Source organism: Coffea arabica, chromosome 3c, assembly GCF_036785885.1.
Source record: "Coffea arabica cultivar ET-39 chromosome 3c, Coffea Arabica ET-39 HiFi, whole genome shotgun sequence".
Taxonomy (NCBI): Eukaryota; Viridiplantae; Streptophyta; class Magnoliopsida; order Gentianales; family Rubiaceae; genus Coffea; species Coffea arabica.
Genome location: NC_092314.1, coordinates 13,250,654 through 13,394,832, shown reverse-complemented (window position 1 = coordinate 13,394,832; position 144,179 = coordinate 13,250,654). Strand labels below are relative to the sequence as shown.

At 35.7% G+C, this 144,179-nt stretch overlaps 6 protein-coding genes and 2 non-coding genes across 17 annotated transcripts; 6 read left to right on the top strand and 2 right to left on the bottom strand.

The window, feature by feature from the left end:
• The first annotated feature begins 1,542 nt into the window (after positions 1–1,542).
• Positions 1,543–1,649, top strand: LOC140038192 (small nucleolar RNA R71). Its single transcript, XR_011841987.1, has one exon. It is a non-coding gene; the product is annotated as a small nucleolar RNA R71 (small nucleolar RNA).
• Positions 1,650–11,840: 10,191 nt separating this feature from the next.
• On the top strand, positions 11,841–20,803 carry LOC113734691 (cellulose synthase-like protein G3). 3 transcript variants are annotated; one of them, XM_027261335.2, is made up of 8 exons: positions 11,847–12,056; positions 12,233–12,600; positions 17,020–17,166; positions 17,996–18,121; positions 18,480–18,847; positions 18,985–19,060; positions 19,540–19,890; positions 20,184–20,803. In XM_027261335.2, exons 2-8 carry the CDS (start codon positions 12,292–12,294, stop codon positions 20,730–20,732), a joined length of 1,926 nt encoding a protein of 641 aa, XP_027117136.1. In that variant the 5' UTR covers positions 11,847–12,056; positions 12,233–12,291; the 3' UTR covers positions 20,733–20,803. The 3 variants fall into 3 exon arrangements, with proteins under 3 accessions (XP_071938394.1, XP_027117135.1, XP_027117136.1); XM_072082293.1 differs by having other exon boundaries at positions 11,841–12,600; positions 17,996–18,174; positions 18,557–18,847; XM_027261334.2 differs by having other exon boundaries at positions 11,844–12,600.
• A 7,793-nt stretch (positions 20,804–28,596) lies between these two features.
• LOC113735625 (uncharacterized) lies at positions 28,597–33,862 on the top strand. The gene is made up of 3 exons (XM_027262620.2): positions 28,597–29,002; positions 30,141–30,440; positions 30,534–33,862. Exons 1-3 carry the CDS (start codon positions 28,597–28,599, stop codon positions 33,860–33,862), a joined length of 4,035 nt encoding a protein of 1,344 aa, XP_027118421.2.
• Positions 33,863–38,717: 4,855 nt separating this feature from the next.
• LOC113734690 (cellulose synthase-like protein G3) lies at positions 38,718–48,750 on the top strand. The gene is made up of 6 exons (XM_027261333.2): positions 38,718–39,420; positions 41,614–41,760; positions 45,245–45,370; positions 45,967–46,416; positions 47,027–47,374; positions 48,012–48,750. The coding sequence occupies exons 1-6, from the start codon at positions 38,851–38,853 to the stop codon at positions 48,558–48,560; spliced, it is 2,190 nt and encodes a 729-aa protein (XP_027117134.2). The 5' UTR covers positions 38,718–38,850; the 3' UTR covers positions 48,561–48,750.
• A 6,841-nt stretch (positions 48,751–55,591) lies between these two features.
• On the top strand, positions 55,592–58,942 carry LOC113734689 (MDIS1-interacting receptor like kinase 2). Of its 4 annotated transcripts, none has more exons than XM_072082291.1 (4): positions 55,597–56,127; positions 57,361–58,134; positions 58,240–58,513; positions 58,636–58,942. In XM_072082291.1, exons 1-4 carry the CDS (start codon positions 55,851–55,853, stop codon positions 58,652–58,654), a joined length of 1,344 nt encoding a protein of 447 aa, XP_071938392.1. In that variant the 5' UTR covers positions 55,597–55,850; the 3' UTR covers positions 58,655–58,942. The 4 variants fall into 4 exon arrangements, with proteins under 4 accessions (XP_027117132.2, XP_027117131.2, XP_071938392.1 ...); XM_072082290.1 differs by having other exon boundaries at positions 55,597–56,223; XM_027261331.2 differs by having other exon boundaries at positions 55,592–58,134.
• A 13,505-nt stretch (positions 58,943–72,447) lies between these two features.
• Positions 72,448–74,592, bottom strand: LOC113735623 (receptor-like protein 39). Its single transcript, XM_027262617.1, has 3 exons — positions 74,510–74,592; positions 73,669–74,257; positions 72,448–73,074 (listed from the first exon to the last, which is right to left on the bottom strand). The coding sequence occupies exons 1-3, from the start codon at positions 74,590–74,592 to the stop codon at positions 72,448–72,450; spliced, it is 1,299 nt and encodes a 432-aa protein (XP_027118418.1).
• Positions 74,593–79,504: 4,912 nt separating this feature from the next.
• Positions 79,505–143,726, top strand: LOC113734688 (uncharacterized). Of its 5 annotated transcripts, none has more exons than XM_072082289.1 (3): positions 79,505–82,340; positions 143,155–143,428; positions 143,551–143,726. In XM_072082289.1, the coding sequence occupies exons 1-3, from the start codon at positions 79,769–79,771 to the stop codon at positions 143,573–143,575; spliced, it is 2,871 nt and encodes a 956-aa protein (XP_071938390.1). In that variant the 5' UTR covers positions 79,505–79,768; the 3' UTR covers positions 143,576–143,726. The 5 variants fall into 5 exon arrangements, with proteins under 5 accessions (XP_071938390.1, XP_027117129.1, XP_027117130.1 ...); XM_027261328.2 differs by lacking the exons at positions 143,155–143,428; positions 143,551–143,726 and adding exons at positions 82,446–82,746; positions 82,832–83,131 and having other exon boundaries at positions 79,519–82,340; XM_027261329.2 differs by lacking the exons at positions 143,155–143,428; positions 143,551–143,726 and adding exons at positions 82,446–82,719; positions 82,832–83,131 and having other exon boundaries at positions 79,520–82,340.
• TRNAV-AAC (transfer RNA valine (anticodon AAC)) lies at positions 95,831–95,904 on the bottom strand. The gene has a single exon. It is a non-coding gene; the product is annotated as a tRNA-Val (tRNA).
• Positions 143,727–144,179: the final 453 nt, after the last annotated feature.

The window sequence follows — 144,179 nt, the reverse complement described above, 5'->3', positions numbered from 1 at the left end:
CGATTTGGAAGTTGAATTTACCACGTTTAACATCTATTATAGTAACTGCAGTGGTCAGAAGTAGTCTATCAAAGATAATGGATATATTAACATCCTCCTCCATATCTAAAACAATAAAATCAATGGGAATGATAAATTTTTATACTTTAATAAGCACATTTTCCAATATATTCAAGGGATGTCTAATAGACCTGTCAGCCAACTGTAAAGAGATGTTAGTATATTTTAATTCTTTCAACCCCAATTGCCTAACTACAGTTAAAGGAATCAATGAAACACTAGCATCAAGATCACATAGTGTTTTAGAGAACTCTACATTACCAATAGTGCAAGAAATCGTGAAACTCCTCGGATTTTTCAACTTTGGTGGCAATTTGTTTTGTATGATGTACTGCATTCCTCTGTTAATACAATAGTCTCGGTATCCTCTAATTTCTCTTCTTTGTCATTAACTTCTTGAAAAACTTTACGTACAAAGGAATCTGCAAAATAGCATCAACAAATTGAATGTTAATATGTAATTGTTTAAAAATGTTGACAAATTTCTCAAGTTCTTTGTCAACTCTTGATGGCTTCAATCTATGTGGAAATGGAACTGGTGGAGAAATTGACATCATCTCAGCCCCCGATGGCTCGATCACTTCCATTTCATCATTCCCTTTACTTTTCTTTCTCTCTTCAAATAGCTCACTCCTCTACTTATTTTTTTTACTCTCATCTTCTCTCATTCTCTCAACAACAGGTGGCTCACTCAATTCGTTACCACTACAGAGGGTTATACCCTTCATATGCTCCCTTAGATTCACCTCAGTTTTACTAGGTAACTCCCCTTGGTTCCTATTGTTGATAGCATTGGCTATTTGGCCTAATTGGACTTCAATATTCCTATATATATTTGTGAGTTGATCTATCTTACCATCAATTCTTTCAAACAGTTGAGTAGTGGCGCTAGCTAACTTTTCAATTTTATTATTAGATGCATTCGCTAGTTTCTCAATTGCCAACTCCCAAGTCAGCTTAGATTCCGTAAGTGGTTGTTTTGGTTAAAAGTTCAGTGGATTCGTTGGGTCTTGGTTGGTTCAGTTGATCCTTCCATCCAAAGTTTGGATGATTTCACCACCCCAAATTATAAATATTGGAGTATGGATTGTTTTGGAGTGGACGGTTGTAATTGTTGAGATATTGAACCTGTCAATGCTCGCACATATAGAATCATCATGATCTCCTCCACAGATAGTACAACACGCAACAATTACTCTTTGGTTAGAACTAGAACCAACTTGCTTATTAAGTATCTTAACCACATTATCCATCTTTGCACTTAACATATTCAATGTATCTACTTCAAGCATACTTGCGGGTCTTCTTGTATTATCTTGTTCATCGGACCATTGGTAATTATTGGTAGCCATTTTTTCAATTAATTGTTAAGTTTTCTCGGCCGACTTACCCATCAAAACTCCTGTTGCTGCTGCATCTACATGTGTCTTCATCAGATAAGTGAGTCCATTGTAAAATGTTTGGACTATGAGTCAATCGGAGAGACCATGATGGGGACGTTTTCGTTGTAATTCCCGATAACGCTCCCAAGTTTCGTACAATGTCTCTCCTTCCCGTTGAGAGAAACTAGTTATATCCATACGAAATTTAGCAGTTTTGTCAGGTAGAAAGAACTTATTAAGAAAAGTTTTAGATAACTCCGCCTAAGTGATAAAAGTATTTGGAGAATGAGATTGTAAGCAAACCTTGGCTTTGTCCTTTAGTGAGAATGGAAACAATCTAAACTTAATTGCATCATCATTAACACCGTTAAACTTTATTGTATCACAAATTTCTAAGAATATGGACAAATGAGAATTTAGGTCTTCGGTAGCATTACCTCCATAGTGAGATTATTGCACCATTTGTATAAGAGATGGTTTAATTTCAAAATTATTAGCATTTACCGTAGGTCTCACTATGTTTGTTTGCAAACCATCACCTCCTGATAACGCGAAGTCTATAATGCTCTTCTATCCATTTCTTCAGTCATAGGTTCAATTGGTGGGAGTTCAATTGTTACTTCTCCTTCTCCTTGAATTTCCACAGTTTTTGGTAGTGCTTGCCTTTGTTGTCGCCTTAGAGCCCTTTCAATTTTTGGATCCAATGGAATTGTTGAGCATAGAGCGTGGTTGCAAGCACCACAAAGATCAAAATACAAAAAATTTTATCACAACAAAACAAACAAAGTGAAGCAAAATAAATAACTACTCTGTCTACTAAATAAAAAATATTCACAATATAACACAATGTTTAGATTGATAAAGCTCACTTAGCCTTAATATTACCGTCATTCCCTAGCTATGGCACCAAAAATTTGACGAGGACTAGACCTGTGCTCTAAATTTTAACCTAATCCCTCGTTAACTGTAAGTGTAAGTGCATGGGTTGTGAATTGTAGTATATAAGGAAATTAGGATCGATCCCACAGGAAAATCAGCTATGAATTACTAAGACTTTTTGCTCGCTCTATTATTTAAACTTATCAAGAATTTTAACTAGTTTAATTAGCTAAATGCTAATGTAATACAATACAAGTTAATAACTCGCAGTAACTCAACTAAATACTAATGTTCTAGGGTATAGAATCCACTAAAAGTACCTAATCATGGATGAATTAGCTAATTATCACACATACTCTTGTCTTGCTAAGGGTACATTTCACTCAAGCCAACGGAACTTGCTTTCGCTAATGAACCAAACTTAGTCTACACTAGGGTTTTCCTACTTTCATGGTAAAATCTCAAGTATAAACCAGATATAGCACTAGAAATGTAATAAACATCCACCTAAGTGCACCACTACTTTCGTGTGTCTACTTTTTAGGTTCTGAAGAAGCGCAGAGCTTCCCCCGTGGAGGCCAATTGTGTATTTTGTCCGCCCCAGCATCGGGTGCTTGGAGGGGGGCCTCCCCAAGATTCGAACCCTGGTCCTTGTGTATAAGGGTCTTGGGGTTGAAGTCCTGGTACCACTTGAGCTCTTCAAAAAAGGCAGCTCAAGTGGTACCAGGACTTCAACCCCAAGACCCTTATACACAAGGACCAGGGTTCGAATCATGGGGAGGCCCCCATCCAAGCACCCGATGCTGGGGCGGACAAAATACACAATTGGCCTCCACGGGAGAAGCTCTGCTCTTCTTCAGGTTCCATTCATTCATTTTTCATTATATTTTCATAAATTAACAACAACTAAAATGGCTTGTAAATGATGATCAAACATTCACAAGTGTTAAATCATGAATAAATGAAATAGCAAGTACAAGATGTAGCAATAATCAATTCCATTCAACCATAATCAAGGCACAAATAGCTTCATCTATCCCAGAACAAAAAAATTTAGCTAGACATGGTATATTTAACAACAAAACTCATATCTCTAATGTAACAAAGCATTAGTGAGACAAATAAAGAGACTAAAGAGGAAGGAATACTCATTCAAATAAAAAAACATGATCTTCAAGCTCCATCATCCTCATTTCCATAAAAAATCCTTTAATACATCAAGAGTTCTTTAAGTTCTTCAATAGAAATGAAAACTGGATCTAACATTATATCCATGCTAAGCTAGAGAGAAAAGGAAGAAGAGTTCTTTATCTTGTCTTCTCTATCTTTTTTTTTCACACCTCCTTTCTCTTCAATAATGTGCTTTTCTACTTGTTTCTTTACTTCTTGTTCCAAAAATGCCCTTTATTGGAATCTCCAATATTCCTTTTTCAAGTGTACAAGATGCTTTGCCAACTTCCAGTCAAAAATTGTTGTGAAACAAGAGTCAAAAAGTATATGTGAAATGTACACAAGTTGTTCTGTAAATTATAGAGGAAAGAGAAAGATCTAAGGCCTAAGATTCGAGGGTTTCCACATAGATCTGAGCTCGGATCAACTTCTCCATTTTCTTTCATTTTTCTTGCAACAAGGTCCGAGGCTTATTCCATATGGATCCGAGCTCGGATCCTCTGCTCTCGGATCAACTTCTCCAGAATCATAGACGAGGGCTTGGATATGTGGCCTTTGAGAATGGATCTGAACTCAGATCCATCTCCTCTATTTTCGGCTTTAATTCTCTTCCTTTTTCGTGCAACTTCCTCTTCTTGTTCCACTTACAAGTTAGTCTCCATAAAGTGCATTGCATCTGCTTCAAGTAGAGAGAGTGTTTCATGCACCAATTACCTATGAAATACCATATGTTTATGCATTAATCCACTCATTTTGCACATTTAGTTTATGAAGTAACACTTGAAGAAATTTTGCACTAAAAGGGCTTAAACATGGCTATCAACCCCTAAAAACACAACAAAACTTGCATTTTATCAAATGAAATCAATGTAAATTATTTACTTATCATCGGCATTAGAGCGGTATTATCACAAGAAGATCAGCCCATGGCTTTCTTAGTGAGAAACTAAGTGATGCTCATCAGAAGTAGTCGATGTACGAGCAAGAGTTATATGTTGTTGTGCATACTTTGAGGCATTGGGAGTATTCTTTGATCCCAAATCAATTCGTACTTTACATGAATCATCAAGCCTTAAAGTACATCAATAGTCAAAAGCAAATTAGCAAGATGCATGCGTATTGGATTGTGTACCTACAGCATTTCCCTTTCATGTTGAAGCATAAGGTTAGACAACAAAATAAGGTCGCTAATGCTTTACACAGGCAAGCGACTTTGCCAATGACTATGAGTCAAGAAGTCGCGGTGTTTGAAGTGCTTAAGGATCTTTATACAGAAGATGATCATTTTAAGGAGACTTGGACTACGTGTAAGTCAAAAACACTGCAAGATGACTTCCATATTTATGATGGTTTCCTTTTTAAATATAATCGTCTCTCTATCCCTCATTTTTTTTACGTGAAAAGTTGAATCGTGACTTGCATGTGGGAGGTCTAAGTGGTAATTTGGGAGCGAGCAAGGCTACCTCAAGTCTTGAGTCCCGTTATTATTGGCCCCAACAAAAACGAGATATGCATGGGTTTGTATGCAAGTGCTATACTTGTCAGGTTGCGAAGGGTCAATCTCAAAATACTGGATTGTATACATTTCTGCCAGTACCTGAGGGTATTTGGAAAGATTTATCCATGGATTTTGTCCTTGGATTGCCACGTACACAAAGAGTGGTGGACTCAGTTTTTGTAGTGGTGGATCGATTTTCAAAAATGGTACACTTCATTCCATGTCGAAAGACTTCGGATGCTTCTCATATTGCCTGACTGTTCTTTCGTGAAGTGGTGCGTTTACATGGGATGCCCAAGTCTATTACTTCTGATCATGATACCAAGTTCTTGAGCCATTTTTGGTTGACTTTGTGGAAGATGTTTGACACTTCCTTGAATTTTAGTAGTACCGCTCATCCTCAAAGGGATGGCCAAACGAAAGTTGTCAATCATACCTTAGGGAATTTGGTGCGATGTATTTGTGGTGAACATCCAAAAGATTGGGATCATGCACTACCTCAAGTAGAGTTTGCCTTCAACAGCACAGTTCATAGTTCTACTGGTAAATCACCTTTCTCTATTATGTATGTCCAATCTGCTAGACATGCGTAGGACTTGGTGAAATTACCAAATATTTTGGGTTATAGTACAATAGTGGAAAAAATGGCAAAAGACATGAAGGTTATTCAAGAAGAGGTGAAGGCGAAATTGGAAGAAACTAATGCAAAGTTTAAGGCCGCAGTGGACAAGCATCGCCGTGCACTGAAATTTGAGGTTGGTGATGAGATGATGGTTTTCTTGCATAAAGAGAGGTTTTCGATTGACAAGTATCATAAATTGAAACGAAGGCCTTATAAGCTTTTGCAAAAGATAAATCTAAATGCCTATGTAGTGGATTTGCCTAATTTTGTGGTATTTCTAAGACTTTTAATGTGGCAGATTTGTCTTTGTTTCATCCATTTTCCAATGTTCCTAAGTATCCTGATTTGGAAGATCACTCGAGGTTGAGTTCTTCTCAAGCGGGATGGACTGATATGGAACAAATTGAGCAATCCTCTTGGGACAAGTAACAACGTGCCAAGAAACTCAAGAACCATTTTATACATGGTTGACTTTTGGCAATATATAGTATTGTTGTTTCCTTTTCTGATATTATTTTGTTTCCTAATTCACTTAGGATTTAGGATTTTCATGTTATTTCATTTCTGGTTTGTTTTAGGATTCTTATATGATAAATATAGGCATAGTCAGGCCTTGTTATTCAGACATTCATCAATTATTATCAATTTTTCTTGGTATTTACCAATTTCTCTGAAGTTTTTTTTTGGTTCTTGTGACTTTCTGAATTAAGATCATAGCATCTTGTACTTAGTTTTTTTTTTTTTGGAATCATTCGTGAAATAATTCCTTAAAAAGGCTACCGCGTCATGGACAAAGCTCGACACAAAGTGTGAGTTGCTGCGAAATTGATCAATTTTTCTAAGCTGCAACAATTTGGAGAAATTGAGAGCAGAAAGTTCTCAAGTTAAAAGGTTGACCCTTAGATTCAGCTTTATGAGTCCTGTGCAATTCATCAGTGTTGAGGGAATAGTGCCATTCAGTTTGTTTACATGAAGAAACAACTGTTCCAAATTGGAAAGTCTCCCAATCTCTCGAGGAATTGAACCTACCAAATTATTGCCATAAAGTTTAACGATTTTGAGGTCGGAAAGATTGCCAATGGCTTCACTTACCTGACCTGATATTCCATTTCCTAGAAGGGATAACTCTTGCAAAGTTGACACCTGAAATATATCATCAAGAAGAGATCCTGTGATTGAATTGATACCTGCACATGGTATCTTCAATTTCAAGCATCTTTCATAACCATTAGGAATCAAAGAATAAATAGTGAAATTGGCTAATTCAGAAAACATGCTAAATTGTAACCTCCAATCTAATTGGAATTCGTTAGGTTTACAAATGCATGGTGCATATGGAATTCCAAATTTGTTGTTTGAATCAAAGCTAATCCGTTAAGATTTAGAGTTGCATATGTACATATCTACATAAAAATTCTTTATATTTTGCATTTAGCAACATTGTAGAAAGAAAATATACTAATTCATTCATCTTTTTCCTAAAATAAGAGAAATCAATATGTCATGATAAAGATTAGAACCAGTTCAATATAGATTAAGCAATTAGCTAATTTTTATCAAGTTGAAAATTTGAAATGTTATTGACAGTGAAGAACATGATAATATTGCAGAATAATGAAGGCAAATATATTATTGAAACTGATGAATCTAATATTTTTACCATATTTATTTTCATGCCAACTTTCTTTATTATTCCCTACATACCTTGCTTATTTTATGCTAATCAGTCCTACTCAACTAATCATGCACAATGTGGGTCTTCTTAATACAAGTTTATTACACTAACTGACCTCGAATTTGCAACCCCCCTAATGGGCTCCTTCAGCAACCTCAATGCGTATCAAATTGATGTGACCAATCAATACATATCGTACTGCTTTAGTAGTGTAATACCATTTTCGTGGTAAAAACTGCTATACCACACTAAAGAAGATCCGTTAAAAGGTGATTGAAAGAATGGAAAAAGTTTTTTAAAAATTATTTTTAGAAATTATTTGAAAAAACTATGGTCAAAATTTGCTATTCAAATGGAATTGTTGGTGGAATGTATGTTAGGGAATCCCTAATAAGAACTCTAATTCTTTCCTAAATAACTAGTATGTGTACGGAATGTGAAATTTAAGAACTTCATAGAACAAACTTTAAATTTTTGACAAAGCTTTAGTCATTGGTTATCCTTGGAAATTTTAGCCTTAATAATGGAGGAAAGCTTCCAAATTTGACTCCTCCAGGATATTGCTAAAATACTCACAAAGTTGCCCAAAATCTTGTCTACACACAAGTTTAAGGACATAGAGCTAGATACAGTCATATTATGCTTTCTTTCTTTTTTTTTTTGGGTAGGATTTTATATCTTTTCATGATTCTAGATTTGTAACTTAAATTATCTTTTCATACCACATTTTTCAACCATTTTTTTTATCTTTCTAACTACCCTTTTGTCTCATATACATCATATCACAAAAAGTGTTAAAGTGTTTTTTCAACATATTTTGTTACTCTGAATTCTAAAGGAAATTCTTCTCCATTTTGAAAAGCTATCCATTAATGCAACTATTTTCTTTTAGTGAATCACATGGCAATTCAAATCCAAAGACAACTGCAGTAAATGATACAGATTCTTTTACTTTTTTTTTTTTACTTGGCACTATGTTCCAAAATGTTGAAACTTTTAGTGTGTTTGAATTTCAGTTTCCTTCCAAACTCTTTTCCGTCCATTCCTACTGATGAGGGCCCTTCTCAAATAGAACAACAAGACAAAAGCTAGGAGAGTGCAAAATGGAGTAGTATATCCTGGGTCACTTCAATGCTTAAGTCCACAAAAATAAAGTAGGTAGATTAAAAAGAGAGTGTTATATATGCTAATGGATGATTATTAGTTATAGAGTTATTTATAGACAAGTAAGAGGGTGATACTCTTTGAAAGAAATGGCAATGTTGGTCTTAATGACTGAGTGGCCCCTTACCAAGTGGAAAGGCATTGTTGGCAAGCATGTCTATTGATCATCACACATTAACAACATATCACTTGTTTACATATGTGAAGTGTTAATGTAGAATTAAACTAAGGTTTTAAAACCCAATCTGTTCATTAAATCAAAAATCTTATTAGGTCAAAGATTATTGGTTCAATTGTTTGGCTAATCGTTTTGAAGTGCTATTGACCCATGATGTCATAAATAATTAATATGTTATTTGTATCATCGTGTTGAATAATAAAATGAATCTTGTAAATCCATGTCAATGTGCTCATCATAAATGCGTCATATCAATGAGATGGTAATGCAATTTTACATTCGTCATCTCATATGGCCTATTCTTATAGTTCTTGGACGAAGACTGAACCACTTTTGGAGTAAATATCTCCAAGGTGCCATGAAGTTTTGGAAGTAATAAAAACAAACATCTCTTTTTCCAGCTTGGTAATAAAATACCTGATGACTCACATCTTATGGTTCTCATTGATGAAGCCTTTCATCCTAAATCTATTCTTACTAAAGTCGCCATTGCGTGGATCGTTTAGGACATACAAGGCTATGTGTTGCATTCACATACTCAGTCAATTTATATTGCAGATAGAGGCTCAAGCATGTCTCAGCCCACTTAGCTGGCTATGATCCTTTACATAGTTCAATTATGCATCATCAGTTGTCACCACTACTACAGATTGTCTTCTACTTCTGGAGTACTTAGCTAATATTCCAGCCGCTCCTTTGGCTGTTGTCTCTATTTTGAAGGACATCATCATGTTATCTTCTTTCCTTTATAAGCTTTATATAGTTAAAGTTGATAGAATATTTGTAGGTAGAGCCTATGTTTTAAAACTCAGACCGGACTGGCCGGTTCGATCGATCGAACCGGGAACCGGCCAAGTATTCGGTCCGAGTTATGCTAAAAAATCGGGTAAGTAAAAATTCGGTCAAAATCGGGTTTGACTGAAAAAAACCGAATTTTCCGGTTCAATCAGCATTTAAAAAAAAACTCAAACTTTTCTAATATTATGTTCTGATCCCTAGATTGTTAAAAATTATTAATATACCTCAAATATTTCATACTTTATCAATATTTTCTTAAAGTTTGGTGTAATTTTTCAATTAAGTCCATAATTTTAATTCTAAACTTGTTAATGCTCATTAAATAATATAAATTGCTACTTGATTGTTCTAATTTCTTTGTATTTTCTTGTTAAATATATTTGAAACGTCAAATATATATGAATATACCTTTATTAATATTAACATGTTATTAGGTATTTTACATATAATATTTTAATTTTTAAATAATTTTTATTTTTGACGTCATCCTGTTCAACCCCTATCGAATCCGATTGAACCCATTGACCCCTGACTCCTGAGTTTGACCGAGTCGATACCTGGTCCGATTCTGAAAACATAGGGTAGAGCACATGACTTGGCTGTTTCCACCAGGACCATGTAATATTAACTCTGTGTGAACGGATATGTCAGTTATTTTCAAAAAAACAAAAAAACATTAATAACATATCACTTGTTAACATGTGTGAAGAGTTAATATAGAATTAAGTCAAGGTTTTAAAACCCAACTCGTTCATTAAATCGAGAATCTTATTAGGTTAAGGATTATTGGTTCAATCATTTGGCTAGTCATTTTTTAAGTGCTATTGATTGTGATGTCATAATAATTAATATGTTATTTGTATTATCATGTTGACTAATCAAATGAATCTTGTAAATCCATACTTAGTTAATCAATAGGTGAGATAGGTTGTGTATGGATTACAATTTTCTAGAGTTTTTTTTTATAGAAAATGCACTGAGCGATTTGATATATGTGATGTAAAAAAGTAATTGAGAAACGTACTCACGGAAAACGTAGAAATTTTTTGGTAGAAAATCCCTTTCCAAACAAGGTCCGTATTTTGTTCATTATTGATGATAATAGCTTAAAAGTTGAAACAGTAATACAATATTGACTAACTAAATATATTTTTGCAATCACAAAAATCCAAGAACACAGGAGAAAACTAGATAATAACAAACATACATACTAAAACAAAAAAAATTTTAAAAACTAACTTTGATAAATCATGAAATTTTAATGATACAAAAATAAAATTACTCATGAATTTATGAATAACAAATGAAAAGTTGTATAAAAGTAAGCTGCAATATGGATAGTTTAATTTTTAAAATAGTCTAGTTGATAGAAGGTATGAAATGTAATAAGAAATTTTGAAAATTTTAAACAATTTAAAGTTAAACTGCAATTTTTAAAAGATCATATGACACCAAACTAATATTACACAAATATTGGCGACAAATATTGTCGCCTGTCAGATGATGTCAGGGTGGGTCAATGCTTTTCTGAATGAGCACAAGAATCGAGATGGTTTAAATATCTGGTTCAACGGTTCATTGCTCGAGTAGGAAGATTTTACTAGTTTTTTTTTTTTTCTTGCAACACTTTTTTGACTCTTTCTACATTTTAGTTATAGCCAACTCAAAAAATAACATAGTTAATAGCTCAATCGATTCAAATGGACAGTCCAGATTTATTTTTTCAAAATTGGATTAAACATCTGTATTTTGTGGCCTAGATTATGCAAATTTGTCGTCGACAATCGGCCCTAATATTTTTACAATCTGGATTTTCCCACGAGCAAAAAATTTAAAATTAGAGTTCAAATACTGCCTCTTAATTCCGACATAATCCACGCATATTAGGTTTTTACATCTTCAATATTGAATTGTACAAGTTCTTTGTGGTTATACCAAAGAATATTTTGGGTTGGTAGATATGCTTGACACCCAAAATCTTCTTTTTTCTTGCTTAAATTTCAATTTGTAACCATCTTGCCTGTTTTGAATGCACAAGTTTCTTCAGTTTGATGGATGCAGCTTCTTGAATCTAGTCAAGTTTTGACAGTTTATTTATTCTCGAACCGATTGTGTTTGGATAACCATGATTTGGTTTCAATTATTTGCTTACATCATAAATACAATTTTCAATACATATTTTATCTTTTTAATTATTTTTCTATCTCACATATATTATATCACATCACAAATAATATTACAATAATTATTTCATATAATTATTTCAAATAATCTCCTATCCAAACACAATAATTCTTCCCACTAAATTCAAGTCCACCTCTAGGGTCCGTGTTTGACAGTGTCTTTATACTAATACTACGTTAACCTTCTTTTTGTGACCTGTAGTCTTCCAATACCTCAAAGACTTGAACATAAGTCGTTCCCTGAAATGAGTGGTGGCTGTTTTCTAGACAAGCAACAAGTTGAGCTAAAATCCTGTAGTACAAAATTCACACTCAAGAATATGGCCATATTTCTTCTAATTAATACCCCAAAGGCTTGACCATAAGTGAATCTCTGAATTTCATAAAAATCAGCAGAGAATTAATGGAGCCATCCACCATGCTCAAGGCTCCTCTCCACTCCATTAGGTCTATGCCTAGAACGGTTTTCAACCATTTGTTTGCTGGAGTTTACACAATTGCTCTTCTTTTCCTACTCTATCACCATGCATTCAAACTCTTCTCCTCCACCACCTTTCCATCCTTCTTCATATCCATTTCCATGTTCATCTCTGATCTTCTTCTAGCTTTCTTCTGGTTTACAGCCCAGGGATTTCGAATACGTCCCGTTACTCGTGAAGTATTCCCAGAAAACCTGGAAGAAATGATAGACAAGAAAGATTTTCCAGATATAGACATCTTTATATGCACTTCAGATCCGTATAAAGAACCACCAATTGATATTGTTAACACAGCTTTATCAGTTATGGCATATGATTATCCGGCAGAGAAGCTTTCGATTTATGTTTCTGATGATGGAGGCTCAGAGCTCACTCTCTTTGCTATCATGGAAGCTGCTAAATTTGGAGCCCATTGGTTAGCCTTTTGCAGGGAGAATAAGGTCTTGGACAGGAGCCCAGCTGAATTTTTCAGATTACAGGAGACAGAGATCTCTAAGACTGAGAAAATTAAGGTAGATTTTTAACTTCAAATAAACTAGTAATGAAAACTTGTTTTTGTTACACTTATATATATATTCTTGTTTTTGTTACACTTATATATATATTTTTTAAGTTTTAGTCTTTTTTTTTTAGGTCAAATCTTTTTCACTTGTCTTCATAGCAAAAATAGTTGCCAATTTAAAGTGTTTGATGGAGGATGGATTTTCATGCTTGCACTAATTCTTAGTACTAAGGGCAAAATATTCCACTGCCTCTCAAACTATTACAAATTACTATAACCTTTAGCCCTTCAACTATTAAATGAGCAATTTTAGTCCTTTAATTAATAAAAATATCTCCTCATAATCCCTTTTGTGATCTTGAGTCGTTACGTCTAAATAAAATATCATCAAAAGTGTCAAGAATCACCTCCACTGTTTTGTTGAATATAGCGATTCATGTTGACCAAAGGGTTATGACTATATTTTTTAATTAGTTAAAATGTTAAAAGTACCTATTTAATAATTAAATAGTCAAAAATTAAATTTTATAATAGTTTGAAAGCTACCGAAACATTTTGCCCTAGTACTAATCTTGTGGAATTTCTTGAATGGCATTTTTATTCTTTTTAATTTTTGAGTTCATTTCTAATTAATCTTGATAATACCGCTTTTGTTGACTGGATAATTCATGTGAATAGAGTGTACAAGTTGTGCCTGAAACAGAAAAAAAGAAGTGGTATTTAATTGGTCTAAGAAATGGTTGTCTAGTGCATGTAACATTTTGCCCACTAGACGCTCAATGATGGAAAAGACTTGTACCATCAAACAATTGCTAGAAGACCAAGACACTGATTGGTCACCAGTCGGAAACAAAATTAAAAAGGCCAAAAAGATGATACTGATATTTACTTGTAGTTGCTTTATGCACACAAAAGGACAATGAGAGCATTTAATTAGACACCCTGTCACACTCACTTGTATTTTTTTTTTTTTTGTCGCAACGGTAGAAATTCTATAATCTAATCATCCTAATCTATGGGGAAGGGAAGAAGAACTCGATATGATAGAGATTTCATCGAAAAAATCCAACTAAGGCTGCCACCTAAAGTGGCAATTTGGTAGGAGGCAAGAGTTGAACTCCTGACCTCCCATTCTACCAAGAGAGGTGGTGGAACTCTGTGGTTGTCACATCCACTTGTAGGATTATTTCTTTTTAAATTTCATGGATTAGCATTTTTTTTTTCCAAAAAACTTTTTTGAAGTCTATAATAATAACTTAAAAAACACACACAACTCCAAATACAACTTACAAAAATAAAATATAATAGAATAACAAAAAATTACCAAATCCTAAAATATTTTCTTCTTTCACCCACCACTGTCACCACCTCTCTCCTTCTCCATCTTCACCGCCCATCCCTTCTTTCGCCTCCTCTCTTTTCCCTTCCCTCCCCCTCTTTCATTTTCTCTCCTCCCTATCCTCCCCTCCCTCTTTTCCCCTAGGTTTGGTTGCAACCACTACCACGAGATCAAGGCCAAATTTTTTAATAAATTTTTTAGAAATGCTATAAAAAATATCTAATTCATACGGAGCTTGATGTACATGATGACAAGTTTTGATTTTCATTTCTACTGCTTTCTTTTTAATAGGAAAAAAAAAAGAAGAAGTAAAAAGGAAAAGCCATAAGAGAGGAAATGACTATTTCAATTTGTCCTCTATCCAGGTGAATTACTTAGAATATGGCCATTTGAAAAAAAATCAAATATTGATGTTTTGGAATGGGTGTCTTAATCTATAGCTGTCATGCCCATATGGCATGATGGGTCAAGGAGAACTTTTTTGAAAATACCCAAAGGGTCGTCGTGCTATGTAGGCGCAACGACTGACAATTCTTTTTTTTTATTTTTTTATTTTATAAGAAAGGCTATTGCGCGCCCAAAAAGCTAAAAAGTTTTTTAAGCCCTGGCCTGACAGATTTTTTTTCAAAAGGCCACTTCTTTAAGGCCCGACCCTTGTTTTAAGACCAGTGGTTAATGGCTTGGTGGTGGGTGGTTGGTCAATGGTTCGATCTTTGTTTTTCACAAAAAATTGTTATAATATGTGACGATTTTTATTGGTTATTTTCGATAGAATTTCTACTCATATCAAGTCTCCTCCCCTTTCCCTCTAGATTAGGTTATAGGAATCCTATCATTGCGAAAAAAAAGCACGACGCACCATTTATAAAATGTTGTTTTGTTAAGAGTTTTGGGTTTATTAAGTTTTAGGGTCTTTTAAGGTTTATTATTAAAGGGTTAAGGGTTGGTTAAATTTATTAATCAAGAGTTTGGGTAGTGTGACTGTTTTAGTTAATAAATGGTTTGTTAAATTTGTTAGTATAGTCATCTATAACTTACTTACTTACTAAATCAACCATAATTGAATCAAAGATAAAAAATTACTACATGAATTGCGATTTTTGTATTTAAGAATTAATATAAAATGCAATTGTGTAAAAAATTTAAAATATATTCATAAAAATTAGTAATTGTTTCTAAAATACACACACATTGAGGGTACTCTCATAGGCCATTATTGGTATACGATACTTATGCTAAATGATTAAACCAATTAAAGCGGTTATAGATTTACTTATACTTCTTTTCATTAAATAGACTCTTTTATCCAATTGTAAGGTTTCATCAAATAAGTTGTACTTTTGTATTTTAAAATATTTAACGTTATTCAACTATAAAATGATCAGATTAAACAGAAATAGTAGAATAGTAAATTAAATGTCAAATAATGAAAGAGTACATTGAATGGATGAGAATTAAAACATTGTAAAAGACAAGACAATATCAATTAGGGATATAATTGAGTCGAACCGAATTCGAGTAGTGCACTAGAGCTCGACTCGAGTTAAAAAACTTGGATTCGAACTTGAACTCAAGTACCTCGAGCTCTTGAAAGTTAAGATTGAGTTCGATCTCGATTTTATTTTGCATAGCTCAAGTTCGAATTCGAACTCATGCTTATCAAGCATAATCGAGCCTAATCGAACTTAAGAAATATAAATTTATATTTTATATAATTTTAAATAAGGGACAAAATAGATATTTTATACTAATAAATAAAAATTTAAAAAACATATCTATGTGGAGCTTGATTGAGTTCGATTAAACTCGACGAGCTTTCGACCTTCACATATTAAATTTGAGCTCGACTCGTTAAGTAGGTTGAATTGCTCAAACTCAAGTTTAAACTCGGTCAATGCGAGTTCAATCTCAAGTTTTGACCGAGCAATCTCGCGAGTTACTCGATTAAGTTCAACCCGTTTGCACTCCTAATATCAACACCTCGCGAGTTTCTTGGCCTAATCCTTGTCCTTAACCTTGTCACGAGGTTTTGTTTTTCCAAACGGCCATACTCTTAAGGATTTAGCCTTCTATCCAATGGCCTCCTTATAGTATTGCTCGTCAAACTCTATTGTTTGTCAAATCGACCCTTAAGATTTTTTTTGGCTGTGGTCTTGCCAACTTCAAAATGGATTACATAAACCTATGAGACCTGATTAATATTAAAAAAAGAATCTAAGAGACCTTGTGAATTACAAAATATTGTAATATTTGAATCTTAATTAGATTTGTTCTAACTTCAATTTTTTCTAGTCAAATCACTTTGTCCAAAGTAAGTCAAATATTTTGGGTTGATTTGAAGACGTTTTGAAACTCGAATTGGACAACAACTTGACCGAACTCAAGGGTTAGAGTTCAATTATTTCAGCCGGTTGGACCAAGTCAAAAAATCAAAAAACCGGATGAAGTCATAAATATATTGGGTTTATTTTTAAAATGTCTATTAAAATAAAAAAAACCTATGAATTATCTCCAATTGTGTTTTCAAATTTTAAGTTTATAACTAAGCTCATAAGACATATTTGACTAAATATAGAAATTAAGATTGTAATTGAAATTAAAAAATGTAAAAAAAATATTTATGATTGTCCTCGTCATCCAAATATAAAAAATAACTGCCTACATAAGCTTTGACTATCAAGCTCACGTCAAGAAAACTTAAGGAAAATTAAAAAGTAAAAAAGAATCATAAGAAAACCCAAAAAAAAAATAAAGAAATTTTTTTTTTCAATTTATCACGATTTTTTTTTCGCGTTATTTGACCAGGTCAATTGCCATCCGATTTCACCAATTAATTTGGACTAGACAACTAGCTGATTCCTTATTCAACAGATTGAGTCGACTAGTCCAAGCCGAGTTTCAAAATACTAAGTGCAAGGCACACAATACTAAGATGGTAAGATAAATTATCATGCATTAAAGTTTTTAAATACAAAATATTATCATCATAAGTGATTGTTAATGGTGCAATTGCATTTTGTCATTTTCCTGTCAAGAAAAAATATGGTTACATTCATGCATTTCCTGAAAATGATCTTGACCATGTTACAGATAATGTACGAGGATATGAAGAGAAGAATAGAAAACGTGATTGAAAATGAAAAGGTCGCTCAATATATCACCAGTCAGCAAGAGCATGAGGCTTTTAGCCCATGGACCAAAACATTCACTCGTCGAGATCATCCAACAGTGATTCAGGTTTATTGCCCTTGAATTATTTCTTAGAAGCGTAACAATATGAATTTGACCCAAACCATGTACATATCCATGGTATGCACACACATGCAACTATTGTACATATATACTCATATGGAATGCATAAAATATTATTACATTTTTAGGTCGGTCCAAACACTGCAAGTGGAAAATGCGTTTAAATTTAAATCCAAACCACAAAATCCAGTTCTTGATTTACTGATCTAATTTATTTATTTTTGCTCATTATTAATCTATTAGATCATCAATTTTTCCTGCGTTGACGGTTTTTTTTTTTTTTTTTTGGGGCAGTTGGATGTTACTATAGCTTGGCCTCTAATTCCAATATGACCATGTTTTCACTAGATACACAAGATATACACATTTTGTCATGTCATGACCAAATGTCTCAAGCAATAGATTTTTCAATTGCATAGAAATTTAAGCGCAACGGATCTTCTATCTCATATCCTGTGTAACTCTCTGTCCCATTTTTTATTATATTGCTATTTCTCCTTCATAAACATCAAAGTTAAGTGACTAAACTCAGACTATTTTGCGAACCCTTACCCTAATAGTTGTACTAAAATGAATTAAGGACGAGGGTTGAAATTCCAGGAATAAGGGACTTGAAGTTTAATCCCACCTTTTGTCATCAAATTTTTTTAATTCATTACTAAATTCCTTTATTTATTCCCATTTTATAGCTTAAACCATGAAAAAAAATCCACGCACTACCAGTATTTCACATGACACTCATCATCATTTAATAATGGTATTCTCAGAGCAACAAGAATGCTCTTTCTTATTTGATTTACAAGAATTTGAGCAGGTTTTGCTTGAAAGCGGCAAGGATGTAGATGTGTCAGGCCATTCTATGCCGAATCTCGTTTATGTTTCAAGAGAGAAAAGCAGCTCTAGTCCGCATCATTTTAAAGCTGGAGCCTTGAATGCCCTGGTAAGATTCCCCAACAAAGTTGAAGATGTTCCAAATCTTGCAGTTAATGTAAGGTATTGTTTAGATTGCAGTTTTCTAAGAAAAAAAAAATATTTATGTTTTCTATAAGTATGTTTTTCAATTTTTTTTTACCTCATATACATAAATCGTCATTTTCCAAATCTTCTAAACAAAAAAAAGAAAAATAAAATTTAAAGGAAAAGTCTCGATAAAGTGAGACGTAGTTATTATTCATTGTAACTAGGTGTTGTATTCATACTTTAATAATTTAGCTTTCACCAATTTGGTGAATTTGATTTACTCAAACCATTTTACTGGCTCTAACCGTTTAATTTCTATTTCTTTCTTGTCTATATAGCTTCGAGTATCAGCCCTTATGACAAACGCGCCTATAATTCTTACCCTAGACTGTGACATGTTCTCCAACAATCCCAGGACACCATACAATGTGCTCTGTTACTTCTTCGATAATTCAATTAGGCCTAAATTGGCCTATATCCAATTTCCTCAATGTTTCCATGGCCTAAACAAGAATGACATCTATTCATCTGAGATGCAACGTTGGTTTCAAATCAATCCAAAGGGGATGGATGGACTAACAGGCCCTCATTGCATGGGCACTGGAAGCTTTTTCATGCGTAGAGCTCTCTTTGGTGGTCCATCGGCCATGCTACAGCCAGAAATGCCCCAGTTGAGCCCTGACCATGTTGTTAGCAACCCCATCAGGTCTCAGTAATTTTCTTTCATTCTTTTTTCCCTTCTTTTTAACAGGATTAACAGTGGACTACACTTTCGATGACTGGAACTTGATCAACTTGGAATGGAACGTATTACCAATTATGTTGCGTTTCGGTGTCACTTAGGTCTCAGCATATTTTAGAGCTGGCTAACACTGTGGCAGGTTGCAATTATGAGTTCCAAACCAATTGGGGTGAACAGGTATGCGCCTTTCTAAATGATACGACCATTGAATTTAATTGAACACTTGGGCTTTATTTGAATCGAGGGAAAATTGGGTGGGAAAGTGAAGTGCGGAAAAGTAAGGTAAAGAAAAATGAAAATCTTTTTCCAGTTTAAGTTTTGTTATCAAGAAAAGTTTTGGAGGAAGATGGGAAGTTAGAGGTAATTACTAAAATTTTTTCCTCTAATCATTTTCCTTCAAAATCCTACAAATTTTGCAAGATACAAAATGCAAGAAAGTGCAAGAATATGATTGACTTCTCTACTAATCAAAACACGCATGAAAAAAAAACTTTCCTTCACTCTCCTACAATTCTCGTTGCAAACAATCACTACCTTGAGGATTCAAAGAAAAGTCAATAGTAGATTGTCCTCGCTGTACCAACTCAGCATAGCTATGCACTTTTTTATAGGTAAATTTGACCGAAATAATTTGTTTAATTTGGAAAAAATATCAGATTGGCTTCAGATATGGCTCTTTAGTGGAAGATCTCTACACTGGTTACCGTCTTCATTGCCAAGGATGGAAGTCTATCTTCTGCCAACCCCAAAGGGCAGCATTTTTGGGTAACATACCGATTTCTCTCCTGGATGCACTGAACCAGCTTAAGCGATGGACAGTCGGCTTCCTTGAGTTTTCATTCTCCAAATACAGTCCATTAACCTTTGGTATACAAGCTATGGGGGGGCCTCTGATGAGTCTTGATTATATACAGTATGGTTTCTTACCTCTTTGGTCAGTTTCCATCACTATATATACCTTTCTTCCTCAGCTAACTCTCCTAAATGGTATCTATATCTTCCCGAAGGTATGTATGACAACAGTCCAAATATCTGCATTCCATGATTTACTGAAAATTTTGAGAAAGCTTGTTTTGTTATCTACCCTTTTGGTATTCATCAATCAATTTGGTATTAAAATGTTGAACCAAGTTTTAAACGGTACCTAATCAAGATTTCAACCATACTGAGTAAATGTCCTTTGAACATGGCGAAAGTACTTATAAATGTTCACAGACCAAAGAACATGAAAGGTTGAAGGAGTTCTGACATATTAATCACTGATAGTCTCAAATACATTTTTTTACATGATATGCTGCAGGTAACCAGTCCATGGTTTTTCTTGTATGCTTTCCTATTTCTTGGGGCATATGCACAAGACTGTTTAGAATTCCTATTCAGCCAAGCAACCCTAAGAAGGTGGTGGAGTGAACAGAGGATATGGCTCATTAGAGGACTGACATGTTATCTTTTTGGAACTCTTGAGTACCTCATGCAAATATTGGGCATTGCTACACATGGATTCAATGTGACAAGCAAAGCAGTAGATGATGAACAAAGCAAAAGATACCATCAAGGGCTCTTTGAATTTGGGGTTCCCTCACCAATTTTCTTGCCATTAGCAACCGCAGCAATCATAAATTTTGCTGCCTTCCTTTATGGAACAATGCTAGTTCTCAAGGGAGGAAACACTGAAGATGTTTTTGTTCAGCTGTTTATAGCTGGTTTTGGCGTGTTAAATTGCTTGCCAATCTACGAAGCCATGATTATCAGAACTGATAAAGGAAAGATGCCTACCAAGACTACCATCACTTCAATTATTATTGCATGCGGTCTTTATTTAGCAGCTTTTCTCATGCTACAGATATAAATATAGTATGCTTTATTTTGTCTCTTGTAAACCTATTCCTTCGTTGGAAATAAAAGTTATTGTTGTGTGTAGTCTACATGAGATAAGCAATTCGACAAAAACTGAAAAAGGTTATACGTCTTAGTTGTACCGTGAGATTGTGGTTAAGTTAGGGGTGCAAATGAGTCGAACTCAATCGAAAACTAATAATTTGCGAGTTTGCTTGATCAAATTTTGAGCTTGAACTCGCGTTGACTGAGTTCGAGTTTGAGTTCTCAATCGAGCTTCATATATGTGTGTCTGTGTGTGTATATATTAATTTTTTTTATTTATTAGTATGAAATGACTATTTTGTCAGTTGTTTAAATTTATATAAAATGTAAATTTACATTTGTTAAACTCGATTAGACTCCATTGAACTTAATTGGACTTAGTTTGCACGAACTCTAATAAGTCAAAATAAAATCGATCTTGGTGAACTCAAGCTTGAGCATAACTCTAAATTTTTTAACTCGAGTCGATTTTGAGTGTACTACTCGAGCTCAATTCGACTTGATTGCACTCCTAGACTGAACTGTCAATTAAACATATCCATCTTGTTTTCATTTTAATACCCAAAACAGGGCAAGGAAAAAAAAAAGCCAAAAAATTGCACAGGACAATTTCCAATGATAAACGGTCTTTTCCATGCAACACGAAATTGCACATCACACTACAGTTATTAAACAGGGCACCTCAGTGGTTCGACCGGTTGACTCGGTGAGCAAGCCACTTAACCAGATCTTAATTGGTAGTTTTACCGGTCAAAATAAAAAATTGGTCCGGTTCAATCAGAAGGTAAAAAATTCCATTGTTTTTAACAACTTAAAAAACATTATATTATTATAATATTATATTATAGTCCCACCGGTTCGACGAGTTGATTCCCAGCTAAATCACTGCTGGTAGAATCGTCTCCTTGCTGCGTTGATGCCTAGATCGGATTTAATAGCTATCCATTACATGAACGAGGTGCCAGCTTTACCTCAAATCCCCAAAATTCAAACCCACATCACAACTACGTTTCAGTTCCCTTTAACTGCAATAAAGACCAATGACCAATAGAATGGAACTACATGTGATTCAAAGAGCCACGATGAGTTTCTTTCCCTTTGAAGCAGACTCTCTGACATCAACTTCCATACAATGAACTTTTGCCTCCATTCGTGCTCTGCGCTCTCATCTATTTGCATAATCTTCAGCAAATTGTACTTGATTTTCTATTGTCAAGTCGTTGAAATACTCCAGGTATGATTTCAACTGAACAATGACAAATTTCTTCATTCAACCACTACAAAAATTTGCATCCTTGGCCCTAGAAAAGAGTACATTGCCATGAATGTCAAATTTTTAATTCAAATTCAACGATTTTCACGAATCATACCCCAAGCAAAGGACATATTGCAGGTTTCCAGCTAGGGTTCCCACTAGTCCTTGAAGTCCCTATAATGCTTCTCAACCTACATTGGTAGACAAGAGGTGTTAGGTTCTCTCCTGGAATTGTTTCGCTTTTGATCCATCTTCTTCACTGGAAATCAAGAGTCAAAAGAAGTCCTAATTTGAGAGGAATCTGAGGAAGATGATGATCTACTACTACTCTTATTAAGTCTTGATTATTTGATTTCTATATGGAAAAAAAAATCGTTAACTCCATTTGCTCTAACAATAGCAATAAATAAACAAAAGTATTTGAATTTGATGCTTTTAATGTTCAAGGGCCAAACTGATATACGAAATAGATGAGGGGTCAAAAGTTTACTATTAAAATAGTTTAGAGCAAACTTCATCTTGAGCTAAATTTTGTCAAATTCCATCTCGAAAGTATTTTAAACGTGTTTTTGAAAAAAAAAAAGGTTAGTGTAGCAATTTCTAAATAAGTGTGGTGTTTCTAAGATATAAAGGAGCATGGTGGAGGACTCCTAAAGAGATGTTTTCAAAATGAGTTAGCAAGAAATCCCAATCATCCAAACAAGGAAGTTGTACTAAGTTCATGAAATGCACTTAATATATAACGAAAAAAGCAAAAAAGCATTTCGTTGAAAACATTGAACCTAGGTCGAGAGATCATCATATATACAGAGGACAAACATATGTATGTGCAATTAGGACTCTTAATGGAGTTGGGCCAATTCGAGCTTGGCTTGTTTGGTTCCAAAAAATGCTCAACGAGTCTAATCTGTCATTGAATTGGGTTGAGTTTGGGCTTAAATATGAGGGTCGAATTAAATGTAAGCCAACTTTAGGCTTTATTAGGCTTAAACACGATATAAGTCCGGCCTTTTAATCTGCATCTATATATATAATTATATATAATATATTCATATTTTGATATATATATATATATATAATTATATATCTAAATATGTAATACTAATACTTTATATTTATGAGTTATGTATCAAAATATATTCCTATAGAAATAAAATATTAAATACACAAAATTATAACAAAAGATTCAGAAGGACAAATCCTAGGATGAGCAAATTGAGGACCTTTGAAAATGTATTGACTGTTGACCATGTTTCATTACTATTTTTCATATACTTTGAACTAATTGGATATATTATTATTGAAAAATTCTTGGTTTATATACTTTTTAATGAACTGTTATTGGTTCGCATATAGTTTTAATGTTGTGATCCCATGGATGTTAAATTAGCTTTAAAACTTAATAGTTATAGTACTTATATTAAGGAACTTAAGAAGCAATAAATGAGTTTGATCTAAACTTGAATTAGATTCACAACCCAAATATTTTGTGAGTCAAATAAGAAATTCACATTTATCAACTCGAAACTCATGGTCGAAAACTTGAAAGTGGTACTAACTATATGAGTTGAATCTAATCTTGTTAAAAGCCGATTCAGATGGCCTGATTGATAGGCCTATGTGCAGTTATCCTAGTTATTTATTATTTTGTCAAAATTCCCTCAAAGTCTTTCTTGATAGGGAAAATAGTCAATTTCATCCATAAGCTTTTTCACTCGTACTAATTAGCCCCTAACTTTTATTCTTAGATAATTTGTGACCTTATTTTGTGGTTTCAATTAAGGAATTCCATGGTGGTGCCACCACCTAAAATCGATCTGACTTCTAATTGACCAATTAAACAAGGGTATTTTGAGAACGCCACTCATTAGACTATTATAAATCAAGTAAATCGTGTAAAAAAATAAGATTAAACTTTAAAAAAATTTTATTTGGTGATTTTTTAACATAATTTAAACGTTTTATCTGGTGAGTTTTTACACGGTTTACTTGTTTTATTACGGTCCTATGAATGACATTCCCATAATACCATTATTTAATTGGTCAATTAGGAGTTAGATAGGTTTTTGGTAGTGGGGCCACCACAGAAGTCTTCAATTGAAATTGCAATTTATCAAATTGACTAGAAATAAAAGTTAGGGACAAAATTGGCACTAGCAACAAAGTTTAAGGATGAAATTGGTCATTTTGCCTTATTGATATGGCATTTGCAAAAAAGGATACCTAGCTTGACTTGTCTTGTATTTTGTGAGTTTGATTGGGTTATATCTTCATTTATTTTGTTAGTCTTGATTCTTTGATTTCTAGCGGACAAAAATATTGTTCATTCTGTCTGCTCTAACAATAGTAATGAATGAACAAAAGTATTTGATTTTAATGCTTTTAATGTTCAAGGGACAAATTGTTACACGAAATATATGAGGGATCAAAAATTTATTATTAAAATAACTTACGAGCAAGCTTCTCTTTGAGCTAAATTTTACCAAATTCCGTTTTCACCCTTCCACTATGCTCTAAGGACTTGAAAATTTGCTAATACGTTTTTCCCAAATACAAAAGCCAATTTTAAACTGTCCACCTTGAAATTTGTATTTTAAACGTGTTTTTTGACAAAAAAAAAAAAAAAAGGAGGTTAGTGTAGCACTTACTAAAATAAGTGCGTTTCGAAGACGCAAAGGTGCATGGTGGAGGACTCCTTAAGAGATTTTTTAAAAGTCAGTTACCAAGAAATCCCAATCATCCAAAGAAGGAAGTTGTACTCAGTTCATGAAATGCACTTAATGTATAACAAAAAGATCAAAAGACCATTTCATTGAAAGAATTGAACCTAGCATATCCTATCCTAAACTACATAAAGCCGCCAAGGCTCCGCTACAGTGAATTGTCCTGGTTTTCTTGTAATTTGCTTGCTGATTTTGGCCTCTTCTGTCTTTCCACAGGCCGTGCCCTCAGCTGTCTTGGAGGATTGTCATCCGCATTTGTGATTTTGTTACCTTTTATGTTCCGATTTTGCCCTTCTATCTTGGTTCCTTTGTAATTAACATCCCAATTTTGTACTTTGTGGTCTTTGCCTCTTATTTCTACTTTGTGGTCTTTGTTTTTTATATTCCTCCTGCGAATTTGCACCCATTTACATATCAATTGACAATATACATATATTAGTTCTGTGCATTTTTGTATTATGATATGAATTCTCTGCAAAATTTGAATACATATTAAGCCATCACTTTTTTACAAACTTTTGCTTTATAATCTATATATATATATTAATTGCTTGCATTTTTATCTTTTCCATGCACAAAAATTGTACAAACTTTGAATATTCATTTTGTCGCCAAAATAAACCAAGAAAAAAACTTGTTATTTACCCAATAAATTATAAACCAATTGTTCTATTTTGTGTTCCCTTATATTCATACAAAAATCCTATTTTAATAATCTTTGTTGCATATATTAAATTATTAGCTTATAAATTTGACATTTTAAAGATGAGCAATTTGATATTTGAAACGTAAACATCATAAAACAAATATAGCAAGTATAAAGCAATAATTAGTTACATATCTATTTATAAATAAATACACAATTTTGTTTTCGAAAAAATCATAGCCTAAACAAGGGATTACTCATTACATTCTTATTCTTACAAATGTAAGATCATTTTCCTATATTTTACATAAAACAAATATACTAAATATAGAACAATAATTAGCTATATATCTATCTATGAATAAATAAATATATAAAATCTTTTTTTCCCAAAATGCTTGTCCAAAAAACATGATTGCTAATTATATTCTTTCTCTAAAAAATCTAAGATGATTTTCCTGTATTTCAAAAATGTTTCTTTGACTATATTTAGTTCCAGAGTTCTTCTTATTCTCTATAAAATCAATAATTAGTTAGATATTAGCTTGAAAAATATAAGATATCTTGTGTCTGTTTCAAAAATATTATTTTAACAATACTCATTAATTAATAAACTATTTTGATACTTTATCCCTTTTCTATACAATTCCATCTTGCCGATTTCCTCTTTTCTTCAATTGCTTTTTATATTATCAGCTCTTTCATTGTGTAATTGATATTTAATCTGCTCATGTGTTCATTTGCTATTCAAACTACTGTTTAACCACGTGTTGTTCATCTAATTGCATTCATACTACTTTTTCATTTTCCCTTCACATCAATCATTTTCACTATCTAATCTTCATTAAATGCATCCACTTGATTGTTTGGTACTTGCAATTGCCTATCACCATTCATAATATATTATTCTTATTGCTGCCACTCTTGTAGCCGTCCGACCTTTATTGTCATCAAATTTCCCTTTTATTCAATTTATTATTCCGGTTCTTTCCTTCCCACTATCTTTCACAGCTAAGCTTCTTCATCCAACTATACCGCAAGTTCCTCTCGTTCCTGTTTTGCCTGACAATATACATATATTAGTTCTATGCATTTTTGTATTAGGATATGAATTCTCTGCAAAATTTGAATACATATTAAACCATTACTTTTTTACAAACTTTTGCTTTATAATCTATATATATATTAATTGCTTGCATTTTTATCTTGTCCATGGAAAAAAATTGTACAAACTTTGAATATTCATTTTGTCACCAAAATAAACCAAGAAAAAAACTTGTTATTTACCCAATAAATTATAAACTAATTGTTCTATTTTGTGTTGCCTTATATTCATACAAAAATCCTATTTTAATAATCTTTGTTACATATATTAAATTATTAGCTTATAAATTTGACATTTTAAAGATAAGCAATTTGACATTTGAAACGTAAGCATCATAAAACAAATATAGCAACTATAAAGCAATAATTAATTACATATCTATTTATAAACAAATACACAATTTTGTTTTCCAAAAAATCCTAGCCTAAACAAGGGATTACTCATTACATTCTTATTTTTACAAATATAAGATCATTTTCCTATATTTTACATAAAACATATATAGCAAATATAGAACAATAATTAGCTATATATCTATTTATGAATAAATAAATATATAAAATCTTTTTTTCCCAAAATGCTTGTCCAAAAAATATGATTGTTAATTACATTCTTTCTCTAAAAAATCTAAGATCATTTTCCTGTATTTCAAAAATGTTTCTTTCACTATATTTAGTTCCAGAATTCTTCTTAGTTCCACAATTCTTCCGATTTCCTCTTTTCTTCAATTGCTTTTTATATTATCAGCTCTTTTATTGTGTAATTGATATTTAATCTGCTCATGTATTCATTTGCTATTCAAACTACTGTTTAACCACGTGTTATTCATCTAATTGCATTCATACTACTTTTTCATTTTCCTTTCACATCAATCATTTTCACTATCTAATCTTCATTAAATGCATCCACTTGATTGTTTGGTACTTGCAATTGCCTATCACCATTCATAATATAATTATTCTTATTCCTCCCACTCTTGTAGCCGTCCGATCTTTATTGTCATCAAATTTCCCTTTTATTCAATTTATTATTCCGGTTCTTTCCTTCCCACTATCTTTCACAGCTAAGCTTCTTCATCCAACTATACTGCAAGTTCCTCTCGTTCCTGTATTCCCTATTTTGCTGTATCTTTCTTCCTGCGATTTCTACCTGGTAAATTACTCTCTTATTGTTAGTTTTCTTCTATAAATCTCTATTTTTATTTTACACTTAGTTTGTTTCGCTTATGTTATCTATATATCTCATCAATCACTGCTTTTCTTCCATTAATAACCTCTCTGTCATTTTTCCTTCTTATAGCTTCGTCGGATATGTACCTGTATCCTTATGTCTTATTACTCTTATTTATGATGATGCATTTATACCTCCCTTGCATGCTTTTCTCTCGTACTGGATCTCTTGCTTTCTACCCATGCAAGATTCGTTATTTTTTTTGTTACGTGCTTTTTTTAGCACCCTTGTCTGTGCTTTTACCCATTATAATTTTCATGTCATCTGCATCTTATTTTGTTAGCTTTCTTTTGATAGTAGCCTTTTATACTATCTCTTCCCTTAACTTTTTCAAAAAAAAAATATTATTCTCCTATGTTCCATCTTAGAAACCGATGTGTATGATAGCTGTTTAATTTGCCATCCCTATTTCTTAGATTTATTGCATGCATGATGTTTTTATGTTTTGTGACATTCTATTTTACTCTAAATTCTTCTTTGTTGATTTTTATTCATATTCTTGTTATACTTTTTTCCCTCTAGTTTCCATTTCATTTTACTAACCATTTTTATATATTTCAGTTACAAGCTCTTCTGTCAACTCCTCCTTCTTCCGTTTCTTCATAGCTTTTTGATATCAGATACAAGGTAACAATATCATTTTATATCCCTTTTGCTATTTTTAGAGCGTCTATATCCTGCTGCCTTATATGAGGTTTCTATATTCTTATTCTGATGTTATCTTTTACATTATTTTCTACATCGACGCTCATTGTGATTTCTGCACTATTATATTCCTCATTTTTCCTGAGTTCATTGATCAACTATCATATACAATCATTCATCCTGTTAATTATACCATATATTTCTCTGTGTTCATTACTTTTATTTAGTATGCCTCGAAAACGTAAATTTTCCTCCCAAGATGAATATCGCATCGAAAATAATCGACGACGCCGAGAAAGATATGCTGCAGAGATAATCAGACGCCAGCAGCATGCTACGCAGATGGCTACCAAAAACACACAATCTATTCCACTCCATGCACCACATGCTGTTATTGTCACAGATGTTTCTTCTGTCCCTATTTCTTCAGAAGATGAGGACCATTTAATTGATGTCCCTATTTATACTAATGCATCAGAAGCTACCAGCTCTTTGCATCATCAATCTCTTGATGCTCTTTTGCCATCATCCTCTTTTGTTCCAAGTCCCTCCTCATGCTTTCCCTTGCCTGCTCCACAATTTCCTCACGTACTGGACAACTTATCTACATCAGCTATATCTGACATTGATCCATGTATCTATTTCCTTTTTCACTCTTTTGTATAATTTTCCCCCCTGCTTACCTATCATCTCAATACTATCTAAATTCCTGATTCTTTCATTCATTTATATATATATATATATATATATATATAGACAATCTTCCTGCAGTCAATGATCCTGTTTTACAAGATCTCTTTGGTTCACCGTCATCTCATATTACTACTCAGTGGTTCAATTGTCCCATTTCTACATGTACGCTTTCTGCCTATTTTAATAACCTCCATAACTATTCAATAATATATAATTATAATACATATCAATATTGCACTCTGGTTTTCTCTCACTTTTATAGCTGAAATCATACTAATCAATTTTCAGCACAGTCAACGCTAATGACAAAATCATCAAATTCATCCTCGACTATCCAAAATCAGCCTGGTGCGACAACACTCTTTAATACCATCTTTCTTTGTTTTATCTCTTTATACATAATACAAACCTTTTCTATCCTCCTATTGTAACTTATCAAAATTCCTATTCAATCCTTCTAGCTCCTGTACGCCGCAGAAAAAATACATCATTGCTCCAACAAATACAATTAGAACCAACCATCCTCCCATCTGTTCCAGATTGTCCACATTGTCATGCTAAACGGTTTTATATGGAACCACCAAGATTTTGTTGTGCATCAGGAGAAGTTCATCTAGCAGAAACAAAAATGCCAGATAAGTTGCTGCAGCTTTATAAAGGAAACACTCCTGAAAGTATTGAATTCAGACAATGTATCAGGAGCTACAACAATATGTTTGCTTTCACATCATTGGGAGTTCATTATGACAAAGAGCTGAGCAAAAGAAACAGAGGCATCTACACATTTCGAGTTCAAGGACAGATTTATCATTTTGTCAATCCACTCAAACCTTCTACTAGTGAAAAAGCATCGAATCTGCAGCTTTATTTTTATGATACAGAACATGAGATGCAGAATAGAATGGCTCTGTCAAGCAAATTCAAGGAATCAATTGTTCAGCAACTAAAATCTGTCCTTGATGACAATCCTTATTCTATGTTTATCCGAAAATTGGCAGACATTGAAGAGATTGATAAATACAAAATTTTCCTGAAATCCAATCCTGGATTAGATTAACGTGTTTTCAATGTTCCTTCAGTGTCTCAAGTTGCAGCAATTTGGTCAGAGAATGACAATGTTAATGGAGACAAGTCAAGAGAAATTGAAATCTGTACAAAGACAGGAGATAGAAAAATAGTTAAGCAATATTATGGTTGTTATGACACGTTACAGTATCCACTGATATTTGCTCGCGGAGAAACTGGATGGCATCCTGGAATTCTTAGAAAAACAAAAACTCAGATTCTTCAACAACCCCATCAAACTTGTGAAAAGGAAAATTTGGTTTCTATCAATGAATGCAATGATATAGAACAACTATTTTCTGCAGAACAAACAGGTATAACTGCAATTACAAATATTTATATTCTTTCATTCTTATTTGCTCTCATATATAAGTGACCTCCTTCTTACATTTTTCTAATCTTAACAGCTGCCAAAAAGAAAAAAAGACAAAGACCAACTGTCTCATGCAGAGAATATTATGCTTACAAATTCCAAATGCGAAATGGAGATCAGTCAAACTTGCTGCATATTGGCCGTCTATTCCAGCAATATTCTGTTGATAGCTATGTGAAATTAGAGACATCACGCCTTGAATTTCACAGAAGCAAACAGAACAAATTGAGAATAGAGACCTATCAAGGATTGCTCGATATCATAGCAAAAGGAAACACAAATGCATCAGATGTGGGAAAACGTATCATCCTGCCTGCAAGTTTTATAGGAGGGCCAAGAGATATGCGACGGCGATATATGGATGCTATGACCCTTGTACAACGTTATGGAAAGCCAGATATCTTCCTTACAATGACCTGTAATTCGTCTTGGCCTGAAATCAAGAACCATTTGCTTCACACAGATGAAGCTCAGAATCGGCCTGACTTGATAACACGAGTATTTCGTGCAAAAATAGAGCAATTGAAAGAAGATCTTTTCAAGAAACATCTTTTTGGTCGTGTTGTTGCTTACACCTATGTTATCGAATTCCAAAAAAGAGGTTTGCCACATGCTCATTTCTTGATCATCTTAAAGGAACAATCAAAGATGTTCTCACCAGAAGAATACGACAAAATTGTTTGTGCAGAGCTTCCTGATAGACACAAGGCACCATACTTATATTCTTTGGTTATAAAGCACATGCTTCATGGACCATGTGGATCAATGAATCCAAGTAATCCTTGTATGAAACAGAATCACAAGTGCAGAAATAACTATCCGAAAGATTTTTCAGAGTACACAAAGCATGGCAAAAATTCATATCCTATATACAGAAGACGGGATGATGGCACCAAGATCTATATCAGAGAACATGAGTTAGATAATCGATGGATTGTCCCCTACAATCCATATCTTCTTGCAAAATATGATTGTCACATCAATGTTGAAATATGTTCTGCCATTGAAGCTGTAAAGTACATCTACAAATATATATACAAGGGTCATGATAGGGTGATGTACCAGTTGACAGCTGAGCAAGCAAATCAAGTCATTGATGAGATAAAAAATTTCCAATCCGCAAGATGGGTATGTGCACCTGAAGCTATCTGGAGGATATATGCTTTTGATCTCAGTGTTATCAATCCATCAGTTATTTTGCTTCATTTACATCTTGAAAACTACCAATCAATGTGCTTTGACGAGAATCGTCCATTGACAGATATAATTACAGACGACAGGCTTTCACGAACAATGCTAGCAGAATTCTTTGCAATGAATCGGACAAATGAACATGCAGAAAGCCTCAATCTTCTGTACAAAGAGTTTCCTCAGCATTTTGTCTGGGATGCAGATGATAGAATATGGTACACTAGAAAGAGAGGACAGGTCATTGGACGTGTTATAACAGCACATCCAATTGAAGGAGAGAGGTATTATCTCAGAATACTGCTGATGCATGTTCGAAAACCCACATCTTTTGATGACCTGAAAACAGTTAATGGTTATCTAGCTTCTTCATTTAAAGAAGCTGCAGAATTGCGAGGTTTCCTTCAAATAGACAACGGAGCCGAAGAGTGCTTATCAGAAGCTATTCTCTACGGAATGCCACAATGTTTAAGGCAGCTATTTGCAGTTATCTTGGTCCATTGTTCACCAGCTGATCCACAACAACTTTGGTCAAGATTTCAACCATTCTTATCAGAGGACATTGCAGCAGACTCTTCTTTATCAGAAAATGAAATCATCATGAAAGTCCTTGCTTTGATTGATCAATATTTACAGATAATGGGAAAAAGTATAAAGGATTATGGTTTCTCAGACTTCATTCCAGATTCTCGCTCTATCTGTCTTGCAAAAGAAATACAAGCTGAAGTTGACATACATGTCTCTAGAGAAGATTTAGCAGCAGTCTCTATGTTCAATCCTGGACAGCAATTTGCATTTGACAAAATAATGGAAAAAGTTAATACAAACACTCCAGCTGCATTCTTCATTGACGGTCCTGGTGGTACGGGAAAATCTTTTCTCTATAAAGCACTCCTTGCAACAATTAGATCAAAAGGAGACATTGCATTAGCAACTGCAACATCAGGAGCAGCTGCATCAATACTTCCAGGAGGTCGTACTGCTCATTCACGCTTCAAAATCCCTCTCCATCATGAAGCCAGCAGCACATGTAATCTTTCTAAACAAAGTGCAATCTCTCAGTTAATCAAGAGTGCAAAGCTCATAATATGGGATGAAGCAGCAATGGCAAAAAAATATGCAATCGAGTCCCTTGACAGATTTCTTAGAGACTTGTTAAGTTCTGATCACATCTTTGGTGGTAAAATCATTGTTTTCGGTGGCGATTTTCGGCAGACTCTTCCAGTAGTAAGGAAAGGCCAAAAGGAAGATTACATCTCTGCATCACTTATCAATTCATATCTCTGGCCACACCTTCAAAAGATACGGCTGACTGAAAACATGAGGGCATCTTTGGACCCATCATTTTCAAATCTTTTGCTAAACATTGGAGATGGAACACAGCCAACTATTGCAGATGACAAAATCCAGTTACCTTCTCCTATGATCATTCCTTTTATTAATGATGAAATATCATTAAACTCCCTCATCAACATTGTTTATCCATCACTGTCTGACTTTCTGCCCAACAATTCTGCAATGATTAATAGAGTCATTCTCAGTACAACAAATGATATTGTCCACGAGGTCAACCAAACTTTGATCCAGAAATTCCCAGGTGAAGAAATCAAATACATCAGCTTCGATCAAACCATAGATCCAACCAAACAAGCAGATCACGGTGACTTCTTAAATACTATTCACCCTCCAGGATTACCCCCACATGAACTGATTTTGAAGCAGAATTGCCCAGTTATACTTCTAAGAAATCTCAATCCTGCACAAGGATTATGCAATGGAACACGTTTGATTTGTTTACATTTCAACAAAAATGTTATTCATGCACAAATTTCTGTTGGAATTCATTCTGGTAAACAAGTTTTCATTCCTCGCATTCCATTGCATAGCTCTAATGATGAATCATATCCAATCCCTTTCAAACGCACTCAATTTCCAATCTCTCTCTGTTTTGCTATGACAATTAACAAAGCACAGGGACAAACACTTGATTTTGTAGGATTATATTTGAAAGAACCAGTATTTTCGCATGGTCAATTGTATGTTGCATTATCAAGAGCCAAAACAGCTGATAATGTTAAAATTCTGCTTAGACTTGTTGCATCTGATTCTTTATCCCATAATTCTACACGCAATGTAGTTTATCAGGAAATTCTGGCAGCTGCAACTCATGATTAAGTACTTAACCTCAATATCTTTAATTACAAATAGTTTTACTTCTTGCTCTATATATTTACATATCTCTGTCACTAACAATATATTTTTCATATTTTATACTTCAGATATGGAAGATAGATGCACCACTGTCAGTACCTTGACAGACAAATCAAGCGAGTGGATGATAAAAGTGATCCTCATTGAAAAAACAAACATCTTCCCAGGAAAAGATCATAACACATTCCAGCGTTTCATGTTTGCTGATGAACAGGTAAATTCAACATTATAAATTTGTAGCATTAAAAAAGTTCCAAGTATAGAAATAAATATTTTCCATCCTCAAATTTATTTATCATCATATTTTCAACTAATTGATAACCATTTCCTCTACAGAATGAATCCATCCAAGGAATTGCTTTCACTAGAGATGTAAATTATGCAGACACCAAGCTTCATCTCTACCGTACTTACTACATTGGCAATGCTGCTATTTCAGCCATCACTGATGAAAGAAACCAAGCTGGTTCTGTGCCATGGCAACTAACCATAACCAAAACAACTTTCATCAAGCAAGCACAGAAACAAAATGAGCTGACCCTGCACAATCGATTCCCATTAACTTCCTTCTGGAATCTTGACAAATATAAAAACAATGATTCCATCAGATTTAGTAAGTCTATCTTTACTTTCATCATTTTTCTAATACAAGCATATATACCTTAAGTTTATTAATGCTGACAGATTATATTTATTGAATGACCTTATCTGTCCAGATCTCCTTTGTGCTTTAATTCAAGGATTCCCAGAATCTATAATATCAACAGCAAGAGGACCACGCACAATTCGCAGATTCATCGCTGTTAATCCTGAGTAAACCTTTGCCTCACTATCTTACTAAACACTCTTGCATACAGTCCATCTTTTGATTCAATCAAATATCCATATCATAAATTATCTTTTTTATACATTAATATCTATATATTTTTCAGATGCAGACCAATGATCTTCACCATGTGGGAACCATATATTTATATCGAAGGAGTTCAGCTCATGAACATTATTCACACATGTCCAATAGTTCTGCTTGTACGCCCAAAGATCACAACATACTATGGTCAGTATACTACTTATCTTTAAAATCATAACTCAATTAACTCATGAAAACTAATATCTCTAATCAAATACTCTGTTCTGCCTTCTTTTTCTCTTTTGACAAATAACAATTGAAGGAATTGACATTGCTACTCGTCCCAATAGTACAATCATCCTTGACCCACCGTTGCAAGAAACAGCTTCACTACAAACTTGGTATATAATTCTTTCTTTCCTATTCTCAATCACAGACACTTTCACATTAACAAATAAATATAACGAAAATTTAAACAAATATTGTAGGTGTGATGAAAATAGAGCATATATTCAAAAGGTCATCAGCCAGAAACTCTATGAAAAAATCAATCAAAAAATCCTTGCTCCTCCACATACTCAAATAAGGCCAATCTCACAGATCATTGCCTCTTCAGAACTGGTAACATACATTTTTCCTCTTACATGCTCTGCCACAAAAAATTTACATAAATAATTTCTTTACATTGATCATTATTTCTAACTCTCTTATTTCCAATAGATCAAAAACTTCTGGATCAAAGGAACTCCATCAATAGTTAACATCGACCAGAAGTTTTTTATTCCCAGCTGTCCTACATGCGGTAAATCAACTGGAGCAATGATGGATATTGAATTTGACTGCAACTTCTGCGAAACAAAAGACACAAAGCCAAAACCAAAGTATGTATTTCAATTCAATCAATTATATAATTCCATTTTTACACTACTAATAATATGCATCACCTAACTTTGATCTTATCACTTTTACAGAGCAAAACTCCAGCTCAACATACATGACGACACTGGCTACCTAACTGTTGCTGCTGAAGAAAAATATGCTGAAGCTCTCCTTGATATGACTGCTGCTGAAATCTACGACAGATATACCAAGGTATATATTACATTACTCTTATCTATAAATAAACTATTCAACACACTTCGCTATTTTCATTACTTAATTTACATTTTTTTACAATAACGCAGCAACTCCCAATTCCTGTTGATATAATCAATCAAAGAATTGAAAAACAAACATTGCTCTGTGAGATGAGATCATATCTACCATCTCACAGACAATTTACACCCCTCTATTTCCTGACTGCTTTTCTCCCTGATCAATCATCAACCCCTCCTCTTCTGGAGCACACAACTGACCAAAAAACACCAGAATCACAAGCAAAAGAGTTAATTCAGACAATAACTGCATCTGAAGACCTCATCACACCAGCTGACGAATCTGCACCTCCTGCCACTCCAAGCTCAATCTACAAAAATATTGCCTCAGCTGGATCTTCTATATCTCACACAACAGATATCCCTCAATCTCCCATTCCAATAGCAGCACCATCCGCCAAACGAAGCTTAGACAAAGAATTTGACAATGAATCTAAGCATCAGAAGCTCACATGAAATCCATTGTCTCAACGTGACACACTTTTCAAAAAATCACCTGTAACCAGCTATCCATCTGTCTTCATACTTTTGATTCCCTGCCACTATCTATCGCATTTTGTTGTCATCTGCTTATCTACAAAGTAAACATGAAAAAAGCAGGATATATTTTTGTTTGCTTTCCTAGAAAACCTATGTAAAACTGCATCATTAATATCCCACACTACTTATGTTACTTTATTAGCTCTCTTTACTCCAATCCATCTGACACATCTCAACAGAATTATATATTCACATGACAACAGTTTCATCAAAATACTAACAAAACAAAATAATAACTTCTTGTCTTTTTCCAATCCATTACTGTATATTCACATGTCCACCAAAGTAATACATAAAAAAAATATAACAATAATACAAAAATTCACCCACTCATATCACATGTTATCCACCAACAACAACCACTATAAATACCATAAGCATAAGTAAATATAACTAAAATCAAACAACCCAGAAAACTCATGGCAATACCAACTTTCATAGATTGGTCAATAGAAACAATAGAAGAAAACGACCACCTGATAACTTGCCTGTTTTATCTTCATACTATTAATGGACAAGCACTTCAAGTAATCCAAGCAACCCCAATATCCAATAACAGCTTTACATATGAAATCAGCACCAACTTCATAAGAGCTATAGGTTCCAGATTTATTCAACCCGATCTTCAGCATTGGTCATCACACTTTGATGCATCAAATTGGCTCACATCATTCATATCCAACTATCCACCACCAGAACTATTATCCAGTAAGTTTTCTCATCTTATATTCACATATTATACATTTTACACTCTCTTCACTAAAATATAGCTTATTTATTTTCCACTCACCACCTATAAATTATGCATCTATCAAAATCTCAGCTTCATCACCAAGCTCATTCCTCGTTGAATATAGACAAGCAAACCCAGAAGGATTGGTAAACCAATAAACTTCATGCTTACATATCTTCATTTTCACATACTTTATACTATACCTTATCCTTTTCTTTCCAGAGAATTAATCCATCATTCTATCCACATTTGAGAAACTACTGGACAAACACAATGATTATACGAAATGGAAATCGCACATGGTTCATCAAACTCGATACCAGTTTTCAGCTATCTGGATGGAACAAATTCATACAAGACCACAACATACAGAATGGCTCCATTCTTCGTTTTTTACACGTCGGATGTATGGTCTTTAGAGTTGCCATATACAATCCAAATAACTGTTTAGCTTGTCATGAATGGAACATCCTCCTCAATCATTCACAATCATCAATTGGATGCAGTAAGCAACTCTTTCTTTATACAACAATCTTATCTCTCTATTATAAAATAAATTAACCCTTTCCTTTTCTTGTAACAAAAGTGCTCTTCACAGAAGAAGAAAGACTAATGACGCACTTCTCATTTTATATAATGCTAAAAGCAGACGATCTCAAATCATTGGTCAGTTTCATATAAATTACATTCCAATCAATATAATTCATACAATACATTCCTATTCTCCTTTCATAATACAACCACATTTTTTACCCCTTTTCTATCTCAGGTACTCATCGGTGATATACCATCACATATACAAACAAATGACGCAGGAATCATCAATTGCTATTACGCTAAAACCCGATGGATCTTTCAACTAGAAGGAATAGAAATAACAGAAGGTTGGCCAACATTCGCACAAAAACACTTCCTATATGAAGGAAATGTCATTCTATTCACACTTCTCAATGAAAACAATTATCGTCTGCACCTGTTCAGCAGAAACTTTATTCAAGAATCATAATCAAACATCTCCACCGCAATAATACCACTTGATATTAACATGTAACATATGTTATTTATATGAAATAATTATAACTTTAATGCTATTTCTATGTATACAATTTTCCCTCCTTCTTTATATTTATTCGCTTATTTATTAATTTTCTCCAAAATATATATAATACCAAAAATATTAAATATGAAAAAATTACAAATTCTTTTTATATTTATTCACTTATTAAATATCCAAAAAATATACAAGTCACTGAAAATCCTATCTACATCCAATACATACAAATAAATAAAAATTCTATATCCATCTAATCAATATATATAAATCAATTATAGTGTTTTATATCAATACAAATCAATCAAAATCATATATCGTTAACATACATAATGGGCACCCCACGAAGCTCGCGGGGCACAACGCCTAGTATATATATATGCATGTATGTATGAATGTGTAATTATCCTAGTTATTTATTCTTTTGTAAAAATTGCCTAAAAGTCTTTCATGATATGTCATTTATGAAAAGGACAAAAAAGGATTAGTAGCTGGAGTTGGGTTATATTTTGCCCGTTTGACTTGGGTTACATCTTCTTGTGGACTGCAGTTTCATCTTCCAGACTTCCACAGCCCCAAACAAGTATAATCCAAGTCAAACTCACAAAATATATCAGCAAATCCATGGAGCCTCCCCTTCACTCTGTTAGACCCCTGCATCGCACCATATTCAACCGTATCTTTGCTGTTATTTACTCTATTGCTCTTCTATTACTACTATTTCATCATGCCCTCAATCTCTTCTCCTCCACTTCCATACTCTCTTTCTTCATATCCATTTCCATGTTCATCTCTGATCTTCTTCTGGCTTTCATGTGGCCCACGGGTCAGGGATTTCGAATATGTCCCGTTACTCGCGAAGTATTCCCAGAAAACCTTGAAAAAACTGTAGACAAGAAGGATTTTCCGGATTTAGACATCTTTATATGCACTGCTGATCCTTACAAAGAACCACCTGTTAATGTTGTTAACACAGCTTTGTCAGTTTTGGCTTATGATTATCCGACAGAGAAGCTTTCGGTTTATGTTTCTGATGATGGAGGCTCAGAGCTAACTCTCTTTGCTTTCATGGAAGCTGCTAAATTTGGAACCCATTGGTTACCTTTTTGCAGGGAGAACAAGGTCCTGGACAGGTGTCCGGAGGCATATTTCAGATCAAAGTATACCCTCAACTCTGAAACTGACAAAATTAAGGTAAACTTTTTCAACTTGACTTTCTAATTTCTAATAGTATCATTTTTTTTTTGGCCTTAAATTTTTTGTCATTTTACTATTTTAAAATATTTTTCCATTCCTTTTTATTTTTTTTTTAGCAAAGCCCCGGTGGTTTGGATACCTATAATAGTATAAAGTACGCCCCTTAGTTCTTTTGACTTAATTGAAACTGTTAATTTGGCCATAAGAATTAACAACCAAAAAATGAAAAGAAAATTGGTTTCAAGGGTGTGCTAGTCAGTTTTGTATCTTTTATTGATAACCCTATATCTACACAAACAAGATGATATATACAGTTGTTTGGGGAAGCTTGGGTTGAGTTGAGTTGAGTGAGAGGAATTGCCAGTAAGAAATTCTAAATTCTATATGTATACATATATAGTTGTTTCTTTTATGTCAGCCTTTGTTATTGAGTTTTAGTATTGGAATAAGAACCCAAAGGAAAAAAATGCCCTCCATGCCTCTTTTATCATAGATTGATTAGGCCTGTCAATGGGTCGGGTCTAGATCCGGATCCGGACCGGATCCGTGAAATTATTGCGGGTATGGGTAGGGATTTAATTCCGTTTCCCGGATCCGGATCCGGATCCGTTTTGTCAAACAAAAAAACGGGTCGGATACGGAATATTGTATTCCGGCCCGTATTAGACCCGAATCCGGATATAAATGAATTAATAATTTAAAAAATATATATTTATCAATATAATTTGATTAGGGTGATGTATTTTAATAAAGTTAATTTGATTTCTTTTCTTATTTGATTTTTTCTTTGCATTAGTTAGAAATTAGTTTACAAGTATATTTTTTTCTCATTTTTATTAGAAATTATAAAATTTGGTAAATTTGTTCGGGTAGACCCGGATCCGGATTCGGGACCGCCGGATCCGGATCCGAAAAGTATAATAAAAGACCCGTCGGATAAACGAATCGGGTCCGGATCCGGCATAGTAATTCGGGTCCGGGTCCGAAATAATGAATTCCGGCCCGGACCCGACCCGTTGACAGCCCTAAGACTGATCAGGTGGTAGAGATCAAGATAGAAAGCCATTGTCCCCACCAAAAAGGAAAAAGGTTCACATAGATGGTCATTGACTCAATTGCTCAGTAGCCATCCACTTTTGTGAGGTATTAATTGGACTTATATAGTCTTTCAGTGTAGCCTAGGCCCAAATAAATAAATAACAAAAAAAGAGTAGTAATAATGTTTGTTTTTGAGTGAGAAGAAACTAGAAATAAGTGTATCACAATCTGGTGAATAGAAATCAGCGTTTCATCTGTATTTCTAGAAATTTTTCTTCCTCCTTACTCTCTATGTTAAGTGACCATCCTCAGTTGGCACCTAAAACACTAACTATTTAATCATTTTTCAATTGTTAGTCTAATAGAATAAATAAATAAACCGATTTACTTAATATATGAGATGTACTAATTCCTAGGGAGTTGTCCCAGTTTATTCTAAACCTATTCTTGATGAAGTCTATCTGTTATGTTTCAAATTCTTTTAAAAAAAAAAAAGAAGAACCCTGCTCTTGATGAGACAAACTTTCTGTGTCAGTGGTCTAAGCAGAGTGGCCTAGCTTGAAAAGGACTTGCAGCTATGATTATTACTGCAAGATGTAATAGTGATTCATTTGGACCCATATGAAGATGCCAAAAGATGATAGTCATAGTTCCACAATTCCAATTTGATTTCGCTTTGTTGGTCAACAAAAAGGATTGTGATTTACCAACCACTTTATCTCACTGACGTAACTGATCAAATGTTGTATTCTGATTAATCAGCAGTGTATTTTCAATTTCTTTTTGAAATAGATATTTCTGTTCTGTTTTCTTGGACATTATTTTCTGGCCACCTCCCTTGTAAACGGGCTAACCAACAACAGGAAAATATAAGAAGGACAAGAAAAAGTCACCACAAGACTCAATTTGGCATGCCAAAAGACTTGAAACAGAATGGTTATTTTCAATCTAGGGTAAGACTACATTTTTTTTTAAGGGGTATGCGTATATGATTTTGTTGAAAGGTAGTTAAAACATTTTCTCGAATATTGGGTTAAAAATATTATGTACAAAGTTGTATGATATTTAAGGATTAATTTCAGTTAGTGATGATATTAAACGAACCGATTTTTTTTTTTTTTTTATATATATCTGATCCCCATTATCTTCTAGATAATGTACGAGCAGATGAAGAAAAGAATAGAAAATGTGGTCGAGAGTGGAAAGGTTTCTGAATACATTACAAGCGAGGAAGAGCATGAAGCTTTTATCAAATGGAATAAAGAATTCACTCGTCAGGATCATCCTGCAGTGATTCAGGTTTGCAATTCTTCCTGCTAATTTTTATCATGAACTAAGTAGAAAAATTTCACGTCATCAACATTTATTTTTCTTAGGTAGAACTGCATTTACGATCCTTTCTATTCTTCATGTCGCAATATATTTATCAAGAGTGTCAGTTTTGTTTTTGGACTAACTAAAAACTTATACCACTTTTTCACTCTACACCTTAAACTTTAATTCTGGACATTTTATGCCCTAAATTTTTAATTTTAGACACCTTGCAGACTAAACGCTTAAGTTTGTTCTATTTAAGTTCAATCGATGACAAGATTAGCAAAATTAACAAGATAAAGAATGGTTTAAATTAATGACAATGTATCATTTTATCCTATCTCTAATCTCTTGGCTCTCTTTGACCAATTTCAACATATAGTGATCAATTTTTATGGTCTCGATCACTAATATTTTTAGCAAAATTAATGAGATAAAGGATTGTGTACATTAATGACAATGTATCATTTTATTCTATCTCTAATCTCTTGGCTCCTTTTGACAATGTTCAATATATAATGATGGTTCTAATTAGGGGTGCAAATGAACCGAATCGAGTCGAGTTTTGACCTAATCGAGTCGAGCCTTCAGTTAATTTTATGAATCTCGAATTTGAGCTCGAGTTCGACGAGTTTAAAATATCAAGCTCGACTTTGAACTTGACTTAAAGTTGAGTCGAACTCGAGCTTAAAAAATAAAAAAAATTATTTTTATTTTTAAAAATGAATAAAATTATAATTTTTTTAATAAATAATAAAATATTACGGATATATATGTAATTTTACTATTAAAAAAAATATATATAATCGAGCTGGCGAACGAACTTAATGTTTTTGAGCTCGAGCTCGATATTGACCGAGCTCGATTCGAGCTTGTATTTGAGCCGCTCGCGAGTTCGTGAACAGCCCTAGTTCCAATGATTAATATTATTAGCAACATTAATGAGATAAAGAATGGTGCAAATTAATAACAATGTATTGTTTTGTTCTAACTGTGATACCTTGGCTCCTTGTGACTAATTGCAACACATTATCATTGATTTTTTGAGTCCTCTATGCCTCTAATTTTGGTACATTGTTATTTATTGGACTTAAATGTGATAAATTCGATAGTTTATGGTGCAAAATATCTAAAATAAAAAATTTATGATGTAAAGTATCCAAAATTGAAGTTTATAGTGCAAAATTGAAGGACTATAAATTCGATATACATTGTTTTCCCATAGATGAAGGGGGTCTGGGTTTTCGGTCCTTTAAGGACATGGCATGGGCTTTTGCTGCTAAACTATGGTGGCGCTTTAGGCTTGGAGAGTCCATTTGGGCAAAGTTCATGCATGCCAAATACATTAAAGGAGTCCATCCTTTGGAGGCATCGGTAGAGCGGGCTTCAGATACGTGGAGGCGTCTTGTGGCCATTCGTCCAATGGCTGAGCAGAACATTAGGTGGTGTTTAGGGGAAGGACTTGTGGATTTTTGGAAGGATAGATGGGTTTTTAATGAGCCTTTAGAGAGTGTGGTGGATCGCTCTGACAGGCCTCATTTTATGGTCTCCGAGTTTATTGCTAGGGATGGCTGGGATGAGCTGCGTCTCACCCGGTGGGTTCCAGGGTTTGTCGTTCAGGTGATCAAAGAGGTACCTCATGATTTAGCACAGAAGGATATGATGGTGTGGGTGCCCTCGCCAACGGGAGGCTTCACGGTTAAGTCGGCATGGGAGGTGCTTCGTCAGAGGAGGCATCGATCTCTTGTCGATTCCCTTCTTTGGCCTTCGGTTTTGCCGGTAAAAATGTCTTTTTTGGCTTGGAGACTGGTGCGTAATTTCCTCCCTCTGGATGTGACATTGCGTTTTCGGGGTTTGGCTTTGCCCTCTCGGTGCGGTTGTTGCTACCTAGAGGAGGAGGCTCTTTTGCATGTTTTCTTAACTGGACCGGTTGCTTCGGAAGTGTGGAGGAGAGTGTCTGGCCGGTTTGGGTTTCAGCTGCATAATTGCTCTAGTATGGCGTCTGTTTTTATCTCTTGGCACTTTACGGCAGCTTCCTCTGCGAAGGATCACATTCGGGCTATCATGCCTATCGTAGTGTGCTGGTTCCTTTGGCTTGCCAGAAACCAGGAGCGTTATCAGGGTATGCGATGGGAGGTTGGCAGGATACTCCGCGAGGTGGATTATTTTTTGGATAAGCTAGGCAGGGCAGGTAAGTTTCGTCGGGCGCACTTTGTAGAGGATGCGGATTGTGAGTTACTCAGTTTCATTAAAGCTCCTCCGCGGAGGGGGGCCCCGTGTGCGGTTGCCTGGGAGAAACCGCCACTGAGTTTGCTTAAACTCAACTCGGACGCTTGTGTGAATCATGGTAGGGCCTCAGGTGGTGGTCTGTTGCGTGATAGTCACGGGAAATTGATTTTTGCTTTTTACAAGGAATTTGGAGATCATGAGGTGTTGGAGGCAGAAAGTCTGGCTTTGTTGTTTGGTTTGCAGTTGTGTGTTCAAAGGGGGTGTTGTCCTGCATTGGTAGAGGTGGATTCAAAATCATTGGTGCAATTGATTGGCTTTGGGGTAATTGCTAAGTGGCCATTATGTAATATTTTGAGGAAGATTAGACATCTTTTGGACGGGTTTTCGGCCTCTATCTCACATATTTTCCGGGAGGCAAACTCCTCTGCGGATAGACTAGCAGCTATTGGGGCTGGAGGCACCCGGGTGTATGATCGGGTTCATCAACTGCCGGCGCTAGTTCGGGCTTCCATTAGTCTTGATGCACGTGGTGTGCCGGGTGTTCGTTGGTTAAGTGAAGAGAGTTAGGATGGGTTTTGGTTGTAACAGTCACTTTTGGGGGGTTTTCCTCCGTCTTTCAGTGTTGTGATTTTTGTTTGCAATAAGATTTGGGGCTGGCGCCCCTCCCCGTGTACGGGGTTTGCCAAAAAAAAAAAAAAAAAAAAAAAAAAAAAGACTATAAATTTAAGGGCAATGTGGATTTAGTGAACTTTGGCACATTAGTCCCCTAGGTTTACTGGATATACCTGTTCAATATGTGGGCAAATTTCTTCGAATGGTATGATATTACAAATATAAGAGATCAGATGTATATCATGTAATGGGCCTTTATATATATATATATGCTGGAGCAAATGGAGACATGGCTAGATTCATATGATTAAAACTACAACTAGTTGTATTAGAGGTACAATTGCACTACAAGCATGTAGAAGAACTCCCCCAAGCATGTCAGAGTCGAAATATAAGAATCTAATACTGGTCCAGACTATCGGGCCAAAAAAACCGCAATATGCATTTTTACAAAATACAAAGTCACAAACAAAATTTTTTAACTTTCATTTTTTTATTCTTACAGTGTAAAGCCTAAAAAACAAAAAGGATGCCATGATCAATACTTCACATGACTATGATGAATTGATGATATTTTAAAAGTAACAGTTATGTTATTTCATTTTTAGATTTGCATGAATTTGAGCAGGTTTTGCTTGAAAGCTGCAAGGATAAAGATGTAACAGGCTTCCCAATGCCAAATCTCATATATGTGTCTAGAGAGAAAAGCAGGACTTCTCCACATCAATTTAAAGCTGGAGCCCTTAATACGCTGGTAAGCCAAGTAATTGAAAAATTTACCTTTTCTTTTCTTCCATAAGATTGCAAATTATATAGAATGGTGAAATTAATGTAAACAGATTAAACTCAAAACATTTTTACTTACCCTAAAATAGTGGGATAAATACTAATATAAATTAGACTAAATTGACTCATTAATGTTTATACAATTCACAAATAGTAGGATAATTACTAACATAGAGTTAGACTGAACTCATGCAATAGTATTTTATCAACCCAAAAAATAACAGGAGAAATAGTAACATAAAGTTTTCTTTTTAGGCCAATGGTAACATAAAGCTAGACTAAACTCACGTGAAACTTGAACATGAGATTGAAAAAGTTAGACTAAACTCATGTGAGACTCGAACTTAAGACCTCAAATTCATAAGCTAGGTTTGAATGGTTCAATCATACTAGTAAATATTGTGTGAATCATTGGTAAGCTACTTATAATTTTTAATTTTTTTACCATGGTGTACTTGTTTTGACTTTACGGATTGTGTGACTTCAAATCTTCATTTTAACCTCTTCAAATTTAAATTCTCTTTTTTTTTTTTTTGTTTTTTTCCCTCTTGATCTGTTCTTTAGCTTCGTGTATCAGCTGTTATGACAAATGGTCCTATAATTCTAATCCAAGACTGCGACATGATCTCAAATGACCCCAGAACTCCATATAATGTCCTATGCTACTTCATGGATGCTTCAATTAGGCCAAAATTGGCCTATGTTCAATTTCCTCAATGTTTCAATGGCCTAAACAAGAATGACATCTATTCATCCGAGATGAAACGTTGGTTTCACATCAACCCAATGGGGATGGATGGATTATTAGGCCCTGATAATATGGGGCCTGGATGCTTTTTCACGAGAAGAGCTTTCTTTGGTGGTCCATCAATGTCATTATTTGTACAGCCAGAATTGCCCCAGCTGAGCCCTGATCATGAAGTCAATAGTTCTATTAAGTCTAAGCATATTTTGGAGCTGGCTGATCGTTTGGCAGGTTGCAATTATGAGAAAGGGACTAATTGGGGTTCTAAGGTAATCTTCAATAGTTTATTGCATTCCAGACTAGCATACTTACTATGGGTAATTAAGAAAAATGAATTAAAGTTGCTTGGACTATCAAAAAATGTCTTTTTATCTTCAATTTTAGATTTTATGTTAGCAGATAGTGAATAACTGGTTAAATTTCAATTTTGTCTGTTGTAAAGGTTTATTCATTGAATCAATAATCACCCAATAACTGGCTGATCGTTTGTTTGTTAAGTAAGCTCTAGAGTTTACAATTAATCATGGGTGTTCTATGTGCACTATAGAAAACGATTTCTCCAAAAAAATCTCTTCTTCTTCAGAAAATCATGGTTAGAATAATTGTATGCATCTTTTGTAGAAACTGGCTTGAACTTAATTGAAAAGAAGGCAAATCATGAAATGCAAAAATTAGTGTGTTCTACAAACTTACAGATTTTTTGAAAATTTTGAAAAGCGTCTAATTTTCTCCAATGTTTTCCAAATACAGTGAACTTTACCAGTAGAACTTTCTTGCTGAACTTTTCCCTTTCATTTTCCACCTTTAACAATTATTGTTGATCCAGTTGGTTCTTTTTGTTTTTGTTTTTCACCCCTCCTTTGGATACTAAATGTGCAGATTGGATTTAGATATGGTTCTTTGGTGGAAGACTATTACACTGGTTATCATCTTCATTCTCAAGGATGGATATCAATATTTTGCCAGCCAAAGAGGCCAGCATTTTTGGGAGATATACCAATTACCCTACTCGATGTAATAAACCAACAAATCCGGTGGGGTGTTGGCCTTCTTGAGGTTGCATTCTCCAGATACAGTCCATTAACTTTTGGCATGCAAGCTTTGGGGCCCTTGATGAGTCTTTGTTATGCATATTATGCTTTTAATTCCATTTGGTCAATTCCGATCACCACATATTCCTTTCTTCCTCAGCTCATTCTTCTCAACAAAATCTATATATTTCCTAAGGTATGTACCACAAAACTAGTTGGAATTCCTCGGTGCATAGATCTATATTACTCTGAATCTTCACTTTGCTCTGTCATACTTTTTTATCAGACTCTTTATTTTGTACTAGAATATCTGTGTCCATGGAAATCCTATCAACACTAAACCATGGCAAGTTTCTAAATAAAAATATTTGAAAAAACTATTTTTTTCTTTTGGTTTTTTTTAACTGCAAAGCTCAAATATTTATCCCTAAAACACTAGTTTGAGGCTTTAAATGTAGTTAGTCTACAGTTATGAGTTTTATTTAATTGAGTAGGTTGCAATAACATCAAGATGATACCCAAAAAAAAAAAATCAAGATGATCAGCTTAAAGGAGTAAACATATTGCACAATAGACGGATAATTGTCTAGATCGAATACATATATTCAATCCAATAAATGGCCTGTGTCCTAATTGGGAAATTTTATGGCTGAGATTTCAACTATTACATGGTCATTTATTAGGATTTAGAGTAACAAATCCTTGAGAAAATTGGGTATTTTAGAAAAATGGGGACAGAAAAAACATGTTCAAGAAGTCCAGGGACTTTGAGCATCATGTTATGGCCTATTCTTTTCTTTCAACTCAAATTCATTCTTCCAAAATTATTGCAGGTCTCCGATCCATGGTTTATCTTGTATGCTTTCCTATTTCTTGGTGCATATGGACAAGATTGCCTAGAATTTATATTAGCCCAAGGCACACTAACAAGGTGGTGGAGTGAACAGAGGATTTGGCTTATTAGAGGACTCACAAATGAATTGTTTGGAAGCCTTGAATACCTAATCAAAATCATGGGCTTCACCACACAGGGATTCCATGTCACAAGCAAACTAGTAGATGATGAACAAAGCAAAAGATATGATCGAGGGATTTTTGAGTTTGGTGTTGCCTCACCTATTTTTTTGCCTTTGGCAACAGCTGCAATCATCAATTTAGCTGCTCTGCTTCATGGTACCATGCAAATTTTGAAGGGAGGAAACTTTGATGAATCTTTTGTGCAGCTGTTTATTTCTGGTTTTGGTATGGTAAATTGCTTGCCAGTTTTTGAAGCCATGGTTCTGAGAACTGATAAAGGAAGGATGCCAATCAAGACTACACTCATTTCAATCATTTCAGCATTGTGCCTTTATATAGTAGCTTCTTTCATACTGAAGATTTGACTTTAGTTCAAGTGGTACTGTTCTTTTGTGTCATGCAGAAACCCAGCACTTTCTTTCATGAGTAATTACAGTTGATTGGTGACTATCTTTCTGCAGAAAGAATCTATACATTTTATTACCAACATTAGGCTGTTTCTATATCAAAGAAATTTGTGAAGTTAAATGAAGCCATTTCATGTTCTGAGTGTCATCTCCATTAACCACGTACATTTTTATCTTTTCTTGAGTGGATGAACGATTATCTACAAGCTCAAAGAATTGTACTGGTAAACTGCAATTCTGTGTAACAAGCATATATCAACCCGAAGAACAGAGAGTCTTACAAGTTACAGCCACAAATTAACCTTAAAAAAAATATGTATAGAGTTACAGCCGGGGTGGTTTTGGATGCAGCTTTCAGGACCTGAGATAGTGGTTGGAAAGTGGGGGATACTTTCTTGATAATGTACAAGAAGTTATAAAACTAACAGTGAAACTAATATCAAAAGAAATACAAAAAATAGCTAAAATGTGACTCTGATTTCTGAATTTTCCGTATGTTCTGAAGATTGCATTTGTACAGGTGCATTTGGTGGATCAGAGCAAGGGCGCTGAAAATCTGAACCACATAAATATGGATTCCCTTCCAAAACTTTCCTTTGAGAATGTATCAAGCTGACCTCCAGTGGGTATTGAGCCGTAGATCGTTGTTTGCCACGCTGAAAGAAGTGCAGTTTCTTGAGTGACGAAGGAATTTTGACCAAAAAGTGAGTTATCAGAAAAGCTCAGCTTTTCCAAGCTAATCAGGTGAGATACTGTTTCAGGAATGCTGCCTGTGAAATTGTTGTGACTGAGATCAAGTACGTGCAATTCGCCAATACTGACAAGAATGGTTCCACTGAGATTATGTCCATTCAGATATATACCCAGCGGCAATCTAGAAAGCTGATTATGTAGATATAAGTGTCTGCTCATGGGCTGAACAAGGAGCACAGGCAACTCATTGGATGCACGGACTAGTCGATTAGCAATCAGCTAAGATGCTAGTCTTGACAATCTTGCAACTGATCTTGGTAGGGGACCCGAGAGAAAGTTCAGAAATCTAAGTAAAATAGGTTTGGCAAAGTCCCTATCCAATTGAGCATTGGACCTCTAATATGAATCTCATAAAGACCATGGACCTCTAATTTCCCCAATTTGGCCAGCCAAATTGGGATTTGGCCATTTATTTGGCAGCCACCAAAGGCAAGAACTTTTTAAATCCATCAGGACCAACTATGCTTCCATCATAGGGTAAGGATTCATTGTAGAAGTTTTTCGTGAGCAGTAATGAGCTGAGATTCTTTCACCTGCTTAGAATATTCATCGCCTGGTGATATAGGTTAAACTATTATTTGAAAGTGAGATGAAGGACAAAGATTTCAGGAATTCTATGTTAGGATGAATCGCTCCTGTTAGCTGGTTAGTTAAGCATATGGGTTACAAAGCTCGACACAATGTGAGAGTTGCTGGGAAGCTGATAACAATTTGGAGAAATTGAGAGCAGAGAGTTCTCAAGTTAAAACGTTCACCCTTATATCCAGCTTTATGAGTCTTGTGCAATTCATCAGTGTTGAGGGAATAGTGCCATCAGTTTGTTTACGTGAAGAAACAACTGTTCCAAATTGGAAAGTCTCCCAATCTCTCGAGGAAGTGCACCTGACCAATTATTGCCATAAAGTTAAAACAATTTTGAGGTTGGAAAGATTGCCAATGGCTTCACTTACCTGACCTGATATTCCATTTCCTGGAAGGGATAACTCTTGCAAAGTTGACACCTGATATATATCATCAGGAAGAGATCCTGTGATTGAATTGAAACCTGCACATGGTATCTTCAATTTCGAGCATCTCCCATAACCATTAGGAATAGGGCCATTAAAATAATTGAATGAAAAATTAACAATAGTAATTGAAGAGTAGAGGAAGTTGTAGATGACAGTAGGTAGAGGGCCATAGAAGCTGTTGTTGCTGACATTAAAACCAATCAAACTCCATACTTGCAGGAGGAATGAACAATGAAGTACCCCGCTGAATCCGTTGCTTCAGAGATCAACCATTTTGATGGAAACTGGAAAGTGATCAAATGGCTGAAATTCTTCAGATAGCCGGTTATAGCAGAAGTCCAGAATTTCCAGTCTATTCAGTTACAAAAACAATCCATCAGGGAGACGAACAGATTACTTATTATGTGCAAAGTTGAGTTCTTTTAGATGGCTGAGGCTTTTAATTGAAGTAGAGATTGTTCCTTCAAGGTTTCTTGAAGGCAACCATATGCAATTCACTTGACCATTACGATCACAGCCAACACCCTCCCTGAAACAGGAATCAGCTGAAACATTCCAGTTTAAAGGAATTGAACTAGTGATGTTCTTTGATATTGACAACGAGGAGTTACTATCGAGTTGATTGCAAGAAACATTACTACTCGTCTTTCCGTAGCGTGAAATACTAAGCAAGTTGCATGTACTCAGCAGCAACAGAAATGAAAAGTGACAAATTGAGAATATTGCAGCTTTATGATCCAAGAACAAACTTCTACAACTGCTCTTGCTGTGATAGGATTACCAATTTGAGAACAAAAGAAGAATGCAACCAGGGTCATTGTTTGAAAGATTAAATATGCTTAGAACTTTAATTTCAAACCTCATCTGATCTGGTTTTCAAGCATCTTTTGGGCTTACTTAGTCTGTTTGGAATTATTCATGGATCAAATTGTGGAACGTGTTATTCTAATGAAAATTCTGGTTTTTTGTCAACAATCTTTGTACTATTAAATGTACAATTTGCTATGATTGTATGTATTAGTGTAATTTCGTGGAAGTTAAAAAGCCTGCAGTCTGATTGGGGGTGCCCACTTTGGGAATAAAAATACTATTTTGAACAAATTTTCAAGAAATTGAATAGAGATTCTTGGTACAATTTCTTAGGAAAATTAATTTTTGGTCAGCGAAAAAATATTTACAAGTTTAAGACCTATACCTAGCCCCAATCCTAAATCTCTAGATGTTCACAACTTTTTCCTTACTTTAAAATTTTGTAAGAGGTTACATATTATACCTACATAATAGGAATGATATGAATAGCTGGTTATTTATCATCGACGTGTCACTTCCTATGTGAATGTCTACTTATAAAATGTTATATTCTAATAATTTTTTTTTCTAAAATTTGAATATCAGGCTCTTTAACTTCGAAATTTTCAACTTAAGAAAATTTTTGTTTTCCTTAAATTCCCTATCCACATAAGGAAAGTGCTTGGAATGTAAGATTTCTACACTAGTTAGGTTTGTTACTTCAAGTTTATTCTTTCAAGTTTCAATCCCCTCTGCCCCTTCACCTTCTTCCACAAATTCCAATGTACTTCGTTGACAACCTCCAATAATTATATTATCAGGTGATAAAAACTAAATTATTTGATATTTAAATCGAGGTTAGTTCGATAAGAATTTACTTGAAAAGAAATAATACTCCAATAAAGGCTAAGAAATGAAATAAATTATTTGATATTTGAATTAAGTTTGACTCGGTAAGAGTTCGTTTGAACTTCGTTTCATCAACTATTCAAACCAAACTTAAATAGCATTTTGTGTTCAGTAAATTGTCAAACACGACTCGAATTTGACTCTATTATCATAAAAGTGGAATTTACGTGTAAAAAAAGTTTAATCTCCTTGACCTCAATTTGAGTTTGGTTAAATAAAAACCCGTCTAAGTTTGGCTCCTTAAATACACAAGCTAATATTGAGCACAATTTTAATTTTAATAAAATTTTGAACATTAAAATATTCAGTTTAAGTAGATTAGTTTGCACTCCTAGTTCCAATATCAAAAATAAAAATTTTAAAAATAAATGGTTGGTCACCGCACCTGCCACCCCGTTCCCCACGTTGGTGCATCGGGATAAGAGAGAGACAAAGCAATACATCCTTATGCCTTGAGGACTGGGATAGCCTGCTACGTCCTCATCTAGATTGAGTATAAGTTTTTGGACCTTTGCCAACAGCAACAGCACTCATTTTTCATATTATTTTGGCCTTTTTAGTCAATTGCAGTTTCCAATTAGCTTTTTTCTTTTTCGTTTCCAATTAGTTTCTTTTTGTTTGAAGTTTAATTTGAGTCCTATTTTTAGTCAATTTTGTTCATAGTCTATCAGTGATTGGAATTATGCTTTGTAATTGTGCTCTTTCGAGTGGTTGGGGAGGGGTAGAACTCAGGATGCAAGTAATGTGAGTTTATGCAATATTTACCATGGAAAAAGCGTAGTATTTATAGCCAAGAAAATGTAGATAATGTCAAATTTGATTGAGAAGCATGACACCTGCAATTAAGATAAGAAACTTTAAAGATGCATGACTCTGAATGCTTAACATCACATTACGCAAGTGCAACTTGACTTGGATCAACTAAAAAAAATAAGTGGATACTTTCAAGCCATTCATGTGATGAGACATTTGAAGTATTACTAGTGGCAATGACAGACCGTGTGCCTGTAATAGTTCCTAGTAGCAGGGGCCCTGTGGGGTGACTTATCCCACATCGCTTACCGGGGGGGGGGGGGGGGGGGGGAGGGGATTGGGTTTAGTTTATAAGTCTCTTGGGCTCTTCAAGAGTTGCCGGCTTTTGAGGAGTTTCTTGGGATTTAGGTTTGTAGGCAACCTAAGAAGTCCTTGTGACTGGAAAAAAACAGACCGTGTGCCTGTGTAAATTTGAAAGGAAAAATTATTAAATTTTTTTAGTAGTTGTTGGAGATTTTTTTTTTTTTAAATATGAATGAAAAAATTGTGTTTTTTTTTTATAGGAAGTTGTTGAGGGTTATTGCTTTATTGGAAGTTTTGTTAGGCTAGAAAATGGTTGTGTGTGTGTGTGTTTATTTTAGGGAGATGACGGTACCATTTTGCCCTTTATTTAGAGAGCAAAATAAGAATTATAAAAAGTAATCCAAAAAGTTTATACCAACCCCTCCTCTCTCTCCCTTTATATATAGTACATAGATATGGTACAAACACAATACATAAAAGAAGAGGAGGGAGTGGATGTTAACCATTTATGTCATTTTTAGGTTCCTAATTTACCCTTCAAATAAATGACAAAATGGTATTACTTTCTCTCTAAAATACACTCACTCAAAAACAAACACACACCTCCATTTTTCAATCCTAATGAAATTTGACTTAAGGCAAAAACAGCCAACAACTTCCTATTAAAAAAAATTTACTTTCATTCATATGTCTACAGAAAGCCTCCAGCAACTAAGTTAATGATGAAATCCATTGGATTGATCACTAACACAGCACTTTCATTACTTGAGTGACCAATTTGAAACAAAACAAAGTTGGATAGTCAAAAGGATACCATTTCAGTAGTTCACTGGTATGAATATTTTTGGCCAAAAAAAATATATAAATTGTTAGCATATTACAGAATAATTTTGTCCCTCAGGGGTTTGAGTCTTTTTTTTTTTTTTTTTGTCAGCAACGATACATTTGTATAACCTACTATATCCTAATCTAGGGGGAGGGGGAGCCTAAGGAGGCTGTTGTAGGGGCTAGTGGGTATACATACCCAACTAGATCAAGAGAGTGTTATGGCATAACCCTTAGATTTTTTTTCGCTGCTGAACCCTCACCAACAGCCCAAAAAGGGACTTAAGTCCTTTCCTGGTGGTGGTTCTCAGGGGTTTGAGTCACACCACAACAAAAAGAGAAATGAGAGCAAGGAAGAGAGCGAGAAGGCAGAGCAAGGAGTGCCTAGTACCGATCCAACGAGGCTTGTCTGCACCCACGTGTCCCCAAGCTGCTCAAATATCACGCAACCAACAAATACCCCCAGAGTTTTTGAAAATTATGGAGTAACCGGCGAACTCGCATCAATCCAACATTTGAGAAAGAGGAGCAGAATACAAATGAGTCAAAAAGTCATCTGAGAAAAAGAAGCAGAATACAAATGATCCAAAGTCTGAACAGGAACGAAGCAGAGCAAAAGGAAACAACAAAAGCAACTAAAATTTTAAATGGATACAGGCCAACGTCCACTACCATGATGAACATATTTCCTGCAGCCAGCTCAACAATGACCGAACGCACCAAGTACAATATTGCGCCATGCAGTCACCAACAACAGCTCCCGCTATCATGCACCCCATTCGATAATCCCCACTAAGAACACCCCCTGAACAATAGTTATTGGCACCACCGTAACCAAAGGCCCCTCAAATTGATGAAAATTACTACAATATCCACTTAATCAGTCAAGTAGTTTTAATCCAAATTCTAGAGTTCATATCTAGCAAATTGGTAATATTAAATCCAATATCTACAAACTTTACATCTAGCGCGCGCGCAACATATGCACTTCAATATTTTCATATTTTCATATCTACCATGGGGATAGTTTTAATTCTCAGTCAATGTGAAGCAGTACTATATATTTTTTTTTATAGGTTAACAATTAGACTTTTGTTATAAAGTAAAAATTAGTCTATTTAAAGTAGTAATCCTTCCCACCTATTTTTAGTCAATTTTGTTCATAGTCTATCAGTGATTGGAATTATGCTTTGGAATTACTTGTATTTCTGATTTTTCTTTTTTTATCATTTGGTTGTACCTTTCAATGATTCTTTGGAGTCTTCTGCTGACTATTTTATGTGCTTCAATGCCTAATGAGTGTAGTAGATGCAATCTAGTATATTCACCAAGAATTAGAATTAAAAAAAAAATTAAATGATGTCACTGTAAAAGAATTTTAATCCATTTTCTATGGCTGTTTTTAATATTTTTTAAAATAAAATTAGTTTTTAAAACTCATTGTTGCAAAACAAGTAAAAATTTGTTTTATATGAGAAAAGATTATTAGATGAATTGACAAATGTTTCAATTTTATTGTTCAAGGGAAAAAAATTACTGTGTAAAAACCTTTGGAAAAAAGGTGTGAAGATAGTGGCAAAGACTCTCTATTTAACATAATCTATCTACCTATGTCAAGATGCTAATTGACAGGCCAAATAGCTGACTCGGTCAAGTTTTGCAAGTGTTCTTTCATTTAGCCAGTGTGCTCAAACATGCATTGCAAAATCACTCTCCATATTCCTTTTGGTCCTACGTTGGTGCATTGTGACGGGAAAGAGTCGGGGCAACGCATCTTTATACAAAGAAGGCGGGGACAGAGCAAGAAGACCTCTGAAGTCTTGAAGGTGCATTAGGATAAATACTAGCTTTATTTGTGGTGCAGAATAACAACGTCTGCCAACTTGAGTTGAACTTGAAAGCAATCATGGGTTCCTTCAAAATAATCTCCATATTCGTTCTTGTCGTCCTACTTGCCCCATCTTTTCACCCCAGATGTGGAGCTTCAGCTTCTGCTGAAGAGGCTGCTGCTCTTTTGAAATGGAAAGCCAGTTTTTTGAGCCAGAACAATAGCTATCTAACCTCATGGAACCTTCAATCAGGCGATGCCAAGAATTCTTCTATACTTCCTTGCACTTGGGCTGGTATTTCCTGCATTGATGGAAGTGTCAACAGGTTGAACCTCTCAGATTGGAGTATTAAAGGTAGCCTCTATGATTTCCCGTTCTCATCCCTCCCAAATCTTGAAGATCTTGATCTCAGCTTTAACCAGATCTTTGGCCGTATACCAAAACAAATAGGTAACATGTCGAAACTCGTTTCTCTTGATTTCGGGGCTAATGAGCTGTCAGGCAAAATCCCGCCTGAAATTTGCAACTTGAGAAACATGAATCATTTAGGTTTTCCAAGTAATCAACTTTCAGGTCCCATTCCTCCGGTGATAGGGAATTTGAGCTCACTTCAGTTTCTTTACTTATATCAAAATAATCTCATTGGTGCAATCCCAAAGTCACTAGGTAATTTGACCAAATTGATTGAACTGGATCTCACCGGTAATCAGTTCTCCGGTCCATTGCCAGAACTATTATGTCAAAGTGGAATTCTCCAAAACATTACTGTAGGCGAGAACATGCTTACCGGTCCAATCCCTAAAAGCTTGCAGAACTGCTCAAGCTTAGTTAGGGCCCGTTTCAACGGTAACCATTTCCAAGGAAACTTATCAGAAATGTTTGGAATCTATCCAGTCCTGGATTTCATAGATCTCAGCAATAACAAATTCTATGGGAAACTCTCTAGCAACTGGGGTAAATGTAAAATGCTGAAAGCCCTTATAGTTGCAAAGAATAACATCATGGGTGGTATACCGCCAGAAATTGGAAATTTGACTCAACTACACAAACTTGATCTTTCTTTGAATTATTTATCAGGGGAGATACCGAGGGGAGTTGGGAAGTTAGCTTCCATGATTAAACTAGATTTGCATGGCAACCAGCTTACTGGGGGTATACCTCAAGAATTGGGAATGTTAATGGAATTTCTAGACCTGTCCACAAACTCCTTGAATGGAACTTTACCCGAACTTCTGGGAGATTTGAAACACTTGTTTCACATGAACTTGAGCAATAATGTTTTAAGTCAAAAGATTCCATTGCAGATTGGGAAGTTAACCCAACTTTCTGAACTGGATTTGAGTCAAAATCTATTCACAGGAGAGATACCATCTGAGTTTCAAAATTTGCAGAGTTTGGGGACATTGGATCTCTCCCAGAATAACCTCTCTGGTTTGATCCCAAAGGTTTTGGCAGAATTGCCTGGTTTATTGCACATTAATCTTTCTTTTAATAATTTGGACGGCCCAATTCCGAGTGGTAGAGCTTTTGTGAATCTAACCTTAGAAGAAGTAAAGGGAAATAAAGGTTTGTGTGGCACTATTACAGGGTTACGAGCTTGTGAAAGTTCCCAGTTGATTAAAAAGCATGTCAAGGATAAAAGGAAGGAATTTGTTCTCATAACTGCATTACCTCTTCTGGGATCATTCATACTTCTTGGTGCATTCTTCGGTGTTCTCAAATTGCATGATCGGAGAAAACAAAATTCAAGGGAGGAAGATACGGAGGTGAATAAGGGCGGTTTATTTGCCATATGTGCTTATGATGGCAAAGCATTGTATAAAGAAATCGTGAGTTCTACAGAAGAGTTCAGTGAAACATTTTGCATTGGGAAAGGAGGTTGTGGAAGTGTTTACAAAGCACAGCTTCCAGCAGGCGAGGTAGTAGCTGTAAAAAGACTTCACAACGCACCTAATGTAGCAAAGGATAAAAGTTTCTTGAATGAGATCAGGGCCTTGACAGAAATCAAGCATCGAAACATTGTGAAACTCTTTGGCTTCTGCTCAAATGCTCAGCATTCAATTTTGGTTTATGAGTACCTCGAAAGGGGAAGCTTGGCCAAAATCTTGAGCATAGAAGAAGAAGCTAAGGAACTAGACTGGCAAGAGAGGTTGAATATCATCAAAGGCGTCGCTCATGCTTTATCTTACATGCATCATGATTGTTCACCACCAATTATACACCGAGACATATCAAGCAACAACATTTTGCTTGATCCAGAATGCGAGGCTCATGTTTCAGATTTTGGCACTGCCAAGTTTCTCAGAAGAGACTCATCTAACTGGAGTTCTCTTGCAGGCACATATGGATATGTTGCACCAGGTAAAAAAGTTATTTTTTTTCCTTTTCCTGTCACTAATTTGTTAACTAGTAAATTCAAGTATGATCACATATCATGAAAAATCATTTTCCAACTCTCTTTTGCAGAATTTGCCTACACAATGAAAGTTAACGAAAAGTGTGACGTTTATAGCTTTGGGGTCCTGACAATGGAAGTAATCAAAGGAAAGCATCCTGGCGACTTGATTGCTAATCTAATGTCTTCAAAGCTTGAAGAGATAGAATTAAAAGTCTTGCTAGACAAAAGACTTTTGTTTCCCAATCGACAAATTGAAGAGAGTCTTCTATCCATTCTCAAACTAGCAAGAGAATGTCTACATGTTGATCCTCAATGCAGGCCAACAATGCTCATTATTTCCAGGTTGATATCTACATGTTGATACTCAATGTAGGCCATGTGAACTTCTTGTCCATTTCTTTTCTTGTTAAATTAATAGGTGAACCGGATATGTTGAACTTGGATGATGTTTTTTATTTTTGCAGGTATCTTGCCTCCTATTAAATGCAGACTGCGGTGCCCCATCAATACCTTTCCCCCCCCCCTCCCCCCTTCCTACATAGCACTATCATGCATCTGCAGAAGATGATATGATGCAGAGTATGTATCCTGTGTAAAAATAAAATCTGCCTATCCAATCGAGTTTGGAAATGTATGGTAATCTTATCCTGAAAGTTAGAATTCTTATATCATCAGCATAAAGGTTTAAAAGGACCAGTATTGTACAACCATATTGTATATCATATGATACAACCATATTGTGCAATAATACATATGTCATTTTTGATCAAATTATTGAATAAAATGTCAATGCCCTTGACGAAAAATCACTAAGAAATTACTCATTGTGAAGTGGTGATCAGAACTGTTACCACCTCGTCTCATTTCTTACAGTAAGATTCATTACCACATCTTTTCTCTATATAGTAAGCACACATCAACCCAAGAACAAAGAGTCTTACAGCCATTGATATGTAAAGCCAGGCTGGTCTTGGATGCCCCATTTAGCACCTGAGTTAGTGGTTGAAAACTAGAGGTGGAAAAAAATGTATCTGCAGCCGGATCCTGGGGGATGCTTTCTTGATAATATGCCTCAAATTATAAAACTAACAGTGAAACTAATACCAAAAGAGATACCAAAAATGAGCCAAAATATGGTTATGATTTCTGAAATTTATGTGTGTTCTGAAGAATTGCATCTGTACGCTTACATTTGGTGGATAAGAATTCAGAGCAAGACCGCTGAAGAACTGGACCACATAAATTTGGATTTCCTTCAAAACTTTGTTCTGAGAATGTGTCAAATTGACCTCCAGTGGGTATTGAGCCTTGTACATTATTGTTAGCCACGCTGAAAAAAAGATAAGAAGTGTCGTTTGTTCAGTGATGAAGGAATTTCACCACAAAAGAGAGTTGTCAGAAAAGTTCGGCTTTTCCAAGTTAATAATTAGTTGAGATACTGTGTCAGGAATGCTGCCTGTGAAAATTGCTGTGACTGTGCTCGAGGACGTGAATAAACTTCAAATCACCAATACTGACAGGAACGTTTCCAATGAGGTTATTTCCGTTCAGATATATAGCAGATTGCAATCTTGAAAACTGATTATATTGCAAGAAGTATCTGTCTTGCATCTGCTTAGAACATCCAAAGCCTCAGTGATATTGTAGGAAAAACTCTTGCAGAGTTGACACCTGATGTATATCATCAGGAAGAGATCCTGTGATTGAATTGAAACCTGCACGTGGTATCTTCAGCTTCGAGCATCTTCCATAACCATCAGCAGCAGAGCTATTAGAATAATTGAACGAAAAGTCAAGAACAGTAATTGATGAGTAGGAGAAGTTGCATATGACAGTAATTGAAGCTGCTGTTGCTGACATTGAAACTCATCAAATTCCATGCTTGCTTGAGAGATCAACGATTTTGATGGTAGCTGGAAAGTGGATCCTCTCTGTCACTCCACCTTTTTCAATAAATTCCAAAAAACTTAGCTAATTAACAACTTCAACTGCGAATTTTTGTGAAGTAAATGACAGCAATTCATGCCTATCAATGTTGCATAGCAAGAATGTTCCTGATCGTGAGGCTAGAACTCCAATAATTGTACCTATGAAGTACGTTGCATATTTTTTTTAAATAATATTTTGTCGTTTGGGTAAACAAATGATTAGGATCCCATGATTATTAATTGTATCAAAATCCATATGATGTATGTTATGTGGCTTTTTTTATTTTTATTTTTTTTTTACAGTTACTGAACTTTTAAGAAATAAAATGTATATTATTGAAAAAGGCTTTATGCATCAATTAATAACTTAGTATCACCCAGTAGCTGCCGAGTTCTAACGATTGGGAATTAGAGCCAAAAAAGCCAAGCTGGTGATGGACCATGGAATTGAAAAAAGGCTTTATGCATTGTTAATTTGATATCACCCAGCAGCTCCCAAATGCTAATGTCATTTTAATGTTCTATATTTAATTGAAATTGTTTAATTACGATAAGAAATTTTAAAAGCTCTAAGCCTTTGATTTCACAGGTTCCTCATAGTTTTAACGAGTGAGTTACTTTTACTTTGATAAGTTACTTGTATTTTAACGAGTGCCTAAACTTTTACTTTGAAATTTACACTAAATACTGCTAGAATTTACATTTCACTATCTAGTGAGTTGATAGGTTGTAATTTTATCATTTTTTTATTATTAATTTTTTTTATTATCTGACCTGATATAATTAATTATTAGATACTACTCACTTTTCGTAATTTATATTTATTTCAGAGGATAGAACAAAAATATCACAATCAAGATCAATTTGACGGTTATCAAGAAAAAGTTCAAGTAGCAAGCATCTAGAGACACTCTTGAAATATCAAACCTGGACCTTCTTGGTAATTGGCCCGAGGACAGCATTAAAAAGAGGAGGCCGAAGTCTCCTCTTTTTCCTCTCTGGGCTGGGCGGCGGACGCCGCACAGTAGTCATTAGAATAGGAGCAATTGATATATGGCAGACACTGAGCACTACTTTGTTTTTAGCTTTTGACTTTTCTCTCTTAGCTTTAGATTAGCTTTTCACTCGGACTTTTTCGGTTCTTCCGTTCCTTAGTGGTTTTCTTCTCATATGACCGGGACAATGAGAAAGCAATTGAATCAATCGCTGTGGCTGACCTTTCTTTCGTAATTCAAGCAAATTGAATTCTCCCGATTAATGACAAAGGCAGCAATTGTTACTTTCGCTTTGTATGGGTTTTTCGCGTCCGAGATGAATTAAATCTGCTTTTCTAGTCAAGGAACAACGGAGGTTTTGATTCGCCTGAAAATTGTGAGATTGATTTAATTTTATCTTTTTCTTTTATTTATTAGTATTCGCATATTCTCTGGTTACAGTGCTTATGATTATTTAATTAATTGATTATCTTGGATCCAGATAATTAGTTAATTTGGTAATCTATTGCCAATTAGGGCATTAAATCCGTAATTGTTTAATTGTCTTGATATAGTGACAACTGGCATAATTAGATTTGTGTCAGGGGGATACGCGGGCTAACCTAAAATAACCCTGGTAGTACGTTATTTGGTTAGAATAGGACTCCTCTAATACGTAAGGCAATTGAGGAATTAAATCTTACGGGCGTACCTAAGATTATTTCTCAATTAGAGCAGTGATTAACGGGCGTACCTTAATCACCGACACAATAAGGAGGGGTTGACTGTCATCGCTTGTTTGGCAGTTATAACCTATTTATTGGTAAATAATTGGAATTGGCTTTGCATCGATGATCAATTAGGTGAACCATTGCTGAAGTTATTTCTTGGCTAGATCCTTAATTATCACTCATTTGATTTTAGTAAATTGTTATTTAATTTCTAGTTGGCTATTTTATTTTTATTATTTTACTTTTAATTGAATTGCTTAAATTGTCACCCCTGATATAAAAACACCCCTTATCACTGTGAATTTGAAAAGAAACAATTACTCCCAGTTCCTGTGGATTCGACCCTGTTCACCGCTATCTACAGAAATTATTTTTAGTTTGAACAGGTTTTTATTATTGCACAGGCTGACATCCTGTCACAAGTTTAAGGACATAGAGCTAGATATAGTCATATTATCCTTTCTTTCTTTTTTTTTTGGGTAGGATTTTATATCTTTTCATGATTCTAGATTTGTGACTTAAATTATCTTTTCATACCACATTTTTCAACCATTTTTTTAATCTTTCTAACTATTCTTTTGTCTCACATACATCGTATCATAAAAAGTGTTAAATTTTTTTTTTCAACATACTTTGTTACTTTGAATTCTAAAGGAAATTCTTCTCCATTTTGGAAAGCTATCCATTAATTCAACTATTTTCTTTTAGTGAATCACATGGCAATTCAAATCCAAAGACAACTGCAGTAAATGATACAGATTCTTTTACTTTTTTTTTTTTACTTGGCTCTATGTTCCAAAATGTTGAAACTTTTAGTGTGTTTGAGTTTCAGTTCCCTTCCAAACTCTTTTCCGTCCATTCCTACTGATAAGGTTTGATTGGAACAGGCCCTTCTCAAATAGAACAACAAGACAAAAAGCTAGGAGAGTGCAAAATGGAGTAGTATATCCTGGGTTACTTCAATGCTTAAGTTCACAAAAATAAAGTAGGTAGATTAAAAAGAGAGTGTTATATATGCTAATGAATGATTATTAGTTATAGAGGTATTTATAGACAAGTAAGAGGGTGATACTCTTTGAAAGAAATGGCAATGTTGGTCTTACAGAGGTACAAATTGCACTACAAGCATGGAGAAGAACTCGCCCAACCATGTCAGAGTTGAAATATAAGAATCTAATACTGGTCCAGACTATCGGGCCAAAAAACCGCAATATGCATTTTTACAAAATACAAAGTCACAAACAAAATTTTGAGGTCATGCAAGAAATTTTTTGACTTTCATTTTTTTATTCTTACAGTGTAAAGCCTCAAAAAAAAAAAGAATGCCATGATCAATAATTTACATGACTATGATGAATTGATGATATTTTAAAAGTAACAGTTATGTTATTTCATTTTTAGATTTGCATGAATTTGAGCAGGTTTTGCTTGAAAGCTGCAAGGATAAAGATGTAACAGGCTACCCAATGCCAAATCTCATATATGTGTCTAGAGAGAAAAGCAGGACTTCTCCACATCAATTTAAAGCTGAAGCCCTTAATACGGTGGTAAGCTAAGTAATTGAAAAATTTACCTTTTCTTTTCTTCTATAAGATTGCAATTTATATAGAATGGTGAAATTAATGTAAACAGATTAAACTCAAAACATTTTTACTTACCCTAAAATAGTGGGATAATTAGACTAAATTGACTCATTAATGTTTATACAATTCACAAATGGTAGGATAAATACTAACATAGAGTTAGACTGAACTCATGCAATAGTATTTTATCAACCCAAAAAATAATAGGAGAAATAGTAACATAAAGTTTTCTTTTTAGGCCAATAGTAACATAAAGCTAGATTAAACTCACGCGAAACTTGAACATGAGATTGAAAAAGTTAGACTAAACTCATGTGAGACTCGAACTTAAGACCTCAAACTCATATGCTAGGTTTGAATGGTTCAATCATACTAGTAAACATTGTGTGAATCATCGGTAAGCTACTTATAATTTTTAATTTTCTTACCATGGTGTACTTGTTTTGACTTTACGGATTGTGTGACCTCAAATCTTCGTTTTAACCTCTTCAAATTTAAATTCTCTTTTTTTTTTTGTTTTTTTCCCCTTGATCTGCTCTTTAGCTTCGTGTATCAGCTGTTATGACAAATGGTCCTACAATTCTAATCCAAGACTGCGACATGATCTCAAATGACCGCAGAACTCCATATAATGTCCTATGCTACTTCATGGACACTTCAATTAGGCCAAAATTGGCCTATGTTCAATTTCCTCAATGTTTCAATGGCCTAAACAAGAATGACATCTATTCATCCGAGATGAAACGTTGGTTTCACATCAACCCAAAGGGGATGGATGGATTATTAGGCCCTGATAATATGGGGTCTGGATGCTTTTTCATGAGAAGAGCTTTCTTTGGTGGTCCATCAAAGGCATTTTTTGTACAGCCAGAATTGCCCCAGCTGAGCCCTGATCATGAAGTCAATAGTTCTATTAAGTCTAAGCATATTTTGGAGCTGGCTGATCGTTTGGCAGGTTGCAATTATGAGAAAGGGACTAATTGGGGTTCTAAGGTAATCTTCAATAGTTTATTGTAGTCAGATAATTATTTGCATTCCATACTATGTTATGGATCGAACTAAATGAATTGAAAGATATCTGAGGTAGGGAGGGGAAGAAGAGGAAAGGGATTGAGAATGAGATCAGAAATAAGGGAGAGGGAATAGAGAGGGAAAGGAAAGGATTGAATTGATTAGGAAAGAAATTTGGGACAACGTATTACATGCCCTGCCTGCAATTGCAGATGAATTATTTATACAAATCTTAGCTTTGAGCTCAAGAACAGCCTGCTAGTAACTAACTACTTTTCCCGCCAAATAACTACTCTTCATTCTGTTATACCAATTGCTAATCCACGTGACTCTCTTCCTGCTATCACATTTCTGGTGCTACTCCCTTGCTGACTCATCCCAGTCATTTGTGCATGACAATTTGGACTGATTTCAGGCCATAACAATACCTCCCCCTAAAACAATCCTAGTCTCTAGGATTGATTGATTTGGAAGGAAGAAAATTGAGCATGAATGAACGTCCAATCCTCCCAAGTTGCTTCCTCAGGTTCCATGTTTTCCCACTGTACCAACACTTGCTCGACTCCCTGCCCCTTCCTATAGATTGTCCTTCTATCCAACACCGCTAAAGGGGTAACCTCAAACTCACTATCTGCGTTCAAGGTAGGCAAGGTAGTGCTGACTGGAGCCTCCTTTGGTGACTTCTTGAGCAGTGAAACATGAAAAACAGGGTGTATGGTAGATCCGGCAGGTAGCTTCAGCTTGTATGCTACAGTCCCCACCTTTTGTTCCACCTGATAGGGCCCGTAGTACTTAGCAGTCAATTTCAAATTCCTCCTTACGGCTACTGAGGTTTGTCTGTAAGGTTGGAGCTTCAAATAAGCCCACTCTCCCACTATAAACTCCCTGTCACTCCTCCCTTTATCAGCCATTTGCTTCATTCTGTTCTGAGCTTTAAACAAGTTCTCTTTGAGCAAGGAATTCCAGCCTACTCTTTCCTGTGCCCAATCCTCCACAGCAGCTACTATTGTTTTATCGGGCCTCAGGTTCAGTTGTATAGGTTTGTAACCATATAAGGCCTGGAAAGGGGACATTTGTAGACTGCTATGGTGGTTAGTGTTATACCACCATTCTGCTGCAGGAAGCCACTTCCTCCACTTCCCTGGTTGATACATACACACACTCCTCAGGTAGCTTTCTACACATCTATTAACCCTCTCAGTCTGTCCATCAGACTGAGGGTGATATGCAGAAGAGAGATTTAGCTCTGTGCCAAGCATCTTGAAGAGTTCCTGCCAGAACAAGCTAGTAAAGGCTTTATCCCTATCAGAGACAATGTGTGTTGGTAGGCCATGTAACCTGAAGATCTGATCAAAGAATGTCTCTGCTACACTTTTAGCAGTATAATGAGAAGTCATAGGGATGAAATGAGCATATTTAGTAAATCTGTCTACCACCACATAGATGACATTACAACCAAAAGATTTAGGCAAACCTTCTATGAAATCCATGGAAATTTGTTGCCAAGCTTGCTCAGGAATGGCCAATGGCTGCAACAGTCCTGGATAAGCGCAATTCTCATTTTTACTTCTCTTGCAGACATCACAGTTCTGTACATACTGTTCAACCTCCTTTTTCATTCCAGGCCAGTATAGGTAGCTTTTGATCCTCTGATAAGTACCATGATTCCCAGAGTGACCTCCAAGACAAGAATCATGAAAACAGGAAATCAATTTTTGCCTTAGTCCATCATCTGCTCCTACCCAAATCCTTCCTTTAAATCTCAAAATCCCTTGGTTATAAGAGTAGTCAGGTAATGCTTCAGCTCCCATGGCCAACCTCAGTAGAACCTCCTTTGCCATGTCATCACCATTGTAGCTCTCAGCTACCATGGACAGCCATTGAGGCTTGATGGTAGTGATGGCATGTACAAACGTTTCTGCTGACTCCTCCTGTTCTCCCCTCCTTGATAATGCATCAGCAACCATATTGTCCTTACCCCTCTTATACTGGATCTCATAATCCATCCCCAAAAGTTTAACCAGCCACTTCTGTTGAAGAGGAGTGTTTATTTTCTGATCCAGGAAGTATTTAAGGCTCTCATGGTCAGTCTTTATAATAAAGTGGTTCCCCATCAAGTAATGTTTCCATTTTTGAACTGCTGTGATGAGTGATAGGAGTTCTTTTTCATAGGTGGATCTGGTCTGGTTCTTCTGGCCCAACACTTGACTGTAGTAAGCAATAGGTCTCCCTTGTTGCATCAGAACAGCCCCAATAGCTGACTGACTAGCATCAGTTTCTAATTGGAATGGTTTTGAGAAGTCAGGTAATGCTAATACTGGAGATTTACTCATGACCTCCTTCAACTGTTTAAATGCAGATTCTGCAACAGCATTCCAAGCAAATTGATCCTTCTTCAGTAACTCAGTGAGAGGCTTAGCAATTCCTCCATACCCCTTGACGAACCTCCTGTAATACCCTGTTAGGCCCAAAAATCCTCTGAGGGCCTTCAAACAAGTAGGAGTTGGCCAGGACAGCATAGCCTCCACCTTGGATGGGTCAGTATTCACACCCTCACTAGTAATAACATGTCCCAGATACTCCACTTGGTTTTGACCAAAAGAACATTTAGACATCTTTGCATACAAGGAGTGTTTTCTCAAGGTTCCTAATACTAAGGATAAGTGATGTAAGTGGGTTTTATAATCTGGACTATAGATCAGAATGTCATCAAAGAACACAAGGACAAATTTTCTGATGTAAGGTTCAAAAACTGAGTTCATTAGTGCTTGAAAGGTGGCGGGGGCATTTGTCAGGCCAAATGGCATTACAAGGAATTCATAAAGTCCAGAATGAGTTCTAAAAGCAGTTTTATGGATGTCCTCAGGTCTCATTCTGATTTGGTGATAACCTGATCTCAGATCAATCTTAGAGAAGACCCTGGCTCCATGTAACTCATCCAGTAAGTCATCTATAATAGGGATTGGAAATTTATCTTTGATGGTAAGATTGTTCAGTTGTCTATAATCAATACAAAGCCTCCAGCTCCCATCTTTCTTTTTAACTAAGAGAGCAGGTGATGCAAAGGGGCTGTGGCTAATTTGTATAAGACCAGAGGTTAACATGTCCTTCACTTGCTTGTCAATTTCATTTTTCTGTACATGGGGGTACCTATATGGGGAAATTTTGAAAGGTTTGGCATCTGGTTTAAGGGGGATTTGGTGATCATGGCATCTGTTTGGGGGAAGAGTTTTAGGTTCTGCAAAGACATCATCATACTTGGCCAACAACTGAGTAAGAGAATCTGGTTCAGAAATTACCTGTGAGTTGTGAACCTTCACCATACAAGAGTGCTGCAGAGCCTTCCTGATCCTATGTCTGACATATTTATGAGCTGTGGAGCCTTGCTGCATTCTAACGTTTGCATTGTTGGAGTCTCCTTTTAACACCACTTGCTCTCCTCCCTTCTCAAAAGACAGGTTTAGTCTCTTGAAATCAAAGGTAATGGGGCTGTAGGTTTTCATCCAATCCACCCCAAGGATCATATCATAAGGTTCCAGGTCCATGACAAATACATCATGTGTAAATGTGTGGCCCTGCATATCCCACTGCATTCCTGGAATCCACTGGTCACAGTGCAGCTCTTTGCCATCCGCAATCTTGACCTTAAAAGGCCTATGCTTCTGCACAGTTTCTGGGTACAACTGTGCCACTGATCTCCTGATAAAACAGTTGGTACTTCCTCCATCCAGTAGGATTGTCAGCTGACGATTCTTGTACTGCCCCTGCATTTTGATGACACTTGAAGATAATTCCCCTGTCATTGCATGCAGGGTCAACATCACATCTTGCTCCTGCTGGTTCCCCATGTGCTCAATAATTTCCTCTTCCTTTGTTGTTTGTTCTGCCTCACCTTTTTCCTCATCTTCTATTAACATCATGTGGATCCCCTTGCTCTTACAAGTGTGTCCAGGAGTAAATTTGTCTCCACACCTAAAGCATAGGTTGTGCTCCTTCCTGTATTGGAATTCAGTAGGAGAAATTTTCCTAAAAACTTGCTGTGAATTGGACCTCTTGTTGTAGTCTGTGGGCGAAGTACTAGCCTGCCTTGCTCCTGGATCCTGGACTCCCTGCGTTCCCTTGGTAAGACCATAGGAGCCAGAGTGTAATGTACTCTTGAGTGTGGTCCTGCTGAACTTGTGAACAAGCTCCAAATGGTGCTCCTGCCATCTGGCCATCTCAAAGGCAGCTTGTAGAGAGTCTGGCCTATGCATCTTCACAGCAGACTTAATTTCCCCCTCAATCCACTTAGGAAACTAGCAATGTAGTAAGATTCAGTTAGTTCTGGCACCTGGATCATTACAATGGACCTCAACTCTTCAAACTTCTCCTGATAAGCCAAAACAGTGGATGATTGGCTAAGCTTGCTGAACTCCTCCACCGCATCTGCTTCCCCTACAGTGCTGAACCTCCTACATACTTCCAAACTGAAATCCTTCCAATGAACTATTCCTCGATCTTTTTTGAAATTCTGATACCAGAGATTTGCCTTGCCTTCTAAGTGTAGTTCCACCAAGTCAATCTGTTGTTCTTCAGGAGTGCGAAACAGTTGGAAGAACTTTTCACACTTCCTGATCCATTCCTTGGGACTATGGCCATCAAATCTGGGGAAGTCCAGCCTGGGAACCCCCATGGGCCAATGCTGGCCCTCTCGGCCAGATGAACTACCAAATTCACCATGCCTGACATTTTGAACTCCAGTAGCTCGATGATTAGGAGTTCGATCTGCAGAACCAGTAGGATTTCCCAAGATTCCCTTGTCACCTTGCAAACTCCTCAAAATTGAGCTAATTTGATTACTCACAAAGTTTTTCAGTTCTGTATTATTGGCCTCCATTAATGCTCGCATCTCCCTTTGATTTGTCTCCAGTCTTTCTTCCATGACTTGCTTGTCTGCAACCATGGAGTCAAGGACTGCTTGGATTCTGACATCTTGTTTCCTGAGTTGCTCCTCAAAGCTTTTCATTCGGGTACCTTCAGCCATGTTTGTCAGTGAATTGAAGCTTGCAATCCAAGGATCGCAAGCTCTGATACCACTGTTATGGATCGAACTAAATGAATTGAAAGATATCTGAGGTAGGGAGGGGAAGAAGAGGAAAGGGATTGAGAATGAGATCAGAAATAAGGGAGAGGGAATAGAGAGGGAAAGGAAAGGATTGAATTGATTAGGAAAGAAATTTGGGACAACGTATTACATGCCCTGCCTGCAATTGCAGATGAATTATTTATACAAATCTTAGCTTTGAGCTCAAGAACAGCCTGCTAGTAACTAACTACTTTTCCCGCCAAATAACTACTCTTCATTCTGTTATACCAATTGCTAATCCACGTGACTCTCTTCCTGCTATCACATTTCTGGTGCTACTCCCTTGCTGACTCATCCCAGTCATTTGTGCATGACAATTTGGACTGATTTCAGGCCATAACATACTAGCATACTTACTATGGGTAATTAAGAAAAATGCATTAAACTGGTGTCAAAAGTTGCTTGAACTATCAAAAAATGTCTTTTTATCTCCAATTTTAGATTATATGTTAGCAGATAGTGAATAACTGGTTAAATTTCAATTTTGTCTGTTGTAAAGGTTTATTCATAGAATCAATAATCACCCAATACACATTTCTCTTAGTTTCATCTTGTTGTTTGTTAAGTAAGCTCTAGAGTTTACAATTAATCATGGGTGTTCTATGTCGACTGTAGAAAACGATTTCTCGGAAAAATCTCTTAGTCTTCAGAAAATCATGCTTACAATTATTGTATGCATCTTTTGCAGAAACTGGCTTGAACTTAATTGAAAAGAAGGCAAAACATGAAATGCAAAAATTAGTGTGTTCTCTTACAGAATTTTTTGAAAAAGCTGAAATGCATCTAATTTTCTCCAACTTTACGAGTAGAACTTTCTTGCTGAACTTTTCCCTTTTCATTTTCCACCTTTAACAATTATTATTGATCCAGTTGGTTCTTTTTTTTTTTTGTTTTTCACCCCTCCTTTGGGTACTAAATATGCAGATTGGATTTAGATATGGTTCTTTGGTGGAAGACTATTACACTGGTTATCATCTTCATTCTCAAGGATGGATATCAATATTTTGCCAGCCAAAGAGGCCAGCATTTTTGGGAGATATACCAATTACCCTACTCGATGTAATAAACCAACAAATCCGGTGGGGTGTTGGCCTTCTTGAGGTTGCATTCTCCAGATACAGTCCATTAACTTTTGGCATGCAAGCTTTGGGGCCCTTGATGAGTCTTTGTTATGCATATTATGCTTTTAATTCCATTTGGTCAATTCCGATCACCACATATTCCTTTCTTCCTCAGCTCATTCTTCTCAACAAAATCTATATATTTCCTAAGGTATGTACCACAAAACTAGTTGGAATTCCTCGGTGCATAGATCTATATTACTCTGAATCTTCACTTTGCTCTGTCATACTTTTTTATCAGACTCTTTATTTTGTACTAGAATATCTGTGTCCATGGAAATCCTATCAACAGTAAGCCATGGCAAGTTTCTAAATAAAAATATTTGAAAAAACTATTTTTTGGTTTTTTTTTAACTACAAAACGCAAATATTTATCCCTAAAACAATAGTTTGAGGCTTTAAATGTAGTCGGTCTACAATTATGAGTTTTATTTAATTGAGTAGCTTGCAATAACATCAAGATGATACCCAAAAAAAAAAAAATCAAGATGATCAGCTTAAAGGAGTAAACACATTGCACAATAGACGGATAATTGTCTTGATCGAATACGTATATTCAATCCAATAAATGGCCTGTATCTGAATTGAGAAATTTTATGGCGGAGATTTCAACTATTACATGGTCATTTATTAGGTTATAGAGTAACAAATCCTTGAGAAAATTGGGTATTTTAGAAAAATGGGGACAGAAAAAACACGTTCAAGAAGTCCAGGAACTTCGGGCATCATGTTATGGCCCAGGCTTTTCTTTCAACTTAAATTCATTCTTCCAAAATTATTGCAGGTCTCCGATCCATGGTTTATCTTGTATGCTTTCCTATTTCTTGGGGCATATGGACAAGATTGCAGGTGGTGGAGTGAACAAAGGATTTGGCTTATTAGAGGACTCACAAATGAATTGTTTGGAAGCCTTGAATACCTAATCAAAATCATGGGCTTCACCACACAGGGATTCCATGTCACAAGCAAACTAGTAGATGATGAACAAAGCAAAAGATATGATCGAGGGATTTTTGAGTTTGGTGTTGCCTCACCTATTTTTTTGCCATTAGCAACAGCTGCAATCATCAATTTAGCTGCTCTCCTTCATGGTACCATGCAAATTTTGAAGGGAGAAAACTTTGATGATTCTTTTGTGCAGCTGTTTATATCTGGTTTTGGTATGGTAAATTGCTTGCCAGTTTTTGAAGCCATGGTTCTGAGAACTGATAAAGGAAGGATGCCAATCAAGACTACACTCATTTCAATCATTTCAGCATTGGGCCTTTATATAGTAGCTTCTTTCATGCTGAAGATTTGACTTTAGTTCAAGTGGTATGGTTCTTTTGTGTCATGCAGAAAGCTAGTACTTTCTTTCATGTGTAATTACAGTTGATTGGTGACTATCTTTCTACAGAAAGAATCTATACATTTTATTACCAACATTAGGCTGTTTCTATATCAAAGAAATTTGTGAAATTAAATGAAGCCATTTCATGTTATGAGTGTCCTCTCCATTAACTACGTACATTTTTATCTTTTCTTGAGTGGATGAACGATTATCTACAAGCTCAAAGAATTGTACTGGTAAACTGCAATTCTGTGTAACAAGCATATATCAACCCGAAGAACAGAGAGTCTTACAAGTTACAGCCACAGATTAACCTTAAAAAAAATGTGTATAGAGTTACAGCCGGGGTGGTTTTGGATGCAGCTTTCAGGACCTGAGATAGTGGTTGGAAAGTGGGGGATACTTTCTTGATAATGTACAAGAAGTTATAAAACTAACAGTGAAACTAATATCAAAAGAAATACAAAAAATAGCTAAAATGTGACTCTGATTTCTGAATTTTCCGTATGTTCTGAAGATTGCATTTGTACAGGTGCATTTGGTGGATCAGAGCAAGGGCGCTGAAAAACTGAACCACATAAATGTGGATTCCCTTCCAAAACTTTCCTTTGAGAATGTATCAAGCTGACCTCCAGTGGGTATTGAGCCGTAGATCGTTGTTTGCCACGCTGAAAGAAGTGCAGTTTCTTGAGTGACGAAGGAATTTCACCAAAAAGTGAGTTATCAGAAAAGCTCAGCTTTTCCAAGCTAATCAGGTGAGATACTGTTTCAGGAATGCTGCCTGTGAAATTGTTGTGACTGAGATCAAGTACGTGCAATTCGCCAATACTGACAAGAATGGTTCCAGTGAGATTATGTCCATTCAGATATATAGCCAGTGGCAATCTAGAAAGCTGATTATGTAGATATAAGTGTCTGCTCATGGGCTGAACAAGAAGCACAGGCAACTCATTGGATGCACGGACTAGTCGATTAGCAATCAGCTCAGATGCTAGTCTTGACAATCTTGCAACTGATCTTGGTAGGGGACCCGAGAGAAAGTTCAGAAATCTAAGTAAAATAGGTTTGGCAAAGTCCCTATCCAATTGAGCATTGGACCTCTAATATGAACTCATAAAGACCATGAACCTCTAATTTCCCCAATTTGGCCATTTAGTTGGCAGCCACCAAAGGCAAGAACTTTTTAAATCCATCAGGACCAACTATGCTTCCATCATAGGGTAAGGATTCATTGTAGAAGTTTTTCGTGAGCAGTAATGTTCTGAGATTCTTTCACCTGCTTAGAATATTCATCGCCTCAGTGATATAGGTTAAACTATTATTTGAAAGTGAGATGAAGGACAAAGATTTCAGGAATTCTATGTTAGGATGAATCCCTCCTGTTAGCTGGTTAGTTAAGCATATGGGTTACAAAGCTCAACACAATGTGAGAGTTGCTGGGAAGCTGATAACAATTTGGAGAAATCGAGAGCAGAGAGTTCTCAAGTTAAAACGTTCACCCTTATATCCAGCTTTATGAGTCTTGTGCAATTCATCAGTGTTGAGGGAATAGTGCCATCAGTTTGTTTACGTGAAGAAACAACTGTTCCAAATTGGAAAGTCTCCCAATCTCTCGAGGAAGTGCACCTGACCAATTATTGCCATAAAGTTAAAACAATTTTGAGGTTGGAAAGATTGCCAATGGCTTCACTTACCTGACCTGATATTCCATTTCCTGGAAGGGATAACTCTTGCAAAGTTGACACCTGATATATATCATCAGGAAGAGATCCTGTGATTGAATTGAGACCTGCACATGGTATCTTCAATTTCGAGCATCTTCCATAACCATTAGGAATAGAGCTATTAAAATAATTGAATGAAAAATTAACAATAGTAATTGAAGAGTAGAGGAAGTTGTAGATGACAGTAGGTAGAGGGCCATAGAAGCTGTTGTTGCTGACATTAAAACTAATCAAACTCCATACTTGCAGGAGGAATGAATAATGAAGTACCCCGCTGAATCCGTTGCTTGAGAGATCAACCATTTTGATGGAAACTGGAAAGTGATCAAATGGCTGAAATTCTTCAGATAGCCGGTTATAGCTGAAGTCCAGAATTTCCAGTCTATTCAGTGACAAATACAATCCATCAGGGAGACGAACAGATAACTTATTATGTGCAAAGTTGAGTTCTTTTAGATGGCTGAGGCTTTTAATTGAAGTAGAGATTGTTCCTTCAAGGTTTCTTGAAGGCAACCATATGCAATTCACTTGACCATTACGATCACAGCCAACACCCTCCCTGAAACAGGAATCAGCTGAAACATTCCAGTTTAAAGGAGTTGAACTAGTGATGTTCTTTGATATTGACAGCGAGGAGTTACTATCGAGTTGATTGCAAGAAACATTACTACTCGTGTTTCCGTAGCATGAAATACTAAGCAAGTTGCATGTACTCAGCAGCAACAGAAATGAAAAGTGATAAATTGAGAACATTGCAGCTTTATGATCCAAGAACAAACTTCTGCAACTGCTCTTGCTGTGATAGGATTACCAATTTGAGAACAAAAGAAGAATGCAACCAGGGTCATTGTTTGAAAGATTAAATATGCTTAGAACTTTGATTTCAAGCCTCATCTGATCTGGTTTTCAAGCATCTTTTGGGCTTACTTAGTCTGTTTGGAATTATTCATGGATCAAATTGGGGAACGTATTATTCTAATGAAATCCTGGTTTTTTGTCAACAATCTTTGTACTATTAAATGTACAGTTTCGTGGAAGTTAAAAAGCCTGCAGTCCGATTGGGGGTGCGCATTTTGGCAATAAAAATACTATTTTGAACAAATTTTCAAGAAATTGAATAGAGATTCTTGGTACAAGTTCTTAGGAAAATTGATTTTGGGTCAGCGAAAAAATATTTACAAGTTTAAGACCTATACCTAGCCCCAATCCTAAATCTCTAGATGTTCACAACTTTTTCCTTACTTTAAAATTTTGTAAGAGGTTACATATTATACCTACATAATAGTATAATAGTAATGATATGAATTACTGGTTATTTATATCGGTGTGTCACTTCCTATGGGAATGTCTACTCATAAAATGTCATATTCTAATAATTTTTTTTTCTAAAATTTGAATATCAGACTCTTTAACTTCGAAATTTTCAACTTAAGAAAATTTTGGTTTTCCTTAAATTTCCTATCCACATAAGGAAAAGTGCTTGGAATGTAAGATTTCTACACTAATTTAGTTAGGTTTGTTGCTTCAAGTTTATTCTTTCAAGTTTCAATCCTCTCTGCCCCTTCACCTTCTTCCACAAAATTCCAATGTAAATTATCAGGTGATAAAAACTAAATTACTTGATATTCAAATCGAGTTTAGTTCGGTAAGAATTTACTTGAAAAGAAATAATACTCCAATAAAGGCAAAGAAATGAAATAAATTATTTGATATTTGAATTAAGTTTGGCTCGGTAAGAGTTCATTTGAATTTCGTTTCACCAACTATTTAAACCAAACTTAAATAGCATTTTGTGTTTGACAAATTGTCAAACACGACTCGAACTTGACTCTATTATCATAAAAGTGGAATTTACGTGTAAAAAAAGTTTAATCTCCTCGACCTCGATTTGAGTTTGGTTAACTAAAAACCCGTCCAAGTTTGGCTCCTTAAATAAACAAACTAATGTTGAACAAATAAAATTTTGAACATTAAAATAGTCAGTTTAAGTAGATTAGTTTGCTCTCCTAGTTCCAATATCAAAAATAAAAATTTTAAAAATAAATGGTTGGTCACCCCACCTGCCACCCCGTTCCTCACGTTGGTGCATCGAGACAAGAGAGAGACAAAGCAATACATCCTTATGCCTTGACTCTTGAGGACTGGGATAGCCGGATAGGTCCTCATCTAGATTGAGTACAAGTTTTTGGACCTTTGCCAACAGCAACAGCACTCGTTTTTCATATTATTTTCGCCTTTTTAGTCAATTGCAGTTTCCAATTAGCTTTTTTCTTTTTCGTTTCCAATTAGTTTCTTTTTGTTTGAAGTTTAATTTGAGTCCTATTTTTAGTCAATTTTGTTCATAGTCTATCAGTGATTGGAATTATGCTTTGTAATTGTGGTCTTTCGAGTGTAACTTTAAAACGGGTATTTCTGATTTTTCTTTTTTTATCATTTGGCTGTACCTTTCAATGATTCTTTGGATTCTTCTGCTGACTATTTTATGTGCTTCAATGCCTAATGAGTGTAGTAGATGCAATCTAGTATATTCACCAAGAATTAGAATTAAAAAAAATTAAATGATGTCACTGTAAAAGAATTTTAATCCATTTTCTATGGCTGTTTTTAATATTTTTAAATAAAAATAGTTTTTAAAACTCATTGTTGCAAAACAAGTAAAAATTTGTTTTATATGAGAAAGGATTATTAGATGAATTGACAAATGTTTCAATTTTATTGTTCAAGGGAAAAAATTACTGTGTAAAAACCTTTGGAAAAAAGGTGTGAAGATAGTGGCGAAGAGTCTCTTGATAGGGTGTAGTTATCTCTTTTATTTTATTATTAATTTCCCCTATTATCTGACTTAATGTGGATTAATTAGTAGATTCTACTCACTTTTCGTAATTTGCACTTATTTCAGGGAGTAGAACGAAAAAATGACAACAGGTGCCAATTTAACAGAAAAGGAATCCAGATGATAGAAGCTTGTCCCAGGGACATTTCTGGAAAAGAAGATGTCACGCCCACTTTGGTAATTTCCGCAAAGGAATGACGGACGAAGGGCTTCTTCCTCCTGGTGAGCTGCCGCAATAAAGGAGGAAAAACAGGATCAGATGTGGGAGAGCTTAGTTTTAGTTTTCCGTCTGTAGCTTAGCTTGAGGTTGTTGACTTTTCCCCTAAAAGATGCTTTTTGCTTGTCATACGCATGGCAGGCATTAGAAATTGGTAGCTCTTGACTTTTCTTCATGTTAAATGCTTAGAGTTTTTCTATCTTTCCTCGTATGCCATCCGTAGTGAGGCAGAGGACCCTTTCGTGTAACTTTGCTATCTCCTTCTGGTTGCAACGGATTGAGTTTTCAAAAATCAATGACAATGGCCGCAGCTTTATCTTCAATTTCTGGTGAGTTTAGTTCATCAATTATGAACTAATTTTCCAATTCTAGCTAGGGAGCAACGAAGGCTCTGATTCGCCTAAAAATTGTGAGATCGATTTAATTTAATCTTTTCCTTGTATTTACTGGTATTCGTATATTCCTTGATTGCTACGCTTATGGTTATTCAACTAATTGGTTGTCTTGGATCCGGATAATTAATTGATCTGGTAACCTATTGTCAATTAGGGCATTAAATCCGTAATTGTTTAATTGTCCTGAAATAGTGACAACTGGCACGATTAGCTTCGTGTCAAGGGGATACGCGGGCTAACTTAAAATAACCCTGGTAGTGTGTTATTTGGTTAGAATAGGGCTCCTCTAATACGTAAGGCAATTGGGAAATTAAATCTTACGGGCGTACCTAGGATTATTTCCTAATTAGAGCAGTGATTAACGGGCGTACCTTAATCACCGACACAGTAAGGAGGGGTTGACTGTCATCGCTTGTTTGGCAGTTATAACCTATTTATTAGTAAATAATTGGGGTTGCCTTTGCTTCGATGATCAATTAGGTGAACCATTGCTGAAGTTATTCCTTGGCTAGATCCTTAATTATCACTCATTAGATTTTAGTAAATTGTTATTTAATTTCTAGTTGGCTATTTTATTTCTATTATTTTACTTTTAGTTGGATTGGTTAAATTGTCACCCCTGAGATAAAAACATCCCCCTTTGTCACTGTGAATTTAAAAAGAAACAATTACTCCCAGTCCCTGTGGATTCGACCCTGCTTACCACTATCTACAGAAATTAATTTTAGTTTGAGCAGGTTTTTATTTTGCACAGGCTGACAACATGTCATCTCTATTTAACATAATCTACCTACCTTGGTCAAGTGGCTAATTGACAGGCCAAATAGCTGACTCGGTCAAGTTTTCCAAGTCCTTTCATTTAGCCACTGTGCTCAAACATGCATTGCAAAAGCATTTGCAAAGCAGTCTCCATATTCCTTTTGGTCCTACGTTTACATTCATTTTCGAAGACTTGCAAAAGCATTTGCAAAAGCAGTCTTCATATTCTTTTTGGTCCTACTCCTTTTGGTCCTTCGTTTACCTTCATTTTCGAAGACTTGCAAAAGCATTTGTCTTTGATGGAGGACAAGAAGGGAAATGGAGACAATTGAAGAAGGGGAAGTCTTTGCAATGAATATGGTGGGGGAGCTGGGAATCGCAGGAGGAGCAAACTTGGACATGTACAAGACTTCGGAGGGCCAATTTTGATTTTAAACATATTGTCAGGTGACAAAAACTAATTTTGCTAAGGATCCACTTGAAAAGAAATAATTTGCTAATAGGGGCTGAAAAACAAATCAAATTTTTTGATACTCGAATCAAGTTCGGTTTGATTAGAGCTTGTTCGAGTTTGATTTTCCAATTACTCAAATTAGAGTTAAACAATATTTTGTATTCGATAAATTATAAAACTCAACTCGAACTTGATTCTATTAGAATAAAAATATAATTTACATGTAAAAAAGCTCAATTTGCTAAAGTTGGATTTGAGTTTGATTTGATAAATATTCATTTAATTTCAGCTCTGTAAATAAACAAACCAATATTGAGCACAATTTCAAATTTATTAAAAATAATAAAAAATTTTGAACATTAAGATGCTTGTTTGATTAGACTCTTTTATCCCCTAATTTCAATTCCAAAAACTAAGAGTTTTAAAATTTCAGCAGTTGGTGGCCCTACCTGCCACCCCAGTCCCCACATTGGTGCATCGTGAATCATGATAGGAAGGAGTCGGTGCAATACTGCAATGCATCTTTATACCTTAAAGACTGGGATACGTAAAAGTCCTTTGTACGTTTGCCAGCCTCAAAGGCTCAAATTTGATTGAAAACAAGCATGACTGCTCTGTCCCAAGATAATTTTTAGTTGAACCTTATCAAATAGTTCTGTGTCCTTGGATTTATATAATAACTTATTGATGCCGTTACATGGTATTATCTAAAATATATTTATGTTTTTTTTTATTTTGATTTACATATCAATATGGATAAAAATCAAATATATGTTTTTTGATAGAAAAAAGCCTGTAATATTAATAAATTGAGGAGTCCACATAAAGAGTGGACGGTACAAAATGTGGAGGAGAATCCCCCCAGATGATAGAATCATCAATTGAACTAGCATGCTTTACCATCTCAAGGGCACCCAACTAACTTTCTAAGTGGAAAAATTTTGCAACGCATTCGTTACATCAGCAATTAGCTTTCTGCAATTTCTGACTTCCATTGCATTTCATGAAAATATACTGTCAAGTAACTTTGCGTAATCCATGTCAAGAAAATATATAGAACTATAACATAATTTGCTCAGCCAATAGGTTCATCGTCATTAAGGAATCAGGTGATAAGTGTTCCTTCTCCAAGAGGTACACGACTCACCTTTTTCTGTAGATTCAGCAGGAAAAATTAGTGGTAGAAGATAAAAATGGTCAATCTCATTTAAAATTTCATTGCTTTAAAATTCTTGACCCATTGGAATAGACATCTTATGTGTTTCAATCTCAAAACTAAATGAAGACAAAGAAGGCGGGGACAGAGCAAGAAGACCTTCTGAAGTCTTCCATGTGCATTAGGATAAATACTAGCATCATTTGTGGTGCAGAGTAACAGCGTCTGCCAACTTGAGTTGAACTTGAAAGTAATCATGGGTTCTTTCAAAATAGTCTCCACATTCCTTTTGGTCCTCCTACATTTCCCATCTTTTCACCCCAAATGTGGAGCTTCAGCTTCTGCTGAAGAGGCTGCTGCTCTTTTGAAATGGAAAGCCAGTTTTCAGAACCAGAACAACAGCTTCCTAACCTCATGGAACCTTCAATCCATCAACGCCAAAAAGTCGTCTGTCCTTCCTTGCACTTGGGCTGGTATTTCCTGCATTGACGGAAGAGTCAACAGATTGAACCTTTCAGATTGGAGCATTGAAGGTAGCCTCTATGATTTCCCATTCTCATCCCTCCCAAATCTTGAATATCTTGATCTCAGCCAGAATCAGATCTTTGGCAGTATACCTAAACAAATAGGTAACTTGTCGAAGCTCAGTTATCTTAATTTCTATGCTAATGAATTGTCACAAGAAATCCCGCCTGAAATTTGCAACTTGAGAAACTTGACTCATTTAGATTTTGAAAGTAATCAACTTTCAGGTCCCATTCCCGTGGCGATGGGGAATCTGATCTCACTTCAATTTCTTTCCTTGTGTCAAAATAATCTTACTGGTGCAATTCCAAAGTCACTGGGCAATTTAACCAATTTGATTATACTATATCTCTATGAAAATCAAATTTCAGGTTCAATTTCCAAAGAAATTGGAGATTTGAAATTTCTTACCCATATGGAATTAGGTGAGAACCAACTCAATGGTTCCATTCCTGTTTCAATTGGAAATTTGAGTAATTTGATTGAACTGGATCTCTCTGACAATCAATTTAATGGTTCAATTCCTGTTTCAATTGGTAACTTGAATAACCTGGAAAAACTGTTTCTCCCAAACAATCAATTTTCTGGTACCATTCCACAAGAGATTGGAAACCTGAGTAAGTTGGTTAATTTGCAATTGTTTAGAAATCAGTTGTCCGGTCCATTGCCGGAACTATTATGTCAAAGTGGAATTCTCCAAAAGATTTCTGTAGCTGAGAACATGCTTACTGGTCCAATCCCTAAAAGCTTGCAAAACTGCTCAAGCTTAGTTAGGGCCCGTTTTGATGGTAACCGTTTCCAAGGAAACTTATCAGAAATGTTTGGAATCTATCCAGTCCTGGATTTCATTGATCTTAGCAATAACAAATTCTATGGGAAACTCTCCAGCAACTGGGGTAACTGCAAAATACTGAAAACTCTTGTAGTTGCAAAGAACAACATCACGGGTGGTATACCTCCAGAAATTGGAAATTTGACTCAACTACATACACTTAATCTTTCTTCGAATTATATATCAGGGGAGATACCGAGAGAAGTTAGGAAGTTAACTTCTTTGCTTAAACTAGATTTACATGACAACCAGCTTACTGGTGGTATACCTCAAGAATTGGGAGTGTTAATGGAATTTCTAGACCTGTCCACAAACTCCTTGAATGGAACTTTACCAGAACTTCTGGGAGATTTGAAACACTTGTTTCACATGAACTTGAGCAATAACGTTTTAAGTCAAAAGATTCCATTGCAGATTGGGAAGTTAACCCAACTTTCTGAGCTAGATTTGAGTCAAAATCTCTTCACAGGAGCGATACCATCTGAGTTTCAAAATTTGCAGAGTTTGGGGACATTGGATCTCTCCCGGAATAACCTCTCTGGTTTGATCCCAAAGGCTTTGGCAGATTTGCCTGGTTTATTGCACATCAATCTTTCTTTTAATAATTTGGAGGGCCCAATTCCGAGTGGTAGAGCTTTTGTGAATCTAACCTTAGAAGAAGTAAAGGGAAATAAAGGTTTGTGTGGCAATATTACAGGGTTACGAGCCTGTGAAAGTTCTCGGTTGATTAAAAAGCATGTCAAGGATAAAAGCAAGGAACTTGTTCTCATAATTGTATTGCCTTTTGTGGGATCATTCACACTTCTTGGTGCATTGTTCGGTACTCTCAAATTGTATGATCGGAGAAAAAGAAATTCGAGAGCGGAAGATATGGAGGTGAAGAAGGGCGGTTTATTTGCCATATGTGCTTATGATGGCAAAGCATTGTATAAAGAAATCGTGAGGTCTACAGAAGAGTTCAGTGAAACATTTTGCATTGGGAAAGGAGGTTGTGGAAGTGTTTACAAAGCACAGCTTCCATCAGGCGAGGTAGTAGCTGTAAAGAGACTTCATAACGTACCCAATGTGGGAAAGGATAAAAGTTTCTTGAATGAGATCAGGGCCTTGACAGAAATCAAGCATCGGAACATTGTGAAACTCTTTGGCTTCTGCTCAAATGCTCAGCATTCAATTTTGGTTTATGAGTACCTCAAAAGAGGAAGCTTGGCCAAAATCTTGAGCATAGAAGAAGCAGCTAAGGAACTAGACTGGCAAAAGAGGCTGAATATCATCAAAGGCGTCGCTCATGCTTTATCTTACATGCATCATGATTGTTCACCACCAATTGTACACCGAGACATATCAAGCAACAACATTTTGCTTGATCCAGAATGTGAGGCTCACGTTTCAGATTTTGGCACTTCCAAGTTTCTCAGAAGAGACTCATCTAACTGGAGTTCTCTTGCAGGCACATATGGATATGTTGCACCGGGTAATAAAGTTCTTTTTTCCCCCTTTCCTGTCATTAGTTTGTTAACTCGTAAATTCAAGTATGATCACATAACATGAAAAATCATTTTCCAACTTTCTCTTGCAGAATTTGCCTACACAATGAAAGTTAACGAAAGGTGTGACGTTTATAGCTATGGGGTCCTGACAGTGGAAGTACTCAAAGGAAAGCATCCTGGCGACTTGATTGCTAATCTAATGTCTTCAAAGCTTGAAGACATAGAATTAAAAGACTTGCTAGACCAAAGACTTCTGTATCCCAATCAACAAATTGAAAAGTGTCTGATGTCCATTCTCAAACTAGCAAGAGAATGTCTACATGTTGATCCTCAATGTAGGCCAACAATGCTCATTATTTCCAGGTTGATATCTACATGTTGATCCTCAATGTAGGCCATGTGAACTTCTTCTCCATGTTAAATTAATAGGTGAACTGGATATGTTGAACTTGGATGATGTTTCTGGTTTTTGCAGGTATCTTGCCTCCTATTAAATGCAGACTGCGGTGCCCCATCAATCCCTCCCCCGGCTCTCTCTCTCTTGCTACATATCACTATCATGCATCAGCAGAATGGAATTTTTCTTTTCTTTTTTTAATTTTTCTTATCACATTGGATGATAAGGACGAATTATTTGCATCTGGTGAATTTGATAAAAGAATAACACCAAGTTGCAGACAAAAACTAATCTTACGTTTGCACTTTCAATTTCTGCTTAGGAAATTTCGAAACTTTCAATAAGAGACTAAAATGGCCTAAATGGACCCTTGCTTTAGAGTTTGACTCAACCTCCAAATGCTTAATCCCCGAATCCCACGTTTGTCGAAGTCTCTTCCAAAGCCCATTATTAATTGCAAAACCAAAAACTCAATAGCCAGGTCTTAGTTTTATAAGTTTTCTTTGGAATGTTAATTTATGCTTCGTGTTTTTCTTTTTTCTTTAGCACTATTTTCAATTTGCAAAACTCAATAGCCGAATTAAGTTTACAAAATTCCATCCAACCAAAAGAGGCTGTCGAACATCAAGAAGCCCAATTAATAGACCAAATTCACATGAAGAAGCCCAACCTATCCCTTCAACAAAGCCACAAGATGAGAAGCAAGCCCAGAATCATCGATGAAAATAACAATGCAATATAGACTGAATAATTCTACTTTGACAATTACAACAAATCCAAAAACAAAGAAGACAGTTACCTTGCACCAATCATGACAAAAGAAAAAAAGAAGAAGAACCTAACTTTAATAAAACATGAAATTCTAATGATATAAACATAAATTTTTGAATAACTATTGGAAAGTCATATAAATTAAGTTGCTACTCAGACAATTTTTTTTTAAAATGATTTAGTGATAAGAAACACGAAAGTTTGTAAGAAATTTTAAAATTTATAAATAATTTAGAGCTAAATTGTAATTTTAAAAAGGTGAAATGACACAAAATTAATGTTGCTGATATGTTGCAATTTAATCATTAATTTTATAACTGTTTCCCTCTTTTATCTTACGAAATATTGCGTTAATTGGCAAATTTTATTTACTTTCGGTCATTTGTGCTAGTTGCAGAGATTTGAATAAAAAGCAAAAAAATACTAATCGGTATGATTTGTTATAGACTTTCTAAATTGATTTGAATTAGCAATAGTGGTTTAGTAAGAATAGGAAACTAATCAATTAGATACCTTTCCTTTCTTGTGTGGCGGTGGATGACTAGTCATAAGAGAAGTCAACTTAGAATAGGTTTGCTTATCTTTTGCTTTTTGGCGGGGTCGGCCGCAACAGAGGGCGAGAGACGACTTTTTCTTTTATTATTCATCGCAAAACCTTCATCCGAATGGTAGAGGAATGCTTTCAACAATTAATTCTGCAATTTTGCATGGGACTTTCTTAACGGAGACGAACTAGACTTTTTTTCTAATCAAAGAATAATGGAGGATTTAGTTCATTTAAAATTGTAAGATCAAATTAAATATTTTTATTTCTTTTTTTACTAGTATTCGACTATTTGTATGTTCTCTAATTTAATTTCTTATGATTATTATTTTTTTTGAATATCAAAGGTGCCCGATATTTAATTTAATCTAATAACCTAAAACCAGTTAGAACAGTTAAATATGTAATTATTTAATTGCTTTAAATTAGTGATGACTGGCATGATTGGATTTGTGTTAGAGGAAATATATGGGTTAATTTAAAATAACCCTCGTAGTGTGTTATTTGGTTAGAACAGAGCTTCTCTAATTCTTAAGGTAATTGAGAAATTGAACTATATGGTCATACTTAGAATTATTTCTTGATTAAGGAAGCGATTAACGGTCGTACCTTGGTCACCGATACAGTAAGAAAAGTTAATTGTCATCGCGTGTTTGGCAGTTATAACTTGTTTATCAGTGAATAAATGAAATTATCATTGCATCGATGATCAATTGAGTGAATCATCTCCGAAGTTATTTCTTGTCTAGAGCTTAGTTATTCTTGATTCAATTTTAATAAATTGTCATTCAGTTTTTATTTATTTATTTTATTTGAGTTATTTGATTATTCTCGATTCTATAAAAATCTCTCATACTTTGAACTCGATGAGAAACGAATTTTTCCAATTCTTGTAGATTCGACCCTACTTACCACTGTATACAAAATTTATACTTTATTTAAGCAGATATTTATTATTACACAGGCTCGACACCTGTCAGTTACTCAAATATAAGATAGTTTTAAAACCCTAAAATAAGTATGATGATTTAATAGAAAAAAATTTATTACAAGTCCTGATTGTCTTGTACTCCTAGGCACCGTTTTTCTTCTCTTGGAAGAGATTCTAATCTCTCTCTCTCTCTCTCTCTCTCTCTCTCTCTCTCTTCAGCTTTTTAAGAGTGGTAAGGCTGGGGGTAGTTTAGTAAGAACCATTTCAGTTCGATGATTCACTGGTTCAACCAGGCAAACCAATTCATTTTCATTTGTAGAGGCTTTTTTATTCCTCTATGTTTGAAGTTTAATCCGACTCAGAAATAATAGTGTTGATGCTTCAACCGGATGGTCCAAACTGGGCTTTAAAACATTGCGTAGAACTTCTCTGTACATACTGTTAGGCCTAAAACAAAAAGGCCAAAAGATAATTATTGTCATAAGGGAAAAAATGATGAATCGTTAAGGAGTTTATAAGGAGATAAAATTCCCATCTCAAAATTGGAGGCAAATTCATTGATATGTTCGTATAAAGACTGAGAACGCGATCAGAAAAAGAATACACACTTGTCAACAACAACAACCACTCATTCTTCATATCATTTTTTCTCTTTTCGTCAATAGCAGTTTTCAATTAGTTTCTCTTTATTTGTAGTTTAGTTTGAGTCTTATTTTAAGTCCATTTAGTTCATAGCGGTGGGAATAATACTTTGTAATTGATTCTCTCTGGAATGCAACTTCAAAACAGGTATTTCTAATTCATGGAGCTTTTCTTTATAATTTCATTGGATCTTTTAACGATTCGTTGGATCCTTCTGTTGACTATTTCATTTGCTTCAGGCTTGCTGAGTGTAGCAGATACAATTTAGTACATTCATTAAGAACTATAATAAATTCAACAAAAAAAAATGATGCCACCGTAAAAGAATTTCAATCCAATTTTATGGTTTTCAGGTGTGAGATGATTTGTTTATGCCAAAAGTGCCACTCAACTATTATGCTAGTTAGATTGAATATTTGATATAACTTGTTAATTCGCTTATTGGGCCATTACTACATATGATCAACAAAAACTTTCTATCATCCATAACAAAAAATAACAACTTTCAAGATTTAAAGAAATAAATTTTTTTTTCTATACCTTAAGATTCTTGTTATCACCACAATTATAAGAAAAATTAGCCCAAGTGATATCTCTTTTTATTTTATTCCTTTATTTGTCAAGTACATAAATAGGAAAAGGATGCCTAGTATTGGATCTCTTTTTATATGCCAAATTAGATTTTCCTTTTTACAGTTCAAATTATGGTTAATTTACTTTGTAAATGTCTTAATTGTTTCTCATGTCTAAATCCTTTAATTTATCAAGTGCATTATGTCTAATTTCTTTTATTTGTCAAGTATATAAAAATTGAAAAAGATATAGCTGTTATAAAACTAATAAAATGAAGATACTACAATAGGAATTGAAAAAGTATTAGAGAAGGAGTAGAGAAAGGGAGAATGATATCCTTATATTTCAACAAGATACAAAAGTCCTTACCAAAGGGTGTCAATGTACCTCTATATATAGGCACTACAACATTAAAGGTACATAAATCCTATTAAACATCCACTACTACAATAATATGAAGAAACCTATGAAACGGTTTCTCCACTACATGAATAGATTTATGGATTGTAACTTCTATACATAATGTAGCCATAAAATCAAGAATTAATCCTCTTAGGAATACAAAGGGACATCCATACTTTTAATTGTTTCATAACACTCCCCCTTGGATGTCCATTACACAAAGAATATGCCTCGTTAAAACCTTACCAGGGAAAAACCCATCGGGACAAAAACCCTAGTGAAGGAAAAAGAGTGCACTATTCTTGTGCATTAATTTCTCCCCCTGATGCAAACATTATTTGAGATCTTTTAATCGTCGCATTCCAATATTCTTCGCCAATTGCACTGAAATATGGTACTTCAGGACCAAGTATCTCTTCATCTTTCTTTTGCGATCTAAAAGGACCCTTTTTAGGATCTAATGATCTGACGACCATTGGAGTACTTAATATATATTTCTTATCCATATAAAATCGCTTTAATACCTTCCGGGTATAAGCAGTTTGGTGGACAAAAATTCCACCTTTCAAATGCTCAATTTGTAAATCAAGACAGAATTTTGTCTTTCCAAAATCTTTGATCTCAAATTCTTTCTTCAAATATTCAACACTATTTTGAATCTCTTCAGGAGTTCCAATCAAATTTAGATCATTAACATATACAGCAATTATCATAAAATTTGATCCATTTTTCTTAATAAAAACACATGGACTTTTGTATCTTGTTCACATGGACATATTAGATCATTGGTATAACTTTCTTTTGTCCGACATTCATTGAGACGGTTATACCACATACGTCCAGATTATTTGAGCCCATACAAAGACCTTTGTAATTTAATAGAATAAATATTTTTAGGATTTGATTTGCATGCTTCAGGCATGTTGAATCCTTCGGAAATTCTCATATAAATATCATTTTCAAGATTCCCATATAAATATGCAGTAACGACGTCCATTAGACGCATATCTAATTTTTCATGTACTGCAAAACTCACAAGATATCTAAATGTAATAGTATCCACTACAGGTGAATACGTTTCATTATAATCAAATCCAGGCCTTTGTGAAAATCCTTGAGCTACAAGTCTTGCTTTATATCTCACAATTTCATTTTTCTCATTTTTTTTCTCACAAATACCCATTTATATCCTACTGGCTTTACACCTTCAGGTGTTTGGACTACAGGTCCAAAAACCTTTCTTTTAGCCAGTGAGTCCAATTCAGATTGGATCGCATCTTTTCATTTTGAACAATCATTTCTATACCGACATTCATCAACCAATATAGATTCATGATCCTCATCAACTTCTATAATATCAAGTGCTATATTTCATTAGGCTCCAATTAAATTTTCTATGATTTCATTCTCTTCAGGAGTTGGCTCTTCAGGAGCTGACTCTTCAGAAGCGACCTCTTCAAGAGGTTGAATTTTGTCATGACATTTATTTAATCTCCAGAGATATTTGAAATCAATTTATACCTAATTTAGATAGGCCGGCCTTAAATTTATTTGTAGCACTTGTGCATGTCCTTCAGGGACATCAATTTTAATCAAGGTATTTCCTGCAGGAATAGTTGATTTAATAACTCTTCTGGAGTCGATAATATATCTGACAACTGGTTTGCAATTTTCTGCAAATGAATAATTTCTTGAACTTCCAGTTCACGTTATTTTGTATGAGAATCGAGGAAATCCAATTTTTCACATGATTTCCTTTCGATTGATTTTTTTCTCCCCCTAATGTCAGGAATCGTAGTTCATCAGAATAAATAAATCATTCAATAGATCACCCATCAATATTTTACAATATTTAATCATAAAAGGTGATTCATATCCGACATAAATTTTAAATTTCTTTTGGAGCCATATATAATATAAAGGGGGTATGTATAAATACTTGTCGGCTCTCAAATATTCTCACTTTTGTCAAATCATATATCCGTTGGGATCAGTAAACTTCTGGTTTACTGTAGGTGATGATTATAAATCAAATGAGAATGAAGACAACTATATCGATAACCATTTCTCTCTCGAATGGTTATTATGATATAATTAACCTTTATCTCATTTGTTTCTAAACATAATTATATTATTATCTCATTTAGTGTCTCAATTTGATATCCATTTCGATGGATATTCAAATTCAATAAATTTCTTCGAGACATAGTAAAAAATAGTGCTTTATTTATGATATACTTTTCTCCTACAGGGAGAAATATAGTAGTGGCTCTTCTGGAGCTTTCAATCACTTAAACACTACAACTGATTGTGTTCGTCTCTCTAATTGGAATATAGTGTATATAGTAGCACTTGTTAATGAGACACATATCATTGTCACCATAATTCTTATGGGACAAATATCATCACCATAATCCTTTGATCCCAAATATTTAACATCCATTTCTTCTTCAAGAAGAAAAGTCAATTACTATCATAAATTAAATCAATCATCATACACCTTCAGGGCGTTTAAAGAAATTTGCCATGTGAAAATGCTATTATAATTTTGATTCGTCAAATGTACTTCGGGACATTTATCTTTAGGACCTTACTTTCCTGTCCTTATCATTATTATCCCACTTTAAGTGGTACTTTTTTTCTCTTGTCATGGTAAAATATATATTTACCAAAATTATAATCATGGCAACAACCATAACTATTGAAATTTAGTATTCACTTCTGGGAATGGACTAGAATTAGCATGCAATAAGTGCAAAATACTTCTCAAAATTTCTCTCAATATTGCTACTACAGGAGCATATTTGAAAAATCAATTATGGAGAGTATCATTTTCAATATATCTTATGAATAAAATTTTCTCGACACAATTTCAATTGAGAAGTAATTCTGAAAATTGCATAATTATGTTCATGTAGCCACAGGTAAATTGATCATACCAGACTTTTGAAATAATGACCATCTTCTAGTGGCCAAATATTTTCGTTAAAAAACAACCATCTTCAGGTGGTCGAATCTGTTTCTTTAAATATTTCAAAGGACAAGTAGATCTTCAAATATAATTGATTTTCTATAATAGCATCTCCAAAACTCAATGCATCAGAATATAAGTATTTATAACAAATAATTTTAAAGATAAATAAGTAGAATTAAAAGGAGAAATATTACCTCAAAGATGTCAAACAGTATATATGTGTGTTTAATGGTTGCTCAGCAATAGGCACTTATATTTTTCGATCATTCAAATATTAGCCATAAGAAATTAAAATAAGTTTGTGAGTTAGAAATTTACCTCAGAATTTACTTGAAGAAATGCGAACAGAATTTCGGCAAAATCTTGTGTTTCACTTTTGTTCAAGGTAGAGCCTCTGTTTTCACTTTTTGCTCAAAAATAGAGACTCGTGCTAATAACGTGTTATAAAACTAATAAAATGAAGATACTACAATAGGAATTGAAGAAGTATTAGAGAAGGAGTAGAGAAAGGGAGAATGATATCCTTATATTTCAACAAGATACAAAAGTCCTTACCAAAAGGGTGTCAATGTACCTCTATATATAGGCACTACAACATTAAAGGTACATAAATCCTATTAAACATCCACTACTACAATAATATGAAGAAACCTATGAAACGGTTTCTCCACTACATGAATAGATTTATGGATTGTAACTTCTATACATAACGTAGCCATAAAATCAAGAATTAATTCTCTTAGGAATACAAAGGGACATCCATACTTTTAATTGTTTCATAACAATAGCTAGTATTGACTCTATTTTTAGACGGCAAATTAATAAACCTTTTACAATCCAAATTATGGTTGATGTAGTCACCGCACATTTAACTCTTTCTCTTTACATGTGTAAAATATCCAAAATTATAAGGGTATTATAGCCATTTGATCATTAATGATGTAAGCATTGGATTCTAAATGACTGACAGGGGAGATAAGTAAAACTTTTAAAACGTTAGAAGAGAGCACTAGAACTGTGAGACGTTTCTAAAATAATCCCTTATATAAAATATATTAGCCAAATGAAAACGCCAATGCAGCATACTGCAAAGGCATCGCAACAATGATTACTGTTCATAAGGTCGTATGAAAACGAAAAGGATAACTATGTGCAAAGGAAATAACCAAAATGTTCCCCAGAAACCAATCATATTATGACCACCCCAAGGATCAGAAAATATAGGAACTCCCAAAAGCATCGGGATTGATTTTCCACCAGCCTTTGTCACCCTGAGCAGCCTACAAAGAGCTAACAAATAAGGAAATGACATCTAAAATTTGAAAATGCTAGAGAAATTGATTGTTAAACCAAAACTATTAGATAAAAGGTGCAAATGCCAAATGACCAGGCAAACTATTGGATTGTCGTGAAGTGAAATCAACTATGGAAAGGAAATCAGATAGCTCTTTAAAGTATTTGTCACGTCTAAAATATGCTTTGGAAGTTTCTTCCGTGGACTTGTTTGCATATCCCATCCTTTTACTGTGTTGTATTGTAGTAGAAATACCAAATGGCAGGGCTAAAGAAATCAATATATCAGAACTCCGAAGAAAAAAAGGCTCTAAAGAAAGATATGCACCATCCTTTTAATTGAAAAGTATTTTATTAATAGAGTTTTTAATAAAAGTACTTATCAAATGTTTAAGTATGCTTAAGTATATTATTTGGATACATAATTGAATAAGTACTTATTGTATTGGATAATGTGTAATTTGAAATTTTAAAATATATTTATCTCTTTATTTAGCTCATAATATAGGATAAAATAATTAAATTTATTATTTTATTTTTTAAAACACAAAAGCTATTCTAAAAGTATCTGTTTGAATTCTTACTAAAAGTGCTTTTAACATCAAAAATTTCACTCCTAATTTTTATGGAATAATATTCACCAAATGTCTCAAAAGTATTTTTAGTACCCAAAAATTATCCCTTATTTTTATGAACGTACCTTTTTCTTTAATTTACTTTTAGCATAAGTAGGAAGTTTTGAACCTAATATCTCTCACTAACATTCTCTCCCTTCGTATCATCCAACATAACCCGTCTCTCCTCTCCCCTTTCCCCCAATGATTGAATGTACTTGCTTCTATACAAAACATTGACTTTTCATTTGATTAAAGCTTAATTAATCATACACTCTACAATAAATGGGAGATCAATCTTTTTTTTTTTTTTGGGAGGGAGGCTTAAGTCGAAACTGAAGGCTAATTGTTAATTGTGAGTTGCAGCAGCCACATCGGATGATAATGACGACTTATCAGCATCTTTTGGTAATTCGAGTAACACCAAGTTGCAAATTAATGCCAAATTTTTTTTTTAATAAAAATCTGTTGTGAAACTAATAAAATGAAATACTATAATCGGAATTGAAATATGAAGGAAATGAGTAGAGGAATGGAGAGTGATATTCTTATATTCTAACAAGATACAAAAGGTCCTCACAAAGGGTGTCAATGTACCTCTATATATAGGTACTACAAGATTAAAAGTACACCAATCTTATTAAACACCCACTACTACAAGAATATGAAGAAACCTATGAAACGGTTTTTCCACTACATGAATAGATTTATGGATTGTAACTTCTATACATAATATAGTCATAAATCAAGAATTAATGCTCTTAGGAATACAAAGGGACATCCATACTGTTAATTGTTTCATAACACTCCCCCTTGGATGTCCATTACACAAAGAATATGCCTCGTTAAAACCTTACTAGGGAAAAACCTAGTAGGGCCAAAAACCCTAGTGAAGGAAAAAGAGTACACTATTCTTGTGTAATAATTTCTCCCCCTGATACAAATATCATTTGAAATCTTTTAATCGTTGCATTCCAAATATTCTTCGCCAATTGCACTGAAATATGGTACTTCAGGACCAAGTATCTCTTCATTTTTCTCTCGAGGTCTAAAAGAATCCTTATTAGGATCTAATGATCTGACAATCATTGGAGTACTTAATATATGTGCCTTATCGTGCTGATATATGTACCTCTATATATCGTGCTGATAACGTGTTGTAAAACTAATAAACTACTATAGTATGAATAGAGATATTAGAGGAAAAGTAGAGCAATAGAGAATGATATTCTTGTATTCCAACAAAATACAAAAGTACTTCCAAAGGGTGTCAATGTACCTCTATATATAGGTACTACAAGATTAAAATGTACATTAATCTTATTAAACACCCACTACTACAAGAATATGAAGAAACCTATGAAACGGTTCTTCCACTACATGAATAGATTTATGGATTGTAACTTCTATACATAATGTAACCATAAATCAAGAATTAATCGTCTTGGGAATACAAAGGGACATCCATACTTTTAATTGTTTCATAACACTCCCCCTTGGATGTCCATTACACAAAGAATATGCCTCGTTAAAACCTTACTAGGGAAAAACCCATCGGGACAAAAATCCTAATGAAGGAAAAAGAGTACACTATTCTTGTGTATTAATTTCTCCCTCTGATGCAAACATTATTTGAGATCTTTTAATCATCGCATTCCAATATTCTTCGCCAATTGCACTGAAATATGGTACTTCAGGACCAAGTATCTCTTTCATCTTCCTCTTGCGATCTAAAAGGATCCTTATTAGGATCTAATGATCTGACAACCATTGGAGTACTTAATATATGTGCCTTATCCATATAAAACCGCTTTAATACCTTCTGGGTATATGCAGTTTGGTGGATAAAAATTTCACTTTTCAAATGCTCAATTTGTAAATCAAGGTAGAATTTTGTTTTTCCAAAATTCTTGATCTCAAAATCCTTCTTCAAATATTCAACATTATTTTGAATCTCTTCAGGAGTTCCAATCAAATTTAGATCATCAACATATACAGCAATTATCACAAAATTTGATCCATTTTTCTTAATAAAAACACATGAACATATTGGATCATTGGTATAACTTTCTTTTGTCAGACATTCATTGAGACGGTTATACCACATACATCCAGATTGTTTGAACCCATACAGAGACCTTTGTAATTTAATAAAATAAATATTTTTAGGATTTGATTTGCATGCTTCAGACATGTTGAATCTTTCGGAGATTCTCATATAAATATCATTTTCAAGATTTTCACATACAAGTGGGGTGGGTGGGCGTTCCTGTGTTTCCACGGTGCGGCATGCGCTGGCGGTATGGTGGCTTCATCCCACATCTAATCCTTGTTTGCGGTTGATTTTTCAATTTCTTTCTTGTTTGGTTTGCTGGCACCTTTGGAGGGCTCGGAATTTGATGGTTTTTGAAGGTAAGGGAATTTCCTCCCATCTCATTCATTTGAGGGTTGTGGGGGAGCTCCGAGATATTCTCTCTTCCCGCTTTCCTTGCCTGGCGGGTCATAGGTTGTCTTGGGAGGAGCTTATTGGGTTGGCTTATAGGTGTCGTAGAGCGAGTACGGTACGTTGGGTGAAATGGAGGACTTCTCCTATTCCCCTTCCCAAATTGAATGTTGATGGTTGTTTGAGGGGTAATCCTGGTACATCTGGCGGGGGTGGTATTTTGCGGGATACGGCGGGGTGCTTTGTCTTTGCTTTCTCTTGCTTTTCTGGCGATGTGACTAGTTTGCATTCAGAACTAAGAGCTATGCTATATGGGGTGAAGCTGTGTGTGCAACGCGGCATTATTCCTATTCATGTGGAGTCTGATTCTTTGCTTTTGGTCCGGATGGTGCGAGGGGAGCTCAGGGTTCCTTGGTTTTTGCGACGAGAGTTTGAGGAGCTGATTACATTCCGGCATCATTTACATGCGGTGACTCATTGTTTTAGAGAGGTCAATAGGGTGGCTGACAGATTGTCTAATGTTGGAGCTGACTCTGGCTCTGATAGGGTTTATGAGACGTTGGCTTTTCTTCCATTGTTGGTTAGAGGGGATTGTCAAATGGATGCTTGGGGGATGCCTATGGTTAGAAGGGTTAGACCGTAGTCGTTTGAATATGCATGTACTCCCATTTGTTGGGTTCGTGGATTTGCTATAATAAAATAAAAACTTCAAGTAAAAAAAAAATAGTCATAATAAGTATAAACTGCAGGTTTATTTGGAGTTAAGAACTAGATTTGGGTTTGATAGCCTGACACAGGCCAATCATCGGGTTTGATAATTCTTTTGATTTTTATTTTATGGTATTTAGCTTGATCTTTTGGGGTATTATCTGGATACCAACTCAAAGGTTCTATGGAATATATTTCAAGGAGGATTTGTTCAAAGAAAAACAAAAAAAAAAAGATTTTCACATAAATATGCAGTAATAACGTCTATTAGACGCATATTTAATTTTTCATGTACTGCAAAACTCACAAGATATCTAAATGTGATAGCATCCACTACAGGTGAATACGTTTCATCATAATCAAATCCAAACCTTTGTAAAAATTCTTGGGTTACAAGTCTCACAATTTCTTTTTTCTCATTTCTCTTTATCACAAATACCCATTTATATTCTTCTGACTTTACACCTTCAGGTGTTTGGACTACAAGTCAAAAAACTTTTCTTTTAATCAATAAATCCAATTTAGATTTGATCGCATCTTTCCACTTTGCCCAATCATTTCTATACCGACATTCATCAATCGATATAGGTTCATGATCCTCATCAACTTCTATAATATCAAGTGCTATATTTCATTAGGCTCTAATTAAATTTTCTATGATTTCATTCTCTTCAGGAGTTGGCTCTTCGGGAGCGACCTCTTCAAGAAGTTGAATTTTGTCATGACATTTAATCTCCGGAGATATTTGAAATCAATTTATACCTTATTTAGGAAGACCGGTCTTAAATTTATTTGTAGCACTTGTGCATGTCCTTCAGGGACATCAATTTTAACCAGAATATTTCCTGCAGGAATAGTTGATTTAATAACTCTTCTGGAGTCGATAATATATCTAACAATTGGTTTGCAGTTTTCTGCAAATGAATAATTTATTGAACTTCTAGTTCACATTATTTTGTATGAGGATCGAGGAAATCCAATTTTTCAGATGATTTCCTTTCGATTGATTTTTTTCCTCCCCCTAATATCGGGAATCGTAGTTCATCAGAATAATAAATCATTTAATAGATCACCCATCAATATTTTACGATATTTAATCGTAAAAGATGATTCATACCCGACATAAATTTTAAATTTTTTTTTTTGGAGAATGATTTACGGACACAATAATAGTTTTGGTTTTGGCGTCGCCCGGACTCGAACCGGAGACCTTCAGTGTGTTAGACTGACGTGATAACCAACTACACCACGACACAAGATTTTACCGAAATTCTGCTCGTATTTCTTCAAGTGACTTTTGAGGTAAATTTCTAAATCAAAATCTTATTTCAATTTCTTATGGCTAATCTTACAAAACAAGAGTTTGTACCTCTTGATATTTCTGGAAAAAATTATTTATTATAGTATGAATAGAGATATTAGAGAAAGAAGTGGAGCAATGATCCAATATGTCCATGTGTTTTTATCAAGAAAAGTGGATCAAATTTTGTGATAATTACTGTATATGTTGACTATCTAAATTTGATTGGAACTCCTGAAGAGATTCAAAATAATATTGAATATTTGAAGAAGGATTTTGAGATCAAGAATTTTGGAAAAACAAAATTCTACCTTAATTTACAAATTGAGCATTTGAAAAGTGAAATTTTTGTCCACCAAACTGCTTATACCCGGAAGGTATTAAAGAGGCTTTATATGGATAAGGCACATATATTAAGTACTCCAATGATTGTCAGATCATTAGATCCTAATAAGGATTCTTTTAGACCTCGAGAGAAAAATGAAGAGATACTTGGTCCTGAAGTACCATATTTCAGTGCAATTGGCGAAGAATATTTATCATGTGAAAATGCTATTATAATTTTTATTTGTCAAATGTACTTCGGGACATTTGTCTTTAGGGCCTTTATTTTCTTGTCCTTATTATTATTATCCCACTTCAAGTGGTAACTTTTTCTCTTGTCATGGTAAAATACATATTTACCAAAATCATAGTCATGGCATCAACCATAACTAGTAAATTGAAATTTAGTCACATTCACTTCTGGGAATAGACTAGAATTAGCATGCAATAAGTACAAAATATTTCTCAAAATTTCTCTTAATATTGCTACTACAGGAGCATATTAGAGAAATCAATTGTGGAAAATATCATTTTCAATATATCTTATAAGTAAAATTTTTTCGACACAATTTCAACTGAGAAGTAATTCTGAAAATTGCAGAATTATGTTCTTTTAGCCATAGGTAAATTTATCATACCAAACTTTTGAAATAATGACCATCTTCTAGTGGCCAAATATTTTTGTTAAAGAACGACCATCTTCAGGTGGTCGAATCTTTTTCTTTAAATATTTCAAAGGACAAATAGATTCTCAAATATAATTGATTTTCTATAATAGCATCTCCAAAATTCAATGCATCAGAATATAAGTATTTATAACAAATAATTCCAAAGATAAATAAGTAGAATTAAAAGGAGAAATATTACCTCAAAGATGTCAAACAGTATATATTTGTGTTTAATGATTGCTCAACAATAGGCACTTGTATTTTTCAATCATTCAAATGTTAGTCATAAGAAATTGAAATAAATTTATGTGTCAAAAATTTACCTCAGAATTTACTTGAAGAAATGCGAGCAGAATTTCGGCAAAATCTTGTGTTTCACTTTTGTTCAAGGTAGAGCCTCCATTTTCACCTTTTGCTCAAAAATAGAAACTCGTGCTGATAACGTGTTGTGAAACTAATAAAATGAAATACTATAATCGGAATTGAAATATGAAGGAAATGAGTAGAGGAATGGAGAGTGATATTCTTATATTCTAACAAGATACAAAAGGTCCTCACAAAGGGTGTCAATGTACCTCTATATATAGGTACTACAAGATTAAAAGTACACCAATCTTATTAAACACCCACTACTACAAGAATATGAAGAAACCTATGAAACGGTTTCTCCACTACATGAATAGATTTATGGATTGTAACTTCTATACATAATATAACCATAAATCAAGAATTAATGCTCTTAGGAATACAAAGGGACATCCATACTTTTAATTGTTTCATAACAAAATCAAGTTTCATTAACGAATTACAGGAAATCATCTAGTACGATTTGATTTATCTCGATGCTCTAATGGCAAATTAAACATGTATTAGAAATAACAGACCTACAATATAACATAACAATAGATCTGAAAAATTTTTGATCAGATGTGAAAATTACAAGAAATTTTCAAATTATCTTCTAATAATTAAATCGCTGCAAATTAAGACTAATCTTAACCGAAATATCAGTACAAGAATTGCATTTTGCATTCTCAATTTCTGCTTGACTTATCTCAAACTTTCCTTACGAGATTAAAATGTCATGATAGACTAAATGCACCCTTACTTTAGAGTCTGATTCAACCTCCAAATGCTTAATCCCCAAATTGCAAGCTAATTGAAGTTCCTTCCAAAGAGTCCATAGTTCCACCACTAAACTTGTACCATGACTAATATTAACTACAAACGAAAACCCAAAAGCTCTGGGTTTTCTAGTGTGGACCTATCAGCATTAAGTTTACACCATTTCAATTTGGGAAAATCCCATCCAAGCAACATTGGCTGTCCAACATGAACATCAACTCTGAATGCATCTTGAATGATGAATCAACTTTTGCTGTAAATTAATATACACATTTCATGTGTCTATGAAAGGATATGGTCTTATTTGAGAGGACTCAGCTATTGAGCATTTGGGCCAATGTCACAAATGCAGCACTGTTACTTAGAACGTTATTTCCCAATCAAGATCCAACCACAACCAGACCGATATCATTCCTCCAGCCAAATTTCAACCACGTGAGAGAAACGTGAGATGACAATACTTTGCTTGAAGGACCCTTTTCCAAGACGAATCATCCATTGTGAGCAAATTCCATCTCGCTTTTGGAAGAGTTGCTTTAATTAGAGTAGCCGGATTGTGAGTGCCTAGTCCTCCTCTATCTTTTGGGTGATAAATAATTTATACGTCTGAGAGGATTAATCAACCGCATACAAAGTTGGTTTTAGCATGTTTTGAAAGGTTGTCGATGCCTGTGCAATAATAATAATTATCATAAGTACCAGCAAAATAGTTTCGTGTCAATTCTAGTACTGGAGCAGAAACTTTAGATGTGCAATGAGTTACTTGATTCACCCTGATTTCGAAAAGTTTGCTTAACCCGATATACCAGAATTTATTCACGAGGAATCTATAATTTGTATATAGAGCAAGTAAGTCGTATCCTCAGGGACTGGGGATATTTTTATAATTTAGAGTGGTTATTTTTTTCTTTTTTTTTTATACTATTCTGGGTTTGAAGTTTAACTGAACTCAAAAACAATTGTGTCTATAGTTCAACTGTGAGGTACAAGTTCAGTTTTAAAACATTATGTAAAACTTATCTATGTACCTATTGTTTGACCCTAAAATAAAAAAATTCCATAGATAACAAAACCCATTAGTCAATTAACATAATAATAAAGATTAAGAGAGAAAGTGATGAATCGGTCAAGGAGTCTATAAGCAGATAAAGTTTTAATCTCAAAAAAAAAAAAAGTTAATGATAGGGGTTAAGATTTCCCCTGCATTGCTCTGTTTTGCTCATGCTTTTTACCATGTTTAGTACCCCATCTCAAGCATTTGATTATGCAGATGCACTTTCAAAATCCCTTTTGTACTTTGAAGCACAGAGGTCCGCTCGCTTACCGTACAACCAAAGAGCCTCTCGGCGTCACCATTCTGGCCTAACAGATGGATTAGAACAAGGGGTATTACTCAGAATGTTCAGTTTCAGTTGTATTTTTCTTCAAGAATTTGAATTTTGGTTCATCATTTATGTTGTTTGAAAACAGATTTTTAGTATGCTTTCACAGTTTGGTAACGTACTTTTTACATGTGTATTTGTAGGTGGACTTAGTTGGAGGCTACTATGATGCAGGTGACCATGTCAAGTTTGGATTACCAATGGCATTCACAGTTACAATGTTGTCATGGGGAGTTAATGAATTTGGGGAACAAATTGAATTAGCTCTTGAGGCAATCAAATGGGGCGCTGATTATTTCAGCAAGACACACACTAGACCTTATGTCAATTATATGCTTCATGCTTAATGGGTGTAGTAGATGTAGTCTAGTACATTCAACAAGAATTAGAATTAAAAAAAAAGGGCAAATTTCACTTTACCCCCTTGTGGTTTAGCATTTTTTCACATGACCCCTCTATGGTTTCAAAAGCTATACATAACCCCCTTATGGTTTGGATTAAAGTGTCAAAGTAACGGAAATAGTCACTCGTAACGGCATCACCTAAAATGTCAAAAATACCCTTATGTAAGGTTGAAATTTATGTATTAACCAAGGGGGGTTATGTGTATATTTTGAAAATCATAAGGGGTTATATGGTAAAGTATTAAACCATAAGGGGGTTATATGGTAAAATATAAAAATCATAGGGGGTTAATGTGTCATGTATTTATAAGGGTAATTTCGACATTTTTAGAAATTTCGTTACGAGTGACTATTTCCGTTACTTTGACACTTTAATCCAAACCATGAGGGGGTTATGTATAGCTTTTGAAACCATAGGGGGGTTATGTAAAAAAAGGGTAAATCACAGGGGGGTAAAATGTAATTTACCCAAAAAAAAAAAGATACCAAATGATATCACTGTAACAGAATTTTAATCCACTTTCTATGGTTGTATTTAATATATTGTAAACAAAAATTGTCTTTTAAAACTCATCATTGAAACACAAGTGAAAATTTGTTTAAGATGAGAAAAGATCATTAGATGAGTTAACAAATTTTTCAATTTTATTGTTCGAGGGAAAAAATTACTGTGTAAAAACCTTCGAAAAAAGATTGTGAAGATAAAAGAAGAAGAGCACAAATTTAACATACACAACCGACTTGCTCAGTCTCAAAGACACTGTATGTAACATAATCTAGCTATCAGGTTTTAGTTTTCTAAGTTTTCTTTGGAATGTGTTAATTTATGCTTCGTGTTTTTCTTTGTCCTTTAGCACTATTTTCAATTAGCTAGTGTGGAGGAACTTACATTGCTCATTGATTATGAATGCTGCTACGTTAACATGCGTGATGAGCTTTCAAGTTTCTTCTAATTCTGTGAAGCAAAATAATTTGTGTTACTATAGGATATGAAATGATCAACAGTTGTATACTTGAAACGATTCTTGAAACAAAATTAATTTCTTTCATGGTATGTATTGCCACAATTTTGTGTTTGTATTTTTCTACAAAGCAAATTATCTTGGACATTCTTGAACTGTTTGGGCTAATAAAGTTTTAGAATTCCATCAACATAATTAGTCCAAAACTTCTTGAATTTAATCAAATGCTTCTCCTAATCCTGGCTAAAACTAATCTCACTCCTGATTTAATATAGAACTACAACATAAATAACCCAATTTATAAAGACTCGTTGTAGTTTACATATCAGGTAATTGGGTAGTGAGGACTGTTGTATAGCTGCTTGTGGTCTGGGATGTGCAGGTTGGAAAAACTTTGGCGGCTAATTACTGGTCTTGTGTGGTTAGGAAAAGATTGTTGTATGCATTTTGTTCTCCTTAGATCTCGGTTGAGTGCTCCACTACTCTGCAATTTTGCTAAAACAGAATTAAATAGCCATACTGACGAGAAATTTCTAATTTTGTGATGAATTTTAAAAAAATTCTACAAAAGGGGTGATTTTGGTAATAGATTCCGTCCGGGGGGTCTTCGCATGCGTGAAATGCGAGCTCTACTGAGCTCGCATTTCACGAATGCGAGGTTAGAATAGAGCTCGCATTCGCGAAATGCGAGCTCTACTTATTGAGCTCGCATTCCGCAAATGCGAGCTCTAATTTAATTGTTCTTTGCATGAACTCCTAGTTTGCTGGTTCAGACTTGCGGCTTTGAAACTTTATCTACTTCAGTTGCTGTTTGGTTGTCTTTGTTTGGCCGCAAGTTCTGATCTGCTGAGATTTGTGTTTATAATCAATAACCTTGGTTTCATTTGAAGTGTTCAGTGTTAAGGGGTATTTGGGGTGATAGGTTCACTAGTTTTGTTTGAAGCTTTGCATGATTTTTCTGCATCGAAATTTGCAGAAGCATTGTTGTTGAAGAAAAAACTGTTCTTTGATGCTCGCATGATCCTTTCATCTAATTTGTTTTGTGCTTAAACATAAGGATTTTTGCAGCTAAAAGATGGAAAATGTTTAGAATTTTTATTACTATAGTCTAAGTGTTGACTGTTCAAGTCATTAGTTGCAGTCGGATGAAAGGAAACTACATCAGACACCATAAAGGCTGTGCCGCGAGCCTGCTGCCGAACCATCTTGCATGAAGTATTTTCAATATTTACATGATTTCCTCCTTGTCTTGGCTCTCAGTGAGCTCGCATTCCGGGAATGCGAGCTCCAATTTGAGCTCGCATTTGCAGAATGCGAGCTCACGAGCTCACGGAATGCGAAAACCCCTATTTGCAGAATCCACTCCAAGAATCGCCCTAGTTGTAGAATTCTTTTTTTTTCCATCATAAACTAAGAATTCACCCCCATACTGACCCTTTTCCTATGTAAATAGTTGCCCTCTTCCTATTTTGTTCTTCTATATTCTGCAATCAAATAGTCTTTTTCTTGGATGCTGGATGATTAGTGGCTTATTATTTGTTTATTGTGGTATTTGTGCGCATCCGAGTTTGCACACTAATTGTAATCTATGGAAGGAAGCAGAAGAGGAGATCAGTTAAGCTGTAGTTAGTAGATTCTGTGACCAAGATGAAAGGCCTGGCCCTTGATCAAAAGGGGGTTATGGCAATTATAATAGCCTCAACCTTCCAGGACTCTGTCAAATAAAATGGACAATTCTTTGATAGACTTTCTAGTTGGAAACTTATGGGGCTAAGTGCATGTTTAAAGGCACTACTTGTTCTAGATTTTGATTAAATGTTTGGATCTAGGAGAATGATTATCCATCTGAACATTAAGGACTTGATTCAAGGCTTTTCCGGTCACAGAAAAAGGACGAATACTGTGGAACCCTTTAAAGCTTGTATTGACATTTAGGCATTGTACCGAAAGTCTTGTCATGGCAAGAGAAAGGAAACATAGTACTGAAAGTTGATATACGTTGATCGCTAGATGAATGAGACGCACTGTAAGCAGTACCCAGTTTACCATGCTCGTGACATGTAATTCATGAGCACTATATATATGTCTATATATATATATATATATATATTCCTGTTTCACGGGTTCCTCCCTATACAATATGCACGTGCTCAATTTGGAGCTCCTGGTCGTATTTATCCATAATCTCAACCTCAACTAAACCTTTGCACGGCAGCTTGTTCCCGGAGTTCTACTGCAAGACCACAAGCAGCTCTTCTCCAGGAGGTACTCAAGTTACCTTTTTCTATAGATTCATTCAGGCAAATTAGTCATAGAAGATAAAAATGGTCAGTCTCATTAAAACATTCCAATATTGCTTTAAATTTCCAGGACCATTGCATCTTAAGTGCCCCTATCTCAAAAAGAAAAGGTCAATGAAATAGGGAAGGATAAAGGGACAGAAGGAGATGACCTTTGAAGTCTTCCTTATGCAGTAGGGATAATCATAGGTTGTCTCTAAATAATCTCCATATTTCTTTTGGTCCTACTTTTTCTATCATTTTCAAGACTTATAAAAGCAGGTTATTGTTGATTAAGTCATGATGACCGAGTCAATCATCAAATGTTTGAAAGACATTAATAATGGACGACAAGAAGAGAAAAGGAGAGAATTGAAGAAGGAGAAACATTGGCAATGAGCACGATGGGGTGAGTGAGGTGGGGGTAAGAGACAGAAATTGGACACTAACAAGACTAGCAAGGGCCAAGATTGGCTTTAAATATATTATCAGGTGATAAAAACTAAATTACTTGATATTCAAATTAAGTTTGACTCGGTAAAAGTTTGTTTGAACTTGATTTCACCAACTGTTCAAACCAAACTTAAATAGCATTTTGTATTCGGCAAATTGTCAAACACGACTCGAAGTCTCGAACTTAACTCTATTAGCGTAAAAGCGGAATTTACATGTAAAAAAGTTTAATCTTCTCGAGATCGATTTGAGTTTGGTTAAATAAAAACCCGTCTAAGTTTGGCTCTATAAATTAACAAGCTAATGTTGAGCACAATTTCAATTTTATTAAAATTTTGAACATTAAAATATTCAGTTTAATTGGATTACTTTGCACTCCTAGTTCCAATATCAAAACTAAAAATTTAAAAAACTTAGGGTTGGTCAGCCCACCCGCCATCCCGTTCCCCACGTTGGTGCATCATGATAAGAAAGAGACGAGGCAATACATCTTTATGCCTTAAGGACTGGGATAGGTCCTCATCTTGATTACAAGTCTTTGGACCAGCCAACAGCAACAGCACTCGTTTTTCATATTATCTTCGCTCTTTTAGTCAATTGCAGCTTCCAATTTGCTTTTTCTTTTTAGTTTCCAATTAGTTTCTTTTTGTTCGAAGTCTTATTTTTAGTCCATTTTGTTCGTAGTCGATCAGTGATTGGAATTATACTTTGTAATCATTCTCTTTGGAGTGCAACTTCAAGACGGGTATTTCTTTTTTTTTTTTTATCATTTCATTGTGCATTTTAATGATTCTTTGGATCCTTCCATTGACTATTTTATATGCTTCAATGCTTAAATGCAATCTAGTACATTCATCAAGAATTAGAATTTAAAAAAAAAAAGCAAAATGATGTCACTGTAAAAGAATTTTAATCCATTTTCTATGGCTGTTTTTAATATTTTTTAAATTAAAATAGTTTATTAAAACTCATCATTGAAAAAGATAAAAAATTTGTTTTGGATGAGAAAAGATTATTAGATAAATTGATAAATATTTCAATTTTAATCGTTCGAGGGAAAAAATTACTAAACCTTTGAAAACAGATTGTGAAAATAAAAGAAGAAGAGCACAAATTTAACATACACAACCAACTTAGTGGCAGAGACTCTCTATGTAACATAATCTATCTATCTAGCTCAAGTGGCTAATTGAGAGGCCAAATCAGGTTTTGCAAGTGTTCTTTGGAATCTTACTTTATCATTTTCATTTAGCTAATGTGCACGAACTTGCATTGCTCATTGATTATGAATGCTGGTACGCTTTCAAGTTTCTTCTAATTCTGTGGAGTACAATAATTTGTGTTAATATAGAATGTAACAATAATTTGTAAGCTAGAATCGATTCTAGAAACAAAATTTGTATCTTTCTTGTATGTATTCCCACAATTTTATGTTTGTATTTTTCAGTTGAGAAAGTTATCTTATTATCGAACTTTTAAGGGTAATAATGTTTTAGAATCCATCAATATAATTAGTTCAAAACTTCTTGAATTTGAAAAAAATACTGAAGTTACTAATCCTGGCCAAAATTTATCTCACTTCTGATCTGCTATAGAACTGCAACATAAATAACTCAGCCTACAGAGACTGATTGTGGTTCGAATATCAAGTAATTAGTGCTCCTTCTTGATAGGTTGCAATTTATTCATTTATTTTATTATTAATTCCTCCTATTACCTGACTTGATGTGGATTTATTTGCTGGATTCTACTCATTTTTAGTATTTGACGTTTATTTCAGGGAGTAGAATATAAATATGATAACAGGTGTCGAATTGGCAGGAAAAAGAATTCAGATGATTAAGCTTGTCCCAGGGGCACTTTTGGAACAGAAGATGTCACGCCCATTTTGGTAATTTTCGCGAAGGAACGACGGACGGAGGGCTTCTCTTCCTGTGGATGTGCGCCGCAATTAAAGAGGGAAAAGAAGAAGGAAGTGAAGATAGTTAGTTTTTTCCTTGGTTCTGGCCGGCTGTAGCTTAGCAGAAAAGCTTGACTTTTGTTTTCCTTATTGGACTTTTTGACCAAGGAACTCCTGCGCATGGCAGGAGAGCATAGCTCTAGACTTTTCCTTTGTAGTTTGTGGTAGTTTTTCATTTGGCTGCTGGACACGCATGACAGGAGAAAGGAATTGAAGCCCACTTTCTTTGACTTTTCCTTATTGTACTTCTGGAGTGAATTTGCTTTACGAATGCTGGGAACAATTAGAAAGCTTCAATTGTTACCCGTGCCTTACATTTGCCTTCTAAGTGTTTGACGAATTGCGGCTCTTGGAATACATACAATGTCCGTGACTTTTGCTGAAATTTCCCGCGGGCTTAGTTCACCCAATATGAGCTAATCCCCTCGTTCTAGTCAAGAAACGACGGATGCTTTGGGTCACCTGAAATTTGTGAGATCGATTTAATTTAATCTTTCCCTTTTATTTATTGGTATTCGTGTATTCCCTGATTACTATGCTTATGGTTGTTTAATTAGTTGATTGTTTTGGATCCGGATAATTAATTGATTCGGTAATCTATTGTCAATTGGGGTATTAAATCCGTAATTGTTTAATTACCTCAAAATAGTGACAACTGACACGATTAGATTCGTGTCAGGGGGATTTGCGGGCTAATCTAAAATAACCCTGGTAGTGTGTTATTTGGTTAGAATAGGGCTCCTCTAATACGTAAGGCAGTTGGGGAATTAAATTCTACGGACGTACCTAGAATTATTTCTCAATTAGAGCAGTGATTAACGGGCGCACCTTGATCACCGACACAGTAAGGAGGGGTTGACTGCCATCGCTTGTTTGGTAGTTATAACCTATTTATTGGTAAATAATTGGGATTGCCTTTGCTTCGATGATCAATTAGGTGAACCATTGCTGAAGTTACTTCTTGGCTAGATCTTTAGTTAATATTTCCTTGGTTGTAGTGGATTGCCATTTGACTTTTAATTGCCTACTTTATTTTATTTTTGATTGTTTCCTTGTTTTAATTGATTTAGGCCTTTAATTATTGTTATCCTGAGTTCAGTAAATTGTGGTTCAATTTGTGGTTCAATTTCTAGTTAGTTGTTTATTTTTATTTTCTCATTTGAATTTATTTAATTATCGTCGTTCCCACAAAATCACCCCCTGTGTTACTTTAGATTTCTCAAGAAACAAATATACCCAATCTCTGTGGATACGACCCTACTTGCCCTGTCTACAAATTCATAATTATTTGTGGAAAGGAATAACCATTCCATTCGGATATATCGGATCAAGCAAACTCTTCGGGAACAGGGTGAATCAAGTAACCCATTGCACACCTAGAGTCCCTGCTCCAGTACTTGGAATTGGGTTTTGGTCATTTTAACTGGCAATTAGGTTTAATTTTATTATTGCACAGGCTGACGACCTGTCAATTTTTGGCGCCGCTGCTGGGGACTGGCGTTATTATTTGTTTCTTTTTAAATTCAATTTTTGTCCTAATTTCCTGGTTTTCTTCTAGTGTATGCCTCGATCTTCTCGCACAGGTGATTTGATTTTTGACCCTGAGGTAGAGAAGACCGCGCGTAGAACGAGAAAGGAAACCAGACAGCTCAGAGAAGAGCACTCCAGTGCTACATCTCAAAGACCCGAGTCAGAAGTTGAACCAACAGATTCGTTTGGTAACACTTCGAGTGACTCTGATCAGGAGGAGGGCACCATGGCTAATGCACAAACATTAAGGGAGTTGGCTGCTCCTGATTTAACTCAGCAGCCTTTATGCATTACTTTTCCCGCTTTAAATGACAACATTCCATTTGAACTAAAATCTGGTCTGATTCAGCTTTTACCCTATTTTCATGGTTTACCAGGTGAAGAGCCGTATAAGCATCTGCAGGAGTTTGATGTCGTGTGCAATAGTATGAAACCCCCGGGAATCACAGAAGAGCAGATAAAAATGAGGGCATTCCCCTTCTCCTTGAAAGATTCTGCGAAGGACTGGCTGTACTACCTGTCACCAGGTAGCATCACCACGTGGGGCCAATTGAAGAAAAATTTTTTGGATAAATATTTTCCTGCGTCCAGGGCTGCAAGTCTAAGGAAAGAAATTTGTGGGATCAAGCAGCATTCAGGGGAGTCACTTTACGAGTATTGGGAACGGTATAAGAACTTGTTGCGCAGGTGCCCCCAACACTAAATAAGTGAGCAGTTGATCATACAATATTTTTATGAGGGGCTCCTTTTTAGAGACAAGAGCATCATTGATGCTGCAAGTGGAGGGGCACTGGTGAACAAAACCCCTCAGGAAGCACGGGAGTTAATAGAGGGGATGGCAGAGAATTCACAGCAATTCAGTTCAAGAGAGGATGTTCCAATACGTAGGGTGAATGAGGTAGAGACACCCTCTATGCAGCAGCAGTTAAATGAGTTGACTGCGTTTGTTAGGCAACAGGCTGTGAGAAATGCATCACAAGCCAGGGTATGTGGGATTTGCACTGGTATAGGTCATTCTACAGACATGTGCCCAATGATTCAGGAAAAAACTGCAGAACAGGTGAACATGGCCGATCACGCGCCCGCGCCAAGGAAGCAGTACGACCCTTACTCAAGCACCTACAACCCCGGGTGGAGAGATCATCCCAACCTCAGTTATGGAGGGAATAGGCAACCCAATTTCACGCCGAACAGGCAGTCTAACTTTGTGCCAAATAAGCCACCAGGGTACCAGCAGCAATACCAACCCCGACCACCTCCGCCCCCTCAATCTGGTTCATCTATGGAGGAGATGTTGAAACAAATGATGACAACAATGGCGCAAAATCAGCAAAGGACGGAGGCAGCTATTATGCAAAATCAGCAAAGGACGGACTCCGAAATGCAGGACATAAGGAATCAGATAAGTCAAATGGCCACCAAAATTAACCGTTTGGAGTCCCAGAACCAAGGGAAGCTGCCATCTCAACCGGAGTTGAATCCGAAGAACGTGAGCGAAATGACCCTAAGGAGTGGGAAAGAAATTCAGGGGTCTGAACCCGTGATTTCTAAGGACAAGGATGAAGAGAAGATTGAAAATGAGCTTGAAAGGGGGGACAGCAATGGTGCAGATCCAAAGGTACTTCCTGACTCAATAATTACAGTTAAAACTAACCCGCCTCCTTTTCCTAGCAGGTTGGAAAAATCGAAGAAACCGGATAAGGAGAAGGAGATCTAGGAGGTTTTTCGCAAGGTTGAGATAAATATCCCCCTCTTAGACGCCATCAAACAAGTACCAAAATATGCCAAGTTCCTAAGGGACTTGTGTGTCAACCGAAGGCGACTGAGGGGGGATGAAAGGATTATTGTTGGGGAAAACGTGTCTGCGGTCCTACAGAGAAAGCTCCCACCAAAGTGCGGGAACCCAGGTATGTTTACTATTCCCTGTAGGATAGGTAATACTGTGATCAGAAGGGCCATGTTGGATCTGGGAGCATCAATTAATGTCATACCTAAATCTATCTATGCTTCTTTGAAACTAGGTCCATTAAAAGAAACTGGAATAATTATTCAATTAGCTGACCGAACTAATGCATATCCTGATGGGTTGATTGAAGATGTGTTGGTAAAGGTTAATGATTTGGTGTTTCCAGCTGATTTTTATGTACTTGATATGGATGATGATCACTCCCCTGATCCCTCACCTTTGTTATTGGGTAGACCTTTTATGAGCACAGCACAGACGAAAATTGATGTTAATAAGGGTACCTTGTCCACGGAGTTTGATGGGAAAATTGTGTATTTTAATATTTTTGATACTATGAAGTACCCCTCGAACTCCAACTTTAGCTCAGTTTTCTCTGTGAGTGCTATTGACCCTGTAGTGCAGGAAGTGTTTGAAACTGATGGCAGGGATGAGCTGGAGGTGGCTTTAACCAAGCACCTCGAGTTGGAGACAACTCCTCAAGTGGAATGGAGTGAGGATTTAAAATGCACAATCGGTGCATTACACTCATTGCAGGCCACCACGAAAAGGTATGAAGTCTTACCTATTTTTACTCCCGAGTCTCACCAGAGGGTATTGCCATCTGTGGTGCAGGCACCTGTACTGGAGTTGAAACCTCTACCAGAGCACCTGAAATATGCATATCTAGGTGATAATGAGACACTCCCGGTGATTATCTCATCGGCACTATCAAAAATCCAGGAGGAAAAACTGATCCGGGTCCTTAGAGAGCATAAAGAGGCGATAGGTTGGACAATTGCAGACATTAAGGGAATCAGCCCGGCCGTCTATATGCATCGGATCAGACTAGAAAATGATGCAAAACCTGTACGGCAGGCTCAAAGGAGGCTCAATCCCCTCATGATGGAAGTTGTAAAGAAAGAAATCTTAAAATTGTTAGATGTGGGGATTATTTTTGCAATATCAGATAGCCCCTGGGTGAGTCCGGTCCAGGTAGTCCCAAAGAAGGCGGGAGTAACGGTGGAAGCTAACCAAACGGGTGAGCTCGTGCCAGTGCGCAAACCCACGGGATGGAGGCAGTGTATAGACTACCGTAGGTTAAACGCCGTCACTAAAAAAGACCATTTCCCTCTCCCTTTCATTGATCAGATGGTTGAACGTTTAGCTGGTAGAGATTATTATTGTTTTTTGGATGGATTTTTAGGATACTTTCAGATAGCAATTGCCCCAGAGGATCAAGAGAAGACAACTTTCACGTGCCCATTCGGGACCTTTGCCTACAGACAAATGCCATTTGGGTTGTGCAATGCACCTGCAACATTTCAGAGGTGTATGGTAAGTATTTTTTCTAAATATGTGGAGAAAATTATTGAAGTTTTCATGGACGATTTCAGTGTGTATGGTGATAGTTTTGATACGTGTTTAGATAACCTGAAATTGATCCTGATAAGATGTATAGAGACTAATCTTGTGCTTAATTGGGAAAAATGTCATTTTATGGTTGAGCACGGGATAGTCCTGGGTCATATTGTATCGTCTAAGGGCATAGAAGTTGACAAGGCTAAAATAGACATTATTTCTGCATTACCTTACCCCGCGAGTGTGCGGGAGGTGCGTTCTTTTCTTGGACATGCAGGTTTTTATCGAAGGTTCATCAGGGACTTTTCAAAAATTGGAGCCCCGTTATTCCAACTCCTACAAAAGGATGTGACCTTCGAATTCAATGACAAATGTGAGAAGGCCTTCGACAAGTTGAAAGAATTGTTGACTTCACCCCCAATCATCCAGCCCCCTGACTGGAGTCTACCATTTAAGATTATGTGCGATGCCAGTGATCATGCCGTAGGGGCTGTATTAGGGCAAAGAGTAGGGAAGGCAGCTCACGTCATCTATTATGCATCCCGGGCATTGAATGGAGCCCAGTTGAATTACTCCACCACTGAGAAGGAGCTTCTTGCAGTTATTTTTGCTTTAGAAAAATTCAGGTCATATTTGCTAGGTGCTAAAGTAATTGTATTTTCTGACCATGCAGCATTAAGGTACCTAATGACCAAGAAAGATGCAAAGCCGAGGCTCATCAGGTGGATATTGCTACTACAGGAATTTGACCTGGAGATAAGAGACAAAAATGGCTCAGAAAATCTAGTAGCAGACCATTTAAGTCGCATACCAATTGGGGAGGACAATGAGCCGTTGAGGGATGCATTCCCTGAAGAACATTTATTTTCCTTAAATTCTCAATTGCCTTGGTATGCCGATCTGGTCAATTATTTGGTAACTGATAATTTTCCTGCAGGTTGGCCAAAATCGAAGATGGATAAATTGAAGAGCGACGCCAAGTATTTTATCTGGGACGACCCGTACCTATGGAAGAGGTGTGCAGATCAAGTGATGCGGAGATGTGTAATTGAAGTGGAGTTTCAATCAATTTTAGCTTTTTGTCATACTTTTGCCTGTGGAGGTCATTTTGGACCTAAGAGAACTGCTCATAAGGTTTTAGAAAGTGGATTTTATTGGCCTTCATTGTTTAAAGATGCCTATGTGTTTTGTAAGTCCTGTGATCGCTGTCAAAGGATAGGTAATATAGCCCGCAGGGATCAAATGCCCCAGGTCCCGTTGATTTTTGTTGAAATTTTTGATGTCTGGGGTATAGATTTCATGGGGCCTTTTCCTACTTCATTTGCTTTTTTATATATTTTGCTGGCAGTTGATTATGTGTCTAAATGGGTGGAGGCTAAGGCCACTCGAACTAATGATTCGAAAGTAGTTGCAGATTTTATCAGGTTTAATATTTTTGTGCGATTTGGAATGCCTAGAGCTATTGTCAGTGATAGGGGAACGCACTTTTGCAACAAAACCATAGCTGCGTTGTTTCGCAAGTATGGTGTACTCTACCGGGTCTCAACGTCATACCACCCTCAGACCAACGGTCAAGTGGAGGTGTCGAATCGGGAGATTAAGTCCATTTTAGAGAAAATGGTGCGCCCTGATAGGAAAGACTGGAGCCAAAGGTTGGAGGACGCACTCTGGGCCTATCGGACGGCGTACAAGACTCCTATAGGGATGTCACCGTACAGGTTGGTATTTGGGAAGCCGTGTCACCTTCCAGTGGAGTTCGAGCACAAGGCTTTTTGGGCGATAAAACAATGTAATATGAATCTAGAAGAGGCCGGTGTTCAACGGAAGCTGGATTTGCAAGAATTGGAGGAAATCCGGAACGAAGCATACGAAAACGCCTTGATTTATAAGGAGAAAAGCCGGGCATTTCATGACCAATAAATTTCAAGAAAAACATTTGAAGTTGGTCAGAAGGTCCTCCTATACCAATCAAGGCTCAAGCTTTTCCCAGGTAAGCTACGTTCCCGTTGGATTGGACCTTTTATTGTAACTCATGTTTTTCCCTATGGTGCAGTTGAAATCCAGAGTGCTAAGACAGACAACAAATTTGTGGTGAATGGACACCGTCTCAAGTACTATTACGAAGGATTTTCAGGTGGAGAGGTGGAGACAATAAGGCTAGACGCACCACCGTGTCCTAATCAATGACACTTTACCATGTCTAGCCAAAAACATTAAAGAAAGGCGCTCATTGGGAGGCAACCCAATTGTTTCTGTCAATTGCTTGTTGGTTTCGTGTCATAGTTTAAACCTGTTTTCCCTTTAATCTGACTGATTTTGGGTTTCAGTTTTCGTTTTTGCTGATTTTTAGGTGTCCTTCAGTCATGACGTGCCCGCGTGATGACGTGCAGGAAGCTCGCGATCAAAAATTTCTGAAACTTCTGGGAGCTCTCTTGACCTCTTGACGTGCCCGCGTCACGTTCGCGGGAAAGGTAAGGATTCAAATAAAGAAAAAAAAATGAAAAAATATAGAAAAATTATTATTATTATTTCATTTATTCAAATAATAACAAAAAAAGAAAAAAAAAAGCAAGAGCAAGAAAAATTTTTCCTCTTAACCGTAGAAATTTCTTTTATTTAAAAAAAAAAAAGAAAAAGAAAACACACACACGAGAGTTCCTTTCTTTTTCTTTCTTCTTTTCCCTTTCTTCTTCTTTCTCTCTTTCTTCTTCTTTCTTCTCCGCTGCGTCTCCTTTCCTCGTTTGGCCGCCGCCTCAAATTGCACCTCTGCGCACGCCCGCGACCTCGGCCAGCCGCGGCCCACCTCTGCGCACGCCGCCTTCCACTCCCGCAGGCGCAAGCAGCCGCAGCAGCACTCCACTGCCTTCCTTCTCCGCTGCTCTCCACCGCTAGATCTGCTCCCCAGCCGTCACTAGCCCGCACGCAGCTCCATCCTCGCTCACCCGCCGCTGACCGCCACGCCGCGCGCGACCAAGAGCTTCCTCGCCCGCTACCGGCGACGCTGCAGCCCTCCATCAGCCCTCGCGCGCAGCTTTCTCCCCAGCGAGCCCGTTGCGCCATCTCCACCTGCGCGCTCCAGCCGCCACCATTTCGCCGCTGCCTGCCACAGCCCAAGACCAACGCCGACCACCAGCCAGCCGCGGCTCATCGATCTGTCCAGCAGCCCCTGGCGAGCGACTCAGCTCCTCAGCCGCCGCTGATGCTCTACACACGGAAGCAGCCGCCCACCACCAATTCCTCACCTGGTAAATCAATTCCTCTCCCTTCACCGCCCGATCTGCTCCAACGCCACCGCCGCAGCACCAGTGGAGGTATTTGAATCTTGCTCCCCAATTTCTCCAAATCAATTGGTACTATCTGGGCTCGTCCCGAGTTAGCCGTGTGAAGGTCCTGTCCTCGATTGTGTGATTTCCACCAGTGGTACTGGTTGGATTATTTTTGCTTGGAATTGCTAATTCTTTTAGGTGGGGTGCAATTGTGCTTTTAATTGGCCATCTGGAGCCACTTGTTAAAATTTTGGGTTGAGCTGAAATACTGCAGTCGATTGTTAACGTGGGAGGTCTATTTTGCTTGCTTTGCTGGAGGAATTGTTGAGGTTTCGTTGGGGGGGGTTTTGCTTCAGTTACTTCTGATATTGCATATTGGGTTGAAATCCTGTGCAGTTTGACTTACTTTGGCAGTTTGGAATTGTATACTCTACTGTGACTGCTGCATTGGGGGCCGTAGGTAGCATCTGTTCTGATCTTTTATAGTTGTTTCATTAATTGGGCTGGTTGTTGGAATTTTTGGATGGATAACGTTTGCTTGATTACTGGGTGACTTGGATAATCTCCTTGCTTATTAAATAACCTTTGCCAGTTGCTAGTTGTGGGTGATAGTTGGGCATCCTGTGGTCATTGAGTACCATTGTTGGTAAATTGGTATAAATTTGTGGGTAAATCTGTTGTCCATTTGCTGGTTGATTCCATCGGTAATTGCTGGTTGCACTGGGCGGGGGAAATTCTGTATCTTGTTGTTCCAGCTGACTGTGGGTGAAATGGTGAGACCGAAATCCTCCTCTAGGTCTAGGACCTCTCCTTCTCAACCCCCTCCACAGGCTTCTATTCCTGTCAACTCACCTACCAACCTACCCTCCTCTTCTAGTGTTCGAACCCGTTTGGGTAGGGGTAGGGGTGCTCAGGTAGATACACCTGCTCACTTTGGGGGGCACTTAACATTTACCAGACCCGCCGATCGGCAGAGATACGCTAAGGTCTGCGAGAGGCGTATCATATCCTGTAAGTCTTGTCATAGACTCTCTTTAACTGCCCTTGGTATACGGGAGGAGGTTGAGCAGATGTTCACAGCCATTGGGTGGCGCTCATATTTCCATATTTCTTGTCCCGCTTTTGTTGAGCTGATTCGGGAGTTTTACTCCACCTTTGAGTTCGAATTACCTACGAGATACACTGTTGAAACACCTAATGTCATTCATTTCCGGCTCATGGGTCGAGAATTCAATTTCTCCATTACCCAATTCAATCTGGCATTTGGGTTTATCACTAGAGAGTATGCTGAGACTAGGGAGTATGCGGAGAGTGCCTGTGACTACGTAGAGCCTTTCCTCTCCCACTACCATGACGTATGGGAGGACATGTCCGTCGATAGGCAATGCTACGATCCCTCCCGGTCTAGGAGCTCCTTTCTTAAGGACCCTAGTGCCCGCTATGTTCAGCGATTCTTTGCCTACAGCTACTCGGGGCGCAAGGACAGCTCTGGCATACTCTCTCGCCCTGAGTTCTTCTTCCTCTGGAGTATGAAGAACAACATCAAGGTTAATTTGGGGTGTTGGTTGGCAGCTCAATTCAAGACGGTTTTGACCAAGAAGAACAAACCGCTGATCCTCGGGTCCTACATCACTCACTTGGCGACCCAGTTGGGAGTTCTTAACCTGGATGACCACGACCTCCATTTGGCATTTGAGATGGAGCACCTGGACGTGGTTTGCTTAGAGAAAATGGGGGTCGTCGAGCGTCTGCCAGATGGTTTTCACCAGTTTACCCGTCCGGGACTACCTCAAGCCCCGGGTGCACACCATTCGGCCCGGGCAGGGCCATTTTCGTTCCCTGGGTCGGCCGCGGACACTGCTGGGCCGTCTACCTCTACTTCTGTGCCACCTCCACCACCTGGGACCGATGATTGGCAGCAACTCAGGGAGCAGGTTCAGACTTTGCAGACCCGGATGACCAACGTCGACGCCAATGTCGCCGGCATAGCATAGAATTTGGCGCAGTTTCTGATGCATACAGGCTTTGCACCTCCGTTTCCACCTCGCCCTCCGCTATGACCCGATTTCAGGGAAGTTTGGCTGATTCCCCTCTCACTTTTGCTTCACTTTTGATTTTTATTTGTCACATTGAGGACAATGTGTCCTATAGGTGTGGGGGGGATCTAAGGGGGTGCTAGTGTTTTCCGTTTTTAGTAAAAAAAAAAAAATGCAAGTTTTTAGTTTTTAGTAGTTTTTCTTAGTTTTATTTCTAGTTGCTCGTTTTCGTTCTCTCTTCTTGGTGCTCACCTTTCATGTGAATGCTAAAATTGAGATGTGGACTTATTGACTCCAAGTCTACTTTTGCCAAGTTTTTAAAATACAAAAGTATCGGGTTGATGTGGTTGGATCCGAGAAATCTCCTTGGTGAATATCGGATTGATTGGCTCTTTTGATTTCTGTGCTAACTTTTCTAGGCGTTGGGAATGACTGTTGGCATTTTAATGTGAACTGGTCCAATATTGACTCCAGTTCTCTATGATTGGCGATAATGAGGCGAGCTGCTCCTATTTTTGGTTCTTAGTGTTGTTATTATGTGTTTTTGGCTTTGTTTGGCTGTGAATAATCTGGGCTGTACTCCGTTATGAGTTACTACCGAGTAACCGGGGATCTGTACCTGAAAGTGTCGATTCTCGCGTCAAAAGGTGGTACTTTATATGAGTACGTGGTCGTATAGCGGAAGGAGCTGAGTAACCGGGCTCTTTCATCTAAAAATGTTGGAGCTCGCGTCAAAAGGCTCCGGCGGCTAGAGACTAAGTCTACTTGTGTCAAATATTATTATTGCTTCAAAAAAAATTATTAGAAAAAAAAAGAGAGAGTAAATAATAGGGGAGCTTGCTGGTTTATGGACTTAATATGGGAACTTGTGTGAATATTTGGACCATTAGCTGATAAATGTGGCGTGTCATTCCCTTTTCTTAGAGTAGTTAACCTGGAAATTGAAGGAATTTGCAGTTTAGGGGCTAACCGGGGGGATGCTTCTTGAATTTTAATCACTAGTGCCCGATATATGATTTTCCCTTGAATATCTTGGCAATATAAGAGATTGGGCAATGGCCATCATCGAATTTTGGTGTTCGTTTACTATTCTTATGCTTGAGGACAAGCATGGTTTAGGTGTGGGGGGAATTGATAGGTTGCAATTTATTCATTTATTTTATTATTAATTCCTCCTATTACCTGACTTGATGTGGATTTATTTGCTGGATTCTACTCATTTTTAGTATTTGACGTTTATTTCAGGGAGTAGAATATAAATATGATAACAGGTGCCGAATTGGCAGGAAAAAGAATTCAGATGATTAAGCTTGTCCCAGGGGCACTTTTGGAACAGAAGATGTCACGCCCATTTTGGTAATTTTCGCGAAGGAACGACGGACGGAGGGCTTTTCTTCCTGTGGATGTGCGCCGCAATTAAAGAGGGAAAAGAAGAAGGAAGTGAAGATAGTTAGTTTTTTCCTTGGTTCTGGCCGGCTGTAGCTTAGCAGAAAAGCTTGACTTTTGTTTTCCTTATTGGACTTTTTGACCAAGGAACTCCTGCGCATGGCAGGAGAGCATAGCTCTAGACTTTTCCTTTGTAGTTTGTGGTAGTTTTTCATTTGGCTGCTGGACACGCATGACAGGAGAAAGGAATTGAAGCCCACTTTCTTTGACTTTTCCTTATTGTACTTCTGGAGTGAATTTGCTTTACGAATGCTGGGAACAATTAGAAAGCTTCAATTGTTACCCGTGCCTTACATTTGCCTTCTAAGTGTTTGACGAATTGCGGCTCTTGGAATACATACAATGTCCGTGACTTTTGCTGAAATTTCCCGCGGGCTTAGTTCACCCAATATGAGCTAATCCCCTCGTTCTAGTCAAGAAACGACGGATGCTTTGGGTCACCTGAAATTTGTGAGATCGATTTAATTTAATCTTTCCCTTTTATTTATTGGTATTCGTGTATTCCCTGATTACTATGCTTATGGTTGTTTAATTAGTTGATTGTTTTGGATCCGGATAATTAATTGATTCGGTAATCTATTGTCAATTGGGGTATTAAATCCGTAATTGTTTAATTACCTCAAAATAGTGACAACTGACACGATTAGATTCGTGTCAGGGGGATTTGCGGGCTAATCTAAAATAACCCTGGTAGTGTGTTATTTGGTTAGAATAGGGCTCCTCTAATACGTAAGGCAGTTGGGGAATTAAATTCTACGGGCGTACCTAGGATTATTTCTCAATTAGAGCAGTGATTAACGGGCGTACCTTGATCACCGACACAGTAAGGAGGGGTTGACTGACATCGCTTGTTTGGTAGTTATAACCTATTTATTGGTAAATAATTGGGATTGCCTTTGCTTCGATGATCAATTAGGTGAACCATTGCTGAAGTTACTTCTTGGCTAGATCTTTAGTTAATATTTCCTTGGTTGTAGTGGATTGCCATTTGACTTTTAATTGCCTACTTTATTTTATTTTTGATTGTTTCCTTGTTTTAATTGATTTAGGCCTTTAATTATTGTTATCCTGAGTTCAGTAAATTGTGGTTCAATTTGTGGTTCAATTTCTAGTTAGTTGTTTATTTTTATTTTCTCATTTGAATTTATTTAATTATCGTCATTCCCACAAAATCACCCCCTGTGTTACTTTGGATTTCTCAAGAAACAAATATACCCAATTTCTGTGGATACGACCCTACTTGCCCTGTCTACAAATTCATAATTATTTGTGGAAAGGAATAACCATTCCATTCGGGTATATCGGATCAAGCAAACTCTTCGGAAACAGGGTGAATCAAGTAACCCATTGCACACCTAGAGTCCCTGCTCCAGTACTTGGAATTGGGTTTTGGTCATTTTAACTGGCAATTAGATTTAATTTTATTATTGCACAGGCTGATGACCTGTCACTTCTCTAAGAAATACCAAAGTTACCTTTTTCTATAGATTCAGTAAGAAAACTTGGTCATAGAAGATAAAAATGATCAATCTCATCATTGTATCCTAAGTGTTCCAATATTGCTATAAATTTCTTGGACCATTGCAACCTAAGTGTTCCAATCTCAAAAAGAAAAGACAAAGAAGACCTATGAAGTCTTCCTTGTACAGTGGTGATACATTGCAGCTTCAGTTGCGGTACAGAGTCTCAAAACAATCTCCATATTCCTTCATTTTCGAAGACTTGTAAAAGCATTTGCTGTTGATCATAGTCATGATAACAGAGTCAATCACAGAACGTCTGAAAGATATTGATGGAGGACAAGAAGGGAAAAGAGACAATTGAAGAAGGGGAAATTTTGTCAATGAATATGGTGGGGTGGGGCGGGGCGGGGCAGGGTGGGATTGGGAGGAGGAGCAAACTTGGACGTGTACAAGACTACTGGAGGTTCTTGAACTTTTTAAATCCTACTCCTGTCCTACTAGACAAAAAAAATTATTAGAAACAAAGTGACATACACAATCAACTAGTTTAGTCGCTGATTTTGTGTTCGCATTTTTATATTGCGCAACTTATGTTGGACCTTCTTGAACTTTTGGCTCTAATAAAGTTTTAGTCCTAAACTTCTTGAAATGGCCAAAATTAATCTCGCTTCTGGTGAACATTGCAGGCTATTAATTACAGGAAAAGAAAAGGGTACCCTAACCTAAATACACAAAATACTGGAAATCAAATAGACGGATTTAGGAGTTTTGACAAAACTCCAATACCAACTAAATTCCATTTGGGCAAGTACTACAACCAACTAAATCTGCCTAAAAAATTGGTAAACTATGTTTGGATTGTGAGTTTCCACTGAAAAATTTTAAAATATTCTGTTGACACATTTTTTCAACGACTTTTTTACGTCATATGCATCACTTCGTTATAGTAAATTTTTCTACAACATCCAAAAGCTCCAATCCAAATGGTTGACGAAATACGCTATTATAAAAAGTATGAAATTTGGTGTCCTGTAATTTAACATAATCCATCTCCAGAAAATATAGAACAACAATATAAATAGCTTCTCCTATAGACCAATCGTGGTTTAGATCTTAGCTGGGTAATCACTGCTCATTCTCCAGGAGGTACTCGAGTTACCTTTTTCTACATATTCAGTAGGAAAATTAGTCATAGAAGATAAAAATGGTCAATCTCATTAAAACGTTCCAATATTGCTTTAAATTTCACGGACCATTGCGCCTTAAGCGTTCCAATCTCAAAAAGAAAAGACAATAAAGAAGGGAAGGATAAGGGACTGAACAAGAAGACCTGTGAAGTCTTCCTTGTACAGTAAGGATGTTAATGGGTTCTGTCTAAATAATCTCCATATTCCTTTTGGTCCTACTTTTTCCATCATTTTCAAGACTTATAAAAGCAGTTACCATTGATTAAGTCATGATGACCGAGTCAATCATGAAACATTTGAAAGATATTGATAGAGGACAAGAAGGAGAAAAAAAGAGAATTGAAGAAGGGGAAGCGTCGGCAATAAACATGATGGGTTAAGTGAGGCAAGATGGGGGACGGAAATTGGAGTTACAAGACTAGTTAGGGCCAAGTTTAACTTTAAATATATGGTCAGGTGATAAAAATTAAATTACATGATATTCAAATCGAATTTAGCTCAATAATGATCCACTTGAAAAGAAATAATACTTCAATAATGGCCAAGTAAAAGCTCATTTGAACTTGATTTTGCCAAGTAGTCAAACCAAACTTAAATAGCATTTTGTGTTCTGTAAACGTCAAATACAACTTGAACTTGGCTTTATTAGCATACAAGTGAAATTTACGTGTGAAAATATTTAATCTACTTGAACTCGATTTGAGTTTAGTTAGATAAAAATCTATCTAAATTTGGCTCAACAAGTAAACAAGCTAATGTTAAGCATAGTTTCAAATTAATTAAAATTAATAAAATAAGTTTGAATATTAAATTTAAATTGTCAAACTCAACTTGAACTTAATAAAAGTATAATTTACATATAAAAAAGTTTTAACCTACTCAAATTCAACTTGAGTTTAAATCAATAAAAGTTCATTTAAGTTCGATTCTATAAGTCAATATTGAGCACAATTTCAAATTCATTAAAAATAAGAAAAGTTTTAGAATTTTTAAATTCATTAAAAATAAGAATTTTAAAATTTTAGAGGTTGGTCACCCCACCCACCACCCCATGCCCCACATTGGTGCATCGTGATAGGAAAGAGTCATGGCAATACATCTCTATGCCTTAGACAGGGATAGGCCGTCATCTTGACTAAAAACAAGCACGACAGCCGTATCCCAAAATAATTTTTAGTTGAACCTTATTTAATAGTACTTGAAAAAAGCACGTGCGTTGCACGTGTATTTAAACAATAGAATTAATTCAAGGTATAATTATAGAAAGTCAATTATAAAACCAAAACTATGATTGCCAAATTTTTAAACCTGAAGGTGCAATTGCAAAGATGAATAGAAGATAGATTGATTTTAATGATTCTACTAATTTTATTTCATTCTTTGACATATAATACATGCATATTTTTTGCTCTCTCCATTTTCTTAACAACTAAGCAATGTAAAACATTTCCTATTTCAGAGCTGTGTTAACTTTGTGAATGTATTGCTTCCATTATACATTAAACTATTTTATATGTTTTCTTATTAAAATTTGAACTTAAAACTTTCGCATTTCATGGGCAACAGGCCTTCCAATAAGTTGCAAGTTTAGCTTGCTTCTTTAGGTACTTAAAAATAAGGTTAGCACCTAAAGAAACAAGAAAATGAGAAAGGGAAATGTTAGCGAATATCTTTAACAATTAACATAACAATCATGTCTACCTAGTCTAGATTGTTGTGCATATAAAAAAGAACTCTTGCAGATAAACATATATGTGTAAAATCCTAATCAGGTGGTGTAAGTGAGTGTTATCACATGAAAATTTTTTATCTTCAATCTATATGACACACGGCTAAATTTGGATCTTTGTGGGGTTCGGTTATGAGCAATCTAATTTTAGTGTTATTACATGAAAATTTTCTGTCTCCAATCTATACGACACATGGGTAAATTTGGTTCTTTGTGGGGTTTGGTTATGAGCAATCTAACCAATGCCCTTTGAGATGTTGACCACCATAAAAGATTTAAATCTTTGTGAGATAAAAGGTCAAAAGTTAAAATTTTACCTGTCATCATTTTGCCATTAATATGTGACTTTACCAAATTCATATGAGTGTCCTTATCAGTTTCTCATGACTCAGTTGGATCACCCAAAAAATAGGTTAAAATAGAAATAGAGTAGATACACATGTTGCTGATTGACAAAAAAAGGGTTATGAGCAATCTAATTTAGTGTTGCATGTGTCCATGTTAATAGTAATGTCCGTACCTCTCTTCAAAAAAGATATACAACTAATTTTGAATGGTGAAGTCTAATGTTTGTCCTTTCGAATTGCTTTATAATTGACTACTCCTATAAGTCTAATGTTTGTCTTTCATTTTGTCTCCAGGAACCGAGGAGAAAGGGGGCTCGGCTGGAAGAGGGGTGTGCCATGAGAGAAGCAAAGAGGTCAATTTCTTTCAAATATGAGAAAATATCTCTTTTTAAAAGAAAATCAGAAAATGTTACAAAATTTATATTAACTACATTCAATATAAGTTCAAGACACATGAGAGCTCTAATCATATTTCATTTGATCCATATGAATTTGAATTACATAATCGAAGTTGTGATTAAATCGATTCATTAAAAGACTTGCATGGTAGTATTGTACTAAAGGTCACCCTTCTATACCTCTTGGCAAATGGATGGATACATTCCTAAGTATAAGTTTTTGCACATTTTCCTCACCCTAAACAATCCTAAAGTTTTTATACTTTTGTAATAAAAATCCTGATTTATTTGAAAAGCCTTATTTTATTGTTTAAGGAATATCTTACAAAGAGACAATATCATGTTACCAAAAAAAAAATAAATAAATAATAAAAATAATAGACATGGAAAAGCTAATTAGTGATAGAAGATAAAAATGGTCAATCTCATGGAAGCTTTCATTGCTTTAAATTTCTTGGCCCATTGGAATAGACATCTTACGTGTTTCAATCTCAAAATTAAATGAAAACAAAGAAAGTGGGGCAGAGCAAGAAGACCTCTGAAGTCTTCCATGTACAAATAGGATAAATACTAGCTTCATTTGTGGTACAGAGTAACAGGGTTAGCCAACTTGAATTGAAATTGAAAGTAATCATGGGTTCTTTCAAAATAATCTCCACATTCCTTTTGGTCGTCCTACTTTTCCCATCTTTTCAACCCAAATGTGGAGCTTCAGCTTCCGCTGAAGAGGCTGCTGCTCTTTTGAAATGGAAAGCCAGTTTTTTGAACCAGAACAATAGCTTCCTAACCTCATGGAACCTTCAATCCGTCAATGCCAAGAATTCTTCTATACTTCCTTGCACTTGGGCTGGTATTTCCTGCATTGATGGAAGTGTCAACAGGTTGAACCTCTCAGATTGGAGTATTAAAGGTAGCCTCTATGATTTCCCGTTCTCATCCCTCCCAAATCTTGAATATCTTGATCTCAGCTTTAACCAGATCTTTGGCAGTATACCAAAACAAATAGGTAACCTGTCGAAACTCATTTATCTTGGTTTCGGGGCTAATGAGCTGTCAGGCAAAATCCCGCCTGAAATTTGCAACTTGAGAAACTTGACTCATTTAGGTTTTGCAAGTAATCACCTATCTGGTCCCATTCCCGTGGCAATGGGGAATCTGATCTCAATTAAGTTTCTTTACTTGTGTCAAAATAATCTTACAGGTGCAATCCCAAAATCACTAGGCAATTTAACCAATTTGATTATACTGGATCTCTATGAAAATCAACTCTCAGGTCCAATTTCCAAAGAAGTGGGTGATTTGAAATTTCTTATGGTTATGGATTTATCCGAGAACCAACTCAACGGTTCCATTCCTGCTTCAATTGGTAACTTGAGTAACTTGGAAGCACTGGGTCTCCAAAACAATCAATTTTCTGGTTCGATTCCTGCTACTTTTGGCAACCTCAATAAGCTAGTGTATCTAATCCTTTACCAAAATCACCTATCTGGTCCCATTCCTCCAGTGATAGGGAATTTGATCTCACTTCAGCTTCTTTACCTGTATCAAAATAATCTCACTAGTGCAATCCCAAAGTCACTAGGCAATTTGACCAATTTGATTAAACTGGAGCTCTCTCACAATCAACTTAATGGTTCCATTCCTACTTCAATTGGTAACTTGAGTAACTTGAAAGAACTGTATCTCTTTATCAATCAATTTTCTGGTCCCATTCCTCCTGTGATTGGGAATTTGATCTCACTTCAGATTCTTTACCTGTATCAAACTAATCTCACTGGTGCAATCCCAAAGTCACTAGGCAATTTGACCAATTTGATTGAATTGGATCTCTCTATGAATCAACTTTCAAGTTCAATTCCTGTTTCAATTGGAAACTTAAGTAACTTGGAACTTTTGGCTCTCTATGAGAATCAATTTTCTGGTTCAATTCCTGCTTCAATTGGAAACTTGAGCAATTTAAGAACCCTGTCTCTTCGAGAAAACCAATTTTCCGGTACCATTCCACAAGAGCTTGGAAACCTGAATAAGTTGGTCCTTTTGGGATTGGATCATAATCAGTTCTTTGGTCCATTGCCAAAACTACCATGTCAAAGTGGAATGCTCCAAAAGATTATAGTATCCAGGAACATGCTTACAGGCCCAATCCCTAAAAGCTTGCAGAACTGCTCAAGCTTGCTTAGGGCCCGTTTTGAGGATAACCGATTCCATGGAAACTTGTCAGAGATGTTTGGAATCTATCCATTCCTGGATTTCATAGATCTCAGCAACAACGAATTCTACGGAGAACTCTCTAGCAACTGGGGTAAATGCAAACTTTTGAAAACCCTAATGGTTGCAGAGAACAACATCACAGGTGGTATACCTCCAGAAATTGGAAATTTAACTCAACTACATGCTCTTAATCTTTCTTTGAATTCGTTATCAGGGGAGATACCGAGGGCAGTTGGGGAGTTAGCTTCTATGCTTAGACTAGATTTACATCACAACCAACTTACGGGTAGTATACCTCAGGAATTGGGAGTGTTAATGGAATATCTAGACCTGTCCACAAACTCCTTGAGTGGAACTCTACCTGAGAATTTGGGTGGTAAACAACATTTTTAGGCAAAGGATTCCATTCCAGATTGGGGAGTTAACCCAACTTTCTGAACTGGATTTGAGTCGAAATTTCTTCACAGGAGAGATACCATCTGAGTTTCAAAGTTTGAAGAGTTTGGGGACATTGGATCTCTCCCAGAATAACCTCTGTGGATTGATCCCAAAAGCTTTGGCCAAATTGCCTGGTTTATTGCACATTAATCTTTCTTTTAATAATTTGGAGGGTCCAATTCCAAGCGGTAGAGCCTTTGTGAATCTAACCTTAGAAGAAGTAAAGGGAAATAAAGGTTTGTGTGGCAATATTACAGGGTTGCGAGCCTGTGAAAGTTCCCGGTTGATTAAAAAGCATGTCAAGGATAAAAGGAAGGAACTTGTTCTCATAATTGTATTGCCTCTTCTGGGATCATTCACACTTCTTGGTGCATTGTTCGGTGCTCTCAAATTGCGTGATCAGAGAAAACAAAATTCAATAGAGGAAGATACGGAGGTGAATAAGGGCGGTTTATTTGCCATATGTGCTTATGATGGCAAAGCATTGTATAAAGAAATCTTGAGGTCTACAGAAGAGTTCAGTGGCACATTTTGCATTGGGAAAGGAGGTTGTGGAAGTGTTTACAAAGCACAGCTTCCATCAGGCGAGGTAGTAGCTGTAAAGAGACTTCACAACGTACCTAATGTGGCAAAGGATAGAAGTTTCTTGAATGAGATCAGGGCCTTGACAGAAATCAAGCATCGGAACATTGTGAAACTCTTTGGCTTCTGCTCAAATGCTCAGCATTCAATATTGGTTTATGAGTACCTCGAAAGGGGAAGCTTGGCCAAAATCTTGAGCATAGAAGAAGCAGCTAAGGAACTAGACTGGCAAAAGAGGTTGAATATCATCAAAGGCGTCACTCATGCTTTGTCTTACATGCATCATGATTGTTCACCACCAATTGTACACCGAGACATATCAAGCAACAACATTTTGCTTGATCCAGAATGCGAGGCTCATATTTCAGATTTTGGCACTTCCAAGTTCCTCAGAAGAGACTCATCTAATTGGAGTTCTCTTGCAGGCACATATGGATATGTTGCACCAGGTACTAAAGTTTTTTTTTTTCTTTTCCTGTCATTAGTTTGTTAAGTAGTAAATTCAAGTATGATCACGTAACATGGAAAATCATTTTCCAACTTTCTCTTGCAGAATTTGCGTACACAATGAAAGTTAACGAGAAGTGTGATGTTTATAGCTTTGGGGTCCTGACAATGGAAGTAATCAAAGGAAAGCATCCTGGTGACTTGATTGCTAATCTATTGTCTTCAAAGCATGAAGAGATAGAGCTAAAAGACTTGTTAGACCAAAGACTTCTGTATCCCAATCAACAAATTGAAAAGAGTCTGATATCCATTCTCAAACTAGCAAGAGAATGTCTACATGTTGATCCTCAATGCAGGCCAACAATGCTCATTATTTCCAGGTTGATATCTACATGTTGATCCTCAATGTAGGCCGTGTGAACCTCGTGCTTTACAGGTTGATATCTATATGTTGAACTTGGATAGTGTTTTTGGTTTTTGCAGGTATCTTGCCTCCTATTAAATGCAGACTGCAGTGGTCCATCCCCCCCCCCCCCCCCAACATAGCACTATCAGGCATCAGCAGAAGATGATATGATGCAGAGTATGTATTCTGTGTAAAAAAATGCTCTGCCTAGCCAATAGAGTTTTATGGAATTGATGCAAAAACTAGCATAGGGAGGAAATTGAGAGTTTGGAAATGTATGGAAAGTAATAATTCTACGACATTGTCTTCAGTCTTAATAGTCTTCGATCTACATTTATTATCTCCTTGAAAATCAAGAGTTTCTTAGTTTTCTGCCACACTATGCAAACTAATAACAAGTCATTTTTAAAATTGTACAGTGAAAAGTAATAAAGAGCTCCGGTGCTGTTTACCTTAGTTTATAGTCCATACAACTGATCTTCTCAATTTAGCTTAATTAAGAAATGCAAATTGAGAGCGATTAATTCTTGAGAATTATAAGACTAAGTGTGTGTCTTCGTCTAACACTACTAAGTGTGTGTGTAGAAAAATGCTGGGAGAGATTCTGCATAAAACAAGAAACACTCCTGTGGCTTGTAATGACATAGGCTAACAAAGATTTGCTGTTGTGTTCTGATTTAATTTGCAGCCGCTGCGAGCTTCTTTCTATTCCTTTTGCTTATGAAATTTATTGGAATTAGAAATTTATAAAATCTTATCTACTAAGTGTATGCCCCGTATTTTGTTGTGTATTATTAAAATCTTATCTACCAAAAAAGTGTTCACAAATCTATTCTTAAAAATCGAGGGTTGGCTCCTGTAATTTCCTAAAAATGACCCTTGGAATTTATATATTAGGAATTTAAGATACGATAATTTTCCTTTATCATATTTAGGAAGTAAATACCGCCTCGGAACCAATGGCAATTTGGACTGCTACCATAGCGTTTAAGGCTGAGTGGGGTGTAAAGTTAAGATTTCAAATCTTATCTTCCAATATTTGTCATTATATGTGGCTCCATTTTAAAGTGAATGTCATTTTAATTGACTTAAATCTATATGGGTGCGTAGAACACTCGTCTTGTTCATTGATTTTTTCATGGTCCAATTGAATCATTCTCATAATATAAGTTAGAGTAACAATAGGAATAGATTTAGGATAGACAAGTGTCAATTAATTTAAAAAAAAAAAAAAAAGTACCCGCCTCGGACTAATGGACAGCGCCTATCCAGACATCAAGTTGTTGTGGGACATGTATAGAATAATATTGGGCAGGGGCAAAAGCAGAATGACCGAAACATATCTGGGCCATGAGCGATCTACAACCGGAAAGATAAATAGTTGTACAGATAAGCAACTTCAGGTTGCTAGTTGCAGCCCAGATCTGACCCGGATTAACCCCTGAAATCATAAATATTCTTTGTGCAAGTAGGCCTGAATTAAATAATGAACTGTGGTCCTTTTCTCTCAAAAAGTTTTTACATAACGTATCTTTAGCCCAATTGTTCAAGTCACATCTTCGGTACTTAGTGATCCAAGCACGTATGGCTAAGAAATGATTGTTCAAGCCAATGGCCACCGCTATGCCTGAATATTGTTTCTTCCTTTTTCCTTCTCTATCTTTCCTTCTTCGATTTTTTTACTATATTTTGTTCATCTAGAATTTTTGGGTAGAACTAGAAACAGAAAGACAAGACAAAGAAAAGAAAAACAAAGAGTAGCATATTATAATTTGAAAAGGGAAGGAAATTGAATAAACCCTAAATTTTCACATAAAACTCGGGGAAATTAAAATTTAGTCCCTCTTCACCCAAAAAAAAAAAAAATCTATCAATTATTATTCATTTTTCTTCTATCAAATAAATTAAATCCCCTCTTTATCTTTTATTTCCAATTCCACCAATTTAATACTCTTTTTTTTTTTTGGGTGGCAATTTAACATACCCTTTTATGTTAATAGTACTATATATTTGGGGTTTAGATATGGGTTTATCAATTCCAATGATTTGTTTGCTCATGTATCCCATATTCACACAAAGATGATGAATAAATAATACTACTGATTCAATTCATCAACATGATACCAAGGAACAACAACAGTACAAACACAGGTATTATAAACTTTTGAAGCTACGCGAATCTTCTAGCAATTTAAATTGCAACTGGCGTCGGCTATTCTCGTTCAGCAATGAGCGCGGGGAGCATCATCGTCTGCGATGATTCTAGTGTGTCTAATGTTCAGTTCCCACAAGGGACACGCGAGGGGATGAAGCTCAAATGGTAGAGCGCTCCACTATAGAGTCATTATTATTGCCAACCGTCAGTTATAGACCGTGATCACGCTAGCGCTCCATGGTTCTTACTACCTTTTTCTCCCGCCATCACAAACAGAACAAGTCTCCTGATTTTCCAAAATGAGTGAAAGTAGAGGAACAATTCCTCTTTCCCAACCAAAAATCTTTTTACAACTTACAAGAGTACCCGTAAGTGGGGGCAAAAAGGGTTTGTATATAAATACTCTTATTAATTGCATATTTTTTAAAATAAATCTTATATACACTTATCATTGAATTTATAACATGTGTATAAAAGTTGAATTTCAATTTCAAATTTTGCATAGTTATTATTTGTCTAACGCTTACAGTGTATACTCGTTCAGTGTGTAGAAAAAGATTAATTCTATCTTTCCTATTATATTTTAATGTCGTCGATCGGCACTGCAAACACGTTCTTGCATTAGAAATGTAGAAAATCGCATAATTTCATTTGTTTCTAATGGTTGATGCTCACACGAGCTTGTCCTCAATCTCTTATTCGGTGACGTTAGCTTAAGAACTCTTGGCGTATATGGTATTTTAGAGTGAATCTTATATATTGATAACTGACAGTGTATACATTATCACCGTTGGATTCATGATATGTGTGCAAAAGTTGAAAAAAGATATAACTTCTTTCTTTTTTTACTTTTAAAAAAAAATCTTTTTTTTATTGTTTGCCAAAAAATTCATAACCTCTTCTTTCCTTTTCTTTCCTTTTTTTCTCAATAAAAAAGAAACTTCTAATAACTTCCATTGGTTTTAATTTGTGTTTGGATTGCATTTTTCTAGATTTTTTGTAGCAAAATTACTGTAGCAATTTAATATATGTGAGGTAAAAAGGTGATTGGGAAATGTGTTTACAAAAAACATAACAATTTTTCTTTGAAAAATAGCTGTCCAAACTAGGGCTGCAAACGAGTCGAGCCGAGTCGAACTTTGGCCTTATCGAGCCGAGTCTTGACTTAATTTCATTGAACTCGAGCTCGAGCTCGAACTCGAACTCGAGCTCGAGCTCGACGAGCTGGCAATTTTGAAGCTCGAGCTCGAGTTCGAGATCGAAAAAAATAAAAATAAATATTTTATTTTATTTTTTAAAAAAATAAACAAAATAATATTTTTTCTTAATAAATAATAAAATATTAAGGATATTTATGTATTTTTACTATTAAAATAAAAATAAATAAATATATATATATATATATATATATATATATATATATATACACTCGAGTTTAATATTTTGAACTCGAGTTCGACTTTGACTCGACCAACTCGAGCTCGATATTGATCGAGTTCGACTCAAGGTTGAATTGAGCCGCTCGCGAGCAGCTCGATTCGTTTGCACCCCTAGTCCAAACAATGCATCCAGTCCACATGAAGCTCCAACTTCATCAAATCAGTTTGGCTCGCGAGCGGTTCGATTCGTTTGCACCCCTAGTCCAAACAAGGCCAGGTGAGAAGTTTTTTTCCCCCCAAATAGTTATTATAATGTGAGAAGTTTTTGCGAAAGTTTAAACTGGAGTTTTGCAGTACTGTATTCAGGATGAACACAAGGTTAGTTTTGTTTTCCCATCATTTTACTCATATTTCCCCATCATGGATTTCTTTTCTTCTTGTTAATAAGTATGAATCCATTGATGCCAGAACTAGAAAAAGATGTTTGACCTTTGAAGTACTTGGAACACGTCCTACTTCCTGAGTTGTGAAGCATTTGATGAGACATGTTTCTTTAACAATGGCAACAATGGCTATCGCCGAACTGCTTTTTGTTATTCCCATTGTTCGCTTTGTACAGTATCACCGGATGTTGACTAACTCAATAGTTTGCCCGTCTGTAACAAGAAAAGAGGAGTTAGCTGCTGCTACCCAGTTTCACTTGCCATCACTCTACCAAACTCGGACCATTGCGTTGAAAGCTGTTACTCTTGACATTCTACATGTAAAACCCACGTACGGTTATGAATAAGATGTTTATCAATTGCTGTGTTCCTCTTCATTACTGATTATTTTACAAATAACGTTACTTTCAATGATTATCGATGTGAATAATGTGCAAATAAATTGATTTATGTATATATGTATATGTAAAGTTATGATTGTATGGTCCAACAGCACTTGGGATCCTCGGTGACATATTTTCTATGCCAATCCAATGCCACCTATAGTATTGTGCCAAGTGTTCTGTTATTATTTACACTTTAATTTTCAAATAATTCAACTTGGTTTGGTTTAACACAAGTGTAAATAATAATAGGACACTTGGCGCAATACTATAGGTGGCATTGAATTGGGATAGAAAATATGTCACCGAGGATCTCAAGTGATCCAACAGATGGGTAGATACTACCTACTGAGCGATTTTGTTCTCAATCCAATTTTTACCATTTTTCCAGATTTTGAAGAGTATGAATTGGTTTACATAGAAGACTCTGAGGATGATTTATATTAGTTCTGAGTGACTAGAGATTAGCAGCCTAGCTACTTCTAGTTAGTTTATTTACTTTCTTTTCGCTGTTTTAACTAGATGTACGAATTTATTGAATATTCGTAAACTATCTTTCATTTGAAATTTGTACCGCACTTTCTTTAGTTATACTATTTAATACTTTTTAAATTTAATCTAGTTTGATATTGTCTTTTATTCTTAAGCGGGACTTGAGGCTGCAGTGGATGCCATGTGACTGGCGTGTGGGGCATGACACTACAAGTCCATGATTTTAAACAAAATAAAACCTTTTAGAAGTTGAAATAGTTCCACATTTCGACAACATTAACGTTTCTATTACTACTAGAAAGCTGTAATAAGTATCACCCGACAAGAAACTCAAGAGCTTCATATAATTAACTAGAGAGATATCTTTATGTACATCTGTTCGTATTTTCATGTGTATATATAACAAATTATAACAGTTGGGAGGTCGTAGTTGTAGTTGGTTACTTATGATTAATACGTTTTAACACGAACCACTCAACTTTTAATTACATCATTTCTTTATCTTTTCCCTTTCTGATGAATTAATTTGTCTTCATTCGAAGTTTCGAACGCACAAAGATGATTTAATTTGATTAGACAGACATTGTTGCGATCATTTATTTGATTTGCCAAAAATAAACAGTTTTCCGTAATATCCAGCATTTCTCAAGTTTATGGTGTGTTAATCATCAAGCTAATAATTTTCGGTAACACGGGGGTTCCCCATGTTCGTCCGTGCACGAGTCTGTAATTCTAACATTTGTATTCGCTTTTTCAGTGATAAAATAAATAAGGGGCCGGCGGTTTTGCCAAAATAAAAAAGAAGAAAAAAGCTAATAATTGACAATCTGTTCATGAGATATAATTTATTTGGCTGTGCGGACGAGGTGATTATCTCTATTCCCTTTTGCATCAGTGCCTAAAGGCGAATGATTAGTGATAGGTTGCAATTTTATCATTTATTTTATTATTAATTTCTTCTATTATCTGATCTAATGTGGATTAATTGCTCGATTCTACTCACTTTTGATATTTTGTATTTATTTCAGGGAATAGAACGAAAATATAATAATAAGTGCCAATTTAACAAGAAAAGAGCCCAAATAACAAAGCTTATCTCAGGAGCATTATTGGCAAAGGAAGACTTTTGCCCATTTTAATAATTTCAAAAGAAGAGAGCAGGGCAGAGGGTTCTATTTTACTAGATGCTGGAGCGCGGCACAGGTTTTCTGCTTCTTCTTCCTCCGGAGGAGGAGGCCGCACAGGAAGGACAAAAAGGACGCCGTACAGTAGCCCTAGGAACTAGATATTGCATAGCTTTCCTTTGACTTTTCTTCTTCATATGTTAGTGGGACACTACTTTGAAGATATAGCTTTTGATTCCTCTTGTTGGCTTTTGATTTAGCTGAAATTCTCGCATGTCAGGAGCAATGTTTTAAAAACTGGATCGTTCATTGAACCGGTGAAGTGAAAGGATCGAGATTCAACCAGTCGAACCGGTTCAATCTCGGTTCAATGAATTTTTTAAAAAATTATTTATATAAATATATATGTGCAAAATAAGACATGTAATGGATTAATTTAATACTTTATATGATGAAAGGTTTACTATTTTTTAATAACTTGAATTTTTTAAAAATAAATTTTTTAAATTATAAGTTAAAACAAATAAATTTCATCTCAATTTCAATTATATCTAAATTCAACCCAAAAATATCACAATATTTTGAAATTATACAAAATTCACGTCTATGAGAATTTAGATATTGTGAACTTAAATTTTAATTTACGTTTTAGAGATTGCAATTTAAAAAAGGAAGTTTGGAGTTCGAAGGAAGTCAAGAAAATCGAAAATAGAAATGTAAACTTGATAAGAAACAAAAAATGAGATAAAAGTGAGTGGTTGTAGCATTAAATAATTTGGGTTAAAAAAATAATTCTTTTTGAACTTTTTTCAATTTAATAGACAAAAACAAAATTAAAAGATGGAAGAAAACATCAATAAATTAAAAATAAAGAGGTTTGATTAAAAAGGGAGTGACAAAAAAAAGAGGATAGAGAGAGAGAGAGAGTTGAAAATTAAAAAGAAAGAGTCATGAGAGAATGAGATTTTGTAAGAAAAATGGAAAAAAGAAATATGAGTGTTTGCTTTATATAAATAAGTTATCAAAAAAAACTAATAGAATGTGATGGTGCAACGGTTAATCCGTTGGTCTTCTATTACAAAGGTTTTGAGTTCGAATCTTAATAACTGCATTTTGAAAAAAAAAAAAAAAAAAAGAGGAAGGTTGGAAACCGGTTCAATAGCGGTTCGACCGCGGTTTTTACGGTTCGACCGATTTTCTGACAAAGTCAACTGTGGCATTGAACCGGACCGGTGCCATGGCCGGTTCGCGATTCAACCGGCCGGTCCGGTCCGATTTTCAAAAACATTGGTCAGGAGCAAGCAATTGCTAGCTTTGAGCTTTGACTTTTCTTTTGACAATGGTCGCGACTCTTGTTTCAATTTCCCGCGGGTTTTGTTCATCAAGCATGAACTAATTTCTCCACTTTAGTCAAGGAACAATGGATGTTTTGAGTCGTCTAAAATTGTGAGATCGATTTAATTTTATCTTTTCTTTTATTTATTGATATTCGCATATTCTTTGATTATAGCGCTTATGATTATTTAATTAATTGATTATCTTGGATCCGGATAATTAGTTAATTTGGTAATCTATTCTCAATTAGGGCATTAAATCCGTAATTGTTTAATTGCCTTAAAATAGTGACAACTGGCACGATTAGATTCGTGTCAGGGGGATACGCGGGCTAATCTGAAATAACCCTGGTAGTGTGTTATTTGGTTAGAATAGGGCTCCTCTAATACGTAAGGCAATTGAGAAATTAAATCTTATGGGCGTACCTAGGATTATTTCTCAATTAGAGTAGTGATTAACGGGCGTACCTTAATCACCGACACTGTAAGGAGGGGTTGACTGTCATCGCTTGTTTGGCAGTTATAACCTATTTACTAGTAAATAATTGGAATTGGCTTTGCATCGATGATCAATTAGGTGAACCATTGCTGAAGTTATTCCTTGGCTAGATCCTTAATTATCATTCATTTGATTTTAGTAATTTGTTATTTAATTTCTAGTTGGCTATTTTATTTTTATTATTTTACTTTTAGTTGAATTGTTTAAATTGTCACTCCTAATATAAAAACACCCCCTTATTACTGTGAATTTGAAAATGAACAATTACTCCCAATTCTTGTGGAATCGACCCTGCTTACTGCTATCTACAGAAATTACTTTTAGTTTGAGTAGGTTTTATTATTACACAGGCTGACAAGCTGTCAATCAGGTTGTGAGCTTGACTCTCCAGCCACATCAAAGTCTACTTTATCTTGAATAATTTCAAGGAATAACTGCAAAAGCCTGCTTTTTTGGTTTTAACTTCCATTGGTTTTAATAGAACAACTTAATTTTCCCCCCCCAAATAGTTATTATAATGTGAGAAGTTTTTGCGAAAGTTTAAACTGGAGTTTTGCAGTACTGTACTCAGAATGAACACAAGGTTAGTTCTGTTTTCCCATCATTTTACTCATATTTCCCCATCATGGATTTCTTTTCTTCTTGTTTTGGCAAAGCAACAAGAAACCATATGAAGCAATAATAAGTATGAATCCATTGATGCCAGAGCTAGAAAAGGATGTTTGAACTTTGAAAAAAAATCTTTCTCACTTTTCCCTCTTCACTGTTCAAATGGTTCAAATGTTTCTTTGATTTCATCATGTGTATCTCACATGCTGAAATTTAATACATTTTTGGTTTCTTGAATTGATTGTCGAGGGTGAGTCGGAGAAGTTATACCATAACAGAGACAAAATGGGAAACATGTAATATCAAAAGGGGGAATTTATGATTAACCCTAATCTCAGTGTAGAATGTATATTCTCATGAGTAATCAAAAATCAAACCTCAAGCCGATATCTGCTTCTAGCCCAGTTCGTGGTGGCAGATTAATTTTCATAGCCAACTCGAGAGTCCGCAAGGTGACATAGTTTGAATTGATAATGACTTGCCAACTTATGTTCAAAAGTTACCAACACATTAGTAATTTGGGGAAGAATCTTGAAAAAAAATACCAAAAAAAAGGAAAATATTATTTGCACTCCTATTTTTGTTAATCGCGCTCCCATCGTCATGTTAATTATATAGGTTTTATTTATTAGACTATTTGATAAAACAAACAGTGAAAATGCAGATAATAAAAAAATGGAGTGCAAATAATACTTTTCAGAAAAAAAAAAAAAAGAAAGAATTTAAAGTATGTTTTCTGCCTTAACCACCTCAAACTCGTATAGCGTGTTGACCAAAGACCAGATTATATATATGTGATGACAGTAAAGAAAAGGTCAAGACCAGATAAAATATAGTACAATATTGAAAAGCAAGACATGGCATTGCTATATTTACCAAATTTTCAAAATTGACAAAGTTGTTAAACACGGCAAAAAGAGTAAAACTGAATCTCTGATACAAGTTCTAGTTAAAATGAGTGCATTTTACTGATTGATATTACCAAATAATGGTTTTGAAGCAACACACATGGAAATGAAACATACATATTTTGTTGGTTCTTTTTGCATTCTCCTCAGTTTGAATTTTTTTTCCTTTTAAATTTCACACCCTGGTTAATGATTTTAAGTTAAAGGTTTAAAAGGACCAGTAATATCATATGATACAACCATATTGTACACTAGTACATATGTCATTTATGATCAAATTCTTGAATAAAATGATCTTATTATAAAAACATGTCAATGCCCTTGACGAAAAATCACTAAGAAATTACTCATTCTGAAGTGGTGATCAGAACTGTTACCACCTCATCTCATTTCTTACAAAAAGATTCATTACCACCTATTTTCTCCATATAATAGGCAAACATCAACCCAAGAACAAAGAGTCTTACAGCCATTAATATGTAAAGCCAGGCTGGTCTTGGATGCCCCTTTTTGCACCTGAGATAGTGGTTGAAAACTAGAGCTGGAAAAAAAATGTATCTGCAGCCGGATCCTGGGGGATGCTTTCTTGATAATATACCACAACTTATATAACTAACAGTGAAACTAATACCAAAAGAGATACCAAAAATGAGCCAAAATATGGTTGTGATTTCTGAAATTTCCGTATGGTCTGAAGAATTGCATCTGTGCACTTACATTTGGTGGATCAGAATTCAGAGCAAGGACGCTCAAGAACTGGACCACATAAATTTGGATTTCCTTCAAAACTTCCCCTCCCCTTTCCACCCCAAACTCTAGAAGAAAGTAGACTCCACCCCATTCATTACTACCACTTATTCTAGTATCCTCTCTACTATGTACACTCTTGTTTCAGGGACTTTCCACCCTACTAATTATTTTCTTCTGTCTCCCCAAGCCAGCTTCCACACATGACCACGATGGATGGTGGCATTTTTACTCCCCTGCCGGAGACTAAAAGGAGTAATTGTCCGGCTGCTTCTGCTGCATTCACTTCTATTTTTTTTGAATTATTATTTCACTTGCAAATTTTACATGATCAAAATTTCATGTCGACCCTTTAAATTATTGGTGGTGGAAACAGTACGTGGAAGCAAAAATTAGACATTTGACAATGGAAAATTACGTAGCTTGGATTATCATTTCTGGACTTGGCATCTGACCAGCTAATGCCTAATACAAGTACAACTTCTAGAGTTGTTCACTTTAGAAGCATAAGAAACCTCTCAATTTCTGCTTAGGAAATCTCGAAACTTTCAATAAGAGACTAAATGGACCCTTGCTTTGGAGTTGGACTCAACCTTCAAATGCTTAATCCCTAAATCCCACGTTTGTTGAAGGCTCATCCAAAGCCCAATATTAATTGCAAAACCAAAACTCAATTGCCGAAGTAAGTTTACAAAATTCCATCCAAGCAAAAGTGGCTGTCGAACATCAAGACGCCCAATTAATACACCAAATTCACATGAAGAAACCCAACCTAGGCCTTCAACAAAGCCTCACAATCATTTAATTAATGGTTAATCATAATTAATCTCCTTAAAGTATACCACATTTCTCACTTTACCCCCTAACCATTTTTTTGTCTCACTTTATCCCCCATTGGACAAAATTATCCCTCTATTATCCCCTTAATACACCAAATTCACACGAAGACGCCCAATCTAATCCTTCAACAAAGCCACAGTCCATGAGAAGCAAGCCAAGAATCAACTTACAATGCTTCACACAAAAGCTAGAAAGAATGGCTGAAAAAAGAGTCAACTTGCAAAAGTTGTGCTGAGTTTGGGCTGCATGATTGGCCCTATAACTGGCTCAATCTATTGGAGTTACAGGGACGGTTACAATGCCCTGCTTCTTCTTCGGTGAGATGTTGTACCCTACCATTTAAATGCATGAATACGTTCATGAGATATCATGTCTCGAGCTTCCTAATTTTCAAAACCATTTCAGGATTTGGAAATATTCCACTGAATGAGTCAGAGGATCATATTTAATGTGGTGTAGTTAATGAACAATAGGACCTGTGAAGATTTAGTCAAGAAGATTTGGTCCGGTCCACAACCGGGAATTTGGCTCTTTCTGGTGGATCCCCTTTCCGTTGTTTACAATGCATAAGATAAATACATTACACCTCTATTTCATTTATCGGTAAAGATTAAATTAGGATTAGTCAAATTTAATAATGATTATATCCTTTTTTAATAAATAAAACACGTGCCATACATCTAATTGTGATGGGTACTGTAAAAAATGGAGTGGGGATCCACTGAAGAGAGGAGCTGAATGTGACAAGAAGAACCTGTGAAGATTCATAAGCCAAGTTAAAAAGTAAGAATTGTCTATAAATACTTACCTTATTGTCTGTACTATTTATGTTTTGTTTATAATTAGTATTCTTGATTGATTTTTTTTTTACTTGACTTATAAATACAAATCTACTTATTTTGGCAATCAGTTTTTTTGGGACAAATTAATTTTATTATTGACTCGACTTGTTATTGTGAATATACTCGTTTGACTGAATTATATTTTAAAATCAACAGAAGAAGACAATTTTCCTTAACAAGATATTTAATATTGATTGTCGTTGGTGGGTTTAGAATTCACTTCATTTTGCTAAGGTTGGCATGACTTCGGCCTTGGTGGGTCCAACATCTTTAAAATGGCCTATATTGACCGTAGATAACCTGATGAAATTCACTCTCAGAACTCCGGTCTTTCTGAACCACAGTAGCTATAAATTTTATAATGAAAGAAAAGGAAATATAAGGCAAGGCAAGGCAAGGCAAGAAGCCCAAGACAATGAAGAAGTGAAGGATAAGGGACTGAGCAAGAAGACATTTAAAGTCTTCCTTGTACAGTAGGGATAATCATGGGTTCTCTCTAAATAATCTCCATATTTCTTTTGGTCCTATTTTTCCCATTATTTTCAAGGCTTATAAAAGCAGTAATCATTGATTAAGTCATGATGACCGAGTCAATTATGAAACATTTGAAAGATATTGATAGAGTATGAGATGGAAAAAGAAGAGAATTGAAGAAGGAGAAGCGTTGGTAATGAATATGATGGATTGAGTGGAGCGGGGGTGGGGGCCAGAAATTGGACTTACAAGGCTTGTTAGTGCCAAGTTTGACTTTAAATATATTGCAAGGTGATAAAAATAAATTACGTGATATTCGAATCGAAAGGATCCACTTGAAAGAACTAATACTCCAATAAAGGTTAAAAAATGAATTAAATTACTTGATATTCGAATTAAGATTGGCTCGGCAAAAACTCGTTTGAACTTGATTTTGCCAACTATTCAAACTAAACTTAAACAGCATTTTGTGTTCTGTAATTGTCAAACACAACTTAAACTTAGCTCTATTAGTACACAAGTGAAATTTACATGTAAAAAAATTTATTCTACTTGAACCCAATTTGAGTTTGGTTAGAAAAAACTCATCTAAATTTGATTCTGCAAATAAACAACCAACTAGCTTAGTGACAAAGTCCCTCTATGTAACATAATCTATCTATCTAGCTCAAGTGGCTGACTCGGTCAGGTTTTGGAAGTGTTTTTCGGAATCTTACATTATGCATTTTCATTTAGCCAGTGTGCACGAACTTACATTGCTCACTGATTATGAATGCTGGCATGTTAAAAGTGCGCGATAAGTTTTCAAGTTTCTTCTAATTCTGTGAAGCACAATGATTGGTGTTAATGCAGAATGTAAAATGATCAAGAGTTGTATGTTAGAATCGATTCTTGAAACAAAATTAGTACCTTTCTTGTATGTATTCCCACAATTTTATGTTTGTATTTTTCTGTTGAGAAAGTCATCTTATTATTGAACTTGTTAGGGTAATAAAGTTTTAGAATCCATCAATATAATTAGTCCAAAATTTCTTGAATTTAAACAAATGCTTCTCCTAATTCTGGCCAAAATTAATCTCACTTCTGATCTAATATAGAACTACAACATAAATATCTAAACCTACTGATTGTGGTTTAAACATCAGGTAATTAGTACTCCTTCTCCAAGAAGTACTTGAGTTACCTTTTCTATAGATTTAGTAAGAAAAATAAGTCATAGAAGATAAGAACGGTCAACCTCAATCATTAGACGTTCCAATATTGCTTTAAATTTCTTGGACCATTGCATCCTAAGTGTTCCAATCTCAACAAGCAAAGACAAAGGAGAAGGAACAAAACAAGAAAACCTATGAAGTCTTCCTTGTACTGTAGGGATATATTGTAGCCTCATTTGTGGTACAGATAACAACGTCAGCCAACTTGAGTTGATCATGGGTTCTCTCAAAACAATCATCCTTTTCCTTTTGGTCCTACGTTTCCCATCAATTTCGAAAACTTGTAAAAGCGGTTACCATTGATCAAAGTCATGACAACCTAGTCAATCACACAAGTTTGGAAGATATTGACGGAGGACAAGAAGGGAACAGGAGGCAATTGAAGAAAGGAAAGTTTTGGCAATGAGTATGATGGGGTGGGGTAGGTGGCATGGGGAGGTGGAGCAATATTTGGATGCACACAAGGCTAGGGAGGGCCAATTTTGATTTTAAATTGAAACCAAACTCAAATAAAATTTTGTGTTTGGTAAATTGTCAAATTCCATTCGAACTTCAGTCTAAGCAAGAGGACCTCTGAAGTCTTCCATGTACAATTAGGATAAATACTAGTTTCATTTGTGCTACAGACTAACAAGGTTAGCCAACTTGAATTGAAATTGAAAGTAATCATGGGTTCTTTCAAAATAATCACCATATTCTATCTGGTCGTCATAGTTTTCCCATCTTTTCACCCCAAATGTGGAGCTTCAGCTTCTGCTGAAGAGGCTGCTGCTCTTTTGAAATGGAAAGCCAGATTTTTGAACCAGAACAATAGCTTCCTAACCTCATGGAACCTTCAATCAGGCAATGCCAAGAATTCTTCCGTACTTCCTTGCACTTGGTCTGGTATTTCCTGCATTGATGGAAGTGTCAACAGGTTGAACCTCTCAGATTGGAGTATTAAAGGTAGCCTCTATGATTTCCCGTTCTCATCCCTCCCAAATCTTGAATATCTTGATCTCAGCTTTAACCAGATCTTTGGCAGTATACCAAAACAAATAGGTAACCTGTCGGAACTCATTTATCTTGATTTCTGGGCTAATGAGCTGTCAGGCAAAATCCCGCCTGAAATTTGCAACTTGAGAAACTTGACTCATTTAGGTTTTGCAAGTAATCAACTTTCAGGTCCCATTCCCGTGGTGATGGGGAATCTGATCTCACTTCAGTTTCTTCACCTGGAGCAAAATAATCTCACCGATGCAATCCCAAAGTCAATAGGCAATTTGACCAATTTGATTGAACTGTATCTTTATGAAAATCAATTTTCGAGTTCAATTTCCAAAGAAATTGGTGATTTAAAATTTCTTACCGATATGGAATTAGGTGAGAACCAACTCAACGGTTCCATTCCTAGTTCAATTGGTAACTTGAGTAACTTGGAAGCACTTGAACTCTACAACAATCAATTTTTCGGTTCAATTCCAGCTACTTTTGGTAACCTCAATAGGCTGGTGAATTTAGATCTCTCTTCCAATCAACTTTTAGGTTCAATTCCTGTTTCAATTGGAAACTTCAGCAATTTAAGAATACTGTTTCTTCGAGAAAACCAATTTTCTGGTACCATTCCACAAGAGCTTGGAAACCTGAATAAGTTGGTCGTATTGGAATTGGATCATAATCAGTTCTTTGGTCCATTGCCAAAACTACTATGTCAAAGTGGAATGCTCCAAAACATTACAGTATCCGGGAACATGCTTACAGGCCCAATCCCAAGAAGTTTGAAAAACTGCTCAAGCTTACTTAGGGCCCGTTTTGACGGTAACCGTTTCCAAGGAAACTTGTTAGAGATGTTTGGAATCTATCCATTCCTGGATTTCATAGATCTCAGCAACAACGAATTCTATGGAGAACTCTCTAGAAACTGGGGTAAATGCAAACTTTTGAAAACCCTACTGGTTGCAGAGAACAACATCACAGGTGGTATACCTCCAGAAATTGGAAATTTAACTCAACTACATGCACTTGATCTTTCTTCAAATTATTTATCAGGGGAGATACCAAAGGCAGTTGGGAAGTTAGCTTCTATGCTAAAACTAGATTTACATCACAACCAACTTGCTGGTGGTATACCTCAGGAATTCGGAGTGTTAATGGAATTTCTAGACCTGTCCACAAACTCCTTGAGTGGAGCTCTACCTGAAAATTTGGGTGATATGAAGCACTTGTTTCACATGAACCTGAGCAACAACATTTTAAGTCAAAGGATTCCATTGCAGATTGGGGAGTTAACCCAACTTTCTGAACTGGATTTGAGTCAAAATTTCCTCACAGGAGAGATACCATCTGAGTTTCAAAATTTGCAGAGTTTGTGGACATTGGATCTCTCCCAGAATAACCTCTCTGGTTTGATCCCAAAGGCATTGGCAGAAATGCCTGGTTTATTGCACATTAATCTTTCTTTTAATAATTTGGAGGGTCCAATTCCGGGTGGTAGAGCCTTTGTGAATCTAACCTTAGAAGAAGTAAAGGGAAATAAAGGTTTGTGTGGCAATATTACAGGGTTACAAGCCTGTGAAAGTTCCCGGTTGATTAAAAAGCATGTCAAGGATAAAAGGAAGGAATTTGTTCTCATAATTGTATTACCTCTTCTGGGATCAATCATACTTCTTGGTGTATTGTTCGGTGCTCTCAGATTGTGTGATCGGAGAAAAAGAAATTCGAGAGTGGAAGATATGGAGGTGAAGAAGGGCAGTTTATTTGCCATATGTGCTTATGATGGCAAAGTAGTGTATAAGGAAATCGTGAGGTCTACGGAAGAGTTCAGTGAAACGTATTGCATTGGGAAAGGAGGTTGTGGAAGTGTTTACAAAGCACAGCTTCCATCAGGCGAGGTAGTAGCTGTAAAGAGACTTCATAACATACCTAATGTGGCAAAGGATAAAAGTTTCTTGAATGAGATCAGGGCCTTGACAGAAATCAAGCATCGAAACATTGTGAAACTCTTTGGCTTCTGCTCAAATGCTCAGCATTCTGTTTTGGTTTATGAGTACCTCGAAAGAGGAAGCTTGGCCAATATCTTGAGCATAGAAGAAGAAGCTAAGGAACTAGACTGGCAAAAGAGGTTGAATATCGTCAAAGGCGTCGCTCATGCTTTATCTTACATGCATCATGATTGTTCACCACCAATTGTACACCGAGACATATCAAGCAACAACATTTTGCTTGATCCAGAATGCGAGGCTCATATTTCAGATTTTGGCACTTCCAAGTTCCTCAGAAGAGACTCATCTAATTGGAGTTCTCTTGCAGGCACATATGGATATGTTGCACCAGGTACTAAAGTTTTTTTTTTTCTTTTCCTGTCATTAGTTTGTTAAGTAGTAAATTCAAGTATGATCACGTAACATGAAAAAACATTTTCCAACTTTCTCTTGCAGAATTTGCCTACACAATGAAAGTTAACGAGAAGTGTGATGTTTATAGCTTTGGGGTCCTGGCAATGGAAGTAATCAAAGGAAAGCATCCTGGTGACTTGATTGCTAATCTATTGTCTTCAAAGCTTGAAGAGATAGAGCTAAAAGACTTGTTAGACCAAAGACTTCTGTATCCCAATCAAGAAATTGAAAAGAATCTGATATCCATTCTCAAACTAGCAAGAGAATGTCTACATGTTGATCCTCAATGTAGGCCAACAATGCTCATTCTTTCCAGGTTGATATCTACATGTTGATCCTCAATGTAGGCCATGTGAACTTCTTGTCCATTTCTTTTCTTGTTAAATTAATAGGTGAACCAGATATGTTGAACTTGGATGATGTTTTTGATTTTTGCAGGTACTATCAGCAGCAGATGATATGATGCAGAGTATGTATTCTGTGTAAAAATAAACTCTGCCTAGCGAATAGAGTTTATGGATTTGATACAAAAACTAGTATAGGGAGGAAATTGAGAGTTTGGAGATGTATGGTAATCTTGGCCTGAAAGTAATAATTCTATGACATTGTCTTCAGTCTTAATAGTCTTCGATCTACATTTATTATTATCTCCCTGAAAATCAAAAGTTTCTTCAGTTTTTTGGGACCATGAGAACCGACCAAGTTTCCATCACATGGCAAGGATTTGTGGTAGAAGTTTTTCGAGAGGATTAATGAGGCCTCAGTGATATTGTAGGAATAACTCTTGCAGAGTTGACACCTGATGTATATCATCAGGAAGAGATCCGGTGATCGAATTGAAACCTGCACGTAATATCTTCAGCTTTGAGCATTTGCAAAAGAGCTATTAGAACAATTGAACGAAAAGTCAAGAACAGTAATTGACGAGTAGGAGAAGTTGCATATGACGGTAGGGGGCAATAGAAATGAATCCAATTCCAGCTAATGTAGGTCTGTTGCACCCACATGACCCTGTTAAAGTCTATGACCAGTCATCCGCCCTTCTGCAGCTTGCTACATGGGAAGTC

Bases quoted from the DNA above. Each gene is read 5' to 3' on its own strand.
- LOC113734691 (XM_027261334.2), top strand. From the start codon at position 12,013: ATGGAGCCATCCACCATGCTCAAGGCTCCTCTCCACTCCATTAGGTCT. The intron at 12,601-17,019 runs GTAGATTTTTAA...ACCATGTTACAG, and splicing joins CTAAGACTGAGAAAATTAAG to ATAATGTACGAGGATATGAA. The intron at 19,061-19,539 runs GTATGCGCCTTT...AAAAAATATCAG, and splicing joins AAACCAATTGGGGTGAACAG to ATTGGCTTCAGATATGGCTC.
- LOC113735625 (XM_027262620.2), top strand. From the start codon at position 28,597: ATGCCTCGAAAACGTAAATTTTCCTCCCAAGATGAATATCGCATCGAA. The intron at 29,003-30,140 runs GTATCTATTTCC...ATGTTCCTTCAG, and splicing joins TATATCTGACATTGATCCAT to TGTCTCAAGTTGCAGCAATT. The intron at 30,441-30,533 runs GTATAACTGCAA...TAATCTTAACAG, and splicing joins ATTTTCTGCAGAACAAACAG to CTGCCAAAAAGAAAAAAAGA.
- LOC113734690 (XM_027261333.2), top strand. From the start codon at position 38,851: ATGGAGCCTCCCCTTCACTCTGTTAGACCCCTGCATCGCACCATATTC. The intron at 39,421-41,613 runs GTAAACTTTTTC...ATTATCTTCTAG, and splicing joins CTGAAACTGACAAAATTAAG to ATAATGTACGAGCAGATGAA. The intron at 46,417-47,026 runs GTAATCTTCAAT...CTAAATGTGCAG, and splicing joins GGACTAATTGGGGTTCTAAG to ATTGGATTTAGATATGGTTC.
- LOC113734689 (XM_027261331.2), top strand. From the start codon at position 55,851: ATGGGTTCCTTCAAAATAATCTCCATATTCGTTCTTGTCGTCCTACTT. The intron at 58,135-58,239 runs GTAAAAAAGTTA...TCTCTTTTGCAG, and splicing joins ATATGGATATGTTGCACCAG to AATTTGCCTACACAATGAAA.
- LOC113735623 (XM_027262617.1), bottom strand. From the start codon at position 74,592: ATGAGGCTTGAAATCAAAGTTCTAAGCATATTTAATCTTTCAAACAAT. The intron at 74,258-74,509 runs GTAATCCTATCA...TTCCTGTTTCAG, and splicing joins CTTCTTTTGTTCTCAAATTG to GGAGGGTGTTGGCTGTGATC. The intron at 73,075-73,668 runs GTAAGTGAAGCC...AGTTCATATTAG, and splicing joins GAAATGGAATATCAGGTCAG to AGGTCCAATGCTCAATTGGA.
- LOC113734688 (XM_072082288.1), top strand. From the start codon at position 140,407: ATGGGTTCTTTCAAAATAATCACCATATTCTATCTGGTCGTCATAGTT. The intron at 143,051-143,154 runs GTACTAAAGTTT...TTTCTCTTGCAG, and splicing joins ATATGGATATGTTGCACCAG to AATTTGCCTACACAATGAAA. The intron at 143,429-143,550 runs GTTGATATCTAC...TGATTTTTGCAG, and splicing joins ACAATGCTCATTCTTTCCAG to GTACTATCAGCAGCAGATGA.